Source organism: Hippoglossus hippoglossus, chromosome 19 (assembly GCF_009819705.1).
Source record: "Hippoglossus hippoglossus isolate fHipHip1 chromosome 19, fHipHip1.pri, whole genome shotgun sequence".
Taxonomy (NCBI): domain Eukaryota; kingdom Metazoa; phylum Chordata; class Actinopteri; order Pleuronectiformes; family Pleuronectidae; genus Hippoglossus; species Hippoglossus hippoglossus.
Window position 1 is genome coordinate 3619183 of NC_047169.1, and position 143843 is coordinate 3763025.

At 43.8% G+C, this 143843-nt stretch overlaps 5 protein-coding genes and 3 long non-coding RNA genes across 14 annotated transcripts; 3 read left to right on the forward strand and 5 right to left on the reverse strand.

Annotated features, from left to right (window-relative positions):
- Positions 1 to 14610: 14610 nt before the first annotated feature.
- On the reverse strand, positions 14611 to 18957 carry si:dkey-21e13.3 (uncharacterized protein LOC100150043 homolog). Its single transcript, XM_034571479.1, has 5 exons — positions 18858 to 18957; positions 16826 to 16933; positions 16041 to 16163; positions 15823 to 15948; positions 14611 to 15426 (listed from the first exon to the last, which is right to left on the reverse strand). The coding sequence occupies exons 1-5, from the start codon at positions 18955 to 18957 to the stop codon at positions 14954 to 14956; spliced, it is 930 nt and encodes a 309-aa protein (XP_034427370.1). The 3' UTR covers positions 14611 to 14953.
- Positions 18958 to 21114: 2157 nt separating this feature from the next.
- si:ch73-127m5.2 (uncharacterized protein LOC561202 homolog) lies at positions 21115 to 24038 on the reverse strand. 2 transcript variants are annotated; one of them, XM_034570944.1, is made up of 5 exons: positions 23762 to 24038; positions 22343 to 22993; positions 22062 to 22262; positions 21851 to 21980; positions 21115 to 21762 (listed from the first exon to the last, which is right to left on the reverse strand). In XM_034570944.1, exons 2-5 carry the CDS (start codon positions 22734 to 22736, stop codon positions 21291 to 21293), a joined length of 1197 nt encoding a protein of 398 aa, XP_034426835.1. In that variant the 5' UTR covers positions 22737 to 22993; positions 23762 to 24038; the 3' UTR covers positions 21115 to 21290. The 2 variants fall into 2 exon arrangements, with proteins under 2 accessions (XP_034426835.1, XP_034426836.1); XM_034570945.1 differs by having other exon boundaries at positions 23794 to 23919.
- Positions 24039 to 24686: 648 nt separating this feature from the next.
- On the reverse strand, positions 24687 to 52059 carry kif19 (kinesin family member 19). Of its 2 annotated transcripts, XM_034570895.1 has the most exons (20): positions 51673 to 52058; positions 49564 to 49644; positions 34580 to 34690; positions 34399 to 34486; positions 33845 to 33981; positions 31512 to 31637; positions 31206 to 31400; positions 29835 to 29981; positions 29615 to 29737; positions 29338 to 29494; positions 29079 to 29250; positions 28537 to 28735; positions 28176 to 28446; positions 27902 to 28026; positions 27404 to 27567; positions 27182 to 27287; positions 26617 to 26740; positions 26086 to 26474; positions 25830 to 25998; positions 24687 to 25741 (listed from the first exon to the last, which is right to left on the reverse strand). In XM_034570895.1, exons 1-20 carry the CDS (start codon positions 51709 to 51711, stop codon positions 25632 to 25634), a joined length of 3033 nt encoding a protein of 1010 aa, XP_034426786.1. In that variant the 5' UTR covers positions 51712 to 52058; the 3' UTR covers positions 24687 to 25631. The 2 variants fall into 2 exon arrangements, with proteins under 2 accessions (XP_034426786.1, XP_034426785.1); XM_034570894.1 differs by having other exon boundaries at positions 28176 to 28735; positions 51673 to 52059.
- Positions 52060 to 54147: 2088 nt separating this feature from the next.
- On the forward strand, positions 54148 to 56082 carry LOC117753104. Of its 2 annotated transcripts, XR_004612206.1 has the most exons (3): positions 54148 to 54344; positions 54399 to 54489; positions 55481 to 56082. It is a non-coding gene; the product is annotated as an uncharacterized LOC117753104 (long non-coding RNA). The 2 variants fall into 2 exon arrangements; XR_004612205.1 differs by having other exon boundaries at positions 54148 to 54489.
- Positions 56083 to 56480: 398 nt separating this feature from the next.
- ttyh2 (tweety family member 2) lies at positions 56481 to 104075 on the reverse strand. Of its 3 annotated transcripts, XM_034570927.1 has the most exons (15): positions 103638 to 103760; positions 92159 to 92331; positions 83526 to 83637; positions 76077 to 76297; positions 73723 to 73818; positions 66613 to 66685; positions 63602 to 63671; positions 63466 to 63521; positions 62001 to 62093; positions 61773 to 61865; positions 61233 to 61375; positions 60303 to 60488; positions 60144 to 60222; positions 59118 to 59144; positions 56481 to 57966 (listed from the first exon to the last, which is right to left on the reverse strand). In XM_034570927.1, exons 1-15 carry the CDS (start codon positions 103758 to 103760, stop codon positions 57886 to 57888), a joined length of 1626 nt encoding a protein of 541 aa, XP_034426818.1. In that variant the 3' UTR covers positions 56481 to 57885. The 3 variants fall into 3 exon arrangements, with proteins under 3 accessions (XP_034426818.1, XP_034426820.1, XP_034426819.1); XM_034570928.1 differs by lacking the exon at positions 59118 to 59144 and having other exon boundaries at positions 56482 to 57966; positions 103638 to 104075; XM_034570929.1 differs by lacking the exons at positions 59118 to 59144; positions 60144 to 60222 and having other exon boundaries at positions 103638 to 104073.
- A 1670-nt stretch (positions 104076 to 105745) lies between these two features.
- On the reverse strand, positions 105746 to 108627 carry rpl38 (ribosomal protein L38). 2 transcript variants are annotated; one of them, XM_034570986.1, is made up of 5 exons: positions 108553 to 108627; positions 108329 to 108346; positions 107678 to 107738; positions 106962 to 107084; positions 105746 to 105815 (listed from the first exon to the last, which is right to left on the reverse strand). In XM_034570986.1, exons 2-5 carry the CDS (start codon positions 108329 to 108331, stop codon positions 105790 to 105792), a joined length of 213 nt encoding a protein of 70 aa, XP_034426877.1. In that variant the 5' UTR covers positions 108332 to 108346; positions 108553 to 108627; the 3' UTR covers positions 105746 to 105789. The 2 variants fall into 2 exon arrangements, with proteins under 2 accessions (XP_034426877.1, XP_034426878.1); XM_034570987.1 differs by having other exon boundaries at positions 108557 to 108593.
- LOC117753108 lies at positions 105753 to 118834 on the forward strand. Its single transcript, XR_004612210.1, has 3 exons — positions 105753 to 105874; positions 114238 to 114241; positions 118824 to 118834. It is a non-coding gene; the product is annotated as an uncharacterized LOC117753108 (long non-coding RNA).
- Positions 118835 to 129800: 10966 nt separating this feature from the next.
- On the forward strand, positions 129801 to 132759 carry LOC117753103. The gene is made up of 2 exons (XR_004612204.1): positions 129801 to 130013; positions 132143 to 132759. It is a non-coding gene; the product is annotated as an uncharacterized LOC117753103 (long non-coding RNA).
- Positions 132760 to 143843: the final 11084 nt, after the last annotated feature.

A 143843-nucleotide genomic window follows, 5' to 3' on the forward strand; every position in this document is an offset into this window, starting at 1 on the left:
CAATACTTTAATGTGGCTTTGATTTCTATTTAAACTAAACTAAATCAAGATCCCAAACTCTGGAGTGAAGGGATAAATGTTTGAGCCTGTGTTGATATAATGAGCAGGCAGCGGGTATGAATCATTTCCGTCATCGCAGGTATTACAGATCTGCGCCCGGGGCCGAGCGCCGTGATTGATAACTCGGCTGATTACGCTTTGCCATCGGGAGCAGGAGGAAGAGCGGGACGCGTGAGGAAGAGAGGAAGAGGATGTAATGACTCTGATGATAATTACTGAAAAACTGATAACGGAATCTTTAATGAATTCGCTGATATCTTCGTCCCAGACATAACAAGACGTAGTTTAATCCCCCGTAAGAAATATTTGGCGTATAAATTAAATCTAGAGGTAACAGCTTCTCTGATAGTTGTTAAAACACCAAACGTATATTTAAAGGTAATTATTCCAATCAGAAGGAGCCATTTCCTTGGACTCAAAGGGTCTGATCAGAGGTTCTTAGTAAGTAATTAGGAACAAACATTTTAAAAGGTTAAGAAAGTTAAAGTTAATGCATTTAAAAATGCATCTGCAAGCGAGGAGGTGATTTAAACACTTGCTTCCTGTCGTGAGGCAAATCCCAGCGCGGAGTTCAACTGAATTTGCTTTCGTACCCTAAAACTGAGCAATGGGGTGTAAAGAAAGAACAAACCAATTATAAATCTGCAGAATCTGGATCATAACATTGACGGGATGAAGACTAGAAGCATTCAAAACGTTGTGAAAAGAGTCACATGTAAATAAAAACATACTCTATAATTGTCCGCCCCGCCCGTCCGCCCCTTTAGCAGCTTGATAGGCCTCGCGCTCCCAGATCAGACCTGACAGCGCTCGGTGGCCAACTCGCGACGTCACAGCGGCTCAGTGAAGTAAACGAAGTCTGTGAAAATGCCCCCATGGTGTTACCGGCTGAACCGGCCTCCGAGAAGCAGCGTGTTTCGTCTGTCATGTGCACGTCGGCCCCTGCGGCTGCTGTCAGCTGTCATCAGTGAACCAAGCTCGTGGAGAAACAGCTACTGTCGGTAAAGCTAAACGTGCACAGGGCAGGTTAGAGTCTGTGTGTGTGTGTGTACATATCCTTACAAATGTGTGTGTATCCCTGTATTTTTTGTGTTCTTTATGTGTATTTGTGTATCCATTTTAACAATGGGAGTATTAACGGGCGTGCACCTGCGTGTGTTTGTTGTTACTGTGTGTTTGTGTGCGTGTGTGTCGCCGTGTGAATGACTCTTTGCTTCCTGATGAGAAAGTCTGTCAGTCACCCTCCAACAGTGACAGGCTGATAATCACCTCCCAATTAGCCAGACACACACACACACACACACACACACACACACACACACACACACACACACACACACACACACACACTGAGAACACACTCACTTTTTTTAGAAGGATTATTCCCCACTCTGATGTCACCCACCTGTTTGACCTTTGACCCCCCCGTCTCTTCTTAATTAGTTCTCCAGGGGTCAAAGCAGCGTGCACCCTGCAGAGGTGGAGGAGACGGAGGAGACAGCGTAAGCCTGCAGGTATAATATAACACTAATGGGTTTGCAAAACACCCAATGCAGTCCACCTCTCCAGCGCCATGAATCAATGGAGATACCGTGCGAGGGAGTGGGGGGGGGATAAACGCAGTAAGCGATGGATCAGAGAGCGGATTCAAAGCACAAATAAAATACACCTCGGAGTGAGAAATAGATTTCAGTGAATATATTTGATTGGAAACAGAAAGGGGAGGTTCGACGATGGAGACGGATTATTCACAGCTCTCAGAGGAGGGAGGAGACGAGACTCCGGGGTGGAGCTGAGGAGCAGAGGGGGGAGGATAAGGAGAAGTGGAGCAAAGGAGAGTGATGTGAAGTAGTACAAGTACCTCTTTACTGTACTTAAGTAGGTTTTATTTTGCTTTTACTCCAGAGATTTTAACACAAATACATTTTCATAACAGGCTTTTTTTACTTTTGTTTTAATGCCTTTGAGGGGAATTCTCTTTTTGTTCCTTCCTTCCTAACATCAACAGGACATGAGTCTCAGTTTGCTTTGCACACTTTCACTACTTGCGTAAACAAGCTTGAATGGGTACTTTTACTTTTTAAACACAAGTACTTCTGCTTGAGTAGAGAATGTGCTTCTGCCACCTCTGCTGGACGAACAGAGAGACGGATAACTGAGGGAATAAAAGACTTCGTGGAGGGAGGTGGAGAGTTGAGGTGAGCTGTGTTTGTGGCAGACTGTGCCAGCGTCGCTCCGACCAGTCTCCCTGTTCTGGCCGGCAGATGGGTCCTGTCGTGGTGCCGCCTGAAGGATGGTGTGCCATGCCGACACACACACACACACACACAATGGTCTCTTGCAATTCCACTTCCTCCCTTGCCAGCATGGCCGCAGCACTGACAGATTGAGAGCAAACAGGCAGGCAGGCAATAAGCTGGGACACCTGAGAGCACCCGAAGGACCCCCGCTCTCACTGGCAGGCAGAGGAGACTGCTGGCCACGCTGCGAAACATCAATTAGGGGCTCAGGGAAAAAAAAGGCTCTATTAAAAGACCAATTAAAGAACCATTACAGGATAATGAGGACGTGTTACCTGTTAGCTCTGAAGCAACAAACAGTGAATCAGCAATGTCATCTTATCAGAGAGGTCACATGGCCAGATGAAGGTCGTGCTGACGGTGCACAGGACGTGACACGACAGAGGGTCGTAGCTCGTTGTGAAGTTCGTTAACAGACTGGAAATAAAGATGGACGATGCCAGAGTCGGTGGAGGTCCCGCCCATACGCTCGTCAACCAATTACGAGTGAGTATCAGCTGTCAATCATGATGTTTCACCCTGTTTTACATCGTCAAATAAGTAATTAAAACTAAACTTAGCAGATACACGAGCACTTCAACATACATTAAGCTAATGAGAACTAATACTTCATACCTACGGCCACATTACGTTGCTCAACTACACACTGGTGGTAGTTACAGAGGCTATAAAAAGCCCACACACAGAAAAACGTATTTGAAGTGTACTTGACTTTTTTAGTTTGCTCCATGTCCTATCTGCTAACATGAAGGAGGCACGGTCCATGACCTATACTGCGGCCAGCCACCAGGGGGCGATCACGACGCTTTGGCTTCACTTTTGGAAGCTGAAATGTCGTCCATCTTTATGTTCAATCATTTTTTTTGCCAGGTTATAACGACAAACCCATGAGGCACAATTAAAGATGATTGTTTAAATGAAGCGTTTCCAAACGAGTCGTTCGGACATAAAACAAACGACATCACGGGGATGAAGAGGAGCAGGTTCCCGCGGAGCGGTGATGAAGTGAGCTGTCGCCGAGGTCGTTAAACATGGTGGACTTTACAAGGGCAACGCTCGTAGACTCAAGACTGAGATCGTCGCCTAATCACTTAACTATGTGGTTATTTTTTATGTGACCTCTCCAGACACACTTCTGAATCTGTGTGTGTGTGTGTGTGTGTGTGTGTGTGTGTGTGTGTGTGTGTGTGTGTGTGTGTGTGTGTGTGTGTGTGTGTGTGTGTGTGTGTGTGTGTGTTCAAATGACAGACAAAGACAAGTGTTGTCCTTCTGCGTGATATCTCAGCCTCCATCAGGGACAATCAATACAATCCCTCAGAATTACTGTCACAACATAATGAAACACCCTGCCATACACAGAACACACACACACACACACACACACACACACACACAAACTTTCTATGCACCTCACTCCTCCCTGACATTTATTCTGTTTATTAAAAACATTTTGTCGAGCTGTGTGTTGTGTGTTGATTGATACAACACAGCGACTCCACGATGATGAATTAGACTAAACAGACGAAGAGTCTGGTTTCATACAAACTGATTCTAATGTTTGTAGCAGTGACGCCGCAAACACGGTAACACAACGACTTTAATGAATACAACTAACTTTTAAATAAATACAATTATTTAGAACAGTGTCAGCAGCAATAACCAAGATTCTAAATCCCAACGTTTCTTTACTAATGTGACTGCAAAGAAAATAACAAACCTGTGATATGTGAGAGCGTGAACCTACATTGAATCCTAATGACACTGGATGTTATTATTTATTTGGCTGTGAATACGAACATCACACAGAGTTTGAATCAGGGTCCACATGTTAATCATCTTAAGTGAAGTATGACGTCCTGAAGGTGAGTGTAATTTATCGAGGCTGGTTGACCTTATCAGAAAAAATTGTACCGGAACATTTTTCTACGACTCTTCCATTAAATGTAATCATTCCTTTTGTAAAAATGATTTCATCCAATTTGTGATTCCATGACGTAATGTCGCTGTGTTTACCAGATCTCACAAATTCCTCTGGTGTGTTCAGAATCATAACTGTTTAAATATTATTTTCAGAACTTTGAAATGAGACTCAAGTTGTCTTATTGAGCTGGATTAATACTTTTGCATCGGTGTTTATTTCAACTGTGCATCAGCCAGTGTAGAAGATGGATGATCAATTACAACTGCTGCTGCTACGACATGCTCCCCTGTCCTTTAATGATTGGTCATATAATATAATATGATTGAACAGATGATTGTGCAGAAACTATTGATGTTTTCTTCCATTGAGTATCTTTCTCTTTCTCTCCTCCTCCTCCTCCTTTTTCTCTCTCTCCACTTGAGCGAGGATCCGTTCTCGTTACATGGCGGCAGATTGACTTTGGCTGGTAAATAGATGTCACGCACTGCATCCTTAGGGTCACATTTGTCTTCATAGATACCACGTTGAGACCCGGAGATAGAGATAGAGAGAGGGGGGGGGGGGGGGGGGGGGGGGTAAACAGAGTAACACGGATATGGTCAATATGAATAGATAAAGGGGACGACAGGATGGAGAGAGAGAGTGAAGGACACAGGAACAAACAGACGCAGACGTAGGACACAGACGGACGAGAGAAAATTGAGGTTTGGCTGCGTGTGCGTTGTGGGCATCTGGGATGGGAGGACGAAGCGGAGGATAGGTGCGAGTCGATTGAAGTATCGTGTCGGCCCTGTGAGGACAGACAGCCATCTTTTCTGGTCTCGTCAACCCGGGAGAAACGCCGTCCCACCCTCCCTCCTGTGGTCATAATCACACGAGACCGCGGTGAGACAGCTGGTCTCAATGTCAGCGGGACGGCTGGTCTGGGATCTGTGGAGGGACACAGCAAAGGAGACAGATGCTGATAACTAATGGCTGTTATTATAGATGCACCCGCCACACAGGTCATATGTATCCTGTACATCCTGTTTCCTTTTGGTCAAAACCTTAATAACCAAATACAACCCTGAGGCAGTTATAGCACCCCCTACTGGTATTTAATTTGTCCATCACTATGCATGGAAATCGACTGTACTACTACCCACACCCATTCATCATCCTTCCCTCATCCCTCTTGCCGATACCGACATCCCTTCATCCTGTCTTCCCTCCTTCCCTCATCCCGACCCACATCGCTTCATCCTCTCCTCCCTCTTCCTGTCATCCCTCCCCTCATTCATTCATTCGTCCTCCTTCCCTTTTACCCAGATCCCTTCATCCTCTCCTCCCTCGTTCCCTCCTCCATGGATTCTTTCATCCTTCACCCAACGTCCGTTCATTTTCTCATCACACTCTGTTGTGGCCTGGTCCTTGTGTAGTGCTCAGCTTCATTTGAGCTTCATCGTCTAACCTGGAAATAAACAGACGTCATAAGCTCTCAGTAGCGTACACACACAAACACAGTCTATAACAAACACACACAGTCTATGACACACACACACACACACACACACAAACAGTGTCATCTGTGGATACACAGACAGAGCAAGGTCACCGGGCGTCTCTGTGCGAGCGGCGTCGCTGAATGTTTGGTCTGGAACCTGCAGCCGGCGCCAGTTCAAACAACGCATCAAACCAAACAGCTGTCGTCGGGATTCAGTGGGTTTGTAGTTATTTTTGTTCACACGCTCACTTGTTGTCAGACGAGATGCTTTTATTGGCTGCGTACAAACTGGTGCACTGACCAGTTTTTTTTTTTTTTGTTGTTGCTGTTGTTTCCTCGGAAGATGCTTGAAAACTGTGTCGGATGAAAGACGGAGAGAAGGAGAGTGGGAGGAGCAGCTGTGGGACGAGCGAGGATAAAAGAAACAGCGTGAAGGGTCGAGTCAGCAGAAATAAATTCAGATTCACAGACACATGTCCTGATTATGTTTTTTCATTTTCATTTTGAGTGTATTTATATTCTGTCCTTTTATATATATACACTAGACATGTACATATATCAACCTACAGGAGGACTGGGAAAGAGAAATGTGGAAAAGGCCAAAACAGAAAAGGAGGATAAACATAGACATATGGTGTGTACATACAAACACACATTTAAACATGAACACACACACACACACACACACACACACACACACACACACACACACACATGAACAAGCCAATCCCATCCCTGTAGCTGACCATCAATCATCACTGACACATTATTAACCATGATAGCTCTGGTGGGTGTATCTATATCGAGAATGTGCCTCTGTTTGTTCACACACACACACACACACACACACACACACACACACACACACACACACACACACACACACACACACACACACACACACACACACACACACACACACACACAAACACGCTTACACACACATGCTAATATGAGCATGCGTGCACACCTCCCCTCCCACTGTCGTGTTTTTCAAAGTGTCATGCGGCGATCCATCACGCTTTGAGGGGAAATACATTTATAACCCCACGTCTCCATGAGACTGCCTCGGTCCAAATGGAAGTCGCCTCCGAGCGACGCACTGCTGGCACGACTGAGGACGTTGTTTGGCGAGCGCCACCGAGCCGATGATCCCACCGCACAAATGTGAGTCTCGTGACCCACAGACAGAGGAAGCTGATGCACAGGTTGTCTACAGATTAATCAGAAATAGAGATTAAAAGTTGTATCTGCCCTTATTGGATCTGTTGCTGGTTAAATAAACCTCGTTTTAGCTCATTTTTTTATTTCACCGTCCCTGGGTTTCGTCTCTTTGGATCATTATTTCCCACTTCAACACAAACTTGCGTATTCCAAACTGTTATCACAGATCTCGACCTTTTCTGCCACGTCTGCACCAAACTTTCATCTCTGATCCTAAACCCTCAATGTCAGAAAAAGCCAGTCAGCGCTACAGACAAATTTCAGTCAGTTCTCATCTCGTCGTGTCTCGTTTGTCGTGACTTTTTTAAGACTCATTCATTTGCTTTTTGTATTTATTAACTTGTATTGTATTAATTGTTTTGTGTTTTGTCTTGTAGATCGGGAAAAACGAAAGCTGCTCTGACAATCACCTGCTCTCTAACCCTTTCTACCTGAAAACCATGATGTTGTTGCCAGCGGCTCTAAACATCCGTCTTCCCTGAAGTAATTTATGTTTTTAGAAATGTTTACATCAAATGTCTTTGCTTTGGCTGTGAATCTGGCCACTGTAGTTAAAGCACCAGAGCATGTTACACCTTATTAAAGCAGAAATACACGAGGAAACTTCAAGGTCGGACCTCATCCTATTAAAATTCACCCCTGATAGCAATGCTAATGACCACATAAGAAGGGAGGCTCCTTAATCAGGAGGAATATTCTCCTCATGCTCCCCCGGTTCCAGGAGACGAGGGGCCTCTCTTCATTTGCGGCGTGACAGCTGTGTTGCAGGGGGTGTCCCTGCCGGCTGGAGATGACGGCTGCAGAGAGGCAGTGGAGTGACTGACGACTTGGAGATAGTCCGTCTGTCAGACAGAGTGATGGCTGCGAGACGCTCGCTGACAGATCAGGCGAGACGAGGGGAAATAAAAAAAGAAGAGGAGGAGGAGGAGGACGAGGAGGGAATCCTGGCAGCTCTGTCTCGCAGTCTGGGGGGAGGCTGGGACGATGCTGGAGTGGCGGCTCTGATCAGGAGGCACCTGTACTTGTTGATGGTGTTTTAAAGACGGAGGTGTGCTCCATTAAGCTCCATTAGGCTTGCATCAATGTGGTGTTGTTCGGTGATATCAAAGATCGTCTGCAGCCGCTGGTAAAAGCTTTTTTCACCGTAATGTATGAATGAATTAAGACTCGAGAAGGTTTCTGAAGAGTCGCACTCAATCACTCACACTCTCCCTGGGTGATATACAAGATATATTGATATATGATCATTGGCTTGAACACAGACAATGTTTTGTGTCATTTGTTGCCATGACTTTTATAAGGAAATTAGTCATTAGCTGCATTAGTGGTTGACATTTGTGGTTTACAACTATTTAATAACTGCTGTAAATTGTTCCCCCACAGGAAGAGCTGTAATAACTCTGGTAATCCAGACTTCAATGCTGTTTAGAAAGTGTTAGCATGTCTATAAACTAAACTTTAAGCCAATATTGAAAAATAAAACTTAAACAAATAATCATAGATCCCAAACCACGCCTCCTCCATGTTAGTGAACGGGGCATAGACCAAACTGCACGTTAGATGCACGATGTTCTACGTCACTTTAGTTAGTTCTTATAACTCTGATGTATGTTTCTCTGAGTTTGGTTTTAATTACTTATTTAATCACTAGGAAACGGAGTGAAACGTCATGATTGACTGCACCTTTATCCAGGAGCTTAGTTTTTGTACGATGGGAGGAAGTAGAAATTTGTTTTCCATCTTTATTAACAGTCTGTTGACTAAATACAATGTATGTTTGCACGCCTCATCGGTCAGACCTGTGTATAACTGCATAATAACTGAGTTTTTACATGTATTTACATTCATTTCCTCCACGTATGATCTGTTCTGTTCACCCGAAGCTAATTGTCCAGTTTGCTTCCAGACTAAATTTGAACCTTGAACCTGCAGAAAAGTTAAATATCAGAATATTCTTCACGGTTGGAAAACAGCAGCGTCCGCCTGTGAGCTTCTCCAGGGGTCACACGTGGTTCTCCCTCTCAGTTTCTGACTCCTCGGGGCCAAACAGATCCAGAACGAGGAGCAGCAATGAAACACACATTAGCATAAGCCTTTCCCTCTCACTGCCTCTGCTCTCACTCGCTCTGTCTGCCCTTCACACATCCAGTGACACGTCCTATTTCCACCACACTGAGACTAATTGGCCCTCCTCAGAACCAGCGCCTCTCTCTCTCCTGCTCGGGCTCCAGGCGGCTCAGGCGTGAGTTTGCGCAGCATTTTGTATTTGACACTGTTTAACGCCGGCGATCGTTCAGTTTGAATAGAAGCCAGAGTTTGTTTTGTGCGTGTATCGTAGCTTGAGCTCTAAACTCGTGGTGCCGGGGAAGCCTTGACATTTGTAAAACAGACAAACAGTGCTGCAGCTCGTGTGTGTGTGCGTCTCACTTCTAATATTTGTATTTTTCTGTTTGAGCTGTTTGTGCACGCACACGTCTGTGGAAAGTATATTTTAATGGCTCCTTTGTTTCTGCACCAGTGTCGCAAACAGGAGGAAGTTATCCGTCAGAGGAGCTGAAGCGATGGCCACACTTACTCGCACTGTCATCATTATTCAGCAGGATGACAGCCGCTCATACTGTACTGCACCCCCCACAGGCTGAGGGGAAACGGGGAGCTGAGACTTTTACTGGAACAGGCACAGAAAGCAGGAGGAGAAGAAAAAAAAAAACGAAACGAGACACAAAGTTGTAAACGGAGAGAAAAGAGGAGACGAGGCTTAAAGGAAAGTTCAAGCATCATTTTGATGTTTTTTTGTCAAAGTCAGCTCTATTTTCACTCCTGTCTGTCGCTCTGCTGCTGCTGCTGCTGTTTCTTTTTTTCTGTTTGTTCAGTGTGTGACTCATCTGTCTTTCAGTCTGGATCTGTGACTGTCTCTTTGCTTGTTGTAATCTCACTATCTTTACCACACACACAGACACACACACTCTCCTGTCAACTTATCATTGATTAAGAGGACGTCCCAGTTATAATCACCCTCTTAAAACCGTTGAATAACTGTCTAACCACTGGTTTGAACTGGGATGTTACTCGGTAGAGCTCTTTAGAACTTTTATCATCAAGATTAATTAATTTTTCTCTGAGAAATCAAGGAAAATGTTGAAAAACGTCCGATCTCACGATGTTGAAGAACACGAAGAGCAAATCTCTGGATCGTGGAAATCAATCCTGTAGTTTTTGTGTTAAAAACAAACAAGCCAAAAAAGGGACAGGGGTGAAAACATAACCTCCTGGACAGAGATAATGCACACACATAAACATGCACATTTGCAATCGCTGCCTCCTCCATATTAGCGGATGGGACATGGACCAAACTAAAAAGTGGGGCATTTATTTTGGCCAATAATCATTATTCAGGATAGAAAATTCAAAAACTCTCCAGTATGTGATCAAACATGAAGGATTCTGATTGGTCCTCTGACCGTCTGTGCCCCACTGTCCCCTCCCCTAATTGGCTTCCCGGTGTTTCCTCCCACAGCGATAATCTCCAATCAACCATCTGCCGTCGTCCTCCGTCCCTCCGCCGTGTTATCACTTTCCCCTGCTGGTGATGTCAGGCTGCAATATTCCCTCAAAAGACTGCAAACAAAACGCTGTGCATGAAAATAATGTCCACTATTAGTCATGCACTCTCGTTTTAGAAACCGTCTATGAGCCACAACCTCTATGAAGTTGTGCCTGCGTCTGTGTGTGTGTGTGTGTGGATAGGACCTCCTGTGATGGACGTAATAGGCCGGGACAGATGGCCTCCCATCCCACTAACCCACACACACACACACACACACACACACACACACACACACACACACACACACACACACACACACACACACACACACACACACACACAGGAACGTGCCTGAAGCTCGGCCTCTGTGTTTGGTCGTAGTTGTTGTCTCCTGTTCCAGTTCCAGCCTTATTCTGTCGCTCAGAGCAGCGGGAGCGAGCTACATCTGTGCCTGTGATGTCGCGACAGAAATAGAAGTGAAGGCGCCGGCGTTTGAACCAAGCGTTCAGCTCTCTGACATCTGCGGGTAAAAATAAGCTGCCTGACACGTGGTGAACTTTCTGGTGTTGAGTTTAACATCTGCAGCGCGATACAGGTCGGTGCCGTGACCACGAGCGTGTTGGCGTTCGGATGAAATCTCAATTCACTGTTCTAACTGTTACACAAACATCGCAGTTTGTTTTCTTGCTCAAAATGACATCTTCTGATTTAAATGTTGGCATCTGAGTGACTCCATGTGTTGGAATGAAAGGACAAATCGACAGTAAAACACTTAAAAATAGAAAATGTCTCTGGTGATTATGCTCCATCGATGTGCAGCGACCTTATTGAGACATAGGCTCATATACGAGGGAGATGAGACAGGAACCCCCCCGGGTGTCTAGACACTGGTGCGGGTGGAGTAAAGGCAGCAGGTGGTTGATTGTGGAGGGTAATGGTGGTGATGCATTTGTAGGTCAGGAATAGAACATGACTGATGTGGAGTTTTTGGGGCTGGATGTTAAAATACAAAACAGGCAATGATTCCTAACATGTCATCAAACCCTTGTGAGACAAATATAATTCCCATTTCCAAACAGGCAGGATTAGAACGGCCACTGCACTGGTGATTAAAGACTATAAACGACACAAACCACAAATATATAGAACTTGCATTTTCATGTATAGTTTACACAGTAAAAACTGTATTTGCTTCTTTAATCCATTCACCAGATTTACTCCTTGATAAAATAAAGCACTCGTCGTTTGAGGCTAATTGAATGAAATGAGCTGCGTTTATATATCGTTCCCCGGCACTCGCAGACGACATGTAAAACCTATTCCTCTTGACGTTTCTTGCTCAATGGACCCGTGAGACCGAGCTGCTGGAGACGCATTTCCAGGCGTCAGGTCTCTTCTCCGAGGTCCAACGGCACTCGGCACAATGGAGAGGAGCTGTCTGAAGGAACTCACTTGCACTTGACAGAAGCATTGATTGGTTAAAACTAATCCAGGGCCTCTGCTGATCAGGGTTGTCATCGGCCTGTCACGAGGTTTGTGGAGGGAGAGGATCAGGGTGTGTGTGTGTGTGTGTGTGTGTGTGTGTGTGTGTGTGTGTGTGTGTGTGTGTGTGTGTGTTATCTGCTCGACAATCAAACTGCCTTTATTCCAAAGACAAGAACCAAACCCAGAGGATTCAAAGTGATTGCATCCACTGTCCGGAGGGAAAACACACACTCCTGCGTGTTGTGTGTCTGTGTGTGTGTGTGTGCAGATGTTGACGTGTGACTTTTCAGGAATATCTGTGTCACTTTGTGGTTTGTTTGTGTGTCCTTATCAAACCAGAAAGCTTGTGTGTGTGTGTGTGTGTGAGAGTCAACACGGTGGGTGACTGTTGTCTACCACTGAAAAATGCTACAGGCTCAGAATAACTGAGGCCACAGTGAAGAAATGACGAAAGCAGCAATTAGAATCTGAGCACCGTGAAATCGTAATGCAATTACACGCACTTGTTTCTGCAGGAAACAACAAGAGGATTAAAGTCTAAATGACTCATTTGCAAAGACAAGCAATAAAACAGTCCTCAGCCGTGTTATCTGAGTTTCAGGGCATATAATGCAAAGTTCGTCATGCATTATTAATGAGTCGGATATTAAAAGTAATATAAGTCCTCTCCCTGCATCGGGGAAGGGTGCGATTGATTTAACTCTTCACGCGTCTGCAGCATCACGTGTTCCCGCAAAGACTAAGACAACGAAAAATAACAGTTTATTTACTTGATTGTGGTGTAAGATAATGTTTATATCCTCTTACATTTGCAGCTCCAACATGTTCAATATGAAATATATTTAAAAAAAAAAAACATTATGAAATACATGATTCTGTGAAATGAATGTAGAAGAAAATTATTATATAAGTAGAGGTTTTCATCTGTATTTGTTTGTTTGTTTGGATGTTTTTCCACATTCACATTGATTTCTCAGAGAATGATTCATGGATCTTCATGAAAACAATTATTTATGTTTAGAGGACTGAAATTTATGAGTGTGTGAAATATGGTGCAGATCAAAATAAAAACCAGGGCCTAGTGAACCAGATTTCCCCCAGAGGACAGTCGAGTCAGTCAGAATACGGTTTCTTCTCTACCTGTAAATAATTCTAACGTCTCATCTCTGTCACATCAAATATTTAAGTGTCTCCCTGAGTAATAAAGTTTGGATTGATTAGAGGACGTGCCCCCACGTTTGGACGCCCCGGAGCCGGATGGAACCAATAAGAGAGATAATTAAAGGAAGAGGGATGCACTGGTGTCTTTGTGTTGGCATTTTCTATTTAACAGATTTACAATCAAAGGGCAGGCGTTCAATTTAACTCAGACACGACCACAAACAGCTTTCATATCAGCGGGGGGAAAGCAAACCAATTAAATCCATGTAAATATCAGAGATTTTCCACCGCTCGTCGTTATTAGACTCAGTCCATGTGTTCGGGCACGTGCAAAGTCACAAACTTCCGTTTCTTTCATTTGGACACCGTGCAATGGTTTCCACAAAGCACATACACGCCATCTAGTGGTCGCCTGTCAAGCTGCTTCCAAACTCTGAATCTGAAAGTCAGTGAGTGAGAGAAGAGTCAGTTCAGGATGAATGTGCATGTTTGTTAGTGGACGACTTGAAAGGACACATCAAAGACTCCCTCAAACTCTAAAACCACACTGTTACATTTAGGTGGAGCGAGTTTAAGCCCCGGAGCCATTAGCCTGTGTCCTCGCTGGGTTTTTCCGTCTGTCTGCGTTCTCACAACTTCCATAGTAACGTATTCCCCTGGAGTCCAAAACCCATTTGAATCAAATTACAGAGCGAAGTGCGGCACACGAGCAGCCGAGCGTTTAGCAGGAGCAGGGGTTTCTGGGAGGGATCGTTTGTGGGGCTCGCAGCTCGCCGCCATTTGAGGCTCCTGTCAACGCAGCGCCTGTGGGAGGTTGGAGCGCTGGTTGAGGTTAAGAGTGGGTGACCCGACGCACTTTCACAAAGTTTCACACAAATAGTACTCGAACAAATTAGGTTACAGAGCACAGACACGGTGCCGTGATGTGATGTGTGATAGAGGAAGAGCTGCAGATAGACAAGTAACACCACATATACTCGTGTGCACAAAATACGAAAAAATAGATTTAGAAAAATGTTGAAAAAGATTATGTGAATGAAAGAGAAACATAAACAACGGTACCTGATAAATGATATGTAAATGACAACAGTTCTATATACTCTGGTAGGTCGTGATTCAAGTACTATACGAAGTACGATATTATCCAGTACATGTTACTTGTGTGCAAACAATATTTAAAGAGTTGCCCCTGATACCGGACAATATAACATTTATCTACAAGTTGATCTGCTGTTCAGACACACACACATTAAATGTTAAACATTTTTTATTTAAAGTTCGAGTCAAATAATCAAAAATGTTCAAATCGAATGATCTATAATAAAAAAAAATCATAAAGTGGAAATAGCTGCCGAGGATATAAATTCATAATTTTTCAAACACCATTATTATGGTTTTCTTGTTTTTTTGTTTTGCTTTTTTTCCTTATGTCTGATTTAACTATTTGCACAGAAACCAAACAGAACATCATCGTCCCCTAAGAGCTCGACCAGTTAAAATGAACTGCCACCAACTGGGTTGTACTGGAAGCAGGTGCATGTTGGAAAAGTGAACTATTGTACTTACAAACTGAGCCAAGGAATAACAACAGTAAGGAGGAAATACATATAAACTATGTTGTTATAAAACCAAAACAACAGGAGCACAGACAAAGAAATCCTAGTGTGCATGTGCAGGTTTATTGGCTGTAAACATTCATGGTGTGTTGGTGAATATCAAGGATCAGTGGTGAGATCAGAGAGGTTTTGTCAGTTCAGTCATCATTTCCTCCGTCAGAGAAAAGTGTGGAACATGCGAGTTTTCAGACCTTTTGTCCAAGGAACACTCCTCCCTGGGAACTTGATCATCTTGTACAGATTTGAACAACTCTCCCAACTGGAGAGGGGGAACCAGCGAGCAGTCCGCTGGTTCCCGTGAAGGTTCCAGAAAGAGGAGGAGCAGCGCTGGAAGACCTCGATGTTGACCGCGTGTTGACCCGGCGCCCATCGAGACACTCGCACCAGAATCACAGAAGAAGCAAAGCCACACGTGTGAGGAGAGACGCCGTGGAACACCGACTCGTCCGGCCTCACGGACGCTCCCCTCTCCCAGACCATCCCGGCCTCCTCCGCCACCCCCATGCCGCTGACGCTGCACAGGGCCTGAAGGCAAACCTCCTCCAGAGGCTCCTTGTCGGGGAAACGAAGCAGGATGGCGACGAGCCGAGGCACCGCACCTCGACGCAGTAACAGCTCCTGCTGCTTCGCTGAAGGAGAAAATAATCGTTCAGAGTGTGTTAAATTAACTTGTAAATGTTTTATAAACGTTGCTATACGTGAAGTCAGTCTCAGCTGTCAATCAAAAGGTATCACGCCATTTTTATAGCGTCAAATAACCACTATCTTTGAGAAAGAAAAAACTTAACACGTACTTGTCCTATCTGCTAACATGGAGGAAGCAGGGTTTATGACCTATACTGCAGCCGACCACCAGGGGGGCAATCGCTTTGGCTTCACCTTTGGGAGCTGTCATGTCGTCCATCTTTATGTACAGTCTGTGGTTTGTTTCCAAGCCCCCTGTTGGTAGGGGCTGTAACTGCAACGTGCCTACTGCTAGCGTCGTTGTGATACGATGATATTTGTAACTGGTTTCCTTCACTTACAGCTGTCGTACGACATGCGTGAGATGGCCCTCGCGGCGTGAAGGAGCAGCTCCTGGTCTGTGCTGATCAACACCGACAGCAGAGCCGTAACCAGGCCTGCGTCGCCAAAACCTTTACGAACCACAGCTGGAGGGAAACAAAATTAAACTTACTGATTAAAACAGTTTATTTAAAAGTAAGAAACTCGGTTTATGCGTGTATCTGGAGAAGTGACTTACATTCCTTGGCGAGTTCAGCCACTAGTTTTGCCGTCAGCAGCGTGAGGGGCCCTCTGGTCCTCAGAGACAGAGCCAGGATCGGCAGGATCCCGCTGACCACCACCTGCTCAGCAGCGCCTTTCTCTGGACACAAGTGGGATTACACGCAACGCGTAAGTGTACGAGAACCACGACCTGCTACGACCAACTTCATGTGACTGAAGAAGAAACTACATAAACCAAATGTTAGCAACTGTAGTTCCTGAATGTTTTGTTGCTTTAATGTTTGGAATGAACGTTTCTGGATTTAAACTTTAAGTGTTTTCCATCTTTCCTCTCGTTGATGGCTGTGACCTGTGTTTACCTCTTCTGCCTCTCTCTCCCTGTTGCTCTCTCGCTGGGAGACACAAATACAGCTTAACGTCTGCCGCGGACTTACAACTGTCACACACCTGATCCCTTCACAGAAGCCGTGGGTTTTCTACACGTTTCATCATTCAGAAGGAGCAGCTACGATAGTGCTGCTACCACCAGGAGTGGGAGGTGCGATGTCTTAAGGTACACCGGTGTGGCATGTGGCGGCGGAGCTGTGTACGTTTTTTTTGCAATTCATATCTCATCAAATGAGCTGACGTGTTGTGACACAGAAAATAACCCTGAGAACTGCTGGTTGCAGCAGCGAGCCTGTGACAGGTTGTGATACATCTAACGTTGTCTCGCGGGTGTGCGTCCCCGCTGAGGCCTGAAGGATCCTACAGCTGATAATACATTTGTGTTAGAGTGAAAATCAGTGTAGATGAACTCACTTCCCTCCTTAATGTCGGCCAGCACCGTGTTCAGATGTGGTTTCAGTTCGTGCTCGATCAGCTCCAGACCAAGGACTCTGATGGCCCCTAATGCGTTGTTCAGGTTGTCTGAGCCGAGATGAGAGATAAAATAAACTGAGACATATTAAAGGGATCAAACCATTTACCACATACGACATGAAAACACTGATGTATGATCTATAGACTGAATATAAAGACAGATGATGTGACAGCTCCCCAAGAGAAGCCTAACAGCGTATCAACTGCCCCCTGGTGGCTGGCTACAGTATTGCTCATAACCCCCGCCTCCTGCATGTTAGTGGATGGGACATCGACCAAACTAAAAAGTCAAAGTACATGTTGATGTTTCTGATAAATTTGGTTTTACGTAGTTATTTGATGCTGTAGAAATATGGGTAAAACATCGTGATTGACAGCTGAGACTGACTCGCAAGTGGTCATGAGCATAATCTGGTATTATGCTCTTGCTCAGATATTTTGGCTTCATTTCTGGATACTGGGAGGAAGTGGAAATATGTCATCCATCTTTATTTACAGTTTATGGTATTAATGTGCACACACAAGTTGATGCTTCCACTCTGGGACAAAATTAAAAGACATTTCTTATCTCCCAGGTTTTTGTGGCTTCTGTCCAGCATCTAGTTCTTATCAAGTTTGGATGCTTTCATACACTTTCTCCATTAAAATGAAGACCTACACTACATTTTCAGTAGGACTAAATAATAACTGAGAACAGAGAATAATTAAAAGAACGTGAACTAAGATGCACTGTGTTGCTTCTTGTAGAAACATCCAGATGTGGGCTCCCTCTCTGGATTAGACCTGAGCTGTTCCTGACGGGTTGTTGGTCTTTGTGGTGCAAAAGAAAACAAGATTAAAGTGCAGCCGACACGCCAGCAGCTGTGTGAGTGTGTACTTACAGCAGCGCTGCTTTGCCAACATGCTTAAGCGCTGTCAGTGACAACATGTTGATGTGCAGCAGTGCTGTGCTTACATTTCCTAATCAGGCTGATGGGAATCGTACCAGTTCTGCAGGTATTGTTTTTTTTATTAAAGTAGAAACTGTGATTGTTATGGCTCTAGATGAAAAGTTATTCATATCCAGTAGTAGAGATACAACCACAAATGTCAACCTCACGGTGCTGCAGGAAAAGTCAGGTCACCACAAACGTCTGCATGAACTTATATGATAATCATCCGTCCCCGGATGGAGCCACTGATGATTCACTATTTACCAGATGCCTGATCCGAGGTTAATTCTGAAATCCATTCAATTAAATTCTGTTTAAACACCAGTGGAAATAAATCAAACATGTTCAAATTCCTGGTCACATTTTCCCTGATGCTCTGTCAACATAAAATCCTCCCATTGCCAAACCAATTCTCTCATGAGTGGACATTGAATGAACTAACACAGAGTGACACAGAGTGAGGAGTCGTGTGGTCGGTGTTTCCCCAGATGCATGAAGCATGTGGAGAAATATCAATAAGCTTTAAGTTGGAGTCCGGACGATTTATCAGTTTGTCTTTTACAGACATTTCAGTGTCTGCATTTAAATTTCCTGATATGAAACCTTTCACTTTATAGAATAAACTATATAGAAAACAATTTACATTTATGTTTAGATTAAAAAATCATGTTAATTTTCTGAATTCAAGTTATGATACAGTTTGTGGTTAAACCAGGATTTAAGTGATAATTCAAGGTCCAGTGAGGTGAACCAGAAAATGTTCAAGATGATTTTTTGTATATCACAGAAATGAATTCAAAACAGCAGCTGTGTGGATGGTGGTTAAAACTATTTAAATATTAAAGAAACTAATACTTTAACACAGCAGACATTGGATAATTCCCTGCTAATTAAGGAGTCATGGAAATCAGTGTGTGATGAACAAGTGACTGAGTCAAAGTCTAATTATGTGAACATGAAACAAAGTGTGTCCTGAATGAAGATGTTACGTGTCACATGATCTGATGACCATGTCACAGTCATGGCGGTGCTGAACTCACCGTTGCAGCTGACCGTGTACGGCTTCAGTCCACTGGACCTGCACGTGTCCATCTGTGGACGAGAGCAGCTGTAGGTGGGAGGCACGTTGGAGTGTCCCATCCTGATCCACGCTGTCGTCTCTGAAAACCTTCTCAGGTCCACATCTTCACGCAAAACACATCTTCGTGCATCCTCGTTTATTCTTTCTGCTGATTTGTTCTTTGGAGATTTCTTTTCTTTTGGGGGGCATCAGCTTGAGAAAACCCACCTTCTCTGCATCTCACCTCACCCACACTGCTTTAAGTAATATAATAATAAATAAAAGTATCTGTTTTCATTCAGCACGCCTTCCTTCCTTATTCTCCAGCTGGTTCTCAGGGTTAATACGGAGAAAATCCTCAGTAAAGCTGCTGAAGGATTTATAGCACACTCCCCCCCACCCTGTGTGTGTGTGTGTGTGTGTATGAAGTAAAGGTATTAGCACTTGGCTGACTCTGCTGAGTTCATACATAAAAAAAATCTCCCACAATGCCTTTCAGCCAAAACAACACACACCGGTGGGCATCAGGTTTCTGCCCACGTGTAAACATGATTGAAGGTTTTTGGTCTGATTGTGATTTTCTTCATGCATCTTCATCCTGATCATGAAGATGCATGAAGTTGGACTTTGTTCTCTTAAAATAACCCAGGAACAGGGTTCGTTCGTTTTCTTGCTTGTGTTCTCACCAGAGAAAAACAAACACTCTGATGATCTGATGCAAACTGTTTATCTATTTATCAACAGCTGCAATTTTTCTGTTTCATTGAGAAACTCTGCCTGACGTCAGATGGGATTGTTACCAGCTCTCGACACATTCATTTGATGTGATGTTCCCTGAAGTGCCCACGAGAGGGAGGTGTTACAACACAAATAGAAAACCTGTAGAGTCTTGATTAGAGAAAGAGAAAGATTGAGACCGAGCGTTAATGATCTGTAACCTGGAAGGTTTCTCATATCAGTTTTTATTCTTAAATTGTGAAATTATACGTTTGAAATGATTCTCTCCTATTTTGTCTCAGGGATCAACAGATTCAAACCGAGCTCGATCTGTGAAATCTTTCTCTCACAATAACAGATTCACAAAGTTATGAAAATTAAATCTTCATATTTTACTCCAGTAAAAACAGACAGACATTATTTCCATCACTCTAGTACAGAACGACAGCACTGGAAATCTAAACAATAAATAAAAGAGGGTAACAGGAGACCGGCAAAACAATAATAATAATCAAGACCTGTGATATTAACTGTGAACTGTACTTGTGCAAGAACAATGTGTTTACATTCCTTGGTTTGTCTGTTCGCTAAAAAAAAACCTAAGGCAGGAAAATATAATGTGACAGGATTCAGTTTATACATCGAAATACATACAAAACCTACTAAAGAAAGAGTCACTTAATGAAAGGGTTCAACATTTCAGGAAATGTGCTTAATCGCAATTTTGCCAACTGTCAGATGAGAAGATGGAGATCCACATCTGTCACATGTCACAGCAGCTGGTTAGCTTAGCTTAGCTTAGCAAAAGACGGGAAGCAGGGGCAAACAAATAGCCTGGCTCTTAGGAAACAAATCGGACTAACTAAACACTTTATATATCAAACATTGAAGAGTCAGCTTGTTACATAAAACCTGCCTGTAAAACACTAATTGCTTTTTTTATGCTTTGGTTTTTGAGATTGATTAGCAGGGTTTCCATTCAAGACACGTTGACCTAATAACGAAACTGAAAATAATGCCAATTATTAATTAGTTTGGAAATCATCTGTGCAGTGCTGAGGGGCTGCTTCCAATCGAGAGTAAAACTCTGTGTCACGGCCAAGGCAACTTCTGAAGTGACGCCAGTTGTTTGAAATTTAAAGCGAACGTTATCTGCTTCCCTGTTTCCAGTCTTTCTGCTAAGTAAAGCTAACTCCCTGCTGCTGCCTCCAGCTGCCTCCAGCGGACTCCAACATGTGACATTATCTGTGTCCCGGTCCAGGGACGGCATCCTTCACAGGACAGAGACAGTCTAGTCTACGGAGAATTTCAAGTCACCAGCTTGTCTCGCTCTTCCCACTGCATCGTTAGCTATTTCGAGCTCAACCACCGGCACACGATGAATCCTGGAGGAAGTTGGCCCGAGAAGGATCCACCTGTCGGATCCTTCGTTTTTTAGGAATGAAAGGACGCATTTAAAGGACGATTGGACATCTCAGTGACACTGCTGTGACGCAGCCAGTCTTCAGATGCAGCCTCTGTAGGATGCAGGCCCCTGAATTGGGACACAGTTTTTACACTGCGATGCTGAGCTCACTACAACTGTGCTCGTCTTCATGGGAGCTCAATGAACCTCAACTTGTGCCGACTGTCCCGCTGCTGTGTCTCTTTGAATGGGACTGTAATTGGTCCCTTTGACCTATTGTGTGACCAGTGGTCAAACAGTTCCAGCTGCGTTGAGCCCAGTGGAAACCGTCTCATATCCCACAGAAACCAGTGTGAGGACGTTACCCTCCACATCGTCTGGCTTGTACTGCTCTGCTGGTGTTTCCACTGCACCGACCGCCACGGTTTCCTGTCTTGTTTTCTTCCTGGCTTTGCCTCGCCCCTTTCCTTTGGAAATGACCTTCCCTTGGTCTTTGACCCCCCCAGTCACCTTGTGAGGCGTCTCCATGTTATTTAAGTGGGTTTTACGGTGGCGCCTGCGGATACGGCGCATCGGCGGACCGGTGTCGACTGGGTCTGATGCCGCTGCACCAGACAAGATGCGGATCTGCTGTTCGATCACCATAATGATCATGTCCAGTGCGACATCCAACATCCCCAGGCCGAGGCCGTGAGTGACATTGTCAAACGCACCACTGTTGACCGGGTCCCTGAAACATTTCCTCATATCCTCGAGGTGGTTCCTAAGAGGAAAAAAGAGCGTGTTATTAATATTTTTTATCAAGAACAGGATTGAAAGCTCAAGTTCCACTGAGAACATACAGTACGTACTTGGTTTCAATCATTTTGGACCAGTGTTGAACTGTATTGGTCTCTGGGATGAGCTGCTTCGCCATGTTACTGTAATCAATGTAGTCCTGGGAGAAATCTTTCATATCTTCACACAAAGCCCTGGTGTCGCCTGAGAAAATACACACATCAAAACACTTGTAGAGTCTTGTACTGTTACTCCATGTTCTCAGATTTTAATCACACACGTTACCTTCTGTGAGTTTGGAGAACGAGGAGGATACGGAGGTAGTTGTGCTCGGAGTGAGGCCGAGAACATTAAGTGACTCAAGAAGTGTTTTCTTGCTGGCTGGGCCTCTGCTGACACGAGTGTACGCTGCCAACGAGCGCAGGGACATCTTCTCCGGGTCCTGCAGGCGCCGTTTGATTTCATTATACGAGATGAGATACTTCCCTGAAAGTAGAGAAACACGGGGAAGACGTTAGTTTGTTAAACATTCAGGAGGTAAAGTCTTCAAACAAATGGCCACTTACGAGCTTTAGATCCCTTCATGTTGGGATCCAGTAGGGAGGACACCTCTGCGAAGGGCATCTGGGTCCCAGACACTGAATTTGTGCTGGGGTTCGGTGGCGTCTCCTGATTCTGCGACACATCTTCGGTATGGACGGGGGCCGAAACCTGCATCTGAGGCTGCATGTGAGGCTGCATGTGGTGCATCTCCACATGGTTCTGATCGAGCAGAGCCTGGCCCTGCATTTGAGGGAGGACCAGCGTGTTCTCAGATAAACCCTGGAGGTCCATGCCACCTTGTACTACGCTGCCGGCTTGTTCTGAAGGAACTTGGAAGATGCCCATTACTGGCTTCACCACCGTGAAAAGCATGTTCCCCTGGGCATCCACACCCACAACCCTGGTGGTTTGGTCCATGGCTTTCCTGACGTTTTAACCTTCGAGCTGAGAGAGGAGGCTCCAGAGGCTGTAATTATCAGATCAGGTGGCCTCAGAGGCCCATGTAGTGTTACAGCACACCTTCCTCTTTTTAAAGGGTTATGGTTAAAGCTGACCTGACGATAGAGGGAGGTAAGCTGACTGCTAACTTTCCCACATTGAAACTGTTGGGGCTTTTCACTTTCTCTGTAAAAAGATTAAATCACTCATGGCAACACCGCAGCAGAGGTTTCCGTCTGAAAGAGAAAAGTCGAGAAAAATTCATGGTTAGAGACAAAAGCTTTCAGCGATCAATAATACAAAAATTCCAAATAAAGTGCGACGATTTCATCTTTTAGTGCCAGTGTTGGGAGTTATAATAATCAGTATAGTAAAAATATTGATCATCGCCCCGTTTACGCTTAATGTGATGATGTACATGAATACGGACTGTGCGTCAGTTTTTTACGCATTTCTTCTTCCCAGCGGAAACTCGTTTATCTAGCTATGTATTTTATGAACGTACTATATATTTTAAAACAACTTATTCATTCATTGTTTGTTTATTGTTATTGCTTTTTAATCGGATGTCTTTTGTGCGATAACTTTGCCCAAAATATGTTCAGCATTTTGTACGATACTGAATTATTTCCCATGATGCCTGTGGAGAAGAAACGTCTGTGATTGGTCAAGACGACAAACTCTAAATTTAATAATAATAATTTAACCACCATATTAACTTTATGGCTTAAGTGACGTAAATATACAAACTAATAACTTTATTTAAATGACAATAAATGCTGCCTCGTCTCCACGTGTTGTTCAACGTGTTTCATCCTCACTGAGGTTAATTAAAATCAATTAAACACTTTTCAGTTTTACAACATTTGATAATAGATGGAATCCATCATGGCCGCCGGCGGTTGAGGCTGTTGTGTCTGTGTTTCTGCAGCGGGCCTGAGACGCTGCTCGCCCCGGACACACGGCGGTTCTGGCCCGGACGGGTCTGCCTGAGAGCCGCTCACCTTGGGTGCAACTGGTGCCGGGTCCCACTCACCGGAGCCGCCGCCTGGAGCCTCCTAACAGGACACTGATCCTAGAACGGTCCGCGACGACGCCAGCGACATTTTCCCTCCGTCTCCGCTTTGGTTCCGGCGGGTTGCAAATCAGCTCTGCGTGCACTTCCGCTCCGGAGCCGTAATCCCGCCGCTCATTGGTCGATCCACGCATCAGTCACACAGCCCGCGATCGGTCATTGGACGAGAGGGGTGTCAGTCGAGTGCAGGAGGCGGTACTTCCGGCTCAGGCTTTCCCACAGACAAAAGAATAACATTTCTTCTCATTTCTGTGTTTTGAGACATTTTCACATTCAGACTTGATTAAAAATATAATAAAAAAATTTATGAAAGTGTAACAGTTCAAGAAAGTGGATATTTTAAGAACTTTTATTAGGTTGAGAAAGATTTAAAATTCTTTATAAATTCTTTCCTAATAATCCTAATAAGTGGCTCCTCAACTCTGCATCAAACGCAAAGCAATATTTACAACTTAATTTGATTGTATTTTAATGTATTTTTAAGCACCGGACATCCTGCTCTTATTGCACTAGTTTTTACTGTTTAGTATTTTCTGTATTTATTCTATATTTTACATCCATGCTATGTTTTTATTTGAAGGGGTTATGTTTTTTTTCTTCTTTTCTTGTTATGTGTTATGCTGTGATTCCAAACAACTGAGTTGTGTGGCAATAAAGTTTTACATCTTGAATCTTAATTACATAACTATTTATAATTGAATAATTTTCAAAATTAATTTTCAAAAGCTGACATTTTACTGGGTTATCTGACTTGAACCTCTCCAACAGGTTGTCATTCACATTTTATTCTTAATAATATATCCCTGCATCCTCTGGGACCCGCTCTGAGACACAAAAAGTAAACACCATTTCACATATTTCATTTTAATTTATTTGGGTAAAAATAAAAAAAAAAGTACAAAATAAAGCATAGAAAGTCGTCAATATGAAAACAACGTCCATGACAACAACATGAAAGAAAAGGCAATAGTTAAATAAATCATTAAAAATACAGCCAGCTAATCTGGAAAAGCATCTCGTGGTAGCGCACTTAATATCTACACAAAACAAGCAGGACACTTATCAGTCGAGTGTGGGTCATAAAGGCGAAGACCTGGGTCATGTGAGAACACAAAGGTTGAGTTTGAATGCACGAGAAGCAAGATGAAGTGTTTTTTTTAACTCAAATATGAGTGTGTCATCAAATTTAAACAGCTTCACTACAAGAAACATTGATACTGAAACATTTCGACAGGAGGCCTCTGCTCATTAAACAGTTTTTACATTTCCATCAGTGAAATATCCCCTTTGCCTTTTTTATCTTTTGTCTAATAAACCTCGTTATTCCCTCAACACTCATTTTCATCATTACTGTGAGGTTTATCCCCATTAACATCCCTCATTAGCCAGATTTTTTTCAGTTTCTGGCCTTCGTAACGAGCACAGCACGTTACCACACAGTGTACGATCATAACGCACAGACATTAGCACAGGGTTGCGTTCGTAATGAGCCCGACAACATCCGGAAAAACGCCAATACAGCACGACAGCCAGCTACAGTGGAAACACTGGACAGAACGGAACAAGCATGTGAAGCGATCTTTGGCCCCTGTCGGTTTCAGAGCCAGTCGGCGCCATCGTTCCGAGGAGACCTGCGTGGTTAGTCTCCATCGTGCAGCCTCTTGTGCTTCACTTGGGTGCTGAGTGTTCATTTAAATGGGTCTGGAGGTTGAGTGTGGGCGCTCTGCAGTGGGAGCCCTTGCAGGAAACAGCTGGTTTGGGTGTCAGTGCTGGTGTTAAGGGGGGCCGTGGGTGGAGGTTCAGTGTCTGCGGGTGCGCTGGCCCCCGGCGCCCGTGGTGGTGATGTAGAGGAGGGGCTGCCGCAGCTGGGACCCTCGCTTCAGGTTACTCATGTGGGCGGTGGACGACTCTGAAGAAACAAGAAACCGCAAAGACAAAGCTCAATAAAAAGACCAATAAACGAAATACTGTCTCCGCTGACAGTGATGTCAGTTTACCTGTCTGCTGGCCGTTGTGGGGTGCCCTGACTTTGGCGAGAGGAGGGACCCCTCGGTACTGGGGGCGCAGGCTGGGGGCCTGGGGCTGACCGTGGATGTGGAGGTGGGGGTCTGATGTGCTGTCCAGAGGACGAAACCTCTGAGCTGTGGTCGTCTTGGTTTGAGGAAGCTGCAGGTGCAAGGAAACAAATCATTGATGTCATTCATCGACAATGTGAGAAGAGTAATTCTCCACATACGAATGAAATTTACTCACCGCTTGACCTGTGACCTCGAAAGAGCGGGAGCGCCTCTTCTTGCGTCGAGCCTCGAAATCCACATCTCTCGGCGTCTGGTTCTTGGCGGCGACCTGGCGGTTACGCGGGCGCGTCCAGGTCACCTGCAGGCCGGGTCCCTCCCCGGTGCTGCTGGACAGGTTGTCGTCCGAGGTGGCGTGCCTGAGCTCGGGGCTGGGCTGCCTGCCGCGCCGCATTGGCAAACCCCTAGGTGGCGCCTCGCTCAGGGAGAGGCTGCTCTTCTGCTTCTTGGGGTCCAGGGGAGAGGGGGGAGGGGGGAGTCGCAGGGCTTCCACCTCCAGGGCTTTGGAGCGTCGACGGGCAGCTTTCACCACGATGTTCTGGACGCCCTTCAGGATCTGCTGCCGCTCTGTGGGGACACGATGGAAATTCAGGTTTACAGCTCATCAACGACTTCAGCAACAAAGATAATCTACATAACAACCATTAACTAATGCTGAAATTATGATATTATATAGTTGAATTGCTTCAGTCGTTTGTAGACATCTTACCATTTCGCGACAGGGGGATATCGGCGCCGGCCTCGCTGCTCTCGGGCGACGAGTCGAGGTGGCTGCTGACGCTGTGGCTGAGATGACTGAAGCTCAGCGAGCTCTCAGGAGCCAGAGGCTGCAGCTGCACAGGAGACGCAGGACATCACGTTAGGATCAGATATCGACTGAAAAGAATTCGTTCTAGATTCTGAAGACCAGGTCCCCAGCTGGGACCAGAAATATAGGGTTTCAAGAGCGAACCTTGATGACATTTGATATGGGCAATTAATATTGTACTGGGTGTTAATGATGAGGAAAGCATTGCACTTTTTCAGCTGGAAAAATGCTATATAAATAAAAATGTATTATTCTCTCTGGTTACAGGTTCAGCTCAAAACTGGTGTGAACACATGTTGGTTCTCTGGGCGGCAGCAAGTTTCCAAGAATCCTGAACAGACCCGGTTCAAGAAGCGGATTTAATTTGGTGTAAAATGGGGTTTTATGAGTCACACTCCAAAAATGGTTGCATCAGGGACTCAAATGGAACAAACCTGGGCGAACGGCCCATTAGGGACGTGCTCACCTCTCTGTTGCCCTTTCGTTTGATGTGGATGGGAGGCGGCGTCATCACAGCCGAGTTCTTCATCTGCCTGGCATGAGGGCTGCTCTTAAAAACTCTGTTATTGTCCCTGACAAGGAGGAGAAAGCAGAGAGAAGACAGCTGAGAACCTGAAGTGGACTCGTTCATCAGAAAATCTATTATGATGCTTCCTTTATACGACGTTGTATGAATTCTCTCTCTTACAGCTCAGGCTCACGCAGAATGGGGGGCAGAGTGTGCCTCCGGATTTTGGCTTGGCCTCGTCTGTTATCGGGGAACATGTTGCGAACACTCTCCTGGTCTGAGTCCACGTCCTGCGTGTTGTCGCGACTGTGACCGGGCAGCGTGATCTTAGGTAGAGAGCCCTCCTGGAAACGAGAGCAGAGCATTTAGAAGAAATATTCACATCACAAGGTATAAACATTTACACTATTATTTTATATCATTACCAGCATAGGCGAGCAAGCAGTGCATTGCTTTTTACCCTCTCTGTGTGTGTATGTACAAAATAACTCAACAATGCACAGATGGATTTCAACCAAACTTGGTGGGAATGTTACTTGGGTGAGTATCTCAACATTATCAACTTTTGGGGCTGATCTGTAAAAGGTCAAAGGTGCTAATCATTAATATTGTTATTGTGCGGCCATTACGTTACCTAACTTGATTTGTTATACTGGGGTTACTTTGATGGTGTGTTACCTTGATGGTGTGTCTGGTGGTCACCTTGTCCAGGGCCATGGCTCTGTCCAGCTTCCTCTCCTCCAGCTCCCTCATGTAAATATCATACAGCTCCTGGAGGTGGGGGGGCACCAGCAGACTGTGGTCTGGAACACACGGGCACACGTATGATTCATTAAATCACAAATTCATTAAAACTCAAACGAAAACTAGGCCAGAGCTGAAAATGTTTTATTTATCAAGCAATCAATCAAACGACAGATATTTAATAAAGGTTTGTCGTGGTCAGACTCACCGTCAATGAACTGTCTCTGCTGCTGAATGATATCGTCACACAGGTGTCTGTGCTGCTCGAAGCGCTGCACCACGAAGTTCTTCTGCCGGATGACGTTGTCCTTGAGCAGCGCGTGCGACTGCATCTCGGCGTTCTCGATCTCCAGCTCGTGGACCTTGCAGAGGAGGCCCAGCACCTCCCGCTGCTCCTCTGAGCTCACACGCCGCGGCAGCAGCTCCTCCAGGCGACGGGCTCGGTCCCGAAGCTCCAGGAACCTGCGCTCCATCAACGTCTGAGGGGGGAAAAATAACAAGGAGCTAATTAGATTTCTGTATTTTGGATTTGGGAGATGATTTCTCAGAATGTTTCCGGCCAATTCTACCTTTTGCTTGTGAATCCTTTTCTGCTCGGCCATGAGTGTGACCAGATTTTCACGGGCAATCGCCACCTCCTGGGTCTCGGTGCTGTCGGGGGGAGACTCCGGGGAGTCAGAGTCCTTCTCGCTTTCATCCTTATTCACACTTTCCTTTCTCCTTTCTGCACGCCACTTCCTCCTGCGCCTGCTCCTCTCCTGCTCCCAGCTGGAAGAATAATAATGAATCTACATTTTAACAGGCAGAAATAATCACAAGTCACCTGCTTTATGATTTACAGCTCGGCCGCAATGATTTCAGTTTTTCTGCAGCTACATTTGAATGAACACAGCCTCGATAAATCCGTTTTTAAAGATTGTCTGTGGTCAGTGAATCCATTGACTTCAACGGGAAGCAGGACTGCAGTTGCTATGGTTACCAGGTGCTTAACACCCCACCCACACTCATTTAAATCTGATCAGGGGTTAAACTGTTGACCAGAGCTTGAATAAAAGATTCATGTAAAACATCAACCTTTCAATATTTAAAGAAAAACACTCAAAGCACTGACTCTGCAATGGTGAGCAGGTGTTTGGACGTGTCGATCTGGATCGACATGCTGCTGTTCTCCAGCTCCATCAGGCTCTTCCTGATCTCCATCTGCTGACGGAAGGCGTCCAGGAGCTGCTCCCTCAACTGGTCCATCTCCGCCCGACTCTGGCTGGAGTGGGCCTGGACTTCAGCTGGAAACACGACGAGAGGAGAAACCGTCATAAACAGCTTCATTTGACAGATACTCTTCATGTCCTGCAGGGGGGAGGAGTCTTTACCCTGGACGTTGCGGATGTCGGCCCGGTCTGAGTTGACCTGGCGACTCGCCTGGTCTGCGATCTTCTTCTTGAGCCGCTGGATCTCGGAGCGCAGGTCTGAGATGATGTTGGTGTATTGAGCAATGTGGTACGACACATTTATCAGGTTCTTCTTAACCTGAGACACACAGAGACGAAAAAGACAAAGAAAAACGCTTTAATATTTACATGGGTCTCAAATTTCACACTGAAAATTTAAATTTCTAACAGCAATACTGTTAGAAATACTTGATCTCACCCGTGTTCGAATATTTTTGGCACGGTCAGCGTACGTCAACGTGTTTCGAGACTCCTCGAACGCCACAGAGGCGGGGCTAATGTGGGCGATCATGACCGTTCGGCTGTTCCCGCCCAACGAGTCCTGTCAATCAAAGACGTCAGAAGCAGAACATTAGATGTGAACGGTTAAACACGGGATTTGGAATCTGGTCTCTTACCAACTCTCAAAAGTGTTGTACCTTTAGAAGGCGAGTCAACTTGCTGTCTCGATAGTTGACGTACTTGGTGCCATTTTTGTCGCTCAGGGCGTTGATGCAGTTGCCCAAAGCCAAGAGGGAGCGGTTGATGTGAGCCCCCTCTTTCAACCGCTGACCCCTGTTCTGAGTCTGAAGAGCACACAGACAGAGAGAGAGAGAGAGAGAGAGAGAGAGAGAGAGAGAGAGAGAGAGAGAGAGAGACAGAGAGAGAGAGAGAGAGAGAGAGAGAGAGATTATTTTAAAAACTGCTAATTTAGTCATGAATGTGTGATGCTTCAGTGAAATACTTATATATTAGATATATATTACAGATTCTATATGCTGCTGCCACTAGATGTCGCACAAGCACTAGGATCTTGGATCTTTGACTCACAAATATCAGTGAAAGCGACACAACCAGATGCACAACTAATAGATTTCTTCTGAGAACAGGAAGCAAACCAAATAAACAACCAGCTACCTGTCATGCAAACTGTTGGAGCTTTAAACACCTCAAACTGTTACTAGAGTAGCTGTCGTGTTGCTGCTCTCGCCCAGCAGGTGGCACTACCCCCCCTCCTTTGGCCCATCAATGCTCGGCTGAACTAAATCAACATAAACTTTATGACCCTGCCTGAGCTCCAGTCCTGATGAGGCAGAGAAGATGTCCCCCCGTGCCCTCGAGTGACAAACAGCTCGGTGCTGTGCTCAGTTCCTAATGGAGCTCATAATACGTGTCATCCATCAATAGTCTCCATGGTGAAGAAGTGGCTCTCACTGGTTTGCATGTTAATCTAACGGCGGCGGTGTTCACATGGACGACGAGTTATTCCTCTGACTGACAAAAGCAGAAAAGAAACACCAACAGTCAACTGAACAAATTCTTTTTCAAACTCAAGTGACCATTTAAAAAGCGGTAAAAGTCATAAATTAGACATGAGAGAATGAGCTGATAGAGAGTTGCACCTTTCTGCCCTGCAGAGATTATCCACAAGCTTCTCAACAGACTGAGCAAATTATTTATTTGGCAATAATGAAACTGCTCATCAGCTTCAATACTCCCCTTTTTCTGAATGTTAGTTTTTATTGTTTAACCCTGAATAAGTGTCTGAAGTCTTATTATTATGTTTTCTTCTCTTGGTTGAAAATGAATTAAATGTTTTATTACAACAATCAAATTGTTTTGCAAAAGGCTCTGAACAGAAACTTGAGTTTGGCAGGAGAGTGTTTGACAAAAGTGAAGACACCCACACACCAAACAACTCCCCACGACCAATTAATCTCAATGTCAGCCATTTAAGAACTTCCTGACACACACAAACACAAACACACACACACACACACACACACACACACACACACACACACACACACCTGTGCTGCTCGCTCGGAGCCGGCGAGGTCGATCATGAAGAGGCGTGCGAAGCGAACCTCCTGCAGGACGTCTCGGGAGCGGCTCTGCTGCTTGACGGCCACCTGCAGCACGGCGTGGGAGCGGGACGACGTCTGATTGGCGGCTGTGGGCTCCTGGGTGCGCTGCTTGTTACCCTTCATCAGCAGTTCCATGATCTGACAACGACACAGGAGAGAGCTCAGTGGTGCGGCCGGTAGCCAGGGATGGAATCTGAATGTTTCTGGATTAAAGTAAATGTCGTGCGGGAGTGAGTCGGCCTGTCTCACCTCTTGGGCGTTGATGGTCGACACCTCAGTGATGCCGGCGACCTGGATCTCTCCCTTGGAGTCTTCTCTCAGGTCCAAGAAGCCTGAAGACGGGTTCAGCAGGTCCCGGATCATCTCGTTGTAGATCTGAAAAGACACAAATACAATCGTCAAAATAAATATCGGGACATACGTTTGCTCCGTTCCTTAAATTACAGACTTGAATCAACTGGAAAGATGTTGATGTGAATAGAAAAGGCTCCATTCAGAGCTCCAGGCCTCCAACACGCATCCAAACCATGTGCAACAACATCAAGTGCTATATTTTCATCCGCCTGTCATTTAGAAACCGCAGCTTTTTGGGTGGCAGGCTGTCCCCAGGCCTCCGTCAGTGCCTCACACTGTTATTGAAGGTGCAGTGTAAAAGCTCCCGGAGCCACATGAAAGCTCGCGGCAGGAAGTGACGTCCTGGAAAGTGGCCGACGGACGACAGCAGAGGATCCAGCCACAACCTCTGAAGAGACTTTAACGGACTCCGAGAGTTGAGGTTTTTGTTTCTGTTATTTTTTCCTTTGCCGGTTGAGTTTGAACAAGACTCTCAGTCTATGGTCATGCTACCTGCTCGGTGTGTGTAACCATAGTTGTGCTTGTCCCCTGCCCGTTGGTTTATTTATTTTTCCGCAAATGCTACTGAATGGATTTCCACGAACTTGGTGGAAGGATGAAACATGCGGCAAGAAAGAAAAACAACGAGATTTTGGCACAATTCTAAAAAGTATCTGTACTTTCTTTAAGACATTTTTAAAGTTTAGAAAGTCTGATATATACGAGTTTGTGCAATCTGGTGCAGCTTGATTGAATTTGAGGGGACGTTGGGTCTTGGTGGAGGAAGGAGATCTAATGAAAGAGACGATCTAGATTTGCCACGAGACAAAAACTCAGTGGAGACAACAAAGGGATCAAAATTTATCGTAAGAGAAATATTAATGTCTGCATTAAATTTAATGGCAATCCATCCAACAGTTGTCAAGATATTTAACTAAGAACTAAAATTGCAAATCTAATGTTGGTGTTTGAGGAAATGACCAAATCACAAGCGTCTCATCCGGTTTCGTGCTAATACGTCTAATATTTGTCAAATATAAACATTATCCATAAACTGGACCAAAGATCAAGATTATTCTTTCATTACAGCTCCTAAATAAGCTGCTATATAAATAAAGAACATGATTATAACAGTTTTCTCTCTATGTGAGTCTTTGCATGTGTTTCAGAGAGCATGACCAGGGACCAGAGGAGCAGTGGATGTGTGCACATCGCTCAGCCGGGGCCGTAAAATGGACGCTTAACCTCTTTGTGGTGACAGTGGCAACGGGTTGCTCCGTGGAAACGGCAAACACGGACGTCACACCGCGGCCTCGTGTCGGGACTCATCCTGAACAGTTTAACACGGGTCAGAGAACATCCAGACGCAATGACTGGCGTCTTAATGGCAGAATTTCCACCCACCCAGAGCGCCGCTAAAGAGCTGAGCGTCAATAACACTGTCAGTCACTTCACGTAATGATAGTGTTTGGCGCTGGAAATACAAAATGTAATTTCCGAATGTCTGATGCAATAACCCCCCCCCCCCCCAACAAGTGCTCATATTGTGGCGTGTTCGGGTGGAAGCTCTTTTCATATTTGCTCTCTGGTGATTATACAAGGTTATAATCACCACTGCTCCATCTTTATCCCTTTATTTCCTTTTCTCATTACCTTCCCTGACAGCACGAACATTTCTGAATAAATGTGACTCATTTCCTCTTTTAATATTCACGCCACCGCGCATCTTTTCCCAAAGCGGAGGTTGACAGCGTGACGGACAAATTGTTCACTTAGAATCCTACAAAAAAGTCCCTGAACGATGCAGTTAAACAAAAACAATGACGGAAACGTTTCCTGTGCTTTATGCTCCACGAGGTGAAAAGTGCAAATAGATCATGTGAGAGGAGAATTTTATATCGAATTAAATAAACTGTGAACTCATTGTACCCAGATACTAGTTTTCAACTTCAGTTCCAGTCAAGGAGAGACACAAATAACCTCATTATACAGGGACACTAAGTTAGTTACTGCTATCAGACTCAAATGATCCAATGGCTTTAGTGTCATTAAACACACAGTCTGAGCTGCTCGGTAACGAAGCGCGGAGCCGCGGCCGGCAGGCGCCATCATCAGCCCGCTGTCTTATCTATGGTTCACCATCGGGATTAAGTCTGAAGATGTGTTATCACTGTTGCATTAACTGGATCATTCCGTGTGTTTGTGAGAGAGAAGACAAGTCTGCAGACGAACTGTGGGACTGTTCTGACCTCCAGGTAGGACATGGAGACGCTGTACAGCATGTCGTCGCTCGTCTCCTCGATGGCACGGAACAGGTCGTTCAACGTTCGGACGTAGATGCCCGGCTCCTTGTCCGTCCCCAGCATGGTGTACGTCTTCCCACAACCTGGGAAAGAATATGGACCATAAAAACATGTCTTCACCTTAAAATCGAATGATTTACATTCTAAAACCCATCAGAAGAGCTGAGACAGATGGACGGACAGGAGGAAGACGTCATAGAGACACATGGAAATGGAGAAACGGTGCTAAAATATTCTCTGAGGATCTAGGGCTGGAAACACTGGCGGCAAAGCATGACTCATTTTCTAATTAGACCTGCGCGAAGATCAAAAACCACAACAGACGTGACTGAGACGTGTCCCAGTTTCCCCGTGAGCTGACGAGATGACTCAGAGAAGTATCACGACTGACTGGATGACACAACCTCCATTCAAGAGGAGTCATAGGTAATCGACCAAGGTTACACACCCACACACACACACACCCCCCCCCCCCCCCACACACACACACGCATACAAACCTGTGGGTCCGTATGCGAACACAGTGGCGTTGTAGCCTGATATGAGGCCCTCGATCAGCCCTTTGGTTGTAGCTCTGTACACCTCCTCCTGCACAGGGAAAAGAAAATACACTGAAACTCTACATCCAGATGAATTTCACTGAGTTTTTCCATTGTTTCGAATTTTTCCCTTTCAGCCGACCTGATTGGCCGAGTAGTCGAACCCCACGTCAAACATGTAAGTCTTCTCCCGGGAGCGGTTGGCACGCAGGATGTCGTCCGGGTCCTCCATGGGGTCCAGCAGAACCACCATCTGATGACGAGGGGGGAGGGGGGGGGGGAGGATGAAAGATGAGGAAAAGTGTTGATATTTATATGTGAGCGTCCAGAAAATACATCGTGATTCTCAGCTCAACGTCTCCTTTCTCAAGGACGTCATTAACGTCACTACACTGCAACAGCTGGAGAAACCTTGAGGCTGCACCAACCGAGACCTGTTGTTCAATTTCAGTCTGGTGCGCACGGAGCATTGAAATCAGACAGGAAGGAAAAGACATGGGGGGGGGCAGGTTGTGTCTCACGTTGTATGTGATTGTTGCTGTTGGACGAAGCTAAAGCCTGAAACACCGTCATCAGTAAATCACAGATCTCTGAGAGAACACAGACACAGCACGACAGTAAGTGGCAGAAACGTCAATGATGATAATAATAATAATAATAATAATAGCCCATGTATTTCAGATGTGCCAGGCTCCGTCCACTAGTGGAACAGGAGAGTCCTCGGAGGCCTCTCACCCCTGAAGCCCCGGCCCGGTTGATTACCACCTCAACCGGCGAGCCGCTCACTTTGAAGCCTCTCGATTGAAATTCAAAGAGGAGAGATTTCACTTTTAATAAAGTGACCGCAGCGGGTGAAGGTGGGCGGCTTTGGGAGGCTCGCGCGGGGAGCAATCAGCGAAACGAGGGGCGCGGGAGAGGGGGGTGAGGAGCTGAAGAGGGCGAAAGAGGGAAAAAGGAGAGGGGGAGGAAAGCTACACCGCTATTTAAAGCAACACTATGCAGGTTTCACTGAGCAACAGCGCCCCCTGCAGCCACACGCGGTGTTTAATTCTGTTGGGCTCTGCTCTCGAGCGATGAAGTGGGTTTCATGTAGAATAAAAACAAAGCCGGAGCTCGGACTGTGTCGTCTCACTCACTGAAACTAAAACACAACTGAACGGTCGATATTACCCATGATCCTCTGCTTCCTGAACCCGAAGAGCTGCTGCTGTAACAAATCCACCAAACTCTCTTTAGAATTCTTCATATTTTAAAAGTTTCCTGCTGAATATTGGAGATAAACTCTGTTTTTTTAATAACTTCTGAGTCTTTTTAACTGATCCACAGAGCTGTGACACTCAGTCGGTTCTTCTCACAGGAGATCGAACCCACTCACCAGAGTTACATAGACAAGGAGAACATGTGAGAATGAGAGTAGCATGTGCAGCAGCTGATTTCTTCCTCCCTCCTCTTCTTTCTCCTCATCCTCTTAACTTCCTGCTTCTCTTCTAACTTTTTCTTTCCAGCTGCAGTGACGTACAACTTCTGATCTTGTTTCACAGGAAGGATACTGTGAACAAGGGAGCACGTCTCTTAGTATCCAAGGTCAGGACCTTAGGTCACTTGGTACGATGACCGTCAGACTCAATTAGAAGAAATACAGACGGAGAGGTGTGCAGATAAGACGTTTGTTTGGTTGCAGGATGTTTGGACAAGCAGCACTTTCAGAGTGTTGACTAGAGTCCGACCGATTTATCAGTTGGCCGATAGAACTCGACCGATATGACACTTTCACAGATATATGTAAATCAATATACATCATGAAAAAACATTACATTTGAATTTATAATGTCTCTAATCTGGACTGGTGAAGTTTTCATCATTTGAATCATCAGTGAATCACGTTTACTTCAAAATCTTTAAAGTATCTGAGGATCACTTTTCCGTCTGGTCACATGAACATGGAAACAACGCTCGCCCAGTGGAGACGGAGCATCACCTCCATAAAGAACATCTCATCACAGAAAGTCTCTGTCCTCCAACACATTACAACATGACACTTGTTCTTTAAACCTGACCTCGTGTCATGTGGGTGTAACAAACGAATCGAAAACAATGCCTTTTCAAATCCAGCCACGTCGCAGTGCACCAGCGTGCATGGCGTGTGTGTTCCTTGAGAAAGCTAATGAGCGTGCAACAATGCTCTCACATAATTGCACGTATAGTGGGTATCAGATAGTGCGCGCCGTGCACCCATGCACAGTTTTGTGCCTGTGCGGTGCTCTGGGGAAAATCATTAAAGACCAGGGGTGTTGATGACACTTCTGGTCCCATCTGTCATCTGTGTTTCTTGAGTAACAGTACCTGCCACGGCTCCACCCACGGACGTGCACACACAGCAGCTGCTGCTCAGGCACATTCTATACCGCTCATTTTCTTAAGTCTTCTGATAAGACTGTGAAGATGCTGGCTCTGGTGACAGCGCGCCCTGCAGCAGTATGAGACTAAAGATGTCTGGGCGTGTGCGTCGGGGTTTGGGCACCAGTAACAGACTGCAGGTTGGCACGAGGACGTCTTTCACAGCGCACTGTCCTCTGTGGTCAATTAAGAGGCTTCTGGGAAACAAAGAGGACGGGGTGAAGTACAGGTTAGTGACGTCCGGCGCTCAGAACAGGTTGAGGAGCATTTGGAAACACGGCAGTCTCATGGATACCAGCCAATCTCCCACATACCCTCCCTCTCCCTCTCTCACTCAGTCTCACACAGTCGCATGGAAACAATGGACTCACACACACATGAACACACACATGAACACGCACGTAGCAACTCAGACAGCAGCGTCTCGTGTCCACTGCAACAAGCAGGTCTGTGCAAGCAGGGCGGCAAAACTGACCACAAGGACGGAGGCTGGCTCCCACACACCGAGCCTGTGTGCGAGATGAGAGACGGGGGCGTTGGATGCAGTCGATTTTCATTTAATAAAAATAACAAGCACTGGTTCCTCTCTTGAGCTGAGTTCAAGCACCAGCTCAAGGTCAAATGACAGAGACAACATTATAAAAGTAAAATGATTTAAAAAGATGGAGAAAATCTGAAAATGACGTATTTCAAACAATAATTTACACTGGTTCCAGCTTTTTTCTGGTCTCCTGTGCTTATTATGACACAAGACACAAGACATCTGTAAATGTCAATAGGAGCCACAGACTAAATGTATAATTGGATATTTAAGCATCAGACGTCTCGCCGCTTGCCGGCACCATTACCTCTTTTGAAAAAATTGTTTGTCACTGCAGCCTCTGAAGGATACAGCTCCTGAATTGGGACATAGCTACTTCTGGTTTGGATTGGCGCTGGACAAATTACCAAACTCTGAGTGGCGTCTCAGTGCGTCATCACCTTAATCCCAATTTGCTGACATTTTCGAGACCAAACGATTGATCGAGAAAATAATCAGCAAATAAATGCGTCATGAAAATAACCGTTAGGTGCAGATGTCCTTCTGGGTATCTATTAAGATTCTGTGTTATGTCACAGTGTGACTCATCACACGCTGCCAGTGATTTCTACTGGGTGAGGCTGGATGATTTATTTCCACGTGGACAGAACAAGCAGAAGCATCGATTCCTCCTTCCAGTATCTGCTGCGAATTATAAATCCACAGCTGCACGGCAACCGCTCTGCAAACACACCTGGCACAGTTCAGAAAACACACGGGGGCTGATAAGATTAATAGAAACGGCTCCGGTGCTGCTGTTAATGAACAAAGTGGAGGACGGGCTGTGACTTTGACACTGAGAATCCATTACGGGACAAAGGCTGTGACTCTGATGTGAAGGCAAAAGGTTCAAGCATTCATCAGAGATCTATTTGTCTGCTTTGACGACGGATCTGCTCTCGTGGTCTGACCCTCTGTTGTTAGAGGCCCGAAGACACACAATCATTCCAGTCTGCAAACATTTGACAGCGGAGGAGAAAGGAGAATAGATTCCACTGTGAACATCAAAGGTGCTGGTTGAATTGATCTCATCTTTCATCTCTTTTATAAGCTTTTTTTATTCCATTTCATTGAAGAATATAAATTCACAACAACAGAAGACATGTACTCTTGATGTAGATTCAAATCTAAAGGACTGCGAAAACAAGAAGAACAGAAGATAGAAATGAAATCAAAACAGAAATAAGATTAAAAAAAAGAAAGATTGCTATAATCCTCACGTTATTCCTCTTTAGAGAGATTATTACTGTTGATATTCAGGGTAATTGTGGTTATCCTGCAATTGTGAATATGAAATGTCCCAAACAAGATGAACAATAGTCATTATTGACCGAATCGAATACAGATTACTCCAAAAGGAATTTGAATCCACGCAGATTCAACATCTATGTTACAATAATTACACTCGTTCTCTATAGTTGTTTTCAGACATGTGCTGAACTCTAGATATTCTCCTGAAGATTCCAGAGGGGGTGTGCGTGAAAACGCAAATGTCAGTAGCTCCAAATCTGGAGGATGAAGACGTCAACTTGGGAAGACGAGAAGATTCGAGAGCTTTTTATTGGCTTACGTCTACAAATTTCGAGAAAAACAAGTTGGTTAAATATCTATTGTGTAAACTTTCAGGCCAGTTCAATAACATATGATGAGGTGGGTGATGTCGAGGTCAGATTATCCCCCCCGGGGGTCGAAATTGTCTCCTTTGAACCAATCACCTCTTTTCGTTGGCTGCTGACTGATCCATGGCCGAAGAAGACAAGTGGGCCAGAAGCCCGAGGGACCCGAGAACCACATGAAGTCAAAAGACGAGCAATTTCCTGCTCGACAGCCTTTGTAAACGTGGTGTGGCTGACAAAACAAACAGCCAGAGCGTGAATTTACACACGGTGGCTATGAAGGAAAAAAAGAGGCTCCTGAAATATTAATTTCCTTACAAGGATCAGCCAAAGTCAAAACAGCAGCTTGCTTATGCGGTGACATGAAACCAATTAGCGGGATGGAGTTATCTAAACGCCATAGAGAGCGGACGGGTAGGAGCGGCGCGCTGCTGCCCAGTGCCCCCCCCCCACCCGCCAGATGATGGGTTTCTCTAATCAAGAGGCCCTGCTGCCGCTCTGGTCGCTAACGCCGTTACTTGCTTGGCTGTCCTGCTGATCATCGCGCTGCCAAGTCCCACCGCAGATCCATAATTCAAAGCCTGGATGTGGTGCGGTTTCACAAGTCCTGCCTGCCCTGGTTGGTTGTCCATGACTCGCTACGCTATCACGTGCCAAGTGGCAGACGCTGCCAAGACGGCCAACGAAAGTCAGTGACATCAAACCCTTTTTATGTCAAAATAATCGCTAAAGAATCACTGGTAAAATGACAAAAGAGCGATCTTATAAATGACCTTCAGCGCACTGAGCGCCTCTCGTACTACAATGACACAGATAATCTCAGTGATGATCAGGCTTCTACTTGGAAACTGGACGATATCGAGTGTGTGTTGAGAAACATTGAAGATCTCTTGTCTGCAGATAAATGCAGCAGCTACTAATAAGTACAAAAAACGTTTAAAACCTGCAGTGAGGAGAGAGGAGAATCTAAGAGAAGAGACAACAGGAGGAGGAAATGTACGGTGCCACTGAGAGGTCAACACACTGCAACAAACACACAAATACACACATGCAATTTGACGAAACGTGAGCGGCAAACACTCCCAACACGACACAATTAATTAGTCACAACACAACTAAATACTCACAACACAACCAATTACTCACGACACAACGTTGTGAGTCTTTTCTTTTATATTTTTTCTTTTCTTTATTTGCATGTTTTCTTGAATTGTAGTGTGTTGAGCTCTCGGGGCCACGGACAATAGACACGTCCATTTTAAACAAAAACACACAGACTGGGTTTGAACCCCCATGTCCGACCACCTGTCCACACTGATGTCACGTTTTATTGCCTGCACTTGTGTCCTGTCTTTATTGCTCTGCTTTCAAAGGTTGTGAGATTACATCCTCTCTTCTCCAGCCCGTCAGGTTGACCACGCACGTACAGGGGAGACTAAAGGAAGAGCTTTTGTTTCAGTGTCATCCTCATTGTGACCCTCATTGAATCATATCGAACCTGACTCACACACAATCCTGTAGATTGTTGTATTCACACACAAAAAACATAATTTTGGTGTCGAGCAGCCGTGCTGTGGATGTTTACTGCTCTCTCTCTCTCCCTGTGTGTACGTTTCACCAGATCCCCTTCCCTTATCTTCAGGCTGCACAATGACATCAGAATCCATCAACCATGACATCTGTGTGCTGCATCAAGAAAACCCTGCAGCGGACAAAGGATCAAGATCACCGAAAGAAAGCAATCAGGTCCAGGCAGTGACCTTTGCGGGGCCACCTTTCAAGCTGCTCTTTCAGAGACGCAACCAAAGCTTTGGAAAGTCCAGCGGGCACAATTGCGGCTGGTTATCTGATAGAAAACCTCGGAGCTGCCCTCGCCGCACAATGCTACTGTATATCCCGTTTCAGGGGCTCTTGACGATCGGAGGCGTGCGCTGGCTCGCAGTGTACCTGATACAGGGAGCTTGATGGCAAAGTTTGAGGTCACGTAAGACAAACGAACGCCGGATCAGTGCAGTCAGACGAAGGTCCGACCCAGACACTTACATGTACACACACACACACACTTTGGGATTGGATTCCTGCCACCTTACGCAACAAGACGTCTTGAAACATCACGAGCTGGATGAGAGGAATTGCTTTTCTTTCTTTCCGCCACCTGTCCGTGTTTTTCCCTCGTCAATTCTGTGTCGAGGCCGCGCGGCGCAGATGTATTGTTGGATGTCACGGGCACAGATGGTTACAAAGGATATGGAGGAACAACACAGCAATTTGTCATCCATGAGAGCGATTCACTGAACCTCCGCGTATCAACAAAGTGTGAAGTGTGGGGAGGGTGCACGGTGACCTGGGTCACCCGCAACATAAAGTAATCAAATATATTCAGCGTCCTGATTTTATGTGCAAAACTCGTAAAATACCTTCGTTTTTTTTCTTTCTTTGTATCGATAGTTCTTAGTTTTTTCAGATATACTGCAAACTAACTGAAGAGGATGGAAACACAACCTCTTTACCAGTAAAGCTACTTATCCACTCAACACAACATCAAACAACAGACACCCGAGGGTCCAATTACTGGCGTGCAGCATTCAAGTTAAAGTAGAGCCAGCCAACGCGACAGAACCCGACCCGAACCCAATTTCTGTCCGAGCTCGGCCTGACTTGTCGGGTCCCGTGGAGTCGGGCAGCCACACTCTAGTGCATGGCTGCTTATAGAAGTGACGGGGGTCTGCCTTTCTCAGGGGCCCTCTTCCAGCTTGGGGCCCCAGGCAATTACCTGCCTTGCTGGCATTTTAATTAAGAATTCTTACATTTGATATCATTCACATTATTACACAACTCTCCTCAGGCTGATTAAGCAGATTAAAAAAGACATTTTGTGGATTGCACCCAGTGGAAAAGTCTTTTCAGCAGGAGAGAGCATGAAGCTGTGCAAGGATCCACTCCACACCGTGTCGGGTTAGCTCTACGCCCATGTTCACATGTAATGACATCAGTAATAGCAGACTGGTGCTCGACAGCTCGCTATTTCAGTCCCTTTTGCAATCCGTTGACATGACAGAGCGAGAGATGACGTCTGTGCGAAACACAAGAGCAGCCATTAGTCTTTTCAAGTAGCTTCTTTCCAAGTCGCCAGCAGCCGCTGCACACCATGAACTTTTGGAAATAAAGTGCGCTGTTCGCTTTTCCTGAAGATTAAAGACAGATCTGTTGTCCTCGAGAAAAAAGACGGAAAAAAACACCTAAAGAACGGCTGGAGCGAGTTCCCGCAGCCTTTCAGACGCTACAGCTCATTACGCAGAAAGCTGAATTGTTATGTGGATGAAGAACTGTCCTGCTAAAAGGGTTGTGAGAGGTGTGCGTATTAAAGGTGTTGAAACAGGAAGAGTTCTGACAACAAAACAAACACGTCTAAGGGATTCTTGTATTGAGGGGAGGTGATAATTATGGCGGGAGTGGTTGAGTGAGGGGTGGAGCCACCTACACCTGTGACCTGCACCCATTGGACAGTAGTGGTTGTCAATCATCACATGGAATCCACGCCCCAATGCATACGGCGCTTTATCGTCTATTTAACTCTCTTATAAATCAAGTGAGAAACAAGTGAGTCCTTTTCTTATAGCCTTTATAGAAACTATAACTAGTGGAGTCGCCCTCTGCTGGTCATCCGAGAGAACACAGGTTTCAGGGACTCCCGTATTGGCTTCACTTTCCGGAGTCATGTCAGCGGCACTCAGGATTCCTTTTCCTTCAAATAATATATTCTCAGTTTTAACATTTCCAGTTGAAGCGCTCAAAATCAAAATCCACATCAAATGAAGTCCTGACACAGTTCAGTTTTTCACAGGCTCCTCAGCTCCGCTCTGGTGGATGAGGCAGTTTCCCGCTCAGGTAACATCATTGTTCCCAAAGACAGCGTCAGGCCTGAGCCTCACCACACAAACAACACCATGTTATGACAGTGGAGCGTTTCACTGAAACCCCCCATCAGAGACTTGCTCCCTGTAGCTCCTTAAATCCCGAGACATGCGGGACATGATTTCTCTGTAAACACCCGATGGCCGGCTGCAGATGTGTCTGTCCTCAGTGACACCTCTTCTCTTCATCCTCATATTCTCCTCTTTCTGTCCTGTTGCTGTTTCCACGCCTCTGACCCTTTCAACAACTCCTTGATTCGTTCTTTTCCACTTTTCCGTTCAGTTTAATTCGTTTGTGTCTTCATGAGATTTCAAGGGGACACTTAATCGTTTGTGTTACAATCGACGAATCCCTGCTCGTCTCTCTGGCTCAATAAAGGCGGCGTATTGATGCCCCTGCGGCTGACCTGCACTTCCTGCTTGTGTAAGAGGTATTAGGTGGCGGCGGAGGAAGCAGGGGAACATCGTGCTGCTGATTCTGTTACACAAAACTGAGCAGCACCAAAATGAATCCGCTGAAATGGAAAACGAGGTTGTGCTTTCATAATCTAGAAGATAATGAGCCAATGAGGTTGCAGCAAAAGCCCGTTGGGTAGTTCCGTGCTTGTCATCGTCCCCTCGTGGCCCAGAGAATGACTCAGCAGCTCACACCTGCCACACGGTTCTTCATTATATAACAACCGCATTGTATAATAATCATAATAACAACAATAAGGAGCTCATTTTGATTCCTCGGGAGTGAACGTGTTTACTCGAGCACTTCAGCAGGACCAGCCGCGGGGCCCCTCCAGCGCCTCCTTCAGCGGCTGCTCGTGGTGAAGCGCCACGCCCTGCGCCTCTCATCGTAATCAGGAGTGGAGGAGCAGGGGAGGGCGCCGAGAGGGATCAAACACACACTACACACACACACACAGACACGCACCCATGAGAGGGAGTGCAGGGGATCAGTGGAGTCAGAGAGCGGCCGAGAAGGAGAAGTGGAGTAAGAGTAAAGCGAAGGAAAGCGAAGATTATCCACTTTCCGAGGTCAGAGGGTTTGTTTGAGCTGACATATTAACCCAGACAGGAGATAAAGTCGGACTAACGTCTGTGCACGACCCGAAATAAACTCTCCCGTGCTTCCAATTCATTTCTCCTCCTCTCCACCACTGATGCTGCTTTAGGTCCACGTCTCCCTCCCGGCTCCGCCTCTGTGTGAAGAGGTTAAATCGTCGCTGCTAAAAAGGACACGGCTATTTGTAGTTGCTCTCCTGTCCAAACATGAAGCTATTCAAACACGCTGTGTCGTAAAAACAAGACAAAATGTGCCCTTTTTCACGTTTCCACAGATTTTTAACGAGGCTAATATGGAGATGGACTGTTCTGAAGAGAACGGTCCACAAGCAGAGGGTGAGGGAACATGAAGGCAGCATGGGAGCTGACTATTTTTATATTGAGATGCTCAAATTTGAGGGTTTCTGATGCATGTTACTACTGCATGATTTCAGAAGTAGAAACTCAGGACGCCGTCAGAACACCTTGGATTTGGGCCGATACCAGATATCAATGTGATACCAGTGCTTAATTAATAACCTGTGTGGCGCACTGAGACTGGAATGACTTTCGAGGGGTTCGCAGACACTAGATTTATCGCAAACTATGACCATAGATTTCTAGCAGGCAAATAGACCAACCACAGCCAATCACAGCGGACCAGACATAGTAGTCGGAGGAGAAAGATTGTGCAGTGTGTGTTGTGTAACCTGAACTTGGCATAGCGAGCGTGAAATATCTCCAAACGCCTACATCTTTGTTTCAAGCCCCCGTCCGTGCTACATCTATGTGAGCTCTCCTTCTAGTGGCATACACGTTACTACCGACCCACTGCTGATGCACGACACATAAACATAGACATGGACATAGACAATCCTATTGTTGAAACCTAATCCTGCTGTCTGGCTCAGTATCAAACTGATATCAGTGCTGCATCAGTCCTCCAGTTTGGTTGAGCACTTGAACTTTGCACAAAATCTCCTCTGCCTCGTTCACACTCTCCAACATCCTTACGTCTCCTCTCACTTGTGTGTTCGCCAACGTTCGATAACATCACAGTTTAGATGCCGTTCAGAGTGAAAAGCCTTTCTCATTCACAGCGGTTTGTTTTGCAGGGGCGGGGGGGGGGGGGGGGAAGCTGACTTTGCAGAATCAGGCCGAATGTCCTTTCACTCACAGACCCATGTGGAGGTCGGAGGAAACTCTACACTGCACTTCAGGTGAGGAGCTTTGTCCGCTGCAGAGCCAGAAAAATGTGCCGATTCACGGACACAGTGTAATCAAGTCGACTTGTGCTTGGAACGGGCTGAATGCTGCTGCTTGTGTTTGAAGGACTTGATCTTTACAAAGGAACCAGGAGGAGAAGTTGTTTGCCTGCTGGCTGACATTCTCTCCCTCTGTGATCAGAATGAAACCACCTGCACCTCAGGTTTTTCTTTCTATCAGGTAAACATATGAATGAAGGCCCTGGCTGGAAAAACCTCTCATCTGTGAAAAAGTGCTTTTACGGCCTGTGTTCTCTGAAAAGATCAATACTTAGTGCACTATGTATTTACTGCTTCTGCACTCACAGTCCAATCCAGATTGCGTTGACGAGCGAGATGAGTGAAATGTCCCTGAATGCATCTATTCACCACGGCTGTGAAAAGATAAACACGATGTGGTTGTGGGCTTCTTCCACTCCTGGTTTTTTTCTTAATTCTCCTGCGCGGAGGAGCGGAGCGCGGGGGAACAGGGATACATGCGAAAAAAACAAAAAAACACAAACAAAACAATGGCCCTGATCTTGTGGAGGTGTATCCATGGAGACGAGGCCTCACTGTAAAGCATTCCCCACTGTGTGCTGCTGACAGACCAGCGCTGCCGAAGACCAGCTTAACAAGTTGGAGGGGCTGAGGCTGAACGCTGTAAACACTCACTTCCACAAACAAGATACGGACAAGTGTATGAACACGGTGACTAATATGACCACGCTGTATAAGACAGCTGCAGGACATCCTGTCTAATGTATGTTCTAATCTCCAGCCACATGTATGTTGAAGCTTTTAAAGCCACAACTAAATAAAGTGAAATGAGAAGAGAGAGGAAATCGTCCCGTCCACGAGGCGGAGCGACCATCTTTATCCCCCTCTCCGGGTCTTTTACTCCAGCGTTGATCACATGAGAACAACTTGTTCGTCATCAACAACACGTCAACAACATTTGTTCTTTATTCTAACAGAGGGACAAGATGAGCTTTGCTATATTTTCATTTTGCATGATTTTTTTTTTAGTTGGTTCCAGTCTGTTCCTAATGGTTTGTGCATCATTACACAAACACTGAGTCAATTAGTCTCTAATACATCATTTAAATGTCTTGTCCAAGGACATGCTGGCCCAAAACATAATAGGGGAGTAATTATTATTTTTTTCTTTATTGATTTTCACGTTGGCCGCTTTTTCAAACAAGCACTGAAGTCTGGACATTTTCCAAAAAGATTTCCAGAGGGACTTTATGATTTTGTGACCACAAATACAAATGCTCCTGAAATGTACTGTAGAAAAGCCTGAGTATCGTGAACACAGTTTTGGGATAAACTACGTTAGAAATTAGCTTTAATATCACGGATGTTAAACCCTGAGCCATTTAATCATTTAATATCCCATTCATACAGTATCCACCGCAGTTCACCTCTGACCTGTGTACTACTCACTCTGGTGATAAGGAAAGCTCATTGGCTACAAACAGGCAACAGGTGGTCCATGAAAGGCGGTGGCTGGGGCCCCGAGGGGGGGGGCAGCATGGCAAGCAGGTGGCAAAAGGCTTAACCTGAGCTAAAACCTGCCCAATGAGCTCATCTCCACTGGCTTATCCATTCAGCTCCCAGTCGTCTGCTTTCTGCCTGGGCAGCCAGATCTGAGTGCTCCCACCCTGTCGGCCAAGCGCTCTGCTAATCTGTCTGAGCACGTTACCTGGTGTCCATATGCTCGTAAAGGAAACAAAGCAATCAGGACATAATGTGTGTGTTTGTGTGTGTTGGCAAAGGGACGGGTGCGTTTAAATGTTTTTTAAATTAATTTATCAGCATGTATTTGTGTGAGGCGTGTCGGGGGGGGGGGTATTAGGTCTAACAGCCTCATCAATGCCGAGCAGGATAATCCCCTCCCCTCTGTTGTTATTGTTGTTGACCTGTCCCCTCCATCCATGCCAGGGCAGTCCAGGTAAACCCAACAGGTAAACAACAGATTCCCAGAAAGCCCAGCGTCTCAATAACATGTGTGTGTGTGTGTGTGTGTGTGTGTGTGTGTGTGTGTGTGTGTGTGTGTAAACACCGCTAATCCCCTCGCTGCCAACGTATCTCGATGAACTTAACGTGACCCGGCAGCAGCCATGCAACATATCTGACCACTTCCAACTCCCTCCACACACACACACACACACACACACACACACACACACACACACACACACACACACACACACACACACACACACACACACACACACACACACACACACACACACACACACACACACACACACACAACGCACCATAACGTGTGATATTCAGAGGGTGGGACCAACAAAGACAATAACAACGCCCTGTGTGGTTGTGCTGGTGTCAGCACATGTATCTGCCTCCCTCGCCTGCCGCGATGCCCTAATCCCCCCCGAGTCCAAGCCCATTTTAATGATGTCATGGCAGACAGAAGTGCTGATGTTGTCCTCGAGACTCTGTGTAATTGAATTACTTCTGAGAAGACAGACAAACAAGTCGGAACGCGGCGCCGCGGATTATCGGTTTCTAGTAAAAGCCTCTGGCAGCACGAGCTGAAAATAATGTTTCTGTTATTGTGACATATTTTCTCTTACATATTTTTCATTTATCCTTTTCTTTTGTCGTTACTTTCAATGACGTATCTTTCTAACTGCTGTTCTTCAGTTTAGATATTCCATTACCTGTATATCATAATTATCTGTCTTTGATTTTAAATGTCATCGGCTTCTTGTCTTTGATGTTTCGTTGTCTTGTTTTTATTTGTCCTCTTTGTAACGGCTGTTGTGAAAGATGCTGTATGATTAAAGTTATTGTGAATATGACAGAATTATTCTGCGGAGAACTATTACATAACAAGTAATTTAGCTCTGATGTGATTGAGGGTTAGAGAGTTGGAACAATTCGGCTTCTTCTAGTTGTGAGTCAGTGCTTGTTCATTATTATTCTATTCAAATATGATTCATTATGTGTTGTTTTTGTTGTCTCCTGTTGTATAGTGTCAAATTTGTTCTGTTTTTTAATGTGTGTTTCTGAGGTGGGCCCCAGGAGGACCAGCCGTCCTAATAAATAAATAAATAACCTGGTTTCAGCAGCTTCCCAGTCGTGACGCTCATTATCATTTCCACCACCTTCATCATCTTAACACGCTCACTGGTGGCATCGCTAAATGGTCCCCGATGTCCCTCGAGGGACCGGGTCCAAGGGCTGCTGGTAAATATGGTCCTCGTGGAGAGACTGTGGAAACCGTACATCCTCATACCGGAGGTCATGTGGTAACGACCTCAGTAAACACTGAGTTAACGTTAACGGGTGTGATCTTATTATTCGATCGCCAATGTCGTCTAAACGCCGTTAATGTTTGTCTGTCGCAAAGAATGAAGACGTGCAACACAATTCAGAGCAACACAGCGTTGACGTGTTCCATCAACCAACTTATACAATAAAATCTGTACAAGGAAACAGACGAATGTTCACCTGCAGAGTAAAAGTTTCAGGTTGTGAATTGCAATCCAGATTCTGAAATGTTCCCGTCGTGGGTTATTCTAATGTGAAATACAATTATCACAATGGATCCTTTCAAAGCAATTTGCTTGTAAAAGAAAATCAGAAAGTGAAGAGAAAGAGAAAAGATGCTTTCTACCAAATATATAACACACACACACACACACACACACACACACACACACACACACACACACACACACACACACACACACACACACACACACACACACAAAATGTATGTTTTCTTTCACTACCTACGAATGACCTTGAAAGTCCAGTAATCCTTGGGCTCCAGTTCATATCAGATGTAATTACTGCTGTCTGCAGTAAGTCAGCTCAGACACTGAGAGACTGAATAACCATCTGACGTTTTCTATCAGAACTGCAGCTCTGCAGTCCCATTGAACCCCAGGATCTGAAGAAGCTTTCAGACCACGTCTGCTTACTAAAATATTTGTATCTTTCTCTGAGAAAGGTCAGTGTCTTTGCTTCAGGAGTGAGTCACTCAGCGTTCATCTACAAACCAAATGTGACATTTGAGCTTTACTAACAAGTTGTTCTTTGAAAGAGAAAAAGCTCCCGGCTGCACTGAGGTCGCTGCAGAGACTTTACCTGATCGGCCTCATGACTCTGAGGGGCAGAGACAACAGGCCACACACACACACACTGCCCCCCCCCCCCCGTGCACAGAGGTGAACAGGACAGTGACACACACACACACACACACACACACACACACACACACACACACACACACACACACACACACACACACACACACACACACACACACACACACACACACAGAGCGACGACCGTCTCACCTGGTCGTCCACTCTGTGGGCCACGATCGTAGCCGCCTCCTCCTGCTCTGCATCGTTGAGGGGTCGGATCCTCAGGGCAACCTGCGGCACACAGAGAGAGAACTCAGTCGTCTTTGAGTTTAATGGACTCACAGATATTCAGTTGAGGGAAATGATAACAATGATGGCGACAAATGAGACTGACAGCGCTCTGCCTCAAACACTGAATGACTTCTTCTTCACCTCATGTGTCTGCAGGCGATGCAGTTGGATGTGGGAGTTTAAATTGAATAGATATGTAAATGTAGTGAAATCCTGGTGAGCTCTTCGGGGGGTCATTTTCTAAGACTTGGCAAAGCTCCTCTGGGGCCACGGAAGTAATATTCTTCTGGTTTCACACCTGATTTTAAAGATGTGTGGCGCTCAGCAGAGGAAAGTGGTTGATTTGTGAGCTGAACGCCTTCAACAAGTGTTAGAAAATGATCCCTGAAGAGCTCATCAGGACTCACTTGAGATGTGAGGCTACAAAATGTCCTGTGCTAAAAAAAAAAGAGGGGATGTTGAATTTAAAGATTTGAAAATGTAAAAAGACAGACAGGGACACTGTAAATAAAATACACTACATGGAGGTGTAGGATTCAGGAATAACAAAGCTTTACCTATAGAAGACACTCAGAGTCTGGATATGTTGACCTCTACATCATTGATTTTAGCATTTTTTTAAAGGGAATCTCTCAATAGCCAACAACCTGATGAAATGCTAATATCTGAGAGAAGTAAGAAGCTAATCATTATCACATTATCACTTAATTAGAGCCTCTGTGCAATATTTCTTACATAAGCTTTTAATGGGAGTAAAATGGGATAAATAACAATCACAGCAGGATCCAGAAGCCGGCCGGGATATTTAAACTCAACTCTATTGTGGAATTTCACTGCAGTTATATATTAAATATGTCGAATGTCTGGTTCTCTCTGGGTCGTTTGTAGTGATAATACAAATCCAGCTCAGTTCCAGCGCAGCAGCAGCGCTGGAATAACGAGGTCTTGTGTGAGTCAGCGTGAGCAGAAAGCTTATTACATGCTGGACGAGAGAGAGAGAGAGAGAGAGAGAGAGGGAGAGAGAGAGGGAGAGGGAGAGAGAGAGAGGGAGAGAGAGAGAGAGAGAGAGAGAGAGAGGGAGAGAGAGAGGGAGGGAGAGAGGGAGAGAGAGAGAGAGAGGGAGAGAGAGAGAGAGAGAGAGGGAGAGAGAGAGAGAGAGAGGGAGAGGGAGAGGGGGGGGGGGGGCAGGCAACTGAAACAGCAACTTCAATAATTCAGATGAGCACAGTGCAGCGAGTGAAGGGCTGAGCTGCAAGAAACTATTATTTCTACTGTCAGTTAATCTGTACAGGATTATCTGGATTAATACACGCATGGTTATTCTATTGTCTATAAATGTTTGGTGGATAAAACATCGGTGATAAATGATCATGTCCTAAAGCATCAGGTGACGTCTGTAAATGTACAAAACGTGAAAGAATAGTCAGTTGAATACAGTAAATACGGATTTCCAATAACTGTCCAAAACATATGACTGTCCCAAATTTTAAAACTGCATTTAATGCAATCTAATATAAATCTACTTCTATGATGTCTGTAAAAGAGTGATGTTGTTAAACTGGTCTAAATAAGTACAAATACTCCTCATGTATGAAAACAGATTGGACAGAAATAGAAACACTTGTTTTCCAGTGCAACACTTTTAACTATGGACGAAGTCTGGGTGATATTTTATTTGTTTGCTTTATTATTATTATTGATCAATGTCATCTTATTATTTCTGTTAAGTTTAAAGACTCTTATTAATGTGCAGATAACGAGAAAGAAAACATTATATAAATCTAAGGTGGATCATTTATGATGTCGATGACAATTACTGATATTGTTTTGTCGCCCCCTGGGCATAAACATGTAATTTCATAATCATTTAAAACTGAAAATCAAAGGTAGAATAACAGTGACCTGTCCCTAATAAACCGAGTTGTATCTATTATCGATCACTGATAACAGCTCGTTTGATGAAACTCTTATAATCACAGATAATAAAAAGTTACAGCTCAGGATCTGGTTCAAAGTAACGGGACTCACAGTGAGTTGCTGCTCCTTGGTCTCCCCCGTGTCCTTCATGGTCCTTCAGTGCAGGACAGTGGGCGTCAGACGGGACCCTGAAGCATCCTGCTCCTCTTCCTCCTCTTCCTCCTGCAGCTCCCTGCGGCTGCACTGGCCGCCTCTCAGCGTCTGTGTGCGGGGGAACAACCAGGAGCTGCCGCCCGGAGCGAAGCAGCTTCACGATGTCCGCTTCACCGTGCGCGCACACGCACCAACACGCACCGACACGCACCGACGCTTCAGACTAACAGACAGACTAACAGACAGAGTAACAGACAGACAGGTACCACAGGTCACAGCAGCAGCAGCAGCTCACCTGCTACACTCACTGCCCCGTCTGTCGCTGCTCTGCGCGCACGCACGTGCATGTTTGTGCGTGCGTGCGCGAGCGTGCGTGTGTGTTGTCCCTGGAGACCCGGCAGCTACACACCAGCTACTGTAAACAACACCACTTCCGCTTATAGCGTTTGTTTCCTTTTTCTTTTTTAGTTGCTCCTAGAAAGATTTACAAAGAGGTTCATGCAACAAATACTGTTTCTATCAATCTATCTATCTATCCATCCGTCTGTCTGTCTGTCTAATATTATTACTAAATATATTATATTCACCTTATTTAAAAACAATTCACTTTTATTTATTATTGATTATTTTACCTCCTGATTTGTTCGTCACTAAACTAAAATAAAGTCCCTCCAGGTTTAATGCAGCTTCTTCTGTAGCACTATACTGACCTCTGCTGGTAAGAGTGAGTAACTACCTCACTGGAGAGCAAACAGTCTATGGTTTTGTGCCAGCTACAAATTGATTATATGTACCCACATCATTGACGTCGATGAGAGTAAAACATGACGTTGCGTTAACACCCAACAACAAAATGAACGCACACCAGGAAGTACTCAAACAAACAGGTTTATTGAACTCAGTTGGGCCCCTGAGTCTGGGGCCACTTGTGCTTTACAACAAGTGCTTTGGTTTTGTATATAGTTATACATCCTCAATGTAATTCAACAAAGCATTAGCGTTATATCAACATATTGAACTTTTGTTATATTGCTATTTATGAATATTACACTGCAGTAATTATTGATATTATTTTATTTCCCAGTTCTCTTATCGGCCCTTTTTTAAATCATCAAATAGCGAAGATGCTGGACAGTTTTATTTCTCCTGTACTTTGCGAAGAAGATGCACATTATTCTGATATCAGTGTACATTACATATCAGTATCTTCTTCTTGTTACATAAGCCTCCCTCAGACGGAGGGTGAGGAGAAACATGTGTAGCGTCGCTGAGGTGATGATTGACAGCTGTGTCCGTGTTTGTCAGGTGTTTGAGCAGACGTGCTGCTTTCATTAGATGAGCAACAGGTGCTGAAAAAAACCAGAAATACCTGCTTAGTGCAAACAAATTAACTAACCACACAGTTTCTTCCCCTGGAGACTATTCATTTTCTCAGCAGCCGAGCTACTAACTAACATAAAGAAGATAAAGTTTGTGCTGAGTGTGCACACGTGGAGGAGACAAACGTCTACAGGGAATTCTGTGGTTGTTTTATTGATTTGATCAAATCTGAATGAGTTTAGTTAAGTTTCTTTTGGGGGGTGTTGTGCATCTTTTTAATGATGAATTCATGATAATTTGGCAAAAGATAATTCTCATTGCTTGTATGATGCTTTCATGCAACCTCTCTTGCAACTGAGTTTCTTCGTTTTGAACATTTCCTGCATTTTTCTTTCATGGTGTTAATGCTTCTTTGTTGAATTGTAATACTTTCTCCATTTTTGAGAAAATTGTACGACAATCATTGACTTTATTACCACTTTTTAAAGATATTTAAAGTGTCTATGGGGTGTTCACGTCAAACATGCTTCATCTGCTTGTGATGCACGTTTCTTAAATGTCTAATGTCCGAATCCTCCATTGATTCCAACTAGTGAAGACGGGGAAGCGTCATTGGGTTTGAATGTCAGGAGGAGACTCATCAGAGGTTAACTCAGAGTTCGAATCAGGCCATTCTGTAGTTGTAGAAGCTGCAACGTGTCCACAGTGTAACCAGAATGCTTTGTGGATCTGCCGGGTTTCCTCCCTCCCTCCCTGTCTCTAACATCATGGGACGGCCATGCCTCTTTTGGAAAGGTGGATTATTGCACAGGTTGACGTACAATGTTTTTTAAAATCTCTGTTCTGTGTGCTTTTGGATTATTGTTGACTTTTGAGGGATTGACAGAAATGATGAATTATATATCGGCACATTTTATTCATTAGAAAGATGAAAGTTGGTAGAAGAAGGGTTCAAATGGAAAAACATACAATATATGAATGACTTGGGAAATGTTCACAATTCATATTGACCTCTGGTTGGTAGATTTTATTTGGATGCAATGGTTGTGTGACATGATGAATCTGCAGCTGGTTGCAGATGCTTGACAAACGTGAACTTGTTTGACATGGTTTCTTAAGACGGCCCCTCTCTCTGATGAAGGAGGGACTCTGCCCCTTGAACATGTACAAGTGATCTGCTGCGCTCGGGACCTCCCCAAAACTCTGTGGCATATAAAAGCCAAGCTAAGTCATTTGTTTAAGCAGTAGGGAGTTTCTGCTAGGGTCTGGATTGGAGTTACGCAAAGACCGGACCCTACCGTACATGAGTGGTGTCTGAGGAAAAAAAGGATTCCCCCCTTGTCTCAAAGAAACTACATGCCTAGTATTTAGACATGTTCAGCTTTGTGGATATTTGGTTAGCTCTGTTGCTGAGCGCAGCAGTGCTTTTGGCGAGAGGTGAAGGCGAGGATGATAGTAAGTATCACTTTCACACTTTGATTTGACTTGTTTTGGGACTTGTGGCCCCCTCGAGATGTGGATAAACGTGACAGTGGAGACTTTTTCTGGCTTTAAAAGGCTTTAAAAGTTTTTGTAAAAAAAAAAGCTTTGGGAGGTTACCATACACAATCAAACAACATTTTTCCTGTTTGCATTAAACTGGACTTTGTTTGCTGGAAAGCAGCAGTGGAAAAATCGCTAAAGTCTGACGTTGACAGTGAAAAAAGGTCTAGACACCAATTAATCACCAAGCAGGAGAAGAAGGGTGCGGAAGACACAGTTCTGTGGGCCAACAGCGCAGCTCTGTGGCAACTACTGGAACTGTGGATCCACCGGCGCTCGCTCCTCTAAGGCCTCAAACTCCCCAACCACCAGATTGAAATGTGATTGTGCCCAGAGTTATTTTCCACAGGAGCAAATCCTTCACTGCAGTCGAGCAGATGTTGGATAATGACTTGTGGTTCCTTTTGCTCCATGAAGTTCTGTATTCTGACATGACGCAGGCCCAGGTTACTTAAAAAACTATCCCTGATGTTAAACTTCCATAGAAGCTCGGTTTCTGCTCACAAATCCTTCAATAAACGTGTTCCAGATGAAATCTTAGTGTGGCCTGGATGACAGTGATCAAGGGACAGAAAGGTCAAAGGTTTCTGTTAGTAAAAATAGACATTGGCCAAAGGGTGCGAGCTTCATGCCAGAGGTCAGGACTTTACATCAGCGTTCATTGCAAGTACAATATTGAACAAAGTGACACTGATAAATCAACACTTTGCTGAATTTTAGGTTTTGTGTGTCACACTGGATCCAAGCAGCTCTAGTTTTATGAGTTTTAAGTTGTCTTGTCTGGTGCAGGAACACATCTGGCTCCCATGGAACTTCAAACCCAGTTGATCACTCTGTTTTTTGGGGGGGGGATATTTACTCTGACTGTTACCAAACTCACCGCGGTTCTCTCCTTTCCTTTCAGTCTCACACGGCAGCTGCACATTTGATGGACAGTTGTACAATGACAAGAGTGAATGGAAACCAGAGCTCTGCAAGACCTGCTTCTGCGAAAGTGGATTAGTCGCGTGCTACCAGGTGATCTGTGTGGTCACACCCGACTGCGCCTACCCAAACGGAGAGTGCTGCCCTGCCTGCCCTGCTGATGGTACACCGCCTTGATCCCACCTTGTCTCTGACAATCTGAGGCTCCTGGGCCATGAATGGATTGAGGCCCTAAGCCTGCCTGCTTGCCAATAACAAAGCTTTACCTATAGAAGACACTTAGAGTCTGGATATGATGACCTCTGCATCATTGATTTTAGCATTTTTTAAAGGGAATCTCTCAATAGCCAACATTTGTGGAGATGCACGAGCCCTCGATTCACAACCTGATAAATGCTAATATCTGAGAAAAAGTAAGAAGCTAATCATTATCACTTAATTAGAGCCTATCTGCAATATTTCTTATATAAGCTTTTAATGGGTGCAAAATGGGATAAATAACAATCACAGCAGGATCCAGAAGCTCAACTCTATTGTGGAATTTCACTGCAGTTATATATTAAATATGTCAAATGTCTGGTTCTCTCTGGGTCGTTTGTAGTAATAATACAAATCCAGCTCAGTTCCAGCGCAGCAGCAGCGCTGGAATAACGAGGTCTTGTTTCACTGCAAGTGTCTTCTTAATTTGTTGGGTCTCATCGAGTTTTCAGACCTAAAATACACACTGGTCACTAAACTAAAATAAGGTCCCTGCAGTTTCAATGCAGCTTCTACTGTAGCACTATACTGACATCTGCTGGTAAGAATCAGAAACTACCTCACTGGAGAACAAACAGTCTATGGTTTTGTCCCAACTACAAATTTATTAGATACAAAATTATGACACCATTTTTTTTATATGTACCCACATCATTGACGTCGATGAGTAAAACATGACGTTGCGTTAACACCCAACAACAAAATGAACGCACACCAGGAAGTACTCAAAAAAACAGGTTTATTGAAGTCGCAGTCGGGCCCCTGAGTCTGGGGGCCCCACACAGACTGCAGCACCACTCAGTGCCTGTACAGTGAAACATGCTGAATGACACAAATCAAGACTAATGCTTTAAATCCCTACTGTTAGTCGTCCCAACCACGTACTGAGGAAAAAGAAATTACCTGAATATTCTCATTAATGACAGTTAGTGCAGCACGGCTTCCCAGATTACAGCAGAAATGACAACTTCATCGAGTTAGTCCGAAAAGACGAGATGGATTAATGGCCCTTTAGAAAAAAAAAAAAAACATCTATGTGACGCTGCCACACAAAACTAGAAAAAAAATTGAAAAAAATTGGCACGTTTGTTTAAAAACAAAATCAAATCAGAGTAAAAGACAACAGTCTGTTATTGGACAATTGCTTTTATTTACAGAGGTCGTGGTCTCGTGTCCAGAGAAACATAAAGCTTCGTGTGTGTGTGTGAACGTAAATAAATTACGACGGTTCCTCCTCCGTTGTGTTGTCGGTGCTTCACGTTGTCAAGCATGAAGCGCAACATGTAGAAAATACAGCGGCGTGTGTTAATATTTTCCTTCTTCACAGACCTGAACGTTGTCAGAAGTGAAACAAACCTTCTTTTCAAAGGTGTGAAGGGACTTATTCCGTAAAGAGCAGATAAATCAAACTGGGACATTTTTCCACAATCAATTTCACTATTGATTCCCGAGTGTTTCTATGTGTTTTAATCTGTGTTTAAGTTTGAATATTTGTAAAGGTTATCGTTTGTCTGCGTTTGTTTGTGCGACTCTGAACGATATTACACAAAAAGTACTGAATGGATTTCAAACAAACTTGGTGGAAGGATGCAGAATGTGTGAGGGAGGAACTCCTTAAATTTTTATTGAAACATTTTTCCAAAGAACGGTTTTCGCAGGGAATCATTTGTGGATGTGGGTGAAAAAAAAAAAAACAGGCACATTAAGGGAACTGATATCTACGAGTGTGTGGAATAAAGGTGCAGCTGGACTCGACTGTCGGGCCTTGGCGGAGGTTTAATCAGCTATTGAACCCCCCCCCCCCCCCCGTGCCTGACAACAAGGCTGATCTATACAGTTCATATTTCAGAACGTGTCAGGAGCACAAACAGATCAAGAGCAGGTAAAGTTCGACTTGGGGCAGAAAAACGAGTCAAATGAGTCATTTTTTACGAGCGTACGACACACGGAAGAACAGCACAGATATGTTTCTGATGTTGTCCTGAGACGGACGACACGTTACGCTGTTCTTTGTGATGCTTGGATGCACGACACACTCCTGTCCTGTCGAGTGTGTGTGTATATGTGTGTCTGTGTGTGTGTGTGTGTGAGAGATGGCGTCTTCCTCCAGGGGGCAGTTTAAGAAGTCTATGCTTGGAAGTCGTTTCCAAAGTGTCTAATCTGCTCCTCGGTCATGGACAGGTAGGTGGCCCTCATACTCGGGGAGTACTGTGGAAGACACACACAGAGACACAGCACAGGGGAGACGTTAGAGGTCGACGCTGTGATTTCACTGCTGATCATCAGCTAAAAATACAGACAATGTCATGAGGGGCTTAAAGGAAAAGTGCAGTGAGAATCTGCCTCTTGACAACATGTAACTCTCTGAAGGACTGAGAAGGTTTATGTAGTTGGTTTGGATTCACAGGAGTTAAACTGGATTATAATTGAGATCCAGGATAAAGAAAAATCTACTGATACTAACTTCTCCTGCAGAATAAAAGACTTCAACAAAACTTTAACATACAGATCAATGGCAGTATAATGTATAATTTTACTTTGGCAAAAATCTTGTACATCTGCTTGAGTTTAAGTATTTAACTTACTTTACTTTCATTAATAAAAGATCCAGGATATTTTTTGCTAGATGGCGTTTCTCAGGGAATATTTCATGGATCATAATAGAAACAATTTGACATATTTATGAGTTAGACTGATATTTATGAGTATGTGCAATTCGGTGCAAATACAAATCTTAATCTAGCAGATTTAAAAACACTTTTCAGCCACTGTACAAAAGAAATAGGGCAACAATCCTACAACTATCACTAATGAGTCGCTGGGATCATGTGGATTCAGGAGGATAAAACAGCTTTCATGCATATTTGTTATTTATTTGAGTGCAGCTCTAGTTGTAACTGCTGCTGATCCAAGCTAATTACAGTTGTAAAGACTGTAAACTAAATTAAAGACCAAGTTTAGTGGAGTTTTCCTTTAATTGAAACCTGTTGAACTAACTCATCGATAACAAATACATCTATATCACTACTGGATGCATGGTGCTAACGCCTCGTGGCAGCACAAGCTACAGGACTGAATGGTTGGAGCAGGACTGCATGCACAGTAGGGGGCGACTGTGAGGAAATCACAGGGATACAACTACAGTACCACCCTGTGAAGACCAGGGGCAGACGTCCCACACTAACTCAGAGAGACACCGTCTGGGATGAGGACAACAGGTTGTGAGTTTGAAGCCATGCCAAACAGGAAGAACCGCACAGGAACCAAACAAAGTGATGAGAGGTGGAGGAGAGGTGATCGATGCAACAGAGGAGAAGAGGAGGGGGAGTCAATCCTGAGGAAGAGTTGAAAAGACTTACTCTGTTTCTATACGGCTGAGAGTATATCTCCAAAAGTTGATTAAATAAAAAAGAGGAAATACAGAAATGAAAGATACACACGAACATAAACAAACAAATAAACACAGACACACACACACACACACACACAAAAATATATAAAAGAAGCTGTTAGCCGAAGACGACTGCATGGTGCTGCACAGTCACAGTCATGAGGGAGAATTGAATTGTACATCACAATCAAGAAAGAGACGTCATAAGGCAAAGAACATCACATTTTCAAATGCAGTCCAGTTACAAATAAAGGCTGATGGCGACTGAGAATGACGACTGACAGAAAAGCAAGAATCGATCATGTGATATAATGTTTCTTTCTTCTTCATCTACAAAAAAATAAGATTCTGAGGCAAAACAAAACACGAAAAGTGGAAAATAGATTAAATAGAATAAAATAAAATTGAATATTGTGCTTCTATAAAGTATTTGGTGCTTTTTTTTCCTTTTAGAAAAACTGAAGAACGATCGGTTAAATGTGTCTCTGCTCTAAAACACAGCTCATGATTGAATACCTGCAGAATCCATTCCACTGCAGCTCTATACTGTAAATGAGGCTGTTTAAAAGTTAATAAATGTGTGTTTGTTTTGATCTCTGACATCTGACAGGACACAAGGGGCCCAGCAGGGGGGCCCATTTATTCCAGGATGAAGAAAACCTTCATGGGTTTTAAGGCTCGTGTCGCCTCCTCCTGGGGATTTGGCCTGACAGCAGCTAAACGACGGTCGCCTCATGATTAAATATTAACTGCATTACTTCTCCTCTCGTTGCTCTGAAGTCAGACTTCTGGGAGGTCCGGCAGAAAAAGGCACAGTTGCACGGTGGAGTCATTAAATCGTTAGTAAACATGGCTGTGGCATTAACGTGGAGTTTAGAGGAGCATGTTCCCTGAGTCGATACTTAAAATGATGAATGAAATTATAGGCAGTTGGTTTTGAAAACAACTTCCTGTGACATCATAGCGAGGACTTGGCCTCTGGGACCCAACGCACCGAAGGGGGCGGAGATCCGCGTCCTATCAGCGGCGCGTTCTCGTAGCGAGGATTTCCCCCGAACAGAGCCGCCTGGTTCCTGGGGGAAAGCGAAACAAGTGACTCAGAAGCTGAAGGAGCTTCGTCGTTAGGCTCCACACGTTACGTCCGTTCACTCACATGTACTCGGACATGGGGGCGGTGGACACGGCGGGGGCGGGCGGGTGCAGGCTGCTCTGGCTGCCCATGCTGCTGGTGTAGCTGCAGAAGCTGTGCATGTTGGGGAGGTTGGGGTTCTGGGCGACGATCCTCCTCGCCCGGGGGTTGAACGGGTCCTCCTCGTCAATGTCGTCGTAGTCTTGTTCCCTACGGAGAAACATCGGGAGACAGTTGGTTTGAGGTGGCTGGCTTCTGTAAAGGTCATAAACCCTGCCTCCTCCATGTTAGTGGACCGTACACAACAGTGATGCATGTCCACGTTAATTTTTTATTTCTTTGATGCCATAAATCCGAATCAAACGTGTTGATTGACAGCTGAGACTGACTCGTGATTGGTCGATCACATGTATATAATTAGTAAATCTCCATAATTCTGCTTAGAAATTGTAGAAGATCCTGAATTTCCCTTTGAATTATCACGTTTTTTAAAGTTTCCTTTCCTATTATAGTAATCAAATGAAACTTGTATTACATTTCAAAAGCGAAGTCTCTGCAAGTCATTTTTCATTGTATAAAAATAGGTCAAAACAAAGCGGACAGAATGAGAGGAAATGAATCTAACAGTATATCTGCTTTTGATATATAAATATTAAGTTGTATTGGACGGTTTACAACATTCAACATAAGCGTACTTTGCTTTAAATGGACGAGCACTGATGTTTCAAGGATACAGTTCAGATTAACGTTATTTATAGTTTGAGAAGAGTTTTTTTTTTTCATCCATGACCTTGCAAAGGAGAATTTGCATTTTGGGCCAAACATCTGGTCTCTTGTACAATTGTAAAAAAAAACTATTCACGCACATGCATGAGTTGGCTCACGCAGCACAGCGGAGGCAGGACGAGGAAATGAGGGCGCTCAGGCAGGAAGGCGAGCGGAGAACGAACTGACCTGCTGGCTATTTGTCTCCACGCCCTGGGAATGGCACACAGCATGACAGTGAAGGCGCAGGCTGCAAGGATGGAGAAGAGGCAGAGGTAGAGCACGCCCTCCACGCCGTCGTAGCACACCCCCATCATCGCATCCAGGTAGTCCTGAGGAGGGCGAAACAGAACGTGAACGCCGCGCGAATGGCAACAGCACACTTTGCTCTAACGGCCCTTGTTTGAATTCGCCGCAGACAAAATGAGTCAGAGATGAAAAAGCACTTAGAGCGTCGTTGTGCGCCGTCTCCAGGAAGCCGCGTACTTTCATTCATATCATGCACATTACTCATGTGAACTCAACTGCATACACAAGTAACAGTGTACGAGTCAGACGGAGCAGGAAACTCACAAACAGTAAGAGGAAAACAAAGATTCTCTCTGTTGTGTTGTGTCGTGCTCGGCTCTGATCCTTGTCCCACTTTCACTTTCATGCAGAAACCCTGCCTGGCTACTTGCTCTCCTGTTGACCTAGTTGTGCGGCCGTGGCTGGAGACAGTGTACGAACCTTGTTGAGCCCCCTGCAGTCCAGCAGGGCGGTCAGCTGGTGCAGGCTGGCCTCAGAGGAGTTCAGCAAATTCTGGATGCCCAGCAGGTCTCCCTGCGGGGACGACCGACGATATCAAAACACGTTTAAGAACATCATTCTCATCCTGCTTTTAAAATAAATAGACTCCCGTATACTGAGCAGGAGCTGTAAATTAATATATATGTGGGGGGGGGGGGGGGGGGGTACCTCAGCTGTAGGGAACAGAGGAACAGCAAACTGCAGCAGACTCTGGATCTGGATCTGCATGGTGGTCAGGGACCTCTGGAAGATGGTCAGGGGCTGAAAAACAAGAAGGTGAAGATCAGGCGAATTAACAGAAAGAAATTATTCCTACAATTAAGTGTTTTCGGGCCGTGAGCAGATATAAACTCAACATTTATGTAGTTTGAGTCAGTAGGTTTACGTTCTCACCACCAGGGGGCCAAGTAAGCCTCCACATTCACCACAATAATACAGAATCATCACATCCCAACCTGAAATCAGCACCTTCTGCCTTGTGCCTTTTTTTTTTAATTAACATTCAAGCAGGACCATAAAGGGATGAAGAGACTTCACAGTTGCACAACCTAACGAGGAGCTGGATCTGTGGCGCGGAGTTAAACTGAAACAGGATACGGTCAATTACCTCAACTATCCACAAATGTAATTGGTTTCCTCTGATTTGAATATTTCTTCCAGATCTGTAGGTCTGAACATCGTCAAACTGATGTCTGCTGCAACATCTAATAGCCGGAGCAGATGTGAGCCAAACAGAATAAAAAAAACACTGGATGGAGAAGGACAGTAAGAAGAGGGAGATGACGACAATAAGAGCAGAAAAAGAGCTGAAGCGGGACTCACGTCTGGAGCCGTTCGGTATCATTTTGGCAGGTTTTGGCCGCAGAAACGAAGGAACACAGGCGCAGAGGAAGAGAGGACGAGTATTTTTAACTTCTACGAGGGTTTCTGAGGTGAGTTTAGGATATAAACAGACAGACCGCACCGACCGGAGAGTACGAGCTTGACAAAGATGAGACGTGAGCAGCACCGACATGAACTCACCCTCCAGCTCCGGTTCAGGGAATTCCAGGTCAAAAGATGTCGAGATATTTAAGTTCAAACGGCTTGAAACTGAGCAGCATTAAATCTTTAACGTTAACTTTACTCTCAACTGCCTCGAAAGAACTTTATAATAATACATCGTTAGCAGCTGCTTTAAATTTAATTAGACTTTTAAACAAATACCATTTTAAACACCTCTGCAGCTGCTGGGAATAAAACTCATTACATTCTGAATAACGACCAAAATGTGTGCGTGGCATCAAATTTTATGTTTGTGTTGAGGTTTATTCTCAATTTAATAATAACCTTCACCGATGAGATTATGTTTTTGTCTGCGTTTGTTTGGGGATTGGGAACAAAAACGTTAAAAAGCTTAAGATGAAACTTGGGTTTTTAGTTTACTCTGTAAAAGAAACTTTGTTTTTTTTCATCCCTGCAAACAAATGCAGACGAAAACACAAGATACAAATCTTCACCACAAACAACACTTCACCCTCATTTTAATCATAACATAAAAATGCCTTTTGACCTGTAAATCTAAATTATGAATGCTTATAAGGTTGTGTAGGTGAAAAGTTGATCGTAAAGTTTGACTCGTGTCATTTCTCACCTGCTGGAAAGGGTTGGAGAGCGTCTGGTTGCAGTAAAGGTAGTAATGAACAATATCTGTGGAGAAAAATACAAATTCAATTCTTCGCATTTACAACATTCACTGATGCAACATAACTCGTATGATTCACACTCACCAGCAGTGATGATGCTCTTCGTCTGGCTCATGACGTACTTGTCGGGGGACACACAGAAATCACTCGTGCCCTGAAAAAGTAAAAACCAGGAGCCGCGTGAGAGCAGAGAATAAACGGTTCTCTCGAAATGAAAAATGTAAAAACTCAGAGACTCAGTGAATAAGAGTGTCGAACAGTGAGTGGTGCGCCCGACATTAATATTTCATTAACACCTCCGACGAAGCTGAATAACAATGGCGACAATCAAGTCCATCGCTTTCTGACACAAAAAGGAGAAATAAAGAGGACAGGCTGCTCTTATCGTCCAGTTCTGTCCCTCACCACCACTTTTACTCCACTGCACAGCGCGAACAAGAAAGTGTGCAGCCTGAATGCTGAATGTCCCCGGGGCCCAGGACAAACACACTGCATGTAGCTGAGCCTTCTCCGGGGGGGTAACGCTAATGAGCCCCACACTGAGATGAGAAAAGATGAAAAAATAACGCCAGCCCGAGTTTCTCAGTTTGTTAGAAACGAAGAAAAACCCAAGGAGCTTAAATAGAAGAGATTTGTCCAAGTTATTGCAGAGAAAAGATTCTCTGAGATCGGACAGTTCGGAGTTCCCGACTGTCGGTAATTACGAGTTCTGTGAGGAAGGGGGCGCTATCGTGCATTTATTTACTGATGCACATATTTAGGTTGAGGATTCTCATCTACGGATCAGCATCATGTTAAAATATCTTTCAACAAACGAACTTAGCACATTATAACGTGTGTAATGTTTCATGCGATAACCCGAGGTCAGCTGGCACTTCCTGAAATGTGGGCCTGGCTTCGTAAGGGGGCGTGGCCAGATGTGGGTCATTGTGATGTCATGTGGTATTACAACTACTGACGAGGTGTTTCGGGGGCTTCAGTGTTTTCTGTGGGGAGAACTTTTACACTTTTACATTCACAAAAAAACGCAATATAACAGAGAGAAACGCTGAAAAAGCATAATTGCTCCTTTAAAGCCAGGTGGTGACTACGGACTAAAGCGTCTGACAAAACCATGACTACATTAAAGTTTTGTGGATGACTGGTGTTCATGAGACGTCATCAGGAGCTCAAACATCATGTGAGAGACACGTTAAATGCATTTATTAAGTGAACGTGTTATATATGGATCCGTCAGCCGAACACTCAACCTGTTATGTTTGGTCACTTGTGACATTTGTTTTTGACGTTCATGTTCCCCAGAGACTGAATTCCCTTTTGACTTTCCACCCACTTCCCCCACCTGCGCACACCATCTGTGACGGAGCAGCAGCCCGACTGTGAATCATCCGTCATTTACTGAGAAGTCCATCATTTCCTGTGTGTCCTGGATTTGTGTATCGGGATTTCAACAGCCGCAGACACCGGAGAGTGTAAAGACGACAGTAACGAGACGAGGACACTGACTAATGTGGAACTGATCGCGCCTCCTGCTGCTCATTATCCCCAACCTTAATTCACACGTGTTAACAATCCTCTGCAACCCCCCCGAGTCAAAACACGACTTCCTGCGAAACACAGCACAGACGCCTGAAGCAAGTGAGTCAAAACACCAGCGCTTATCCTTCTCCTTGAAATGTTTCTTCTTATTTTCGCACATCACATCGATTATTTCCCTTCAGGTCATTCGAACGTTTTAGTGGCTTCTTTGTTTTTTTGGGACCACAACAGTGAAAGTATTCACCTATTCAGTATGATAAGCTTTAAAAAGCCTCTCATCATAATCCCTGACTTTGATTCGAGTTATCCAGGCCTGAGTAGCGGTGCTGACGAGGTGCGGGCTCGGGAGCGCCTGTTCTTTTGTTCGGTTTATTTTTGGAGGTGTGCCGTTTGATGGCAGAGATCAGAAGTGCAAGAGGGTGACGTGCGAAAGACAAACTGAGATGAGGAGAAGTTGAGGTGAGACAGTGAGCAGGTTGTTTTTTTAAGATGACACTGCGAAAGGAAAGTAAAGCTCAGTTAAAAAACACCATGAATCCTAAAGAGGTTAGTGAGACGCCCGATTTGCAGCTGTGCAACAGTTTTAAAATGAAGAGGCTTAAAAAGGGCTGTGGGGAAAAACTGGAGCCAATCCCAGCTGAGGTTGGGCAAGAGGAGGGGTACGCCCTCTACAGGTCGTCCTGGCCCATCACAGGCTACATCCACACTATTGTTTGAATTTTAAAACTGATCTCTAGACTGTTCACACGAGTGTTTTAGCTCCGTCCAGACTAATACAACTGGTTTCTGGTTCACTGGTTTCTTGTTTGAGCAGGATTTGATCGCAGGTTCCCGTTTGCAGCAAAGGAGGCTTAAATGTAAATGAATCGGCTTTTTTATGTATCTGCATTCATAGCTTTTAATAGAGACGAGCCAAAATGTTGTGTGGAAACATTTTACGGCAAATTGTCAGAAGCCTGAATTGTCTGTCGTCCCCTGAGGCTAATTCATCACCAAAGGAGACGAACAACCATAAACACCTACAGTTAATCTGGAGTGTCCCATTAGCACCAATCTGCATGTGTACGGCCTGTGGGAGGAAGCCGCAGTACTTAGAAAAATCCCACGCAGACACAGTAGAGCATGAAAACTCCACAAAGACAGGAACTGACTGAACCTGGATTCGAACCAGAAAAGCGTCAAACCGCTGCTCCACCGTCTTATGTAAATGTTTTCATTTTTAGAAAAAAAAGGTGCATTTGTTCCTGAGATGATACAGAATGAGGAGAAACCTATAACTAACGTCATGTTCAGACAGTTTCTCCTCGTGCTCTGACACCCGGCAGATATGTTTTTACACGACACTGCATGCAGTGTATAATCATCACTTCTCACACAACCCCTCACACAGAGAAAGACATTTTTCAAGTGCAGCGTGCGTGTAGTAAAAGCAATTTATCATCACTGTCAGGGCGTGATAGGAATGGAGTGCCCGGCCGGTTTGTGCCGGTTTATATTGGGTCACGCCGGCAGCGGGGGGGGGGGGGGGGGGGGGGCGCAGAGGTGAAGCAGCTCACCACAGCAGTGGCCAGGTCAGCTCCCAGAGACGCCCAGCTCAGGACCAGCGTCAGCACGCCGAACACCATCATCCTGCAGGAGCACAGACACACAGCAGCGTTTAGGATAATCACCACATCCACAGAAACTCGCTCGTTTAATCTTTTATCCAAACGAAGAAAAGCTTGGAATCAATCCAAGTGAAACACAGCGATTAATGATTTACATCGCTTGTCCCAATTTGCAGCAGCAAGGTCCTTCCAATAATTTGTATTGACTACAGCAGGGACACTGAGACAAGCTGTAAACACCGACTCATCATCACCTAAACTGTTAGTAAACTGTACTTATACGGAGCAACATTAGTATTAATTTGACGCTGTGTTTGTTTCCATGAGTTATAAAGTATATTAATCTCATATTCCTTGTATTTCGCATTTTGAGAATGAAGTTGACATGTGAGCTGCCGGTGTCCCGTCTCTCCAAGCTTGGTTTGGTTTCTCCTCTTGAACAGAAAGTTTTCTGCTCTCTTCCAAGTCTGTAAACTGATTAACACGCTATAAATCCATCCGTAGGTGTGAATGTGAGGCAAAGGCAAGTGTATTTTGTAAAGCACAATGTGTGAGTGGTTGTTTGTCTTTGTACGTCCGCCCTGTGATAGGCTGACGAGCTTTCCTGGACGTGCTCGGCCTCTCGCCCAATGTCTCTCAGAAGAAAATGGCACAAATGGATCTGCACAAGGTATTTTGTCATAAGCACTGATGTTAGCAGATGGAAATAGTCTCAAAAGTTTTTAAATTCAAAGTTTATTCTTGATATTTAAACTTTATTATCAACGTTTCCTCTTTATTCTCGAAACGCCCAAAAGGAAAAACTCTTCCGTCTTCCCTTCTGTACTTTGTACTGATGAAAGTAAGAGTGACCCATCCCCCCCCAAAATGTTGGAACAGGAGGAAAAACTGCAAGTTGAAGCCAATTTAACTTAGTCCTGAGGAAAAAGTACCACATTGCAGGATGAAAACTCTACAACGTACACAGAAGTGCACGGACAAACAGTTAATGTACTTCTCAGCCCCCTACAGAGGGAATACAGTGACGCAGATGGAATCATTTTCACGATGGCCTCTGCTGCAGAAAGGAAACAGCCCCGAGCCTCAAGGGGCAGGAGCGGTGATCTCACTGGCCTGTCATCAGCGAGTCGGAGGTTATGTTTATTTCTGTGGGAGTCGACTCTGCAGCCTCAACACGCAGCAGCTGCAGCAGCGTCACGAGCCGAGGAACAAGCAGCCGAGCGGATCCTCTCCGCTGGCCTACATTCGATTACATCCCCCTGGGCGGACGGCGGTTCCTGCCCCCGCGAGGTTACAGAGATGTTCTATTCCCCACCCTGATGATCTCACGGCGTCAGAAAGCGACGTCAGACACGTGCGACTCCAAGCGGAGAGACGGGGAGGATTTGTATTTTTTGCGCCCGTGCCCGTCTGTGAGGATTCAGTAAGACAGACGATCACGACCCATTAAAAGATGAACCCTGGTTCTATCGCAGATCAACTCTCATTGGGTCGAATAATCTCCAGAAAATCCAATAAGCTCCTGTTGATTTCACCACCACAGCACTTTAGGTTTCCCCCCTTTGCAGCGGGCCACCAGTGTTTTAATAGAATTTGTGTTTGCATGTCCAGGTTTAGTCGCGGCCCGTTCGTCTTGACAAACGTCCTCCAGCTCAGCGGCTAATCCAATTCACAGAAGATACAGAGCGAGCTGCGGACGCTTCGGTCCTTCTTCCTTTATCTTTATTCCATTTCTCACTTTCTATATTCCCATTAAACCTCGCTCCCACATATTTTCTCTGCCTCCCTCTTTATCAGCAGTCGCTCGTCTCCCTCCTGCTCCCTGATACAAAGCCCTGACTGAGCCACTGAGCAGGGAGATATCTGCATAACGTTACGAGGTTATGTGCTTTTGGATCTTTCGGTATCTTTCTCAGGTTCTGTGTCATATTTTAACACGTGTTATGAACCATTATATTTGTATGTCAGTACATATATCAGTGGTAGAAGTTCCCAAACTTAACTGTGGTTCAGGGTTGTGAAAGGTCTGAATGCAAATGCATGACGTGAAGATAAAAGCCGTTTGAAGAGAAGTCTGTTATCGGACTTTAGAAATTTAGTTTTTTCTTGGGGAATATTGAACACTTTCATCTAATCCTGCTTCTGAAATGACAGTACTTCATAAAAAACTATCACAACCCCAGACTGTGTCTAAAGATGGTCGACGCGTTTCCACTTCCAATAGCCAACAAAAAGCCAAAGTATCCTGGAACACGAACGATGCTAACTACACCAAACACACTCGTAAAAATCAGTCTGATCATTTTCATCCAGATCCATGATTATATCCTGAGAAATCTACAAAAAACGCCCGATCTCATTTTGGTCCATGTCCAATCCACTATCATGGAGGAGGCAAGGATTATGAGCTATACAGTAGCCAGCCACCAGGAGGCGACACTTTTGGGGAGCTGTCATGTCGTCCATGTTTATTTACAGTCTATAGTCACAACACCAAGGTCATTATGTGCGATACAAGAGGAAACTGTTTTTTTAAAGGGTAAATAAATAAAATAAAGGTGGTTGGGGCTATTCTGACCTGTGTGTGTCTGTGTGTTGTTGCACGTTGTGTAACACTGGACTGTCTGAGCTCCTTTAAACACACTATGACACAACGTGGCCGGGGCAAACGAGGGCGATGCCCTCTGAGCGGCCCCTCGGTGCCAGCAGGTCACGCTCAAACCAAAGCAGGACTTTACTCCGTTTTGTGCTCCGCTGAGCAGGAGAGGATCCACAGAGCTTCAGCAGCAAGTCGAGTGTAAACCTGACGCAGGGCACATATAAATACAGAGAAGGAGTCACAGGGGCCAGTGAGCAGGGGAGCAGGGGAGCAGGGGAGCAGGGGAGCAGGGCCTCGCCGAGCTCAAGTCAGACTGAATCTCATCAAAGTGGGACGTAGATCTTCTCCTCAACTGAAAATATAAAACCTGCAAACTTCTATTCCCATCTTCCTCTCACATTCTAATTTTGGCTCCTGGTCGTCACTTCAGAGGAACTTGGACTGAACATCATTATATTGTGTTGATGCGTCTCCAGCAGTTCAGAACAACTTTCTCACAGATTATGAATTTTATGGAACAGAATTATCAAGACGGCACTTTGCTGATTTAATTAGTTTTTCAGGTCCCCGGCTCGCTGCCGTCTCGCTGCCGTCTCATTGGTTTGTAAATTGCCCATATATCTACTCTACGTGTCCCAGATGTATCTGCGCTAATACGACCTCCGATTTCACTCCACAGTCTTTATGTGATATCATCAGACCTTGGTAGGAAGCTGCAGTTTGAATAAATCATCAAATCTGCTTCTCATCTTGAGTCGTTTCTAATCAATAACCGTCTGAGACCTGCAGCAGCTGAACTGTGGCTTCATCAATAAATTCATTCAATCAATTATCACTCCTGCAAACAATTAAATATTAAGAACTGCTGAGTGTCGTCCCCGCTGCGTTTCTGGATACTTTTACTGTGTTTTGGGACTTTTTCTTCTTTAGCATTTTGAGTGGAAATGTTAAGAATAAAGTGAAAAAGAGAATAAGAATAAAGTAAATCAGAGGAAGAGCACTGGTGCAAAGATATATCAAACGTTTCAATTTTAAGATTAAAGTCACTGAATATATCAAACTACTAGCCTTTGATATATTCTTCAAAGTTTGACACAAAACTTAAAAACATTAATAAGAATAAAATAGATAAAATATTAATAAAAAAGGTTTTCTGGTAAAAGTTACTTTTTGAGTTTTCAAGTTTAGTATAGATAAAGGATTAAAAAAGATGTTCTTAAAAGTTCTTACTTGAAATTTAAAACGTTTTTTAACAAAGACAACAAAAAGATGAATATAAAAAAAGGTTAATCGTGTTGGAAGAAATTAAATTAGCAGATGTTAATTAAAATCGTTTCCTCGTTACATTGATAAAAACGTTTCACTGCCGCATGTGAAGTTGCACACGAGCGTAATTTCAAAGCGACACCGTTTCCTCTGTTGGATTCTGTCTAGACCAGCAGTCGTCCTGACTTTTATCTGAATCCCCGTATTCATCAGGTTTCAAGCTGAAGGAGTTTTCCTGCACAACCATCACATTTCTTTCATTTAGAGAGAGAGAGGAGATATGTGATGAGCAAGCGGGAGTCTAGCTGCTGAACTCAGCTCCGGCTTAAAGACACTTGGTTCAAGGTGACCTGAACAGTTTCATTGGTTTTACACAAAGCTTCTCGTTCCACTTTCCTCCAGGCGGCAAAGATTTATCTTCTTCCTCGTTTATGCAACAATCTGGTGAAGCTGTTTTCAGACACGAACTTTGTCTTTCACGAACTCCGGCAAATGTCCAGAACATTTCGGCGAGGGAGGGGCGGAGCCTGGGTAGAGCAGCAGGAAGCAGGATATGACGAATAATGTCTGCCTCAGAATTCTAGTGTTTTTGTTTATCACCAAAAACTCTTGAAAATCGTCTTTCCAATTCTACGTCTTTGTTTGCATCTTCTTCGTGTGTAGCTCCTCTTTTTCAATCAATTCTCCGGACACTTTCCTGCTGTTTTCTCACGCGGCCTCACTCCGATCTCGGAGCTTGCAGGAAAAACTGATTCTGACATTTGCGTCCTCACATACCGCCCCTCCGGAGAATGTCCGGAGAATGTCCGGAGTTGTGTTTCCCGTCTGAGAGCAGCACGATCTGCCTTGTTCTTCTCGCTGTAGGTCAGAACAGCTCTAATGATTTGTCATCCGGGGAAATGATTTTCCACTCTACTTTACTCCCGTCGGCTCGCAGCCCTGCCGACTGTAAACCGAAGCCCAGAAAGGTCTGAAATACGTCATGTTTACATCTTGACATTTTACGCTTCAGTTCACTCCATAGTTTATGTACTTTCAGATCTTGTTTTCTGACATTTCTCCTTCTATTGCAACAACGTAGAGGGAAATGTGTTCAAAGGATGAAAAAAAATGCAACTTTTTCCTTCTAGAAACAGAAAAGTAACCGCGGCTGACAGAAAGGTCGGCGGGTATCTGTCTCTCTCCCACGTGGACGTACCTCGATGTCTGAGCTGTTACTGAGCGTGTCACGCTAACACCGGAGCCTGCCGGCAACAAGCACCAGAAAGAAGAGCCGGTATCGGCCCGGAGAGTGTAATCTGCTCCCTCGTGCCTCCAACCACCTCCACTCTACTGGAAGAGAGCATCTCTGGGGAGTTACACTCTTTGACACTGACTCATATCTTGTGTGTGCAGAAGGGGATGATGTGGGGGGGGGGGGGGGGGGGGGGGGGGGGGGGGGGTTGGTTTGTGGCTAGTAGGGCGAGTTTAGCACGGCTCACACCCTGAAGTGACTGATTGAGAGAGACAGAGTGACGCTCGGCTGCATGAATGGAGGCCTGGGTGGATTTCATGCCCCATGGACCCGGCATTACAGCAGAAAGGAGAGAAATCACATTCCACCAGAGACGCTGGTGAACTATGGACAATCTAAAGACATTAGATGAAAGAGGAGGTGTAGTGCATTTGAATATATATTATATTGTACGTACAGTTGACTGCACATACACACATACAGTCACAATGTAAAGATTCTGTTTATGTTGTAAATAGCATTTCTTTCCTTCTTATTTCTACCATCTCCTTTGCTGCTGTGACACAGAAAATGTCTGTCTTATCTTATCTTATATTATGTGATCGTATCTCATCTTATTTCTTCTCGTATGTTACGCTATATTATGTAATATAATCTTATCTCGTCATAATTCCTTCATTTTCCCAAAATTTTGTTTCGATTTAGATTCTTTTCCTCCGTTTGGCTGTTTTAAATCTCACCGCATCTGCTTTTATTCATGATTTATTTAGCTTGTTTTCTTGGCACATATAAGAGGTAAAATCGATGAAATATGAATTGGAAGAAAAAAGGCCTAAAAATACAAAGCTGAATAATTAAACACTAGTCCACCATTCGTCCACCGTACCTACACAGGGACTGGGTTTGAAACTGGCAGGAACCTGTGCTGCGGATATACAGTCTCCATATCGAATGTAGTTCCTGTGTGAAGCCATTTAAAAGCAGGTCAAGTGTTACGCTGGAATAAGGATTTTCAGGGAGTTATAGTGATAACATCAAATGGCTCCGCTCTCCCACATCTCCTCCGCTCTCCCGTCCGATATGTAGAGCAGAGCCAGAGAGACGGTGACTCTGAGCGAACTCAACCCAACCACTGGCAACGCTCAGAGGCGAGTGGTGAAATGTAACAGGGCCAGTGGGGCAGTGGGATCCGGTACTGAGCGGCTCACAGGCGGTTTCCAGTGGGAGGGGGGGAGGAACTGCTGCCTCATGCTCGCTCCATCACACTGAGTCATCTCATAAAAAACTGATATAACAAACTGGAGGAGAGAATAAAGTGGAAAAACCATCATGGTCTCCTTTAAATAAAAATAATCCTCATCAGGACAACAGGGTGAGAGGCTGTTAAACTGACAGTGGTGGTACAGACTCTGGTTTTAGCCATGAGAACATACAATGATTGTGCATGGTCAATTTGTTGGTGAACATCTGGAGAAATAATGGAAATCTGACCACTAATGTATAAACAAATACAAAGTGCTATTTCCTGATTTTTGTAGTTTTGCAGCTGCAGCTTGTTTTCCAGGTATTTCACACTATTTGACAACGCGTTTTTGTCATAATCGATGAAATCAGTAACGTGGATGCGTCGCCCCAGCCCGAACCTTCTCTGCTTGGCTCCTGAATTCTGCAGTATTTTGTACGAGCGGCTACAGAGACAATCGAAAGGTCGGACATAGAGATTTCTCAATTATTAAAAGAACGATTGCTCCCAGTTAGCTCTGATTTACTAATCTGAAAAATCCACCGCTTTTCTCCTCGGCCCTGCCTCCTCTCTCCAATCCTTCCCTGTTGTGCAGGAGGATAACACTAAAAAAAATACAGTCAAATGGAGCAGATTGCTTCCTGTCATTACAAAGTTAAAAAAAAGCAGCTTGTGTCTTTGTAAATAGCTCCGTGTTACCGGGCACATTAGACTCACGTGGTGAGCAGCCAGCGAGACTGCTTGGCCAGGCCCAGACAGGCCAGCAGGCAGATGACCAGGTCCAGGATGAGCAGCAGCAGGTAGGTGAGCCATCTGCAGAGAGACGGAGAACATTTAGAGACGGCTGATCACCGTGTGTCCTGCAGCGAAGCCTGGGCAGTTTGGGTTAAAGGGACATTCTGGTTAATGCAATCTGGAACAACCTTAACTGAGGAATGTTTGTTCACGTGAGATTCACAGTGTCACAAACTCACAACCGTGAAGCTCGTTTTAACTCTCACACAAAACAAGAAGGACTCGGACACCAAAAGGCGAGTGTCCCACTTACTTTCACCTCAGGCACATGGAATAGCTGTCATTTGAAGTGTGTGTGTGTGTGTGTGTGTGTGTGTGTGTGTGTGTGTGTGTGTGTGTGTGTGTGTGTGTGTCCTCCGTGGATGCATCTGTTGTGTGTGCCGTCAGTTTGTGACTGGACACACTGAACCCGTCCAGGTGATTATTAATGAATGAACTTAAATCCATACGCCCTGAATGTTTTATACCGTGAAGACAAAAATCACGTTTTTTACCCCGAGCGAAAAAACCTACAATATATATATATATATATCGAGTTAAAGTCACTTCATTTTCCTCTTTTCCTCTCATCCAACGATCATCTATTCATTTCACTCTGTGTTCATCACCCTCTCTTCTCTCCCGTCACTTTATGGTCTTGTTATTGTTTTAATTATAATTGATATTTCCCATCAGTCTGTCCCAATCACTGTACAGAATCCATCTCCTCCATCTCTCGTGCTCTCCTCTATCGCTCCCTTCTTCCTCCTCCTCATCCACTCTCTTTAATCTCATCCCTCTCTCCCTCCCTCTCTTTCTCCCTCGCCACCACCTCCATGCCACTTCTTCCTCATTTCATCTTCCTGGCAGTCGGGTACAGTACAACATGCACACGGAGGCTCCTCTGGGTGACACAGTCGCCGTGTTATCTTAATCTAATTAAAGTGAGTACAGCAGAGGGAGGCCCGGGGGGAACGGGTTGGTTACATGAATGTATAATAGAAAAACACTTTTCTCACAGAAATCATGTCGGACAGCTGAGGGCCACTCAGCCGGCTCCGGCTGTAAAAGGTTGATTATGACAGCCTGACAAAAAAAACACTGCCTCACTCAGATGTCCCTGTCATCTTCACATCAGCTTCATGTAAAAGAGTAAGAGGAGGAAGATGTTTGCCAACCACATGCTGAAGAAGAAGAAGAAGAAGAAGAAGCTCATAGGATTGTGTTCAGTCTTCCCCTAATGACTCCGTAAAGCAACACAACGATCCCTGTGTGCGAGTTTGAAAAGTAAACAAAGTGTTTCTGGATGAGGACACGGAGACAGACGGACAGCAGCGACACAACAACAACATTTAGTCGCTGATAAGCTCAATCAAACACACACGGGCATGAGGCAGTGATAATTAGTCCATTAACAGTTTACGCTGTCTGGCTGTCTGCTCTCGCTCTGCTGCTCTATCAGTGCGACGCTGTGTGTGGAGCTGAGGTATCGGACCGTCACGTTACAGATCAATTCAAACACACCAGCCTGTCTGTTCCTGCAGATTCAACAGAAACGGCCGGTGAGGCGACGCCAGGACTTCGTCTGTTTCTGCTCCAAGATGAAGATTAACGATAATGTGACAAGGTCCTGGACGGAAGACAACTGCACTTCATCAGCAGGGTCTACGGACGGGAAGTGTTTAGAACACAGACTGCGAATAAAGATGGACGACGGGACGGTGCCTCAAAAGTGAAGCCAAAGCGTCTTGATCGCCCCCTGGTGGCTGACTGAAATGATCAGCCCAGACTAGAAAATCTATATAGATCTGAATATAGATTTTGATTATGAGCCATAATATTTTAACCATCCGAGGGTAGACTTACCACAAGCATTAAAAAGATTGTGAGAAGATGTTATTTGCTACTGTAGAAGCCACAAATAAATTATTTACAGTGTCAAGGAGAAGAACTACACTACCCATAATCCCCAGGTGTAATAGCCACGTCTCTGATTGGTGGAGCTCGCTGTGACTATAGGAATGTTTACTATAACCGGGAAAATCATGTCGACCAGCAGTTACTTCACTCTTAAAATAATTATGTACACATTCTTGTATCTTGGCCTTTTCTTCAATTTCTTGCAGCTGGTCGACCTGGTTCGAGGGTTAAAGCTGTTTTTATATTATATTTTGTTCTCTTTCTTTTAAAATGTAGATCCCAGAACATCTGGTGCATCGTGGCGTTGTGAGTACAAACACAGCCCGTGGCCGCCCTGTGCCGTGCAAGCCGGCAACACGCACTTCCCCGCTCCTCACCTGTAGTACTCCACGTTGGCCGTTTGATCAGCGATGGATGCCAGGTCCACTTTAGCCTCCTCCCAGTCAGGCAGGCCCAGCAGCTGTTTGATCACGTTGTCAGCCATCTGCTGCATGAACTGCAGGGTCTGCACAAAGTCACCGCGTGTGGCGAAGATCTCGTCCAGCCGGGCGAGGTGCTGGTGTAGGCCGCTCCTCATGCTGCCCATGGTGCCGGTAACCTGCAGGGGACCAGAGGAGGTGGGGGGTGAGATGAAAGATGCAACGATGCTGCAGGTGGGAGAGGAAAACCGAGCTAGAAACTGAAAGTGACACTGCAAGTCAAGATTAAAATATCTATGTTGCCTGATGAAACACACACTATCAGGAACATCTCACAGTTCATGTCGGAAAACAGCTTTAAATTAAAAGTCATTGATTCAAAATGATAATGTGAGCACTGATGAACCCTCCACCTCTCTGCTAAAACTAGATCTTTTCCTCATGCTTGTCTTCGTGCTGAGCTCAGAGCAGAATCCCTTCGGGAGCCTTTGGTCAATTCATATTTTTTTCCCAAAACAAAGTGACCAAAGGTGAGGATTAGCCTAAAAATGAGGTTGTTCTGCTCCGAGTTACTGACGGTGTAGGCGAGCGGGACGAGTGAGCGTGGGCGTCGGTGAAAAGGTCCGTTGAGAGAAAAACAACTCAGCTTGGAAAACAACCAAAACTGCAGAAGCCCGAGGTGAAGTTTTCTGGCTCAGGGAGGAGTTGTGTATTCCACCTCCTGTTATTTGTCAGACTGATTTTCCAAAGTGATGCCTCGTTAATGAGAGCGATTGTTTGTCGACCTGTTTGAACCGTGAAATCATATTGCTAATCGATTCCACAAGGGGACACGTGATACTCTGAGCACAAATAAACTCATTCAGACTGACTCATTTATTTTGATGGATCTGATTTTTACCTCGTCGGCCAAACACTACACGACCACTTTATACAGTAGGGGGGGGGGGGGACATCTCTCCTGTACAGGCACTAACCGTTTTCTCTGGTTTAATTACTTTGCTTAAAGGCCGAAAGTGTTTACAGGAACAGACATCCTGCTATTTGATAATTAAAAAGGGTAATAAATGCTCTCATTCAGCTCTGGGTACTTGGCATTCACCAGAGAGACAACTCATATTGTTGCCGTGTTTATCAGGGACCGGCTTTGCTGGAGCCGAGACGTGGAGAGGTTGTGTGGAAGCAATTAGTTGGGTTTGCATTCAAAGTGCAGCACAAGGCCTGTATGGAAAAAACTGAGGAGAAAACAGCTTTAAATAAGAGAGGAATGAAAAGAGGAAAGAAAAGAGGAAAGACCTCCGTGACTCACTGAGATTTGTGCGCTACACGGAAAACAAAGTTTCCTCAGATCATTCAGTGTTGAACTGAATCTGAGAAGACAGATTCTCTTTCAACGAGCGAAAGACATCAGATATTTTATTATTGTGGGACAAGAAATGTCGGTAAAGACGACAACTCCCATGATCCCACGCTGTTTCACGATGTCATCAAACTAGGTGAGAGACCCCTAGTGGCCGAGGTTACATATTGTACATTTAAGATAAACGAAAAAATATAAACATATTCTCTGTGTAATTAATTGTGTTTTTTCATATTCCATATATTATTATTATCATCTTTAGAGCCACTATGGCTAGAATTAGAATTGTTTTGCTCCGGCTCCCCCTGTGGCCGTGTCACAGAATGCACTGGAATGATTACAGATGGCTCCGAAACAGATTTTTGTCAAATTTTTCCATCTGAAAAAACACAAAGCATCTTCTAATCAAATAAAAGTGTGACACATAATGACTTTAATTCTTTAAATGGGAAGACAGAACCACGCTGAGTCAGCCACAGAGAGACACAGGACACATGCCTGTGGTTCCCTGTGGTTTGTTATCTCGCCGCTCATCGACACTGCGTCTTCCTCCGGAGACTGAGGAGATGAAATCGCAGATGAGAAATGAAGCCTCGTATCTGATCCTCGACTCGTGTGTGAGAATCTTATCTGAAACGCTCGGGGGGGGGGGGACAGCCGATCCAGATAATCTGTCTTTCCTCTCTATCTGATCCTTAAGTGATCCGCACCGATCAAGAAGATACGATTCCCGGTCCCGGTCGTCTCTGTCTTTATCTCCATCTGGTGTTTTGAGGACATTTGAGAAGCCTCACATCTTTTTATGAAGAAACAATGTGCGGAGGAGACTTAGTTTTAATTTCTGCACGCTGGAGGGTAAAAAACTAACATAAAGAAGATACATAAGAAGCAATATGTCCCCAAATATCAAATGTAGGTTGTAACTGAAAGAAAATTACATAAAGGTTCTTGTTTACATGAGTAACTATATGACAAATATGACTTAATCCTAATCCATAGTCAAAGAGTCCATATCTCAGGATCGAGAAAGGAAGTAGAAGACTGAGTTGAAGTGCCAACATGTGGGTCATGTCCCCAACTCGACAATACATCCTCTCACACTCGACTCAATAGAAATCCCACTTCCCTTCTCCAGAAGTGGATCTCTATCTTTAAGCCTGCTGGGCTCGAGACGTGGCCTCGGAGGGAAGCGATGCCTCGGCGATGATTCAGTTGAGCGTCAAACACAGAGCGGCTGTAAAGGGACATTTTTAATTAAATCTAAGACACAAACCTCGCAGAAACTGTCAGGCTCTTAATTGAACCGGTAAATAGCTTGTTTTCATCTTGTTTTGTTTTGAAAGTTGTGAATCACACCCGACAGGCCGGTGTCTGATGAGGAGGGATTTCATGAATTTTTGCTCTGGCTGAGGAGGTTATGTTTTCGCTCCGGCCCATTTCATTTCGATAAGCTTCAGATCCCCAACTTGAAATCTGTTAATTCCACGTCACTCTCACAACAAGGCTCTGCCATTGACTTCTTCTTCGTCCATGGACTAATTTGTTCTCACTTCAGCTGCTGTGCAAACGGCCTCGAGTCACTTCCTCTATATTCTGCACTTGACCCATTATCACTTCAATAAAAGGCCGATGAGCGTATTTGTAGAAGTCAAACAAAGGTTGAGATTCCTCTTTTCTCGCTGCGACTCATTGTCTCTGCGTGGAAGTGGAGAGACTGCCTTCAATTAAAATTGAATGTGGGAGCTAGAGCGTGAAATGGAACATGGGTCTGAAGTGCCTCTGCAGCTCGGTCACCTCAAAGATCAGAGCATCTTCAGTGCTGGGTGGAACATCGCTTTAATAATACATCCTTTCCTATCTACGTTTTCCCCTCTCAGATATTTGATGACCCTGGCGCTCTAGGACGTTTCCCTGCAGAAGGACTGACAAACATTTATGGGTTTAGCCATTAAATCAGGGCTTCTGGAAAAAGCGATGGCCAACACAATAAAAAATTGTTGTCGGAATGAAGGAAGTGGGATTACACGGCTATTAGCTACAAATACAGTGAGACACAACCAGATGAGAGCAGTTCCACAAATCTGTCACTGCTTGTGGTTTTGTTTTTCAGAGAGCAATAGATCACAGGTGTGTGTGGGGGGGGGGTTAGGCAGTTGCTAGTTTGGCTGCAGAGACGTCCTTTGGCCCAGCGTCAAGCACTTTCACTTCCCCTAACTTTACATGGCAGCTCATCCAGCTTCTCAAGAATAGGGAAGTCATATCTCAACTGGAGCGCACCCAGCAGCACATTTATTTCAAAGCACAAACTGGATGTCAAAGAGATTTTTTTACATTTGGACCCAGGGACAGCAGCTGTTTGAAGGAGGGACCAGAATTTAAGATTATGTTTTTCCAGCAAATTATGAAAATGATAGGATCGTGGTCCCACAACAGATATTTCATCATCTATCTAATAATTCCAGAGATCTCTGTCTGTCCGTCTGATTTTGCAATGAAGCCCTTTTCCCACAGGCATCTTTCTGAAGGCTCTTACGTTATTGTGTCTCCCAAAGGAGCTGCAGCCCCATTTCAGCCTTTTTTGTACATGCAACCTCATTCTTTTGTCATCTACCCAAATAGCCCTGGAACTGGAACCTCAACCCACTTGAGTAAGAGCTTCATCTTGAGACCGAGCTCCTCTTTTTAAAAACACAATACTTGCATTAAGCTTCAAAAACAGCATTGACCCAGTCGGTCATCGTGAGCTTCTTGTGTTTTCTGTTGCCGCTGGAGAAAGTTTAGCACGAAAAACAACCTGAAACTAGATGGAAAATATCAGGAGTCTTTTCATTTTCAGTAAAACACAACTAACAAAAGTGATTTCAACTGCAAATCTGAGTCCTTCACCCAGACCATTCCGCAATCGCTCCTATCACAAAGTAAATGAGTGATTGTCGTACTCTATTTTATACTCTTGTGAACAATACCGCCAGGCCCCAAAAATACTTGAACTCCTCTGAGGACTTCAGTTTCCCAGAAATATTATTTCTGGAGCTAAAACAGGGTCAGACTGTGAAAGAGAACATGGCCCAGTCCTTCGAAATCTCAACTCTCGCCAAGGCCATCTGAATTCCACCGTCTGCGTGGAGTTTGAATATTCTCTCTGTGTGATTCCCCTCCCCCCTCTTCATGAAGAGAGCTAATAAGAGCTTATTATACTGTGTCATTACAACAAGCTCATTATGAGAATGGTGTGGAAATACGCATGTCGGTAATTATGCAGTCGGCCGACGTCCAATCCGCATTTGAGCTCTGGCCAAAGGCTCATTGACTGACCCCGGCATCGACCCGGTGACTGCCGACTGCCAAGTCCTCTCACAACATCCATCCCCAAACAATAAAGTTATTATTAGTGTGGCTAAACACTTCGAATTTCCCATCAGTCCCATTGCAGCATAGATAAAGCTTTCAGTCTGGCTGGAGTCCACATTTTACTGGTTAGTGTTTACTTGGTGTTTGAATGTATGCTCAGTTTTGCAAACCCGTCCCTGTAAAGCTCGACATCGGACCTGATGCCTGCAATTATCTCCAAATCCGGACCTTCCCAGACTTGTTACCATATGTCCCACGACCCAACACATCACTCATGATGCAACACACGTGCTACACAAACAGCTTGTGGCTATCGAACGCTAATACTGGTAGCTAATACCTGTAGCTAATACTTTTGATGTACTAGCTAGTCAGATGTGGGCAGAAGTGAATAGGTCACAGGTGGAAAACAAATCCTTTTGCCTGAATTAATATAATCTAATTTGGATGTTCAAAATAATGCACATCAATAAAATTTTAGATTTCTCCAGAAAAAGACCCGACTTCACGAATGTATGTGTTCGTAAACACGTCATAAGCATGTATTACAGACTGTAACCAATCGGTCTGAACAGCAGCCGAGAAACAAAACGCTTCTTCTGATAATGAATCTAACTTCCGTCCTTTTCCTGTCTCTCACACACACCGAGTCTTTAGAAGCTAACCGGTTTCTAAACTCTCATGGAGCCCGGCTAAAAGGCATCTGTGTGGGCCAGAGGGCAGCGAAGCCGTCATTGTCAATGATTTCAATGCCAATTCCAATCCCGACTCTGCCAATCAGACGGACGAGCATTGCTGCGTGTTCCTCCCCATCAGAGGGCTTTGTCTCCTGGTCTCATGGTTGATTAGGTGGGGGGAGACTGGGAACCGTGTGTGGCACACTGGGCTCTTTGTCCTACTCCGAGAACTCGACTCCTCAGCAGTCTATAGCCGCTTGCGATGAACTCACTCATGCGCACACACGCACTCACATGCATTAAGATGCTAAAATAAAGGCCACCATGTCCAATTAAGTCCTTGTGTGGGTTCACACGTCCCAGAGGAACGCACCAACAAGCCTTCACACGAGATACATGCTAATGATTTCTCTCCGCTCTCTACTATGACATTGAGGAATTAATGAGGCTAAGAGCTGAGCGAGATTAATAAGAGACGATCACTGAACATCAATTCAAACATTCTAGAAATGAGAGTCTATACCCCCCCCCCCCCCCCGCTGTATTAAGTCGGTACAAGTTTAACATGTGGTTGTATTGATGATATGGGGAACATGATAAAAGCGTGTTCATGGTCCATGTCAATGCACATCACGTGAGAACTAATCCCCGCTGACGCTCGACTGATCTCGCAACATCAGTGGTCGTGGGGTTCTTACATGTTTCCACTTTAAATCATTTATAAAGTGAAACATTCAAAGCTTCAGAGATTCGTTTTTTCCTCCATCATCACTGCAACACATCCTAAAATACCACATCATTTACCTGTAGTGTGTGTGGACACGTTTATCAGCGAGGCCACACAGAGTGGCTCACATGCCACGACATTAATGTGCATTAACACAGATGGAGACTTAATCCCTGCTCTTTAACAGCGAGTCACCGAGGATCTGATTCCACTGCTGGTCTCACACCACGGACACGACAACACACAGCTAATCTTCAGCAACCTTATATCCATCAACCATATAGTATATACTGTATTTTTATAGTGTTGGTCATGAATAATAACTTTATTCATTTGGTCGGGTGCAGCTTAGAGAAACACCAGGTGACGACCGGAGATATTTTCAAGTCTCCAGTCAGACTCCATGAGTGTCAGGTCAACTCAAATCCATCTATGCGAGTGTCAAGTCAATACACATCTCTAAAAGGCTCTAATTAAGTCTATGCAAGTTTCAAGTTAAGTCTCAGGACAATAAAGTCTCGAGTCCCTCAACACAAGCCTCATGTCACTCAACACTCAAGTCAAAAAGGTTTCAAGTCGCTCTACACAAGTCTCAAGTGAATCCATACAAGTCTCAAGTCACTCCATAAATCAATTCACACAAGTATCAAGGCAAGACTAGAGTAGAGAGTTTGGCTCTCGAACTAGAAAAAGAAAGACGCCTTGTCGTTTAGTGTGAAATCTGCGACGGTGGTGAGATTGGGCGTCTGTGTGATGAGCGTCTCTTAGATGGGAAGTGAGGCCCGATAAAAATAGAAAAACGAATCATGCACACGAGCTGAGCCAAAGCGAGCACAAGAAGAAAGACACAGGACGACTCTCTGTTTCTGCCAAGTCCAGGGTGGCTGAGGGAGAGAGAGGGAGAGAGAGAGAGATAGAGAGGGAGAGAGGGAGAGAGAGATAGAGAGATAGAGAGAGAGGGAGAGAGAGAGATAGAGAGATAGAGAGCTGTCTGTCTGGAACCAGAGAGTTTTTGTGTAGAGAGGCTGTCAATTTGTGTGTAGCGGTAAAAAGCTATAAAAAGACCATACAATTTTTTTTAAGGGAAACTAAACTGTGTCCTCTGGGCTTGTCTCCTCTTTTGTGTGAGCGAGCGTCTCTATAATATTTCTGAAGCCTTCTCTTCACAGCAGTTTGTTTACAGCTGAATGGATCCGTCATCTGCAGTCTCGGTGTAACGCACTGAGCTGAATTGAACGTGTCTTACTTCGTACAGGAACACGTGAGGAGTGTGTGTGTGTGTCTTTGCTTACGAGACTGTCCACGCCGCCCAGCGTGTGATTGGCGTTGTACAAGGAGTAGGTCAACTGGTACACTCCGTCGTTGGTCTCACTGTTGCCGTAGAAACCCACACCCACTGCGACGCTGTGGAGAGAGAAAGACGGGACAGGTGAGGCTTTGAGGCAGTGACGGGAAATAACGACAACACTGCTGGACTTGAAAATCATGCGAGTCAAAAGGTGAGGTCCTGAAGTTGAGGATAAATTCGTCAGCTTCGAAAACTGAATATCCCAGAAAGGCTGACTTATAAGATATAATGTTCAAGAGGCCAAAAACCTGAGTGGTCTTCACCTTTGACCTTGGATCAATTAATTCTACTTAGTTCATCCAAAGCATAGAAATGAATCAACACCAAACTACAGATTTTCCGTCAATCCTAAAACATCGTGAAAGATGGAAACAACCGATTAGAAATGTGGCAAAACAGAAAACAGCATATACACAACATCTGGACATTAACATCGTGACTTGGGGAAGCCTCTCTGAGTCCAACTCAAAGACTGCGGCCCCCTCTTACTTTCTCTCCAATGCGATAAAAGAAGTTCATAAAGATAAGTAACTGTGTTCTGCAGTAAACTCCTGTTTGATGGACGTGTTTATGCAAACCTCAAAACAGACGGGTTTACTACAGCAGGGAAAACAAACACTGTATCTACGCAGCGCCGCAGCTGCTCGAAAAAAACCTCTTTGAATTTCTGTGTTTGCTTATGTAAACAACACTCTTTCAACCAGAATTTCATACAATACAGGGATTTTGGAATATGCATAATTTCGGAATTGTTTTTATAGATTCAGTCATCCAAGGATTTGGTTTGTTCAGCACAAACAAAATAACCTCCAACACAAACACAAAATCTTAAGTAGTCTCTCTGAGCTGCGGGTTTTTCCCCCCACAGTGCCGTCAGACTGAGCCGCCATACGAACGGATTTTAAAGCATCTTCCTCTGATGTGGAGACATAATGTCTCACAGCCTCTGCGAACACGTGGCACATTAGCAAGTGGAGCTGGTGTAAAGAACTGAAGGTCACAGTTCACACTGGTAATCCAGTGCAGTGAAATGCCAGGGTATCACAGAAGCAGCCCGTCTCACATAAGATAAAAAAAACCATCTGCTAATTTCTGCAGGACACTTTAACCCTTTTATTAAATAAAACATCAATCTGCAGGGAAATTAATTGCTGAATGACACAGCTTTTGTTCGCAAAAAAAAAAATCACAGTGTAACTAAATTTATCATAAGATGAGACACATTCTTTAAATCGTCAGACTCAGGAGATGAACAAAGCTCGAAACCTCCGCTGACGTCTCTGCTGGAGGAAACGCTTTAAACCCTTGAATTACATCAGCAGCCCTGCAGAGAAATCCTGAGTTTACTGAGTGTTTGATGTTCGGAGGTGTTGATTCAGTGTTACACGGGGTGACACGTTTAACACGGCACCAGTGTAAAGTGTTGAGCCAGCGTGTCTCTGCTCTGCGGGTCTCAGTGATCCTGAAGCCTCTGAACTCAGTTGGAGGGTCGAACCTTCTTCCCAAAAAACATTCTGTCCAACACGTCGCGGCAAAAATCTCCGTTTGATGTTCAACTGACTCAGCAGAAAAAACGTTATTTTCTTTTATTGCATCATTATCCCACTGATTTATTAAATACAAAAGGTTTTTCCCTTTAATATATCACCTATAGGGTTATTGGTATTGAATTATGCATGAGTTTGAAAGGTGTTTCTAATATTTCTCTTTTCAATAAAACATGCGGTTGAACAGCATGAATCAATACGTCGGACTCACAATGATTAAATACAAGCTTTATTATTGCAGAGCTGTCGTATAGAATTACGTTGGTTGTAGCTAGCGCCGACATTAGCATCCCCCAGTTTTACCTCAGTCCATTATCTGATAATCAATGGAGCTTAACTGGGACTCATTTCACTCCCCGGTGTCGAGCAGACACGATGTATGGCTTCTTGGCTTTATTCGTTTTATTATGAGTCAATATTTTATGACCACATTAATTCTACAGGGTTTTATCACCGCTGTTTCCTTGAGACCTGGAGTGACTTCTAACGGTGATGGTAATTATGTCGGGGGGGTAAAGGCAGAAGCCGGGTGACGGGTTGAAAGTTGGTGTGGATCTCAACCACATGATGACGTTCAGGAAGAAACTTCCCAAACCTAAGCAAGTAGGTAGTACGCTATGATGGGTGGTATCCGAGTTATCAATATTAACTATTTATCTATCAATCTACCTCGACATTCACAGCTTCTTATTTGCTAGTTTTCACAGACCAACATGGTTTTCAGGTGACTCAATATGATAATATGATTTGATAAGCCACTCTATGATTTTAATGTTTCCCACAGAAACGACCAAAGTACCTCCTGGAGTAAGGAGGTCAGGTTTGGGAATCACTAAATTAACCAACTGCCAAAGTGTTCTCCAGATAAAGGCCACGCTGGGGGAGGTCAGGCCAGTACCAAAGGGAAGGTAATCAGGAGTCAGCCTAATTGAGACGGTCTCTTTAACCTTGTGGCTCCCCCACCCCCCCGAATCCTCCCTGATGCTCCGGATAAGCATTAAGCAGAAAATAGAGACTATAAAAACCGTGGTCAATGATGCTTCCTGCAGCGTTCGCCTGGGATCTGGCAGAGCGAGCTGTGCAGCAGTGTGGCAAGTCGATGCTGGGTGCACTGGGGCGGAACAGCAGGGGCTTTTTTCTCATGATTAGTACAAAAAGGTTTGAGTCATTAACTGAAGCCCTGCAGGTAAACCTCCCACTCGGCGGGGGCTACAGCATTACCCTAGAAAAAGCAGAAGGAGACACGTGAAAGACGGAGAATGCATAAATAAAATCATCCGTCTGGAGAGAGACGGGGAGTGACGGCTGTAGACGGAGCCAAAGAGACGGACTGACAGTGAAATAAGCAAAAGCAGCGTTTGTTGTATTTGGGAGGACAGCAAGACGGACAGTTTACAACAAATAATATGACACAAGCGCCGAGAGCAGGACGACGGGCGAATCACAGCGAGACGGAAGAAAACAGAGAACAAATACGAGAAGGTTAGCTCTGCTTCATGTGGCCACGTTGAGCAACAATCCAGTGATGATGACGCACATGCTGCTACTCCCTTCTTCCTCTTTCCTCTGATACAAAGAATCACCTACAAAAGCAAACATACCACAGGAGTTGCTCCTCTCTTTTTATCTCGGATCACACATCCGTCAACGCCACAGAAGCATTGTACGAAAAGAAAAGACGCCGGGAGAAACATCGCCTTCTTTGAACCTAGCAAATATTTTTGAAAAGTTCGGATTTAATTAATGCGAGGACGGAGAGGCACGAGCGAATCCCTCGTTTTCCTACCCCCGCCTCTCCTCCATCAGTCGTCCCAGTTAGCGCTGCTCCTTGAAATATCTCATTCAGAGAGGATATCGTAGATTTCAGCAGCCAAGCATGGAGCCAAATTCCTAACTGTCATGTTGATAAATGACAAAAGAGGATGAAAGACAGTGAAGGGACTTTAGAAAAAGGAGCCTTCAGCCTGCAGCAGGAAAAAGGCCTTTGGCTACTTTAAATAGACTCAGACATGTTCGACTGTTTGAGCTTTGGCTCCAGAATGGCAGCAAATACTCGGCTGATGGGACAAACACTGACAGACGAATTTAGATTTTACCCTGCCCTCCTCGAGTTACAGCAAGGGTCACCCCCAAGAAATCCTCTTAATATGCAGCGGCTCATCTGAATGTGTCACGCATGAATCTCTGACTTTGAGAGGGAGAAGTTTTTCTAAAATATCTATTTTAATGCCCAAGGAGCAGTAAAAAAACATTTTTTGACCGATTGCGAGTCAGCCTCAGCCGTCAATCGTGACATTTAGCATCAAATAACTAATTAAAATCAAAGTGTCAGAGTTGAAAATGAACAGTGTGATACGAACTACCTAAAACGACTAACCGTCTTTGAGAAAAAACATTTTGACATGTACTTTGACTTTTTTTGTTTGGTCCATGTCCCATCTGCTAACATGGAGGAGACAGGTTTTGGGGTCTATACTGAAGCCAGCCACCAGGGGGCGATCAAGATGCTTTGGCTTCACTTTTGAGCAGCTGTCATGTCGTCCATCTTCGAATACACTCTATGGTCCCAACTATATAAACCCTGCCTCCTCCATGTTAGCATACAGGACATGGACCAAATTAAAGGGTCAAATTGCACTTTAAATTCATTTCCATACATACATTTAGGTGAAACTGATCAGCACCATACAGTCACAGTACAAGATACACTCGTAAACTTAGTTGCTTTGTCCCTGTGCAGATGTCTTCCACACGAGTAGCCTGATCTGCTGTGGTAACAGTGTAATTACACAGTCGCAGTGCTACACCATGGGCAGGGCTGCGACCACGGCTGAGTGACATCTGCTCCGGCTCCACCAGCGTTAATTAGGATGGACATAACGGCGAATCGGCTCCCGCCACTGTCACACATAATTACAGTGGAGCGCGGCGGGACTTTAAACAGAAAACACAGGGACGAGGGGAGGACGGACAGAACGAGAGGGGACCCAGGGAGTAGAAGTGAGGGGGGCGAAGAGACGGTGACGAGAGGGGAAGAATCTGGACTGATGAGATTAAAATGAAGTCAGTTTTTCTCTTCCTCTGGTGTATCCAGTGGATTGGCACAATCAAAGTTGGGAATCGGACGAAGGAGAGTTGATTTCCCGCAGGAAATCCTGTCTCGTTCAAACCTTAAGTCTTCAAATCTATCGAGATGTGCGGCTCTTTAAAAATCGGCTTCGGCACAGAACGAGTCACTTTACTGGGATGGATACGGAGACAAAAGTTCATGTGACATATTTAAAAGTCCCGAAAGTACTTTTACTATTATCTAACATGATGTGACAGAGGTTTCCACTTAAATCCTGAGCTGGACAGATCATATCTATCAGTCTGGGGACGATCAGGCAGATGGATATGATTTTTCTTTGAGAAGCGTCGGGGCCTGTCTGAAAATCGCCTCTATCACTAAATCTCCCACAGGCTGTGACAAAGGCTTTATTCCTTTCTTACGTGGACACAGTACTTACAAGGATATGAAGACCTTCCCTGTCATTTATCCACAGCTACAGTTATTCTTTCTAAGGTACAGTGCTACAAAAGAAAGTGCACTTTCCTGGGACATTGGTGGGAAAGGAGCTTAACTTCATATGTGCAGTTCTTAGTTTTTTATTCCAATATGTTTAAAATGAAAATGTCGATAACAACAATCAGAAAAGGAGTTAACACTTTACCCCCTTAACAAGATCTGTGAGTGAATATGTTTCTAATGAAGATTGAAAAGAAATTATAAAAGAATATTTGGCAAAAAAGAAAATCCAAATAATTGTGTGTTTCCATCCACTGCTCTTGTGCAAGTAGGAATTATGTGCATTGTAATTAACGGCTGGGGGCAACATGTTAAACATTGTAATTAACATTATAGAAACATGTGTGTGATAATTATATGAGGGGTAAAGTAATCCCCATATTTGCAAAGGATCTTAAGTGTGAGACTGTGGTTGGTTTTATGAATAATGATGCGGTTTTAAATACAAACAAACACCAAAAACCACACAATCAATTTATAAAAGCCTTCATGCAGCAGCCAGCATCTCAGGCTGTGGTCTGAAAACACAACCTGACCTGGTGAATCCGCTGCATCACAGAACAGACCTCACATCTCCCCGTGGGGCCTGACCTCCCTGGGTTTTCTGTTCTAATTTTAATTCCGCCCCATTCATGTTTAATGTGAGGAGCGCTGCCACTGCACAGTTTTAAGAAAACTGAACATGAATGATTAAATATGACGTAATGAAGACTGGCTGAGTTCGGTGGGAAACAGAGGCCAGTTGGCTTCCTTTGGCAAAAAGGGGAAACACTGGATGTGAGAGAACCAGGCTAAGTGTTCTGTGATTGGTGCTTTAGCGCAAACAGTGATTTAAAGATAATTTGACGTACAGAATCTTGTTTTAAATCATCATTTTAAATGTTTAACGCTTTTAAACGTCCATATTTTGAGGCATTTTGTGAAAAATACTTTGTCATTATCATCTACTATACATTATTAGTATAATTAAAACCTCCAGAGGTAAAGAACACGTGCTTTACACTTTGTCTATACTACTACAGATATTTTACCCTCCGTTAAAATAGGAAAAGTTTGAATGGGTCCTACAAGCCTGCAGCGCTGAGCGTCCCGGAATCGAACACTACACGACAATAAGAAGATGCCCAACAATGCTTTAAGACTAATTCAATATCCCTCACTGGTTGATAAACACGACTGTCACATGGCCGAGAGACGTAACCACTCCCCCCCCCCCGCCTCCAAATTCAATTATCTCCTTCATGAATAGAGCAGATTTCTGAGACTGATTCAATGGGTTGTGTCTGGTGATGTAAGCGCTGACTGTGTTGTATCAGATGTGTTTTAGTAACTTCATTAGACTGTAAGTGAACCTTTAATGGAGTTAACTTTCTTCTTATTCCAGAGCGTCGTCTTTCATTTTGAGAGAAACGGTGGGACGTTGCCTGAATGTGATCATCACCGCCTCAATGCAGGCATCCATCCATCCATCCATCTGTTTATCCATCCATCCATCCATCCATCCATCCATCCATTAATTCATCCTGGTTCAGTGGCTCGTTTACCAGCATTCTTCAAAATTAATTGCGATTACTGGAGATCAACAAACATTTGGCTGCTCATAATGTCTCTGGGGACGCTGTAAGAAGTAAGAGGGCTGTGACGATTTCATTGGTCAACGTCCCACCTGGTATTCTATTGGCTGGGTTGAATCTTGACTGGGGGTCATTTCACAAATATCCAAGAGCGAGATCAGAAATCTGAGAGTTTTCCACAAACGCACACAAGCTTCCTGAGGAGAAGGACTCAAACTGACGACCAGGGACGTTTGTGCAGGAGCGTATCGAAATCTGAGCGTGAAATAAGGAAGTAATGCTCTCGAAATTAAAAGAGTAAAGATACAAAGGATGCTCCCGAATCTTCGCCCCGGTAGATGTGAGGTTTGTCAGCAGCAGCGGAGTATTTGGAAAATGAAAAGTTGGCTCTGAGTGAAAAAGAAACTGGATTGTCTGTGTAGCAGCTAAAGGCTACAGCAGCTATATCATTCATCTTTATTGGAGCTAAACATAACGTCACTTCACATAAGGAAAGTTTTCAGTTCAGCGTGGACTTAATGAGATCCAGCAGCCTCCAGCCAAAATAAATCACTTTGACGCTGAGTAGAATCTGAGGGGAAACACTGGGTCCAGACCTTTTTTTTTTTTTATGTAAAAGGAAACGATTCTCTTCCTCTAAAATAGTCTAATTTTTAATAATTTAAGTGATATAATTAAAAAAAAATTAATTTCTTTGTGCACAAGACATGGCAGCGAAGCTTGAAATTCATTATGGATTCTGTTTTCGGTCTTGTAAGACAAGGTCTGCGCTAATGGGAGCAATACAAGTTTTAATTTTACTCTCCATTAGTAACCTGTAACCGGTTTTCATTTATTACGATGAGAGGCATCATCCATCCAGAAATATAAACAGGAGGTTATATCGACACAGAAATAAATAGGCTACGCTTGATAAACTTTATATCCAAGGCTCAGGGAGTTTTTATTTACACACATGCAGAATCCCATTATTATTCCTGAGCTGTACTTAGTGTCGAGACGAGTTTTATATTCCTACCAACACTTAAGCATGTGTATAATTACTTTACTCTCATCACATGTTTCTTTATAATTCCCATAATATCTTTAACAAGCCCCACAGTTTATGTCGTATTTGTTTTCTTTGCATTTGTTTAAATTTCGGATTCATATATTAGATTTTGGTGATAAAAGGTCAAAGGTCAAGATAACGGTGACCTCAGAAACCCTTTTATTTTTTTTACTTGTGAACGCTTTATCTTAAAAAACGCCTCAAGAGAATTCTTTCAAATTTGGCACAAATGTTTAATTAAGACTCAAAGATGAACTGATTCGATTTTAGAGGTCAAAGGTCACGTGACCTCATGTGAAAAACAGATGTCCATGTACTTAACCTGCACAGGTTGGTGGAGACGGACTAAAAAGCACACATCCAACAGAAATGTGGAAGAGCAGCGGGTGATCACAGAGATTTTATCCACCACATCCGAGTCTAAAGGAGGTGAAAAGCAGAGACACATCAATGACGGATCAAAAGGAAGGAAATGAAAAGGAAAGTATATTGGCTGTGCTATTATGAACCCAAGTAAATGCAGGAACTGGAAATAGAAGCTTTGGGGCATTTCAAAAGAGAAGTGGACCGACAGGCGTGTCGACCAGGGAGAGTGACCCCACACACCTCGAGAATACAAATGGGAAAACAAAGACAGGCAGACGCACACTACGGAGAAGAGTCTGCACAGTGAGTTATGGATTCGTGTGGGAAATCCGGATGTGCAGCGTCAGACAGATTCTGTGCAGCTCTGACCAGCAGACATCTTGAGAGAGAGCGAGTGTGTGTGTGTGTGTGTGTGTGTGTGTGTGTGTGTGTCAATCAACAGTTGGTCATGACAGCTCGTCCGTGCCTTACCATGTGATGAGGCCGGCTGCCACAGCCGACCAGGTGACGCAGCAGGAGTTGGTCTTCTTGCTCTCCTCCTCCTCATCTTTGCGGCAGCAGCACAAACAGCTCAAGTAGATGGCGAGGCAGAGGAGGTTGACGCCGAGTCCTGCGGCCACCACGCACGCCAGAAATATGAGGGACTGGAAGGGGAGACATGACACAGCTGAGTCAGAAACAAAAAGGCCTCGTACCTGGAACTACCTCTGAGTGACGCTTACCAGCTTTTAAAAGCAACAGAAAACTAAATGTAAAAAAAGATCAATACAACTCCTGTATTCAAAAGTAACTTCAGACGTATTATTCTGACAACAGACATTAAACTCGTCATAGTATGAGAAGCAGAGACGTTGCTAATGACAACTGCGATGGTTATTCGATGGCTATTCAAGTAAATTGAAGTAATTAACATGTGAACACAGTCAAACATTTAGCATCTGAAGAGCCACTTATTTTTTCTGAGGAGGTGGTGGCAACCAAAAGTGGAGCTAAAAGGAGAGTGAACATTCAGGAGGCCAAATTAAAGCTAATGCTGCTGGATCATTGTTTGTTAACATGTTGTGTTGTATTGAATTTGTAATTTGACCATTTGTTCCGTTTCAAAAATGATTCCTTTCTTTTCATGGACAAAAAAAATGTCTTTCTTCTTTTAGCATCACGATGTGAGGATGCTGTTCTGTGACGATAAAAATAAAAACAAGTGAATATAGCTTCACCGGCCCCCAAGAAAGAAACAAGCTGCATTCTGGGAGCCTGTTATGTTTCTGCCTCCAGCTGGAGAGCCGACACCTCCTCACACGTCCCTGCGCCTACATCTCCCCCTCTCGTTCCTCCTTTAGCCCCCATCCCACCTTCTGCGAGAGATGGAGTGTGGCGACGAAAATAGCAACAAGAGTGTCCTAACAGCCTGAAATGAATTCTGCAGCCATCTGTGAGCAGATGGGTTTATTCAAGCTCGGCTCCTTTTTGCCCCTCCTCCTACTCCCCCCCCCTTGCTCTTCCTTTTTAGTTTGTCTGAAATCTTTCTGGTGCTGAGCCATCTGTTCCCATGCTGTGATGTCATGTGTCCTGCAAGTCAGGCAGCGGGATTAAATACAGAAATGGAAGAATTTGCAGGATTATGTCGACGAGCGCTATAAAAGAGGCAGGTAAATTGCAAAAGATTGAAAAATCCCCGGAGCAGCTGTTGGCAACATCTGAAACGGTCCTCATCCTGTCAACTCTGCTAATAAAAGATAAAAATTACAACTGCATGAAATGATAAAGCCGTGTTCACTCATTTCGCATCATGAATCTTCGGGGTTTTTTTTCATTTGCTCCCTTCCAGTTAAATCAATATTTCTCTCGCTCCTCTCCCTATGGCTCCATCTGTCGGGGTGCAGGGCCTCGTATTGTCCCATTCCACAGCCACATGCCGCACATCTGCTCACCACAGAAGAAGATGCAGAAGTACTCAGGATTTCCCATGTACCCTTAAGGGTCCCATAGAGTAAGTGTGGAAATTAATGGAAATTTGGCGCCGCAGTTGAAGAGACTGGACTGTAAATGTGTTAATGGGTGAGTTCGGACCAATGAAAGTCAGCGTGCACCGATGGTGAGATGGAAAGACAGAGATCGGTTGAGAGAAGCCTGTAAATGACAAGGAGATGTGGGGGTGCAGGTGGATCATGTGATCGTCGGGGTTTTGGTCGGTGTCTGGGCCAAGCCGCTCCTTTCGTCATGGTAACGTGCAGGTTAGTATCGTTGCCCTTGCGACAGGCGGGGAGGACGAGTGAAAGGGCGACTTATCACAGTCTATTGGAATTAAACAGCATGTGACAGGCCTGCTTGAATTGCCATGCCTCTGTCTTGTGATTCCTCTGCAGCCTGGCGATGCAGGAAAAAGGAGGGAGTGTGGCAGAAAGAGGAGAAACAGGGAGGAAATGATATAAAAGCATTTGAAGAACTCGGCTGGAGCTCCTCGTGGATGGTGTTTGTGACTCAAACCGATGTATGATTATCTGCAAGTGTTGGTTTGTTTGTTTGTTAGCAGGATTAAGCTCAAACTAAAACCCTCATCTCACAGTGTTAAAGAAATTGAAATGAATTCCTGGATCCACCCCCTTTATCAAATCCACTCCGAAAGTTCACGCGTTCTTTCTCGACTCATCTTCTATCCTTCCACCGAGTTTCAATAAGTTTGCCTCCGTGGTTTTTGCATAATCCTGCAGACAAACAGCAACGAAAAACAGCCTCCTTGCCAGAGGTAAAAACCCACGTAGAAGGTAAGCAACTCAAAAACACAAACTTTTTGGAGACACATTAATTCCGTGGTTTGGTTTCCACTTCCCTTTCCGTCTTTTCACTCTCAGACTCTCTACTGTCCTTTGCCTGTACGAGGCTGGAGGCGATGACACAGGAAAGAAAGGAAGGAGGATCCAGCTGAGCGGAAAGGCACAGAGACGGTGATGGAGGGAATGTTGTTGGCAAGAAAGAGTTAAGAAACAGGTAAACAGTTTAAGAAGAGCGGCGGTGGCGGTGATGCCAAATGACTGGAAGACAAAGACAGTTTGCCCGAGTCTTTGTCCGTAATGGGAAGACAAAGACGGAGCTTCCTCACCCACGTGGCCACCTCGGATATTACTCAGTGCACGGCCCAGTTTCCCACTGTCGACGCCTTCGCCCTGAGGCGGCAGCGTTGCATAATGTTACGCTTTTTCCCAAAATAGCGAGCAAACCTAGGAATCTCAATCTTTAATGGGAAAAGCCGAAGACAAGCGTGTGACAGGACGAATCAGCCACGAGCTCGGCGAATTTAAATTTAAAGGATGACACACAAATGAACTCAGCAGAGTCGAAGGGAGGGGGGGGGGGATTTTTCACGGATAATATGATGAGGCCCCTGTAGGAACTAAACTTAATGCAAAGCTGCCAACGTACAATCAATCTGATTCAATTAAAGCTGCAAGTAATGACTTTTATCACTATTGACTAGTCGATATATTTTTTCCTATTAACAAGTGATTAAATTCAGTTGCAAAATCCAGCAGTTGTCTACCTGGTAATCTGAAATGGTTTTTAGCCTGGAATCAAAACAGTGTCAACCAACAGAGTTTAACATTTCCATAACCGCACAGTGTAATACGACCATCTTTTAAAAAAGACCTAATTCAAAAACTGTTCAATTCCAGACAACAAAATGTCTCAAAAGTCTCAAGTGGTTGCATGAAAATATCATTTAGAGCCGGGCCACTGTGCTGAAGTACACTGTGTGCCTGTGTGCACCTAATAACGATAATCTGGTAAATAACTGTGAGGTTTTAAAAAAAAGAAAGAAAAATGCTTTGGAAATAAACAAAAGAAGATGCAATACACACAAACACACACAACACGCGCGCACACACAACACACACACTCACAGCCAGACACCTATTAGACAAAGGGAGAAGCATAATGAGGTAGTAATAGCCTGGAGCAGATATGACCCTGAGGGGACTGTGTTAGTCATTTACACCCCCCCCCTCCCCAAGTCCCATCAGAGGTATGATGAAAGCCGATGGGAGGATGACGGCACAGATGTGGACAGTCTGATAAATGGCCATTGAGGCTGTAATGGCCTATTACGAAGCCTCGTGGAAAACAGGACAAAAACACAGGAGCGATTTCAAGATAACTGGCCACAGCAGAGCAGCTGCATCACTTCTTAATATTAGATGATGTGAAAAAGCACCAGAAAAAATAAACCTCTGAATGCTCTCAAGACTACAAGGATGGGAAAAGAAATCAATAAGCAAGGAGGAGGATCTGTGCCTCCCCAGAGCGAGTTCGGTGCTTCTCCGCAGAGCAAGACAAACTGTGGGAGGAGCAGTTCAGGCAGAGGTGTAGTAGTGATATTTGTTTTAAAATCAGAGTGAACCTAAGACACATTTAGTTATGGTTCATTTCATTTTGAATGTTATGCAACCGCTGTTCCTACGGTGGAAAGTAAAAATTCACATGTAACTCAAACATTAGAGTGACATTATGAATGGTTTCATCATGTTGAGAATCTTGCAAGGAAGCACCTGAACAGCATTAGACATCGCCATGGAAACAGGTGAATAAATGCAGGCAATTTGTATTTTCAACGAATTCTTTTACTGCATTTGCTTAATAAAGCCAGAATAAATAAAGCCACTGAGGAGCGTCTGAGGAAAAAGCTGCAGGTCTAAGGACTTTTGAAACTGTGTGTGTACTTCGAGTTTTTAGTTTGGTCCATCCCTCATCGACTAACATGGAGGAGGCTGGAGTTATGGCCTATACTCCAGCAAGCCACCAGGGGGCGATCCAGATAACTTTACTTTTGAGTAGCTGTCATATCGTCCATCTAGTCGATGGGCTACTAGGCTATGGAAACGTACCTACGCCAACTTTCATTTGCAACACAAGCTTAGTTTATAGACAATTGCAATTCCATCACAAATAATCGAAACCATAAAAGAGTGATGAATGAAATTAGGTTTTTCCACTTACTTTGTCTGGACTAGTTGACGTTAGCGAGGTCAAAGTTAATATGACAACTTTGACTATTCCATTTGTTTTTAACGTGTCTCTTACATGACATTCAGCGAAGATCTGATGTTCATGTGCTTATCAATACATGTATATGACTTCAGATTATATTACTGGAGCTTAAAATATTCTATTCCCCTCACATTGGGATATTAGCCGTGTCCCTGCAGTGCACTCTGGCAGCACTGCATCTATGGGGGTAGGATGTAAAGGTCCGTGTTCAAACCTTCACAGTCCAGCAGCTTCAACTTCGTTTCATCAGGACTCGGAAACACTGATTTCCTGCAGAAATATTTTATTTCCCCTGAAACTGTGACCTGCATATCTCCCACTTGATGAGCACTCCACTGTTAAAACAGGGGCACTTTACTGGAGCAGCAAGGAAAGAGGTGGAAAACAGGAGGAGATGGAAGATGTGATGTACGTCAAGACAGATGCAAATTCACAGCAGCCTAAGTGGTGCATGGTTCGTACCTTGAGCTGAGTGCCCATTAAAAATCCATTTTTAATACACAAGTTGTCACCATAATTAATATATAGAGACGGAAAGCACCTCCATCTGTTACAGTGCATCTGCTAAGTAGGACTAAATCACACAACAGTTGAGGTGCACATGTTAGCGAGTGGTGCTAAATACACGCTAAGAGATAGGAAGTGGCTTCCGTGAGCGCGGCCGCTCCACAGCAGGTGGCAGACAGCTGTGCGTAGGTGGAGAAGGTCTCCAGGCTCATGTGCATCCATCTACAATGTGTGTGTGTGTGTGTGTGTGTGTGTGTGTGTGTGTATACGCAGACGGAATGGACAGTGACATTCCTTTGACATAAGGGATAAACGGGTGTCAGATCAGTTAGAGGAAGAAGAAGGAAATTCCACCTTAAAGGTCAAAGCCTAGCGAGCAGCAGGGGCCTCTTCTTGCTGCTGGAAATCATCAGTATTCGTCTTTCACTGATTATTAATAAATGTCATTCTACAGAACCACACAGTCGGGGGGGGGGAACTCCCAGGACAAAGGTTTTTTTTTAAAGTCTCGTCAAAATCAACGAAGTAAAGGCCGAGATGTCCTGTTAAGTTTGTCAAGCACCAACAGTACAAGATCCTACAGAAAAAAACAATGACACAATCGAGCAACACCAATTGTTGACAGGGAAAGTGACAAAGTACCAAAGCATATTCAAAACACCTGATCCCAAAGGTTCCTGTCCTTTAGCCGTAAAGTAGCAGCCTAACGTAATTTAGACCCTGGTTCCTGCAAAGGATCCTGGTAACTGGGAAATGGATTAAACAACAGAAGACATAATAAAAACCACTCAGTGACAACACAGGTTCCCTCTGGAAATCCTATTGTCATGATTCTCAAATACATCAGTTTAAATAATGAATACGTTGGGCCTATGAGGGTTGAATGAGAGCTGCCGAGCTCCATGAGCAATGTGGGCGATGAAGGCATGAGCATAAGGAAATCCACCCCCTCATCGAGGATCAATGGAGCAGTGCGAGTCCCACTGCTGCTGCCTGGTCCCCTCTGACACTCAGGTGAAAGCCCCGGGGACCAGAGGTCGTCCAGCCGAGTGCTCACAGCTGGGACACCATTACCTCCCAGTAAAGCGACCCCAAGGGATTTGAAGAGACAGGATGTAAAGGATTCCTTATTAAATCTGTTATGCTGCTCTGCCTCGTTGCCCCTCAAACTTCTCCATGAACAAACCGAAGGTCTCTGGGCTTTGTGAAGGTAAAGCCCCGCTGCTCATTTCCTGTGGTTTACGCTTTTTTTCCCAAAGAGAAATGTTTGGCTTATTCCTGTAGTTCTGCACAGCCCTCGTAAATCTCTCGCCAGCATCTGCTTCTCCGTGCAGGCCGTGCTTACGGGACATCTTTGGAGTGCAGCGAAGCTTGTTATCTCCCCGTTTCCATGACACCCGCCCTGAACCCCCGAAGCCCGAACCCCTTCCCTCGGGGGAGTCAGGGGTCATGATTTTGATGGTACACCCTCACAACAAAGGAAACCCAACACCAACCCCCAGCTTCCACGGAGGAGCAGACTTTCATTGTGGTTTTTTCCGCTGGAGGGGAATGTGTCTGCATGAATCCACTTGTCCCAGTTCATGCCGATCCGGCACACTTGGTTGACGGCATTTGATCTCCCCGGGTAAAGCTTCTTATTGCGCCGGTGATCACCAAACGAATGTGATGCAACCAAGAAACAGTAGAGGAACACCAAACAATCACAGCTCCCCCTGGCACGAGGGAGAGTCGTCACTGCTGTCACTTCCCGTTTGAATATTGTTAGATCAGCGAGGTATGGACGTGCTGCCTTATTAGCACCAGCCTCGCTGATACCATCCAGCCAATCAGGTGCTGCTAATTACTGGCTTCCAGCACTATGGAGACAGATTGGGGTTAACGACCTTCTTTGGAGCCCGAGGGGGCCACTGCGATCGCATCTTTCGTGCAAATGCAAAACACAAACGAGGAAGAAAAAAAGAAAAAACACGTCATCAATGCGACAGAGATGAAGTGAATCGCTGTTTTCACAGTAAGATCAAACAATCATTCACAAAAACAGGGAGGTTGATGTGGGACGAGGAGCACAGGGATGAAAAGAGGTTTTTCCTGAAGAGCACAAATAAGACTTGGTAAATGACAGTGGCTGAGAGAGCTGAGCAGAAACTGTGTTTTTCCGTCGTAGGCTTTTATAATTTCATGCAAAAACAGTTGATGCATTTAGTTGTAAAATCAGCTGTAATTTGCTCGATGCAGCGTTAACTTCAAATGGGCTGAAGCAAAAATGCAATCAAACCCAAGAGTACCATGTAATCAGAAATATTCACAAATGTAAAAGTATAATGAGGAAATAACAACAACAGTTTTGCACAATGGATGAATATTTTATCCCCCCATGACTTCACATGGATTCTCTCAAATCTTCCACACGAGTGGCTGTGACTCGAATATAGATCCATTTAAAATCGGTAAAGGGACGTTTGACGTGAACAAACGAAGAACAAACGAAGAGCGGAAGGTGAAGGAAAAGGCTGATGAACATAACAGAGAAAATAAAACGAAGACAACTTAAAAAGAAACAGAGCGGTCTGGAGGGGGAGACTGTCTGGATGCGCTCGGCTGGAACACTGTTCCCTGAGAATCTCTGTGAGAAAAGCCAGTGAAGCAGAAAGGTTCAGTGTACAAAGTGTGTGTGTGTGTGTGTGTGTGTGTGTGTGTGTGTGTGTGTGTGTGTGTGTGTGTGTGTGTGTGTGTGTGTCCCTGTAATTGAACAGTAGAACCATGGCTTGTTCGTTTATGTCGTATCGTTTTAGGCCACGGTACGAGCAAGATAAAAGCTTTTAGAAGAAACTTGTGAGCTGAGCTAGACATAAAAGAGACCAGTGGTGAGATGGGAAAAGAGGAAGTCGTGCAGTCACGGCCCAACGTTGCTGCTTTCCTACAAAAACTACATTCTAGCCTTTAATCGATCCATGATTTAATGATAGTGCTTGTGTCTATGTTGCAGCTCTGTGTGTTTGGATAGTATCAGGGTGTCAGGGAACGAGGAGCAGCGGCCCACGTGGTGACGGACGCATCAGACGGCAGCTGCTACACACTTGTTTGGGTGACAAAGCAGGAAATGGAAAAAGGGAAGTCAGATGGACCAGGACCTGCTGACCTACACATGATGTCTGGCTCAACACAAACACACCCACACACAAAGTCACACACACACACACACACACAACAAATATAAAAACAAGGCCCTTGTCTGACGTATTTTTCCAGAGAACTGAGGAGATCAGCAGATAATCTGTGTGTGTGTGTGTGTGTGTGTGTGTGTGTGTGTGTGTGTGTGTGTGTGTGTGTGTGTGTGTGCATCCTCTAAGAAACCATCAACATGTTGGTCTTTTTATCGGAGTAACAACAACTTCCAGAACTTTTCCAAACAGACAATTCAACAACTTTGCCCATGAAAACTTGAGAATTTCCCCAAAGTCCGACAGGAAGAGCAGCTTGTTTATTGATAGAGAACAGAAACTAGAGACAGAAAAAACTCTGGTCAGGTGATTCAGCTAACAGGCTCCACTGACAACAGCAGTGTCCGACAGAGGGTGAGAAAAACACACACACGAGGACACACACAAAGCACAGTGAAAGATCCTGACCCTACATTCCATCACATTCAATGGCCCACAGCCAGCAGAGGAATTCACCAGGATTGCCCACACTGCAGCCGGCCAATTACAATTCCACTGTCGAGGCATGTGGCCTGGACTGTAGGTTTTTGATTGTGCTGCTCAATTCGCTCCACAGCAGCACAAACACTCAACATTCACTGAAAACATTATTTGGAATCCAGTTAATCGTCCCTGAGAAGAAATAAAGAGCTGCAGAATACCCTTAAGAGTAATTTGCTTGCATGATTAAAATATTCTAAAACTGCATTTGGAGTCTGGTGAGGGTGCACGTGAGAACGCAAATGTCACCGTCAGTTGCTCTGGACATTTTTTTGGACCTTTTCTTCAGGGACTGGCAGGAAAAGATCCAGAAATTGTCCGGAGCAACTGACTCAGTCATTTGAGTTCTCACATACAGCCCCTACAGACGTTTTCCTGTCCTGAGAACACAACAGGAAAGATTCACATCCAGCGAGTGGCCGTGTCGATGACGGATGTGAACATGGAACGGATGTGAAACTGGAATAATACAAATATCTCAGGATAAAAAAAAGAGGAGCCGACAAAGACGCCGACTTGGACTGAAGACGAGATTCTAGAGCTTTTGGCGATAAGGGCGGACGCAGGTGTTGATGTGATGTTAACAATAACAGGTCACGTCCTGCCTCCGTCATGCTCTACCCAGGTGACACCCCCTCGCTGGAATGTTTCCTACATTTTTCTGTTGTTGTGAACGAGTCTACGAATGTGGAAGACAAACTCCTGAAATGTCTGATCCCAACATTCTGCACAGTTTGCCCCAGTTTGTGACTGAAATCCACTTTGTCGTACATGACCACTGACCACATTAAACTGGTTACATTACCCTGAATGATTCACGATTTAACAACGATGCAAGTACATACATCCAGGGGGAAATACTCCCCACTTCTATGTCCCTAGATTGCAGATGCATTACATTATAATTGCCACTAATGCAGTCGAAACAAGAGGTGGTGATCAGAATTAAGCTCGACAGCTCACGACGGACGGATGTGTAACGGCCCAAATAGCCTCGCCTCTGCCTGAGATTGTGTCATTAGCTTTTGTGCTTCACAGAAAATTGTTCCGCAAAGTGGGAGCATTACGAGCTCCGGTGTATCTGGTGGGAAGAAATAGAGCTGGAGCGAAGTTTCGACGAGGACGAGGCAGAGGAGAAAACAAGGAACAAAAAGCCAGGGAGAACAAGAGGAGTTGATGGTGGAGCTGACGGGGGGGTTTCCCCACCTCTGACAGTCCTCTCAGGAGGAGCCGCTGCTCTCCTGCTGAGACTCCCAACCCTCTCCTCCCTCACCCCACGGCCCCCGAGTCCGTCTTCACAAAGACACTGACAATGGATGGAAACTGGCTGCAGGAGAGGAAGGAAAAAACTCGCTACGTGAAGGCAGTTCAGTCGTGCTGCCATCTGATTTCTGGCAGAGCAGAGATTTATCACGGAGACCGCTGCCGGTGGGGAGATGGCAGCTGAAAGTGACGGTTGGTATCGCAGCTAATTGTTGAGTTGTAGTTTAGCTTTATGCTGCCTTTCACTTCCTGCCTTTCACTTCCTGACTTATCGTCTTAACAAAGTAGTTGCAGTTGTTTTTTCAACCCCAGCTTCTCCCTGTTTGCCATATTTTTGTCCAGTCGAGAGAAAGCGTGGTCACAAAGTCATATCAGAGAACATATCCCACCATGGCCGTATCCTTCATCTCCTCAAAGCGTTATTAGTCTAAACTGAACTGGTTTCTCAGGAAATTTCTCCTTTTGCTTTCACCTTCAAAGAGAAAACACATGTTCTTGAAACGGTGACACAGCAACTCTGTTATTTCACAAATTAAACCCTTCTACATCGTTACGAAGTCCGTCCCTGACTCACTTGGACTCGTGATGGGTTCCCTGACCTCACACTGGAGACTCTGCTGAGGATGATTAACGGTAATGCCGCCCGCTCTCACCATGACGTAGCTACACTCCACTGCACTGACAGGAGCTAATCTGTAACCTTGAAAAATTAAACAGTGTCACAATAAAACATTCATGGTGTTTGACAAGAAGGTCATTAGTCATCCAGCAGCTGATCCCTGTCCACTTTTAGAAGCTGGGTGAAACAGTGTGATGGGTCGGATGGACTCCCATGGGTGAAGCAAGTCCGCGTCCTGATCTGCCTCTGCAGACACAACTCATTAGTCCCACCTCAGAAACAAATGGGTAATGTTACAAGAGACCAGTTTGAAGGTAGCATTTACAAGATGTTCTGACTCCACGAGTAAAGAGAACAGAAAAACTAAAACTAAGTGTCTTTCATATTTTCTTCAAAGAAAAACCACACGACTCAATGATGCCACTTCCCACCAATAACAAACATTTTGGGCTTTCCCTGTCTCGCCCATCTTTTTGAAATGAAGCATTCTGGGTCCATTCAATACACAAATGTACACGTATGATAAAAGTTGTATACATTTGGACTTTGTCGGCTGATCTATGGAAGTGGATGCTCCTCGTGAAACCTGGAGGACACTGACACACACTACTTGTTGTAGAATAAAGGAAAGTATAAGTTGAATTAGAAGACACAACAAAGTGTAAAACACCCTACATTGATATTAGTGACTCCTTGATTCACACATAAAGCCATTAACTTCACTTTAAACTAGAGCAGCCCTGTTTGGATACTGTGCCCACCCCCCCTCCCTGTGTTTGGTGTCTGGGCTCCCGTCTCATCCTCCTGCACTGACCTGCTGGTAGTTCTCCTCCTCGGGCTGGAAGCTGTTGTCAATGGGCTGAAACCTCAGGTTGATGTGGGGGAAATTGTGCAGCCAGTAGGTCCACCAGGGCGCAGTGTAATCCACCCGAGACATCCCGGCCCCGAGGAACCACAAAACTTTGAATTAGCCTCCGTCCGGTGGAGCTGAGGATCCTAATCCAGCCTCATCTCATACAAAGGCTGCGGTGGAAGCGTGCGTGCTGGTTTCAGTGGGGAAACACGCACACTCCAGAAAACGCATGAGCCCCAAACAACGCACGAGAAGTCCCCCGCAGAGACAGACAAGGTGCAGAGAGGAGAAGATCCCGCAAAGAAAAGAGGAAAATCAGGGGGAATAATCACAGTGCGTCCATGTGTCCGTGTGCGTCCGCAGCTTCTGATCCGAGCGCACAACACAGCCAGCAGCGGGGGCGCGCACTGGTTACAAAAAAATAAAAAGGGGGGACATGAGGGGGTGGGGGGGGGGGGGGGCACGGGAGCACGCAGACAGGGCACGCTGAATTAGTTTTAATTCTGTCTGAGAATAAGAGTGATAATTAAATACCCACAATGCTTCTGCTCTTCCATCATTATCACGTTGTTTCATTATTAAAGTGTCATTTTTATTCTTCCCTCAGTGGAAGTTAGCCACCGTGCTGCCATCTGGTGGTCAGCCTTTGTTAGTTCGATTGCTTTTCCATTGTTTTTATTATTATAACCTTTTCTTATTAACCAGGTATTTGTTTGTTCCATTTCTGTAGTTTAAACATTGTCTTGCATTAAACTGTTTAAAGTTGTTATTGAACTTCATGTATGTTCTGTTTTATTGTCTGTGAAGTGCTGCATAAGCAAAAAAAAGTTTATCATAATTACAAATAACTTTAATCAACCCCATCAACAGAATGAAGACACTTAACGCTGGTTGCCCATTGATGTTTAAGCTTTCGGGTCAAGAGTTGACATCAGTAATACTTGTATGTGTAAATGTTCAGTGGAATTGATTGCAAATAAACCATTGAATTGCAAATTATGTCAAACATATTTTGATTTTAGAAAACTGTTCCTTCCTCGAGCAGTGTGTACTTCAAAAAAGGTTAGAAAATAAAGGTTTCTTTGAGACTGGCAGGACAAGGGCATTTCAGGGGCCTGTCAGATTTCAGCTGGGCTCAGTGCACAGCTCGTCTGTACGAAGGTGCATTTAGGCATAAAATCAATAATTCATTCATGTTGTAATTGCCAGTTAAAAATGGTTTAACACGGTGTATTAAACCCCTTTAATAATTCAACAGATTCAATAAACAGATGTTCTGGTTTGGACAATAAGCAAATGTAAATCTAAGGTTTTAACTTGATTAAACGTTGACATGGATTTTCTGTTCTACAGAACATTCACAGATCATTGTAATTAACTGGTCGCTGCATTAAAGCCACTAACGGGTGAAGTGAATAACATCGACTGACTCATTAAAACAGCGTCCATCAAAGAAGTGGGCTGAAGTCAGGCAGCAGTGAACTGTCTCTTATTGATGTTAATGTGTTGGAAGAAGGAAAAATGTATAAGTGGAGGAGCTGAGCCACTTTGACGGGTCAAACAAGGATGGTCGAGGTGTCACATGATGCTCCTAGTAGAAGGCAGCAGGATGCATTGTGGGAGAAATGCTATCAGAAAGTAGCTGTTCTGCTGGGAAACCTCAAGTCCTGTCAGTAAGATACACCCCCCCGACTAAAGCTGAAATTTGTTCAGGAACAGTTTGGGGAACACAAGGAGTTCAAGGTGTTCTCTAAATCACCAGATCTCATTCATGCCTCGAAGGGTCAGAGCCATTTAAGTGGCAGAAGGGTGAGACACAGTAACAAGTGGTTTTAATGTTGAGGCTGATCAGTGTGTACATGTACTGTGATATTTATACCAGTGTAGGTTAAAAAAATGTGAGTCTATCTACAAAGTAAGAGTTATCAAGTTTTCATGGCAATACTGACATCTTGTGGTAAGATGTCAAAACACCACGTCTGACCTTTTTAAACCAACCTGCGATCACACAATTCAGTTTTAACCCATCTTGTTTTTATTGTGAAAATACAGAAGACAAAACAATTGACTTAGTTTTTTCTGTTTTTATTACAATTATTTGTACATCACGGATTTACTTCAGCTCCTTGACAGCCAGACCTGGAATGACAAAGACAACTGGTTAGACATTGACTTGTGACCATTGGACAGAAACACACGTGAGAAGCCAATAAACTGAACATCCGACAAACTCTGTATTTCAATAACCTGTGAACATCACTGCCACTAACCCCATTTTTTAACATGAGTTTTGTACATGAAGCTTAATGTTTTGGTAAATTGATGGCAACATATTGTTTCGCAAACCAACGACAAGTGCATAACTTAATTGAACACACAACCCCCAGCCCATAATACAACATAATCACTGCAGTCAATGAAGACTAATTACAAATGCATCGGATTGGAGGATTTCCAAGGAAGACAGATGCCTCTGAATGTTTTATCAATGGGTTTTTCACAGACCAGAACCACTTCATTGTCAGTTATACAACAATAGGTTTGATGTAGTTTAAGTGCTTGAACCATTTATATTTAAACTTAGATGTTAACAGCTCCACGACGGCCAACAGTTAAAAACCAGCCACGGGCTTGATGGACCCATTCTCAACTACTCCTTTATCATTTTAAACTACTATAAAACTTAATTATTTGAGATGCACTCTGCATTTCTAAAGGCACAACGCACATGTTGAATTATTTCCTTCATTGTAAAACATCAGCTGAGCCTTTACTGATAACTTTAAACACAATAATTAATGACAGTTTGTTTTTCTACCTCAACAGTCAGACACATTTCTGTGCTTGTGGCGTGCATTAAAATTAGAGATGCCATGATTTGGACATTTTCCCATCAGGACACAAACAACACTCTGCGCATTGCAGATTACATTGGACGTTTTACAAGAAAAAGATGCGTCGGCTCAGTGTCTGTGAAGCGATTACTTTGAGCTACAGGCAGCAAAATCTCAATAATCTCACTGGCAGGAGTTGGTTTTATTTGATGAATGTGGCGGCCGCCAAATGGCTTTTATGTCTATTAATAAATGGAATAGATGGACGCCGGTGGGCAGGTTATGTAATCGGTGAGAGTCTGAACACAGTGCAACAAAGAGCCAAAGCAAATCTAATGTGCATCCTCTAACACATTCTGGGGCAAAAGGATACAGACAACCTAAGTTACATCCTACAACACTTTCTCCTCACTGCTGTGATGTGTTTAACAAAGTGTTTTTCCACACTGACCTGGGGGCAGGGACTGTTTGAGCTTCTCGGCCTTCTCCTTGTCTGTGATGACCAGCGTGTACAGGTACCTGCTGCAGCGCACCTTGAACTTAACATTGTCCTTGTTCTTCTTGATCTTTACGGCTGCAGACAGAGAAAGGGAGTCAGAGTTTAATCACTTAGCAGCTAACATGCTGTGCTTAGACCCTCAATTACAGTTTCCTGATACATAAAACCTGGCGATAGGAAAAGGTTATTTTCCTAAAAGATAAGACTACATATAAACCCAAGGAAATGAGAAATCTTCAATTATTTGTTCAACTTTACTCCTGTGTTCAAATTTTACATTTCAGTCTGTTCAGCTTAGCAAATCCTCACTGAAATAAATGTGGAGCTGTACAAATTAATACAGACTACTTTCACATTCATCAGTGGATCTACAGACAGTTGTATCTGCCAATATCGTGGTGATTGATTACTTTACACCATCTCAACTTTAATTACACTATATATTACAGGATCTGTGACTTCAAATATCAGAAAAACGAGTTGAAACCCTTTTCCCAGGACAAATAAGGATCTGAATCAGTCAATGTATTGCTTGAGTTCATTTATACTTCATCGTATCTCCTAATCTTTAAGGACGGTCACACATGCCACTCTAACTGTCACGCAGTGGTACCAGTCAGATGCAGGTTATCATCTGCATGTGCACTCGGCTTCTGGGGTGAACTTACACTTGGCATCCTTCCTCCTGGCCGTCAGAAGGAAATCCTTGATTTCTTCTATCTTGCGAGGCTGCAAATCAAGAACACAAAGCAGACTGAGACAAGGAGTCGCTGGTTGAATCCCAAACAAACACACACACACACACTGAGCAGAACAGGGTTTGTCAGTGGACCGGTGGAACTGGGGTTTCTGTGTTAAAGAGCCGAAACCCAGCACTAGGTCCATCCTTGATGTTGCAAGCTTGTGAAATGCATCACCGGCACCGTCAGCCCGGGATGTTTGGACGTCTTGCTAACGGGCTAAAAAACACGTTAAACCCCGGACACCAGAAGCGACTGAACACCGGGTAACGATGCGGAGAAGCGACACGTAACATTATTTACTGTTAACTCAGCAGCAGGTACTTCCGGCGCCTCATTTAAAAGAATAAAAGAACACTACGGGGTCAGGAGCACAGCGAGGCCGGGTGCAGTTCACCATTAGCATCGAGCTAATGCTAACACACCGAGGCTAGTCGCTTTTTTTAAGCATGTTTACCGATTCCTACATCACAACAAACGGACATTAAACATTACGACGTTCGCTTATTTACAATATAACACATTAAATAACAGGTTTACGTTAAAACTGAGGGATTTTAAGAGAGAGTGGATCCTTACCATGCTGCCGGTGGAGGGCTGCGGAGGAAGAGGAAGACGGAGTCAGATTATCGGTTAAAACATCGGGTTGCAAAATGACGGAAGGTTAATATTTATATCGTTGTGCAGCTCGTGACGAGGATTATTACACGTTAGCGGGAAGATGGAGGTGAATGTATGTGTGAAACAAGATGGAGGAAGATGTGAAGTGTTTGGTTTGTTTGTGTGAGGAACGTGGAACTCACTCACTCTGCCGGAGACGGGATGAAGAGGGGTTGGACTTCCGGTTCGAAGAGTACTTATACCCGGCTACGGCAGCGACTGAGGGTCAAAGCTGGCGAGGGAGGAAAGCGAAGCACCCGGTGGAGGGACTTGGGGATCAACTGGGAGATAGTAATGCATTTGTATGATAATTATATGAAGTGAAAAAATTGCAAATCTGTTTTTTGTTTCAAAACCAAAATCAAATGTAGTGAGAATCAATAAAACATTCCGTTTTTAATCCGTGTATCATTAGTTAATTTGATTAAAAAATGGAAAGATGACTTGTAACTTGTGTTTGTTTACGAATGTGATACAAAACATAACCTCAAGTAAATAAAAAGTTTAGTAAACTCAGTTGTGTAAAAGTTTAACTCAAAGCAGTAGTTTCATCTACAGCATTATTATTATTATTATTATTATTAGAAGTAGTAGTAGTAATAATAATAATAGCTCAGATTAATGTTTCATTAGTTGTGTATCTTCAGGGATTTTAAATGAACTTTGTAAATAGTTGTACAATAAATATAGAGGACATGATCATAAGCGATCATAATTGTATATATGGCCCAGAGACATCAGTAGAATTACAATTGAAGACAACAGGAAGAAAACAATTACATTACAGTTTACACCGAATGTAAAGTTTGCAATAAAGGGAGTAACTTATATATTAGGAGAAAGAGGATGGATACACATGGAGTAACATTTAGTGGACAGGTTTTTCAATTAAAGTTCACACTGTGTGGACAATGAAACTTCTAGAGCGACAACCTCCAAAACCTTGATCTCAGCCAGAAAAATAAGGGTTGAATTGAAACTAAATGTTTTCTAAAATGTTCTATTAAAATGCTTTTCAATGGATTATGTTCACACAGCAGGTTGTGTCAATGCTGCAGGTTTATCTAACGGCCCAAGGTCAAGACTGCCTCAGGGGGCGGCGGTGTTCCTGTCGATAGAGGAAGAAAGATAAGCTGCCAAATCTATTCAATGCAATTTTAAGAATCGTCTGATTGTTGAAATACTTTAATTCAAGCCATAATTGTGTTCGTTCTATCGGTGAATTCCTTCTAATCCATTTTACTTTACTTTTATTCTTTTCCCCTTTCTTTCTCCTGGTGAATACAGAGAGGCTGAAAACCCCAGAGGTGATTTTTTTCGAGTGAGCAGACATCAGGCGTCTTATCCGATTCAGGGCCGAGCATCGAGCTGAGGGAGACCTGAACAAAACAAAGAAAAAGATTAGCATTTTGATTTGATTGTTGCTTTGGAAAATTTAAGAAATTGCATTCAAGCCACAATTTGTTTTCCTGCAAAACTTGCTGTGTTTGTGCTTTTGTGGAATTTACTCTGGCAGGTGTTTTCTTCACTTCCAGACTAACTGCAAATTATGGCTGTTCATTCCCCCCCCAAAAAAAATAAAAAAGGAAGAAAGATTTGCCGGAGACCTTCTGTGACTGCACACATTACCACCACACCTGCTGACTTATGAGTTCAATTATCTTTCACCGTCAGGACAGATAAATCCAAACGGTGCCAAAATAATAAGCCTTTAAGTATATAAATGGTTCACGCCGGAGAAAGTGTCATCTATTATCCAAACAACCTGACAAAAATAATTCCATATATTTTCCACAGTGGCACAGAAACAACTGGTGGGTCTTTTGTGCTGCCAAAGTTTCCTTTTGCTTAATGCAGTCTCTTTCCATGGAGATCCACTTTGGCATGACATTAATTCATAAATAGAGGAAACATCATATCAGTAATTTCTAATTAACCTCCTATCTACCCGTCTGCCCGTGGCCACAGGCCATCTCCCCCTAGATACTCAATCAGCGCTGCTACGACCGAGCACGTCCCTCTCTGCGTTTTAAAATTTCAGCAGCCTCCTGTCAGTCACGGCGAAAGACAGATTGTGGTGTGTTCAAATAAAGGTTTCAGGATTTCAGATGACCGATAGAATCCCCTGCAACACAAGCACAGGACGTATATGTTTTTATATCATCGTTCCTGTTGTTTTTTGTGTGTGTTTGTTTGCAGCCACAAATCATTTTCCTCTCCAGAACAACAGCTAGAATGATCAGTTTATCTCAGTGTGGCTTTTGTGGTTTTTTCGCTGACCACAAGATCTGTTTCTCCAGCTGGCGTTCAGTCACACTGCCCGTTCAGCCGCCGCTCGCACAGCTCGCCGCTGCTGAGTTATGTCCTTCGCCCGTGCGTGTGGGAGGAAACGTACAGGGAACTCATAGCCTCTGTGAAAGGTCGCCGCTGGGTCCTCACTCCATTTTAACAGGTTATAAACGGCGTCCTTGATCAATGTTCACAGGATGTGAGAGAACGAAGCTGCTGAGTTTCACAGGGTCGGAATGAAATCTGGTTTAGACACAGATGTGAGTAGCTTATCTTATACTTTATACAATCTAAAATCAATATAGTGGATATTTTGTTACTTAAATGTGTTTTGTTAACATTGGTTTTATTTCTAACAGAATAAAACTGAGCAACGATCAACCAAAATCAACATTTAGTTTCTTCTTTCAAATAAATACTTCTTTTTTCATTAAACTCCATTTTATATATATATATATATAAGAAACAATATTAAAATATCAATATCAAAAAACATCACTGTTATTATAATTTATAATAAAAATAGAAATACAGCCTTTCCTCTGCCAACCGCTGCAGTTTCCCTCCTTCCAGGTGTTCCTGACAGATTGCAGTCATGATGATATGAGATCACTGTGACCTTTGACCCCCAAAATCAGATCAGTTAAACTTTGAGTCCAAGTGAAAGCTTTCAACATTTTAGGAAATTCCTTTAAGGTTGAGAAATCATGTTCCAGAGGCCGGAGACATGTTTTGTTAGGTCACTGTGACCTTTGACCTTCGACCAATCAAATCTTAACATTTCAGAGTACAACTGAACTTTAGCAAATTCTTCTCTCCGGCGTGGAGGCACGATAAGAAACATTGCTTTCAATTTCCTCTGTGCTAAAGGAAGAACAAATATACTCACGAATCACTTTATTAGGAACACCTGTAGACCTGCTTGCTCATGCAATCAGCTCAACATGTTGCAGCGGTGCACAGCCTCATGCAGCTGCGGCTCAGGAGCCTCAGAGCATCAGGACGGTTAAAAGACGGACTGATGTGTGTGTTTCTGAAGCTGCTGCTCTCCTGGGATTCTCCCACACAGACGTCTGCAGCGGGGAAAAACAACAATTCAGAGAGCTGCAGCTCTGCAGGTGGAAAAACCGCTGGTTGATGAGGGAGGTCAGAGGAGAAGGGTCAGACCTGGTTCGAGCTCAGAGAGAGAGGCACAGTTACTCAGCAGGAAATAAGCACAAGACTTTTCCAGCCAACAACAAAAAAAACTGAGGCTGCAGTGGGAACAGGCTCATCATCACCAACCAGCCTGGGGTGATAAATCCTCATTCTGCTCAGGCTGCAGACAGTTGGGTCAGAAAGTGGCAGCAACAGCGTGAATCCCTGAACCCAACCTGCCTCCTGTCAGTGGTCCGAGCTGCTGCTGCTGCTGCTGGTGGTGGGAGGGTTATGTGTGTGGCTACATTTTTAGGGGCCGACAATGCAAATCAATCATTGTTTATATGACACAGCTTGTCTGAGTATTGCTGTTGACCACGTGCATCTCTTTATAGCCACAGTCGATCATCTTTTAATGTCTAATTCTACCGTGATAATGGACAATGTCACACAGGTCGTCTCAAACAGCTGTGAACATCCGTGTTGAGAGCAGAGGAACTACACCGACAGTACAAGTGTTCTGGATATAAAGAGCTGAGTACAGTTACAGGTAAATACATGGACAGCATGTTATTCTGTAGTTGTATTATAACATATCAGGATATATATGATTAGTGATGGTAAATTAGCTGTAAAAGGTCAGTTTCTGTATTTTAACAATTAAAAATCGTGTGTATTAAGAAATTATGATAAACCATTAAATCAGGATTAATCTGCTAAAACAACATTAAGGGATTTTGAGCTGCACAGGATCCAAAACAGAACATCAAGTGTTAAGGGAATTTATTTCTCTACATAGGTTTCACTTTGAATTCTTAATTCTATCAATTCATGTGTGAGAGTGTATTTATTATATGTATCATCTATTTTAATTTGTTGCCCACACTACGAGCCTGTGTGTGTGTGTGTGTGTGTGTGTGTGCAGAGGGAGGATCAGCTCAGCCTCGTAGATTATAACAAATGACCATGCTTGGTTTAACTAAAGCTCTTTTCCACCAGGATGATCTTTATTCCATTTGCTTGCACAGCAACAAACAGGATCCTCGGTGCCAAGCTGCTTGTAATAACCCCGTCTGATTCCAAATGTACATCTATATATGTTTTACAGTTGCACTTCTGGATTCTGTGCGGTAGAGGGCAGTGAGTAATTGTTGCTGTGGCTGTGAGGAGCGTCTCATCCTCAGCGACGACGATGGGAGACGCTGTGGATCCAGGAATAGACTCCACCGTTCTCCACACAGCGGTTTTCTCTGTTTACTCCTTTAGTGACATGTGAAAAGACAAATATTTGATTGTATAAGATGTCGTGCAAGTGGAATTAACCATTAGACCTTTAAAAAGTCTGTTTTTGCTATAAACACATCTCAACTTATCAGTATGAATAAGATTTGTTCCTCCAAGATGTAAAGAACGTCTCTAAACATCCCATCACTCTTTCAAGATTTGGACTGAGACTTTTCCTTTTCACTCTTTTTAAAAACTAGTATCTACTCTCTAAAAAGAGATGGATTCAATAAACCTCGGGCAACTATTAATTTATTTACACAGCAGCGTTTGTTTGTTTGTGAATTCCTTCTGCACTGAAAACTATTGGCCACACCTACAATCAGAAATTCTTCCCCTAGAACTTAAATCCCCCTTTTTTTTGTGTGAGGTTGGTAAATGGAATAAAAATGTGAACCCTCAGGCGAAGGGCTGATTGCAGTTTATAACTATGCTGGATCATTAAAAAGGCGAAGTGGGGGTGAGGGGACGAAAGAGGAACCATCTTAAAGCTCAGATGCTTTTTAACACAGACATTGTAGGTGATACTCTTCATTTCCACCCGGGCAGCTTCTGTCGTTCATCACAATTTGATCTGTGGCCGAGACCCAACAAAATATCACCTGAACTAGTTTACTGAAGCGTCCTCATTGGATTTATTCCGCTCGTGAAGGTTTTTAATGCACGTCGAGCATGATCGCACTGTAAAGTAGAGCAGCGGCGGTCGGCCAGGTTGTGTTATTTTACTTTATTTCTTCATGTTCAGGATTAACTGTGTTCAGAAAGTTATTACTCACCCAGGGAAACAACCTGCGGGGATAATGTGGGGTGAAATACGGAGGCTTAGAAGTTAATGTGAAATTAAATCTGTGCCATTGAAGTTGTGTTGGAGTGCGTCCGTCATTAGAAATGCAAGAGGAGAGTCTACTTCAGAATCCTTTCTCCTGGACTGCTGCGCTAATCTCCACGATTATCGATCCGATCGATTTGTCAAGTATTGATCCCTCGAGCGGCCGCCTTATCAGAGGCAAACCCAAAGTACATCTGCAGATGAGGGGAGATTATTAGAGAGTCTGAAGCTTTACCCAGACAGAATCTCAATGCCGGCGGGACTTGTCAGAGCGGCCGACACTGTTGAGAAAAGTTTCTGTGAAGTTCTCAGTCGTCTTGTCCGCAGATCTGACGCCTCACTGCAAATTGCTCCTGTGAGTAATCAATACGGCTTTTTGTCACAGTGCACCGTCGTTTTAATGCCGTTTCCAGACATGAACATTTGACATTTTATTGTGGCGCTGGCCGGAGAAAGTCCAGAGGCTCTCACTCAGACGTTTGTTTTCTCACGGCCTTTCCAGAGAATGTCAGGAGGTTCTCAGGAGTTGAGAGCAGGTCTAAAAGCAGCTTTAGAGCTAAACTAAAAAGAGAGAGAGGAGAACAGACGGGAGGAGGCACATCAGTGTGCTCCGCAGGTCGGAGTTGGCAGTGGTTGAGTTTTGCAGATTTAAATGCTGCGCTGAAGGCTCATGCAGAGGTCACAGAGGTCAGGGCCAGTCTTAAAGATGGCCCTGAGCAGGGTGTTAAAAATCAATTCAGTTTCACAAGAATTCATAGATGTGTCACTTATTCCATCCAGTCTGTGCAGTCATCAGTCACACCTGTTCGCCCTGAGGCCTTTCCCACTGGTCTCCGTCGTGCCGGGCCTCGGGGCCGACAAACCGGACCTCAGAGACTCTGCGGCGGTGGATGAATGTTACATCGAAGGTGGATAGAAGTGCAAAATGTGAAGGATAATAACTTTTTCTGAATCTAAGCAAGGTCAAAATGGTGGAGGAGGAGAGAAGACGAGACTGAAGTGATGTTTTATGAACCGATATCAGGGGTTTGAAAACTTCTCAGCCTTCGACCCCCAAAAATAATTGTACCAGAGACTTGGGACCACAACTCTCTTCCCGAATATTCACAACGGAAACACGACGACAATAGAAGTGAGCAACAATTAATGTTGACAAAATTGGCTGGTACAGGTGCTTGGAGCGCATCTGTACCGTAACACACCAAATAGACAAGCATTGCATTTTAAACAGCGACTGTCTCGTCTGGGTTTTCACAAACGACAGCTCACAGGAAAGCAATAAGTAAATCTTTTGTAGTTGTGTTGTAGCTTTTGCATTCATGTTTTCTGTTAATTCCCTTGTGAGAGACGTCTCAGCCGCCGTATATATGACCGTCCTTCTTTGTATCGTGAATCCCACGTGGTGACGACCCCTTGTTTGGGAACCACTGCCTGAAAACTTACATATTTCATCATCATCATCATCTCAAGCCAAAATATTCCTTTTAAATGTGACGTGCAGAGTGGGTGGTAGCCAACATATGAGAACCCATTAGCCAGGGAACTCCGTGTCCTTATAGACATAGGAACAAACAAACCGACTCTCTGTTTCTGGTGGAGGAGGTTTGGACGTAAAAATAAATAAATATACAACCAATAATAAAAAATGCAGTATTTCAGAGTATTTGGGGTAAACAAGGTGAATCACAGCTGGAGGCCGTTTTTCTACTCTGGACACAGAATTTGAGAAGAAAGTCTTTTCTGTTTTACGAAGACGAGTGAAGAGAATGAAATAGAATGAAATCGTTTTTAGAGAATTAATGGAAACAACCAGAAGAATAACAAGAGAAGTGAAGCTGACTTTTTAACTCTCCACATTCTTCTCCGTCTTCAGATTTTAAATTTTCAAGCATTTTTTTGGACATTTTTTCGTTCTGAGTTTATTTGACCGCTTTTGATGATTTCACCATCGCTTCAATTTTTTAAAACTTTCGATTGTTAAAAAACCCCCGTCGAGCTTCAGAGAAACAACCAGACATATTGGAATTATAAATGTTGCATTTAATGTCTTAACTACTTTTCTACCATGAAAACCATGAACATATTGTTCAGAAAGTGGCAGATTTACTGATCGTTTGCATTTAGATGCTTTGATGCAGCTTTTATCCAGTAAAACGAGCTGAACAGTTGAATTGTGGAAAATCTATTTGAGCTGATGAAGTGTTGCGTGTCAATACTGACAAAACTTCAAGCATTCATTTCTTTACTCACATTGCTACGCTGCCGCGCACCAGCTTTAAACCAGGCTGATTTTAAGGCAGCTTAGTTTTATCTGCTAAAACAAATCTCTTGGTTCTCTGTGGTTGTAAGAAAATTACACTCTCAGTTAAAGCAGCCGCTCAGCATGTACAACAGCTGTTTTCATTTAAAGAATCATTAAATAGAAGTGAGACGAGTGAGCTTTTACCCACTGAACCATCTTCTTCCTTTTGATTCCAATGCAGAAAGAATAGAAAGGCAGATTTTTGCAAATTAAAGTGGCAGCTTTTCACTGGGTCTGTTTCGCTCTGACTCAGATCCGACTGCGCAGCAGGGTCCAGCAAATCATGGAGGAGCAGATCTTTCCTCTGGACCACGGCTGAGACCTGCCCGTCTGCCACTCACTGTCTGAGCAACCATCAACTTCCACTTGCTTCCCTGCAGCCGACACACGCGCAAACACACACCTGCCGTCACTGCTGTGCCGGGATGTCTATTGTCCCACGTGCCCTCGGTCGGATCGCCTTCCCCTGCACCGCTCTGCTCCCGCGGTGTCAGTCCTGGCTGACAGCAGGTCGGCATTAACCAGCTAACATGTTCTGGACTCTGCTCAGCGTGGGGAGAGCTGTTGGCTGTTTGCTGTGCTGCTGCTTCACTCTGAACACAGGAGCAGCTTGAGCAGCTGGTGTGTGAACTGGTGCTTATGTCAAGAACTCCGCTTGGTTACACACATCCGGATTTAAAGCAAAAACTATACACTACTTTTTAAAATAAACTTAAAATAGCAGCAATGTTTCCTCTTTCATTCCCACTCCTCACCCTGAACTGTCTGATTTTGTTCTGTGTAACTTTGGTGAGTGGGTACGATAGAGTGTCGCAGTAAAGCTGAACTGTAGATCAGTTTAAAAAAAACATAGAAGTCATTAAAAACCAGAGTTTATCTCCATAATTCAGACGGAAACTTTTAGAATATGAAGAATTCTACACAGAGTTTGGTGGTTTGGTTCCAGCGGCAGCTCCTAAAACCAAGGTTATCAGCAACCGATTCACCTCAACTAAACTTTCTCTCTATATTTTTGTTTCCATGTATTTAAACAAGTTCTGCTGATTACTTATATTTACCTCCCATATCAGGTTTGTGAGCAACATCAGACAACATTGTAAAACCCTTTTCACAGGCTGATTATTTCTCTTTGAGACAAATGAGTGTAAAATCGATCGGTTTTGTCATTATCACTAAGATGTAAGCTATTATTATATTTAATACTACTTCAACTACATGTAATCCATTGCTGATATTAACTATTTTAATATCAAGTGTGTGCATGTCGTAAAAACCCACGTCCAAATTGGTTGCTATGGCTACACTATTCAAATGACCCTATGCATCACATACTGTTAACGTCACGAGTCAAAACTCAGCGCCGCCCTCCTCCCTCCACGTCGCTCGTCTTTCCCTCAAAGCACGAAACTGGTGCGGCCACAACACTGATTCCATTAGGTTAATCAGTGCATTCCATATCTACATAATGTCTACAGTATATCTCACTAACGCTTCTCATTACCGCTGGATCATTACTTCCTCTAATGCCATGTACCTCCCAGCTGCTCTTTGTCACTGGTAATTAGGTGATGATCTGTACCAAAAGATATTAAGATGAATTCTAAGGGCAATGGGTGGTATCACAGAACGAGACGGTCCTTCTCCCGATTCCCTGATCGAGCTATAAAACGACCACGGGGGGAACTTTTGCAGAGAGGAGGCTGCGGCATCTGTTTTGAAAAGCAGTTCACCTGCACTGGCCATTATGTGCATAGAGAATATTGCTGCTGCAGTCTATTGCTTTATTGAAGGTATATTGAAATTTCCACCTACGCCCCTTGCGTCATTGAATATTTATCCAATCTCCCTGCCACCGTAGCGTTATAGTTGGATGAGATATTTATGGTCTCCAAAACGAAAAGGATCTATTTATCCATTTTGTATCTCATGCATTCAGCGGCTGCCAGCGGAGGCAAGTAAACACATTTCTCTCCCGGAGAAAAAAACAGCTTGAAACGGCTAAAACACCAATTTTCAGCATTTCTAATAACGAGCAGCTTTAATACCCGACATTAAGAACGAGCCTTTGCAGAGATTGTATCACCTCCACGGGCCCTTTTAAGGTCTTTAAAGAGTCATAACTACCTTTTCTTTCCATTACTGATCCAATCTTGACCTTCGAGCGCCGAGCTATTTGCTCCATGCAGCGCAGGTGAGGATCGACCCGCAGACACTCCTGCACACCCACATGTGTTAATAGTGCCAAGTGGGTATGGTAGAGCATTTAAGATCACTGTAGGAAACAAGAAGAACACACACACACAGGTTTGTGCAGCTTTTCTTATTCAGACTTCCATTCATTGTGGTTGACCTATATCCAAACCCTCACCTGAAGCATAACCAAATCATGCCCGACCTTAAACTAAACACGATTCACACCCGCTAACCAGAACCTCAGAAATGAACTTTTGCCTGTTTAAGAGCTTCTTTCACTTTGAGAGCAGCACATATTGATTTTCACGTTCATAGTCTGTAAACACTGAAAACTTCTTCTGCTTCCTGCTCCACGAATATATTGTAATTTGTCCCTCAAGCACACAGCTGGTGTAATACTAAAGCAGCGGATGGAAGGAGTGCATGAACCCGGTTAAAGTAGGCACCTGTATGGAACTCTCAAAGAAGTAAAGCTAACGCACCCACAACTTGGTACGGAGCATCCCATCCCTAGTCTGAGCAATTTAATTTTGAGCTTCTGATACGATAATTTCAACATTTTCCATCTGGCAACACGTGGAGTGAGTGCGAGAGCTAAAGCTGGAGCGCAAGAAATCTGTCCAAGCAACAAAATATCAGAGCGAACACTTGAGAGCACAACCGGAGCAAATCAAAGCATAGGCAGGTTCTATTAGAGTGCAAGCGGAGGGTTTGAGTGAATACATTTCAAAATCTGAGCATGAAATCAATAATTAGCATACAGAGAGGTAAAAACCTTCATACTTTGGGACCAGGCTTTGGACCTGATGAGGTCTACTGGTCCTGACAAGGTGAGCGTTTATACTGGAAAAGATCCTAAACAGGTAACAAAGACGAGTGGCTACATACGCACACACACATAAATTGTATATATACAAATGTGTCGCAATTCATCTCATGTCTCTTGGGTTTAGACTCTTAGTGTCTTTTTGTTTTAAGAGGAAACCTGTGGTTTATGCATCAAACTCTAAATTACTCGCTCCTGATTCTTGTTGAGTTATCTGTAATATGCATTAGAGAGTTTAGATTTCATTGTGACAGTTTTCAAACAGAACATCCTGGGAAATCCAGTCTCTTCCCTTTTCTCTTCATGCCTCTTTTCATGATTCATGTCCTTTATTGTTCAGCAGCTCGACATCACAGCCGTCTCACAGCTCTTAAGTGTTGTAAGGGAACTGGGTTTTCACAAACATAAATCGTACAGTTACAGATCACGGGGAAATGTGAAGGCTTCTTAGAACACGTTTAAAATTCATTGGAACTCCCCGTAAAGTGTGAGACGGTGATGAATCACGGGGAGGAGCGGTGCTATGAGAATGGCAAATCGAGCAGGAGAGATCAAAGAGAATAATATTAAAAATAAATATTATTTATCTCTGTGGGGAAATTAGGTCACTCTACCAACATGTTTAATGGGATTCAAGAGGGAAACGGCAGCGAACAAATCCTTCCCCAATATTTAAAAAGAAAGTTTAAATACCATTAAATAAACAAGTTAGTATACTACACTCATGTTTTGGTAAACAACGCTCAGCTGGTGGCCAAGATGCCACTCGGACACCGGATGGCATCGTGGTACAGCCGCTGGCGCGCTCTCCCCTCCAGTTTTCCTGAGGAGCCGAGGCTGGTTAATGTGACGGTGGTGAATCCCGGTGATGTGACGTGTGTCAGCCCGCGTGATAAAAAGTGTCAAATCACCGCCAGTGTGTGGGCGAGCATGTCGATGCCGTGCACTCTCTGCTCCGTTCAGCGAGGCACAGTAGATGTTTTCTGACAATTGGCACAAAAACAGTGTGAGATGAGATTTATTCTTTTAAATTACCTTGTTTGTCTCAGGTTTACATACTTTAATTAGTGGTGATTACATATGTTATAGAATCCTGCTCCTTAATTTAGATATGGAGCTTTGTAATGTGCTGCACCTCCCAGGAATGTCATGTGAGTGATTATGATTTGCGGAGATGTGCATATTTGTTGTCGTCAGAGCTCCGGTGTAGCAGGTAGTTGATTCTGACATTAAATGTAGATGAAGCTGTCCCTGCATTCTTCTTTTCAATTAACTCTATAAGAGAAACCTGCCTTATAAAAGCATTTTAACATGGTTAATTAGAATAGCACTCAGTAGAGCTCGTAATTCCACCGAAGGCATGATTACTTACATCTTATGGTAGAAATGAAACATAAAAGGAAGTTGATTCACCTAAATTATGTATTTGTCATAAAATGTTATGTTAACGTTTATTTGACACTTAATGTCGTGTGGCACAAACTATTATAAAGATGGAAAAACAGACTGCACTTCTATTTAAAGCCTCCCTGGACTATTTCAACTGTATAGTGTCTTTTATCTCTACATTATTCAACCCTGGGATTTTCTTGAGATCTTTATTGCTGATATACAAGAGAGCCTCACACATTGTGCTCGGAATGATGAGCAGAATTCTCCAGCCTGCAGAGTCCTGGCCCTCTTTTCCATTAGTATACTAATAAGGCATTAGAATCTACATTTAGAGGTGGGGGACACAATCAGGCGAACACCTGCACAGTGCAACGTAATTGCTGAGCATCAAAATCCTCATTTTCCATCGAGCGCGTGTCAGAGCGACGTGGACCGAACCTTATGGCAATTTGTGAGATTCTATTTTCCGTCGGCGTCATATCAGATTGTGTTATATTGTACAGGAAGTTGTGTCATTGTGTCCAACCCTTCCACATTATAGAGTAATATGTTGCTGTGTGTGTGTGTAGCCTGGGAGGTGGAACATTTGTTGTAGCACGACCAAGACTGTTAATGCTAATGCAAAGCTCTGCATGTGTGTGTGTGTTTGTGACTGATCGTCAACAGTCATGTGATAAATATGCATGCGCACAATAAGGTCACCATCGCTCACAGCACCACTTGGACATTACTATGCAGTGAACTGAGCCGTGCATGTTTCCCGCTGGAGGACGGTGCTGGAAGATGCATCGTAACTGGGTTTGCCAATTACCCACAAAACTCGTCTTTGTGGAACTGACCGTGCAGACCCACGGTGACAAGTGCTCGGCTCCCACATGAATTATGGATCATCCCACGGGCTGGGAACACTGGGCCAGAGAGCGGTGAGGCCCCGCTGCCCCTCTGTGTGTGGCATCCTTCACCCCCCTGCACATACACTGTCAAAGAAGCGTCCTTCACGTGTCCTTGACGATAAGTTCAAACTGCACCAAAACATATTTGTGTATCTTCCTCTTTTGAAGGACGGGATCCGTCAGCTTTTGATTTAAACAGCTGCAGGGTCTCATTTGACTTAACGTGCTGTTTGGTGTGTTTTCATTATTCTCACCTGCAGCCCCTCGGAGCATCTTTAAATTGGATCGACAATCATCAATTCCTCCTCTGCTAATATTGCACCGCATCCGCGTTCATGTGAGTATTTCACAATCCCCCGCCGCCGCCTCTAACTGGAGCCTAAGCGGCCTCTTTTATCTTCTCTCAGTGTAATAAAGGATATCGTTGAAGCGGTTAAATGTTTTCAGCAACGTGGATCAAGGCTCCTGGCCTCTACCCCAACCATTACGCTATCACTCTAATGGTTTGCGAGGAATTGGCAAATGCTCAAATGCTAAATGTGACTCGCTCGGAGCGGCTCCCTCGTACGCACGGTGCCAAGTCTCTGCAAACCGGCATATTTAGACACACAAGTTTTTACTCTAACAAGAGCTGACACTTAAACTGGTGGCATTTCGCCGCTCCCTTCATTATATGCACAATGACGTGAGTGAACGAGCGTAGTATTTGTTTGTGAGAGGAGGATATGATAGATTATAGGAGGGCGGGACGAGGTGGGAGAAGCCTCTGAGCCATAGCGGTGGGATTAATGCCCTTATTAGTTACTCTCTGCGTTGATGCTACAACACGAAAGTCAGGAAAATACCATCTTTTTCATGGATTTGACTCAATTCAGATTACGTCCCCTTGCAACCAGCGGAGGGATCCCAGTTTCTCCCTGTCTTTCTCCATCCTTGCTTTAAATTCGGCCGGCTCCTCATTGCGTCGTCCGGATGACGCAGAAGACAGAGCCGTCCGAACAAGGAAGACGCAAACAACCGGAAAAACAATAACGCTGTGGACTTAGAAAGATCGTTATGAATACAAAGTGAGAAGTTTCTCTACAAGTCAAAGGAGAGTTTGTTTTTTTCTGTGGTGGATCGAGACTTCCAAGGTGATTCAAAAGCCATTAGCGGAACGACTCTCGCAGGTAATTCACCAGGTAGTCATTCAAAACCCAGTTAGAAAGAAGGGCTGAAGAAATGACTGTTATTAGATGAAGATATAGCAAATTGCCCGAGTGAGAGAGCTCCCCCACTATCTCCTGTCTATGAGCTGAATCGCTGTCATTTGAAAAAGATGGACTTTCATTTCTTCTGGCATCAAATCGCACAATCATGCATAAAAAAAAAAAAAAATCTCTGACTTGTTCGTCAAGAATCAGAATTTTAGATAAAGGAAAAATTACAACGTTAAAAAAAAAGTGTATTCCGTCTATTGATGTCCACGACCTTGGAACAGTTTCAATATCACTTCTCTAAAATCATTATAAACTTTATAAACGATGCGTTTGAAGAAACAGAAAAGCAAATATAATAAAAAACTTTCCCCCGCACAGCAGAAACTATTACCGATCTCTGGGAAGCCATTACTGTGGTGTCATTCAGGGGCGCTCATTGAGATGTGCACTGTATGCTTGTCTAATGTATATTTGTACTCTACATTGACCACAAACTCTGCCTCTGTTTCAAATTATAATCGTGATGTAAATCTATTTCCATTCATGGCTTATTGGCTTCCATCTTTCATTCCAAGCTCCATTATTTTTTGGGAGATTGCGTCTCGGTGCTGGATGATGGGAGTTCGCCTGCAGATCTGTGCACCAAGTTCAGCCGAGGGGACGGGAGGTTGGGACACACAGAAAAGAAATCACAGCACTCGTCTGTAGTGATGTTATAATGTTATATCAACCCGTCTCTAACCGGATCAGCGTTTCCCTTTGGTGTTTCCTCAGAGAATCTTCTTCCCTCTTCGTCGTATAGCCCCGTCCTCTTCGTCGTTATTCCACATCTAGATTCATTACCTCACCTGAGATGGACGGGTGTATTAATATGATAATCATCAAACCGAGATCTGGCTAATTGATGAGACAAATGGAAGAGCACACCTTGACAGCCCAAGAGCTCTAAATTATAGGCCCAATTTAAAACAACATTTCAAATCAGTCATGCTGTCAGGAAGTTTCATTTGGCTCTCCTGGCTTAATTGGTTGAATTCAAAGAGCATATTGGCTATTTTGACATTTCTGTAAAAACTCCAAGGCAGAACATTGCTAAACTTTGTCCTTCCCAGGCGAATCAGAGAGGAGAGCTGTTAAAATTTACACAACGTGCGTTTGCAAAGCACTTCCAGACATCCATCTTGGTAGATTTCAGGGGCTTGGAGGTTCAGTCAGTCTGTCTCATCCTTGTATCATAGCCAGGTTTGCTCTCCAGGCAGAGATGACATATGAACCTGAGCTCAGACGTGGGAAACGTGTTGGGTTTATATTTTTTACGACGGCCAAATCTTCACCAAAACGTTCAGCAGACAGGTGGAGTTTGACCCGGACCTGCGGATCTTGAGGTTGTCATCCTACGCTGAAGAAAAAACTAAGAAGGAAATATGTTGAACGTTTCTAACATTCAACCAGCTTTCATCTTTTTTATTTCCTTTCAGCCTTGATGTTGGAAAGATGGAAAGAAAATCATCAGTCAAGTCACTATGACACATTCATCACATGCAGGTTCTGTGTGAAATATTCAAACCAAGCTGCTCCTTTTAATTTAACTGATCAAATAAAAACCTAATTTAAACATTTCTCCAAATGTCAGGACGATATATTTGGTACCTTTGAGCAATTTGAGTCAGAATTTTATCCCACAATGTATTTATTTTTACATTTTACATAAAAAATGTATATATTTTTTAAATTAAAGTTCTATTCATGCCTGTTGGATGCCTTCCAGTCAAAAATAATTGTATTAAAGACCATTTTCACCAAAGCCTGTGACTGTGAGTCACATATTCGAGACCTGGCATATCAATTTATTTTTGATAAACTTTATGGTTAAACTGTAAAATATCAAACCACAATTACATTTCTTTGTCACACGTGTTTTATAAAGACATCTTAGAAATCTCTGACCTTAAAGCAGCCCACCCCCTCTAACACCGGTGGTTTGAAACCAGGGGTCAACCTGAGAGGCCTCGTGAAGCAGCTGCTTTAAGTGGTCTGTTCATTATACTTCAGATGTAGAAGTAGTTTAGAAAAAGCCCTCTTTAATGGTCGGGGTGAGCTGAGTGTCGGCATCCTGAGGCTCGAGCACAAGGTTATTGAAAACATGGAGGACCGTTTTCAAGTAGGAATCACTTGTGTATTTCTTGAGAGGACTCAAGACCTCTTTCATTGAATCCAGCAGAATGTCCAAGTCCTGTTCACACCAGATGTTGTTTTCTTGTCTGCACGAAGGACCAGTAAGTGAACTTTGTCTCTTTGTGCCGGGCCCACCGTTACGTCACCCCTTGGTTTGGGAGCTGCCGTTTTGAAGCATCGAATCTATTGGTTAAAAGAGACAGACTCTTATTCAGGTCCATAGTTTTACTTTGTGTTATTCCATGAAAAGGTTTACATGCTCTAAAGTTCACTTTCCTCATATTGTCCATCGCTGCAGCTCCTCCTTTCAGCCTCTGTCTGAAACGCTTGGTTTAAGCTCCTGTCTCTTTAAGGCTTGCCTCCTGGTAACGCCCCCGGCTTCTCTGATGTGATTGGTCGACTGTTTCCCGCACCTGTAGGAAATGTATCTCCATGTGGATTTTATTTAGAATTAAATTCCCTGCTAGATTTCTGTTTTCTGTTAAATTAGTTTCTGCATGTTAAAGACGTCAAAAACAAGAGAAGTGTAATTTAATATTTTCTAAGGAAGAGCAACTCAAAAGCAAGTCCGCCATGTTTTTTTTCCTATTTCCTTATGACCTATTTAAGACTTATCATCCGCGCAGTGTTTCCTCTCAGCCCAGTCCGGGTTTTCTCTTCATTATAAGTCTCTTCGGTGCTTTGGGACAAGTGTACACACGTGACATTATAATGTTAAGCAGCAGGCAGCCGACCATTACCCCCTCATTATCAAACTGTAACAGTTTAACCCCTCCCCGGCTCGAGGAGACGGCGTTCTTGTTTGAGTTAGGGGTCGTGCGGGAAGGGATTTTGTGGAAATAGAAAAGACAAAAGAGGAAGTGGCGGCTTATGTGAATATCACTGTGAGAAATGACTGGTTTTCGGCTATGAGAGATAGCACCGGAGTGATTCCCTTCAGACTTCAGGCCTTTATTAATGTCCCAGTCCAGGTTTTCTCTAAGGGACGCATGACCGAAGACAAGCTCCTACTTTCATCTCCCAGTTAATGAGAAAAGGCCAGATAACCACTGAGCCCCTCTGGGCTTGTGCAGAGATATGGAGGCCCAATTCTTGGTGTAATCTCCTAACATAAAGCGCCATGCTCCACTGCCCTGGGATCCAGGACCACTTCAATAAGTCAATATATAGACATTTAAACATCATGTACAAGACATGTGTTTGCTCTTGTGACCTAGATCAGATGTTGCTCTAAAAGGAAGACGTTTCCTGAGGACGTCCACGCTTCCCTTCACACTCCTAGTCTTTTTGCCTTTAATGGTTCCCGGGATTTCTCATGATTCTTCAAAAGCACCAAGAATTAATTGTCGTTATATGAACAATTTGGCTAATTGGACTCAGCCAATTAAAGGCACTCAAAGAAAGGTGCATGGAATTTAAGCTGCACCCATTAATGTTTAAGTTTCTGTATTTAAAAGGGACAATGCACCTGAATTAACATGTGTACTCAACGTGTGAAGCTGCCACATTTATCGAGTTGATGGTAAAAAACATACAAATAAAATATGGACACATAAAGCACAAATAATTACTAAATGCATGAATGACATGGACAAAGGCACAGACACAAGTGTATACGTGTAAATGCACCCAAGACGTGTTGTGGTCAACTCGTGGTCAGGGACACATTGTGACCACGTTAAACTCGAGCGTATAGTTCCAACTTCGTTTTTCAATCCACATATAACGACTGCGTAGGCGGAGAAAAAATACATTATAGGCCAGCGAGGTCGCCACAGCCATTGGCCACGAATCACACAAAGCAGTCTTCTCCTTGGTGTTTAACTATGGACGTTACTCGAGACACTCGGATGAACTGAAGATGAGACTTGTTGGACCCCTGCAGACAAAAGGATGATGCGACATGAGATAAACAGACACAGGAGACTCTTATTAACAGCAGGTGTGAATATAATCAGGTTACAATCATGTCTAGACACACGATGCCTTTTAACCACAGGTGTAAATGTCTCTCTGTCCCTCTCTCTCTCTCTCTCTCTCTCTCTCTCTCTCTCTCTCTCCCTCTCTCTCAGGAGGAGCATGTGGCTTTATCATTGAAATGCAGACATCAATATCAATTATCAACTTTCTGACCCATGTCTTCCCATCCTTCCACTCCCCCTCTTCCACTTTCCCCCATTTCCAATCTTCGCTCCCATTAACGCTCCTCTGTAATTGCATTAGAAGTGACAAAGGAGAAATAGATGTGCAAAATGTATGTTCCAGAAGGAAAGTCATTTCTTCACATCTGCAGGTAATTGAATTTTAATTGTTAAGCAGAAAGGGCATTTGGAATTGAGTGGGTATGTGTAAAAAATGAAAATAGAAAGAGATGGAACAGCAGTGGGCAGAGACAGCCTTATTATTACACCGGCCTTCACGTCCACCACTCTGTACGTCCTAATAACCCGTCTGAAAGCATATTTATGAGATAAGAATCCGTTTAATCCTTTTTTAATCCCACAGTGGGGAAATCTGTGGAGCTGCGGGAGCTACGAGCACAGAGGCGAGCGCATCAGGAAAATAGAAAATTAATAAAGAGAAGTAATTCATTAAATAAGTTAAAGCCAAAAAACAGAATACGTATTAAAATAAATGAGCAAACAGACTCGATGTTAAAAGTCACATTATTGCACATCGGGAATAATAAGGAAAAATCATTGTTTTGTTTTGAAAAACAGAAGTAACCATATTTGTAGGAGGGGGGTGGAGCCCACCGACACCTTCCACCTGCACCCATTGGATGAACAGTGTTTTATCATCTACTTTACTCTAAATGGGACCTTACTTTACAAAGTGAACTTCATGCCGTATTAAAGAAGATTTGAAAGTAGAGTTTGAGACAATAAACACTTTGGAAAGTGTTTACTGACGTCATAAATCAACTGAGAAGATGCAGGAGTGCCCGAAAAACGTGTATTTTCTCGAGTGACCAGCAGAGGGTGACACAACTGGTTGCAAAAAGAAGTATATCGCTATAGAAATCTATGTCTAAATAATAAGTAAATAAATATCGACCTTCCTATATTCAAGTAGGGTCTGCTGGCCATTGGAAAGAAAATGGCTTCACTTTCTGGCCTAGAGTCTACGTCCATTTTTACTTCCACTCTATGGTCTGTAATCGTCTGGACCCACCGACTGTCTCGTTCTGACCCCCCCCCCCCCCCCCCCCCCCCCCCCCCGAGTTCTTTCCTCACCTTCCTCTGCTTTGTGAAGTGTCACGTAGCACTCACAAAAACACAACAACACACACGTGCCCTTGCATACACACTTTTTTTACAACCTCTAACAACAACACATTGCCTGACTCAGCATAAACTCGCACTAGAAATGACTCTGAGCTCATTTACTCTTTTGTCCTGTAAGGGAAAAAATCCACGAAACAGATCAAACCGTGAGATTATTTCGTAGCGACAAACCCGCGCTGAAGGAGAGCTGGAAAACAAATGTATTGCCTGGTACCAGGAGTTATGGGGGTCAAAGCCTGTGGCACTGAGCGCTGATACACACACACACACACCATTAGTTTGTTGTGATTAGACTTCAGACGTTTGTGTTTTTATAGGCCAGAGGGGGATTGGTTTTGCGTTGGAACGTGGAACAACCATATGAAGAAGGAATGAATAATAGAGTGAGGGAGCTTTGTTTATCCATCATTGATCCTAACGGCTTCATTTAGAGGAGTTGGCACTTCTCGGTGAGCTTTAAGGTATAAATTGAGGGGCTCAGCTGTTGGAGCATATGGCTTTGCATTTGCTTTTATAGTCAATTACATCATCGGCCTAATTCATCAGTGTGTCTACGTATCCTCAGTGCATCTGTCACTGATGATCTCATCTGATAACTATTTTTTTTTAGGAGTTTAATTTGCTCCGTTCTCTGTTTGAGTCCATGTCGTAATGTTTCATCCACACTGCATCAGCTTCTTTACTATTCTGGAGTTAACGTGGGAAACAGGTACTGCATTTCAATTTGATCCAGATTGATTCTGGTTGTTTTCCAGCCATAGACTTTATATAAAGATTATATAAAGATAAAGTGAAGCCAAAGTTTCTAAAACACCACCTGCTGGCGGACTGCAGGATAGGTAATAAATCCTCCATATTAATGAACTGGACAAAGGCCAAAAATAAACACAAAATTCAAAGCACGCGTCAAATACATTTGTCTCATAGAGGTTTTCTGTCATTTTAGGTTATTCTTATTACTTGGATGCTTAATTTTTAATTATATGCTTTACAAATAGGGTGATTGTCATGATTGACAGCTGAGACTGACTCATGATTGGTTGAATGCTGCAGAGTTCGTATCAATGATATATATTTTAGCTTCCTTTTATGGATATTGGGATCTTTCTATACAGTCTATGGTTCCTTCTTACTCTTCTAAGATGGTCTTATCAGCCTTTTGTAATGGTTCTCTACTTTCTAACAATATGAATTCACCAAAACAAGCGGTGTTACATAAACCTGCAAGTATAATATTGACAATATCAATTCTTGCATGTGGCTGCTTTCCCCCACTGTTTAAAGTTGATTTGTTCATGAACAGATTGGTGTGTTTATATATCTATCATTTAGTATTATATCCTGCTTGGTCCCTTTATGAACCCTTTAGTTCTGTTTGGGTCAAATCAATACATTCATGATCTGCTTCCTGTCAAACCACCTTGTTGTACTTCCTGTTTTATTTTGGTCAGGTCACTGTTCTTCCTGTCACTTCACTTCCTGCTTCCTGATTACTTGATCAAACTCACCTGTCCCCTGATTGTCTGGCCCCTGTGTTTCCTGTCAGTAAACCCCTTATATACTCTGCCTTGTCCGGTCCCCAGTGTTTGATATCCTCTGTCACTTCCTTGTATAGCAGCTTGCTCTCTCGTGGTTTCCCCTCATGCATTAACCCAGTTTGTTGTTTGAAACTCATCTGCTTTTGCCTAATTCACACAGATTTTTTGTGTTTTGTGTTTTGGACAGATTCCTGGACTCCGATCTTTCGCCCACTCCTCTTGGATTTGTTTGTTTGGACGTTTGCCTGCATCACCTCCCTGTAAGTGGATCTCCTGTTTTGTTAATTAGACAATTGGTTTGTAATGTCTGAATTTGGGATTTTCCCTTGTGTTGTCAACAAATACAGAAATAAAAAAAGTACAAAAAATAATCTTACAATTAGAGTCTGCTAGGTCACATTCAACAATGGAAGGTCAATTATTTAAATTAAAGTTGTAAACTTATTTATAAAGCACATTTAGAAACAGCCACAGTGCTTTGCAATAAAAGAGACAATTCAAAATACTTTGGTGATCAGGAAAATTAAAAATTACCCAATGTTTTCACTGGTGTTTTGGAATTTCTCTGCACTTAACGTTGCATATTCATGCTTTAGTCTGCTGACGTCCAGCTTTATCTTGGGACCTTGAAAACAAAGTGCATAGAAAATCAGCATTAGCAAAACATTTTTAATTGTTTGTCCCACGACTGTTAAAGTTAAATGGTGTTTGTACTGGTATTGACCTTTTCTATTGGCATATTTCCACAATGTTTTGGTTTGTAGAACACAAGGCAGAAAACCAAGCCTGTTTTACTCGGTAAAACATTTTCTACATTGAGAGAAAACGTTCTCTCAGCACCAGAGAAAAATCAAACGTGTCATCTCTCATTAACCTTTATTACTGCGTCCACTCCAGACTGTCGTTTCAGGTAAAGATGATTGGATCGGTCCGAGCTGATGCCGAGCCTGTTCCCCAAACCAAACCCCGAAGCCTCTAATATCACCTCATCATCAGCAGTGATTAGTTACAGCACGCAAACCTGGCCACAGAATGACCACATTTACTGTGAGCCCGACGTGCTTCACACCGCTGATCTCATTAAAATAAAGCTCCTAGATTTACCCAAGAAAAGTAAGCGCGAGACCACTATTTCATCATGAGGGTGGTTTTCTTATCGGCAGGGAACTGACCCTGGAGGACCGCGGCGCGGCTTTAGCTGTGGCCACAGATATCTCAAAGCTCCAATTGGATTAGGGACATTAAACTATTGGAATTGAAATGGCTGGAATAGAGTAGCTATGAAAAAGGTTGTATTTCTCAAAAGGCATTAGCCCAGCCCACATGGGAGACGGGAGTGTGCAGCCAGTGTGTGGAAGAGATCAGAGAGGAGGGGGGATCCTCCTCTGCAGCGCCATTGTAGTCCAGGTAGCGCAGATCAAACCCGGCAATCCCCATAGAGCTCCACAGAAAGTGCTTTCCCGGAGGCAGTCTTTGCCAGCCCTAAAAGAGAGGGATGGCATATGGCCTTTTGAAGATAGCGATGTGAGATTAGAGCATATCCTGAATTGGGGCACGCTGAGAGGGGTTAACCTGCAAGTGTGCCGGCAACAGACAGGATGACAGATAAGGGGAAGGCAAAAATCTTAATGCAGCTGTATTAAAGTGCACCGCGGAGAATGAGCATAGACTTGTTTAGATATCGATCTGCAACGTTGCCATGGGGTTGAAGCAGAGATGTTTTCAAGGGCCGACTAGAATTCAATAAAGATGCAAAAAAAAAAAACCTGCGACGTCAGGCCTCTTACTTTCTGTGAAATTAGATGAATTTCTTGACACCAGTGTGACATGTTTTCCTCTCAGGGTGGGTTCTAATTTCCCATCCAGGCTAATTTCCTGCTCCATTATTGCCTGTGCTTTGCCCTGCTTGATTGAGGAGGATAAAAAAACAATCCAATATACTCTTTAATAGCGTAATTTATGATGGCGTGTCGGTGCAGGGTTGTGTGTATGTGTGTTCTTGCTCTCTCTCTCTCATCGAGCAGTGTTTCTGACAGCTGTTCCCTGCAGCAGCCCGGAGAGTTGGCCACTGCTGCGATACCATTTTATCTTCCAAACATCTGAGTAATAGCAAAACCGCTTCATTGTACGCTAAGGGGTCTGATATAAGAAAGGCACCTTACTTGACCGAGACTTATTACCACTCTATTTGTGAAGCGACGTCTCGGTGATATTTCATCTGATAAAAATGGCAATTTCAATAAGAGACTTCCCCGGCGTTTGGCCCCTGTGGGCTTTGGCTCGAGTAGGAGGGGATATATTTCACAGGGGAGAGCTTGATGAAATGAGGGGTGTGCATTTGCAAAAGTGAGATAAAACTGTCCTTTGTCCTGTCTCCCCCCCCCCACAGACATCTTGCCAGGGAGTCTCAAGAAGTTTGCTCCTCTGTGTTTGATTGGGAGAGGGAGGCACAGTCGTGTAGAAGTGGAGCAATCTGTGGTTGGTGTCCCATCCATTTTCCACTCGGATGAAGATGGTGCAGGGGAAGCTATTGGTGGTCGAGGTGGTGTGTGGTGGCAGAGGAGGGAGGGCGGGCGATTTGGAGAACGCGCCAAGCCCAAAATTAAGATGACAGCAATGACAAGGCTCAATGCCGAACAGATCTATCCCGCTGATGCAGGCTGCAAGCTTAACAACCCATGTAGGCTCCATCTCTGTGAGATGTGTGTGTGCTTGTGCGTGTTTGATGTAGCGTACAATATGTGCGCCTGTTGACAAGATCATGGCGACTCAGTGTCAAACTTGACAGCTGATTGCAGGCTGGAGTAAACACCTGGCATCACGCTTGTCTACAGCTGAGGTGAGTCATTGCACATGCACATCAGCCCAAATGTCAAGGCATAAAAAACTGTCTGCAGTAAACGGGGGCATGTGGGATTTATTCTTTTTCCTTTTTTCTCTTTGGCTGCTTGAAGCCTTTTGCTTAAGTCCAAAAGTTTATTTTCTTGAATTAAAAGCAGTTGTCCCAACCTTATTTTTTCAGATATCCCCGTCGATACAACGCCTTCATAAATACCATTTATATGTAACATTTAAATAACTGTTTTAACTGTCTTATACAAAGCATTTAGCTAACTACTATTTTATGTATTGCGATCAATTGGCTATTTAATGCATTGTATTTAGCTAACTATATGAACTGTTTTGTATGACGCATTAACTATTTTAACTGTTTTGTATGTAGCATTAACTATTTGAACTGTTTTATACATAGAGTTAACACCTGTTTCATATGTCGAGTTAACTGTTTTATACTTGGCCTTAACAACTGTTTTATACGTAGCATTAGCTAGTTGAACTGTTTTATACTTAGCGTTAACGACTGTTTTATACTTAGCGTTAACTGTTTCAACAGTTATATACGTGGAGTTAACTGTTTCATACGTAGAGTTGACTATTACAACTGTTTTATACTCGGCCTTAACAACTGTTTTATACATAGAGTTAAAAACTATTTTATATGTAGAGTTGACTATTACAACTGTTTTATACATATAGTTAACACCTGTTTCATACGTAGAGTTAACAACTGTTTTATATGTAGTTAACTGTTTATACTTGGCCTTAACACCTATTTTAGACGCAGCATTAACTAGTTGAACTGTTTTAGACGCAGCATTAGCTAGTTGAACTGTTTTATACGTAGCGTTAACGACTGTTTAGAGCTAACTGTTTCAACTGTTATATACGTAGTTAACTATTACAACTGTTTTATATCTAGTGTTAACTGTTTTATACGTAGCGTTAACGACTGTTTAGAGCTAACTGTTTCAACTGTTATATACGTAGTTAACTATTACAACTGTTTTATATCTAGTGTTAACTGTTTTATACGTATAGTTAACTATTTCAACCGTTTTATATCTAGCATTAGCTATTACAACTATTTTATATACGTAGAGGTAGACGCCGCATTAACTAGTTGAACTGTTTTATATCTAGCGTTAACAACTGTTTAGAGTTAACAGTTTCAACTGTTTTATATCTAGCGTTAACTATTACAACTGTTTTATACTTGGCATTAACAACTGTTTTATATGTAGAGTTAGACACAGCATTAACTAGTTGAACTGTTTTAGACGTAGCATTAACAACTGTTTTATACGTAGTTAGACACAGCATTAACTAGTTGAACTGTTTTAGATGTAGCCTTAACGACTGTTTTATACTTAACGTTAAAGACTGTTTTATACGTAGACTTAACTGTTTTATATGTAGAGTTGACTATTTCAACTGTCTTATAGCTAGCGTTTACTGTTAGAACTGTTTTATATGTAGTGTTAAATATAAGAACTGTTGTAGACGCAGAATTAACTAGTTGAACTGTTTTATACGTAGAGTTAAATATTTCAACTGTTTTATATCTAGCATTAACTACTGTTTTAGACGTAGCATTAACTACTGTTTTAGACGTAGCATTAACTACTGTTTTAGACGTAGCATTAACTACTGTTTTAGACGTAGCATTAGCTACTGTTTCATACCTAGAATTGACTATTTCAACTGTTTTACACTTAGCGTTAACAACTGTTATATGTAGCGTTAACTATTGGGACTGTTTTGTTGCATTTAGCTACCTATTTGAAGTGTTTTATACAGCATTTGTCTGACTACTACAACTGTTTTATGCGCAACTTTTAACCATTTTAACCATATATATTGCGTTCAGCTAACTGTTTCTTTAATTTCGTACATTACGTTTAGCTCATTATTTGAACTGTGCATAAAGTCAAACCGAAATTGGTTTGACTTAATTACTGAGGTGAATTGAAAGCTTGTTTACCCACTGATTTGTCACCTGAAGATCTTATAATCTAACATCTTTACACTGTTTTTAATTATATCTAGTCAGAGCTGATACCTGAACCATGTTCCTGGTCTCTCTCCACCTCTCCTCCCCCTCCCCTGTCTCTCTCTTCTCTCCTCCCCTCTTTTCCCCGCTCACCCCAACCGGTCGAGGCAGATGGCCGCCCACATTGAGCCTGGTTCTGCCGGAGGTTTCTTCCAGTTAACGGGAGTTTTTCCTCTCCACAGTCGCCAAAGTGCTTGCTCATTGTGGGAACTGTTGGGTTTCTCTATTAAAAGTGTAAAGTGCCTTGAGATAAGGTATATTATGATTTGGCGCTATACAAATAAAATTGAATTGAAATCTTTTCTTCTGGTTTCGGTCTTCCTCAGTTATACATGTTTTCTCTTGTCTAATAGGGATTAATTATGTGGAGTTATTAGGGTAAAGTGTCTCTTAAATTCCACTTGTATAAGAAAAGTGTATTACCTTCACTGGGAGCAAAGATTGGTCTCAAGGATAAACTTAAAACGAATGTGAATCTCTTTTAATCTCAAGCTTAGCCACCACTGTCCTCAAAATATCTTTGCTCAAATAAATGGTCAGTGCTTCTGTGGGATGTGTGAACTGAGACAGTGGACTACTAATTAAAAGCCTGTCCCCGTTTTCCACACTGTGCTCTCAGTACATAACACAATGCCAAGAAATTTCTTGTTGAAATTTCCTTCTATTGGCTGCACTCCCTCCCCCACCGCGATTTCTGCTAGTACTGCTCCCTTTGTCTGATTTGTCCGCATCCGAAAGCTTTCACATGGTCAATACAAACGCAGAGTACGATCCAACACTGAGCATCAATGAGCCTTTAAATTTCCTTTATGTGAACTAGTTGGATATTGTGAGCAGGCGAACAAATGCTTACTCAAGTCAGGCAGGCTTCATCTCAGGTTTCGGCAGGGCTGTTTAACCACTTATTCATGTAACAGACGTGTCGGAGAGTCGTGCTGCTGTAGCACAGCGAGCGAGGTCGGGCGGAGTCGCACGCTGGGGCAACCAAGGGCACTCTTTTGTGGTTCCTGTGAATATATCGGGTCAAACATCAATTCAGAGCTGTTTACTTGCAAATTCAAGAGACGCGCAGCGAAGGAAGCCGCTGTGACACTTCTGAGAGTTAATTATTCCCCGGTTGTAAAACAGCAGTGCTAATGGTGGGGGTGACGTTTTACTTGGCTTCACAGCAATTATTTGCTAAAACACCAATAGTGAAATGCTTCGTTTGTCATGTCGATTGGTTCTTCAGTGAAGGCTGTTGCGTGGAAAAATTAATAGGAAAGCTACGGATGATGTTTTTCAGAAACTGTAGGGATTTCGGAGTCTCCTGACAACCCTGTCTAATTTCCCTGCTTTTACCATTTTGCAATTGGACAACAAGTACACGGAGCCCGATTTACAAGACCTGCATAAACAAACCTTTAAGTATTCGACAAGCTGCTGCACACCAGCGTTGAGTTGCACGTGTTTCACATACACAAAAAGTAAAACAGTGATTCAGGCCTTTGGATGCAACCTATTTTCTTCCCATACTCGCAGGCAACAAGGGCATTTTCAAGATACGCCGGCGGATAATTAAAGTAAGAAATGGAAAGAAATCAACGGGAGTAAAAACTTGCGATATAAGTGAGGAGAAGGTCACGGCTCGGGGAGGGCATTGCCTCAGAGGAGACTGGGTGTTCAGAGACAATGGAAATAAACCCAATAGATCTTATCGCCTATGCATTGTCTTGTCTTTCATTGTGATAGGGAAAAAAGAAATCACGTCAGGGATAAACACAGTATGAATTTTTAAGAGGCGCCTCTCATTTCTATTCCGTCTTATTTTTTGCCTCTGCTCAAAATGACCTCCAGTAATCTTCGGAGGTGAATGTCTCCATTTCCCTGGAACTAAAATATGAAAGGGGATTGTGAGACCTACCTGGGGAGTAGAGGCACAGGTGTTGAATATTACAGTATGTGTATTACATTAGCGCTTGGCAGCTTGAATGATGTGGTTGGAAATATTGAAAGCAGCATAGGTCTCTGTGCATTGATCTGAATAGTAAAGGCCGTCTTGGCTGTGAACAGAACGCAACAAAGGAAAATGGACATAACACATTACAGCGGATTGCTAAACTTATTAATGAATATTTGATCAGTGAAGAAATTGCATCCCTGTGAAGGTGTTTCAGCTGACATCAGCAAACTCACTCCTGCGGGAAATTTCCATTTTTACCATTATGTAAACCAGACACTGGTATGTTCAGAAGTTATACAGTATCATGTCATTATTATTATTATTGGGCTCCTGTATGTCCTCCATTGGAGCCGATACGCAGCAAAACAATATACGCAGTTTGTCTGAATTGAATCCTAAAGAACTAACCCCCCCCCCAAAAAAAGTGCAGGATGAATATTTAGATTTGTCATATATTCTAATTCTCAGTAAACACAATCATTCTTTCTTTCATGTGATTATACACTAATGAAAAAAGTATTATAAAAACTCCCTTTCTGCCCATAGATCATTCACACTGGGCCTAAAAGGTTACATCACAGTACTAGGGAACATAAATCATTCCCATTGTCAATCAAAAATTATATTTGTTAACATAACCATGATGATTCTTCCTCATTGTTCGTCTTCGTCACACAAAATATAAACACAACTGTTAAAAGGTGGATCTCAGTTCAGTGTCTGTGTATAACATGCAGTATCCCCTAAATACCAGCAGGGGACAGATGGAGCGCTAAGCCTATAAACTAAAATAGTTGTTCAATACTAGACAGTGGACACTAATTAAAATGACAGTTTGACTCGGTATCGGCTCGCTGTCTTCAGGTGAAGCACTGAAGAGATGACCTCTCCTCGCCGAGTGGAAATGTAATTTCACGGCCTGTTAGACTCTGAACTCCAGGAGTAAACAGGGAGGTGGTGCTGGTGGTGGTGTTTGACCACAACAGCACTCAGGTGCCGGCCCTGCTAGTCCCTCAGAGTGAATCTTCCTACGGGGCTCGATGGCTCGGAGAGCGTAAACACTGACGGAGTGGATTGAATTTACCATAAAAGCCAGACTTACAATTAATCCTGGTTGTAGCGATGGAGTTTTGCGGGTGTGTGAGGTGTGCAAGATACAGAAATTAAAGTGTAAACTAAAAGGAGACGTGGAAAAAATTGTTTTAAATCTATGGAATCTTGCAAAGAACACCCAAAAAGTAAAATCAGTTGATTTAAGACAACAGTTAAGTACTTTTATCATGAAATTAGCTTTGCTCTACTTGACTTCACCCGCAGTACTGCAGTGTACAGCTTCATGCTACTCCCAGTCTCCAGTCCATTTATTATGTATAGATATAACAGAGATACAGACCAATGCATACTCAATGGATTTAAAGATAGTGGTACCACCTGAAGATCCGCTGGCCTTGTAAAAAATTCAGTGCGGCTTGTGAAAGTAGAATGGAGGCAAAGAGAAATTCAGAGGCTGTAATGAGTCTCTGAAGACATCAAAAGTGCGAGAAAACACCGGGATAAGAAAACAACAGATTCCAGTTTCATCCTGCATGCTTTCCATCAAAATTGGCAAATTAATCATTGAGTAGTTTGCACGGCCCTCATTTTTTTTTTTTTCAAATGATGGACGTTGTTACCTTTTCAAGTTAAAGAGATTTAATAATTCACAGAGTTGGCCTTTGTTGAACCTTTTACTTATTCTCTCAGGAAAGGCCCACTTCACGCCGACAGTTCAAGGCAACGTCTGCCTGAGCAGGAGAGACAAGCCCATCACAATCAAACGGGTCTGGCAAATAAACTCCTGAATGTAGCGCGCTATCTCCGAACTGAGATGGGGAAAACATACAGATATGGATTATTGCATTCATTCTTATTCTCTTTTTAAATAGAAAACAAGGAAGGGAGATTAAAATTGATTTAATAGAAAGAAGAAGAAACAAAAAAAAAGAGTCACTGCTTTCTCGACAGACAGATATCGACTGATAAAGCAACAAGCCGAGTGCACCGGAGAAGACAAAGACGAGGACGAGTGAGACAAAGTCAAAGGGTCCAGACAGGTAGCCTGCTTTTACAGACAAAACAACATCAACACTGCGTGAAAAAGAAAGTCTGAAATTAATTAGACATCTTTACAAATTCGACGAGAAAATTACTATATTGTATAATCATGATTTTCTCGGAGGTTAATGGATGAAAACAGAAATGAGACAGTCTGGTCTACGGAGGCTTTTCTCAGTAATCGCCACCATCAGCTCGTCCCGAACCTTGTTGCTGTTGCCTATCTTTTTAAACATGTGTACAGAAGACGTGCACAAGTACGGACAGAAGGCTCCGTCCAGTTCCGTCTCTTAAGTTACGCATTAATGACCCTTAAAGGTGACGAAGGATTCCACATTTCACTTATCGATTTGGCCGTTTTAATGACGACACGTCCCCGACTGCACGTTAACGCCTATAAGTCCCATTATCGAGGTCTGTGTCTGGCCCTGACACCGGCTAATGTGGCCCTTGTTCCAGCTCACAAATGTTTAAAAGGGTTGCTTTTATGACCTTAAGGTCAATCATGACCCTTCCCCTCCAATGGAGTGTTCCAGATGGTCCTGGCTTAGTTAATGGTTTGGTATCAATTATCTCCAAAGCAAATAGAAAAGGAGTATTTTAGCATCCTGATGTTGGACTTGTTTTCACTATGCCAAGGCAAATGTGGGTTAGGGTCTACTGTCAATTTATTTTAACTTCAGTTTGTAAAATAATAATCTAAGACGTGTTTGTTAAACCTAAGTTTCTTTCTCAGTGCTTAATATCTGCCGGACTTTTCTGTTTACGCTGCATTTGAATCGCCGCAGAAACAGTGTTTAGTTCATAATGGAGTCAACAGCTGTATAATTTCTCATACAGTGTTTACAGCAGCAGTGTGTGTGTGTGCAGCGCTGACATTGATTTTCATGACCTTTTGAAATTCATGACAAACGAGTCGTGTGAAATCGTACGGTGGCAGATTCCTCGAGTCAAACAACACTGTGGATATTTTAAATGGGGAAACAAATAGTATTTCTCACCTGTGATGTCATTAAGTTAGATTTCTTTCCATCTCGGTGTAAAGAAATAGACATTTTTATATCGCACATGCAGTAGTTACATATTTTTTGTATTTAAAAATGTGTTTCCTAGGTTGACCTTCTTACTTTTTCTGTCTGGGCGATGAGAGGATTGAGTGTAAAACTTTTAAGAATCTTAAAGAGTCGTGAAGTGTTGAGCTCTGTGATGATGACCGGAGGCCGGAGGAAACCTGGCTCTCTTAGGGGGAAACATGCCCAACAGGCATAATAAGTTATTTACACAATGTATTCTGTTCTTTTAAACTGGTCAATAAGCAGCAACTGGTTATTTTTAACTGGTAAAAATGTGAAACAAACAGCATTGAGTAAAGTCGGCAGCTTCAGGCGTATTAGTTGCTGTATTTCGTTGTTATTTTAAGGCTAAACCATAGCTCTTAGTTCTGGAGGCAGAAAAACATCAAACCCATATTTGCAGAGCCTTAAAGTGTTGTTGACTACACTTTGCATGTCGTGGCTAACACTCATGCTCCTGCACACACTTTGCAGCTGTTTGACAACACCGGAGACAGGTGGAGGAAACTGTCTGGGGTCTGGCCGGTGAATGTAAATCACTTTACAAACTGTTTTCCTTCATGCTTTTCTCCATTTATTTTAAAAAGGATGGGCCACGAACCTGTTTGGGTTTGTTGTTGATTCAGGGTTTTATCACATTTATGAATCTGCAAACCAAAACGATAGAGTAGAAGCTGCTGAAGTGTTTGCACCAGCAGCCTGTCTGTGCCTCACGAGTTCCTTTTGAACTCTAATTAAAACGACCCAACAAACAAGCGGAGGATGTAGTTATTTTTGCTTTTTTATCCACAAACTTAAAACGAACCGTCCCAGATGTGACATGTGTGTCCAACTTTTAAAAAAGATGCTGCTTGCTTAGCGACTGTGAATTCAGATGCTATTGATGTGTCACAAAGTGGAACCCAGGAAGTGATAGAAACTACACAGGCTCACTTTTCTTGCCAGCCTTCATATGTGCACCTCCGCTCGCCGTCCTCCCTCCTCTGGCTCCTTTGTCCATTACTTCTCTCTCTTTCCTGCTCATATCGCTCCTCTGAACACCCGTGACCCCGTGTGTGGCAAGAGGTAGAAGAGATCAGGGAGCACCAAAGGACTGGCTGCTATTAATTTTACCCAGGCAACCTTCGCAATTGTCCAACGAGACAGACGTTTAATTGCACTAACCCTGAGCCAGCGGCGAGCCTGCCCTTCCCAGCCTCCTGCTTTGGAGCCGTCTCACTTCGCCTTCATTAGAGCCAGAGACAGAAAGTGTTCGGGAGTTGGTTTTTTTTATTCCTCTGCTGCTTTTTTTTTGCTCCTTTTTCATTTTTCTTAGCATGGCTATCTCAATCCTCCGCAGAAAAATAAAACAACATGTCAGGCAGGGTTATGGATGGCCATTGTGATGTAGGTTTAATTTTGAAAAGAAACTCTGGAGCATTGTTCACTTTCAGCGCTGACTTACAGCTTGCTGGAGGGAGGGACTCTGGAACAAACGCCGAGAATGAGTTGTTGTGTGCACCGAGGATAGACTGTGCGAGAGCTGCAGAGGTCATGGAAAAGCACGAAGGCTGCTGGGCTGAAATATCATCCCGCTAACCTTTCTGAGAGGAGAATTAACTGCCTGTTCACCGCTACACAAAATAAATAAATAAAGAACACTGAATAACAGGAGCGAGTGACAGAGGCTGCTGTTCCTCTCCTCGGACAATACACGGCTGATGAAACTATAAAATCTGTCACACCAGCATTTGAAACAGCAAATTCATCTGAATGGAATTGAGTGGCAAATTGGAATTTTGACAATTCTTGCTACTGACCTACAGCAATAAGGCATCATGGCAGTTTTAACTGTTTAAACTATAAAGTGTAATTTAAGATGGACGAGGCGTCTACACTTCTTTCCCACTGTTCAAAAATGACGTCACCGATGCTGCCATCTTACACTGGTGACGTCATTAGGAGCCAGTGATCATTAAGTGGAGAAATTGAATCAATACAAGTGCTCGACCAATTACAGGATGAATGAGCACACGTACATCAGTGTGATTTAAAAACTACCTAAAATATCTGAAACTGTCTGAAAACATTATTTTCTAGAACTTCGACTTTGTAGTTTGGCCTATGTCCACATCAGCTAACATGGAGGAGGTGGGGTTTATGGTCTCTAGGTTAGTCAGCCACCAGGGGGCAATTAAGACCCTTTTGCCTTTACGTTTGTGGAGCCATCATGTCGTCCATCTTTAGAGTCTAGGGCATGAGCCTCTTTCCCAAAGAGTGAGTTAACTGACAGTTGTCAAACGTGCCGGCGTTTAAAAACAAAATGGTGACGGGAGTCAGCTGCAGCCGTCACTTGTATCTTCATGACAGATTCGAAAATACTGAGGAGGTTAGAGTGACGGTGTCTCTCCCGAATTTCATATAAATAATCCAAAAGGTCGTAGACTCGCATTAGATGAATCAGACCCTCTTTGAAACTGGGTAGAAAATCTCCCCGCAGGTGAAAATGTCTTGACAAGTGCTCCTTCATCCTGTCAGTCTTTACTCACTTCCTCTCTGTCTGCTCTTTTGCTGGCCCCTCTCTCAATATCTGTCCCTTCGCCGCGGGTAATTACAGTGCAGCGGCAGCGTGGTCAGTAAAAGGCGCGGCCGGCCACTTCAGGGGAAGGCGCATGATCCATTAGCTGAGCGCGGGGCTCGACAGTTCATTCCTCACTCCCATTTGTCTTTCCCCCAAAGCCCCTGTGCTGCCCCCATCCCACTCTGCGCCAGACATCTTCTCCTGGTGCAACGTTGATGCAGGGAAATAAAACGTCTCTCCAGAAATGAATTTCAGATTGAAAACTCCACAAAGTTTCTTTTTTTTTGTTTTACATACCTGAATAAAACCTTGCCCTGATAGCCAGGCAGCCTTCACACCGGTGTGCTCTCTAACGGAGTCGTTCACCGAGAGAGTTTTGACAAAACAGAGCTCAGCTGCCATGAATTCAATGAAGGCGAGTGTAACGTATTTGTCATATGCTCTTACTCCATGAGTTAATTCAAGTCGCCCACTGAGAGGTATCGCCTAATTGCTCCAGAGTTTGTTTAACTTTCACATCCTGTAAAAACAGATGGATAAGAAAAAAATCACCAAACCCCACCAGAAAAATCTCTCAATTCCTGCTGTTCTCACTGAGCAATTACACTCGCAGGCGTCTGTGCTGCCGTCACTCAACCGCCTGGTACTGCGAGTGCCTCACGAGTCTCTCGGGTGTGGGCTCCTGTTACCACAGGCTTATGTCTGAGGAGGGAAGAAAGAGAATATAAAAAAAGTTAATCCCTGTAATGACCTTGCCCACAAACCAATAGGTGAATCCATTAGCAGAGGAAAGATGGGGAGAGGAAAAACGAGCCGGCAGCTTCCTGTCACATCCCAGAGTTAACTCCTCTTGTCTTGTTTAATCAGGTGCAAAGTCTGCACTGATCGATAACCCGTCTGCAGGTGGAGGACCTGCAGGACCACAGGTTACATCCCCATCAAACTGCTGCCGCTGGTTACCGCCCCTGTCTTCAAACTCCCTGGTGCTCCAGTTGAACACTGATACTTGGGTTGTTTTAGAAACCCAGAGAAATCCCCATATTTATTCAAGGTGTTGTGATGTTTCATTTTGTGTCTTTAATTCACAGGAGAAATCTAAAGATAAAATACAAACATGAGCAGGAAAGTTTCAAGAGACTTTGGGGGCCCCAAGGTAAAAGAGACCTGGGGGGGGGGGGCGTACATCAAACCAAACAGACCCCCCCCAACCCAAAGAAACAACAAAACCACATGCGTCCAATCTTCAAATGATTCTTTTAGTACCAATTGCTTACTGTGCATATTCATAAATCGTAAAGTTCAAGTGCAAACCTCCACGACAGGCTCATCAAACATTTTTGCAGCTTTGAGCAGAAACCCAGTGGCATGGGGCCTCGTGGGGGGGGTTTCTAACCACGGTGTCGTTGCAGTTTCCTGTACATATACAAGCATATAATTTAAGGGGGTTCTCACAAAATTGCTGTTGTCTTGGCCTAGCATGATCATCTGCCCTCGTGCCCCCCCCCCAAGCCTTACCTGCTTTGCCTCCTC

Bases quoted from the DNA above. Each gene is read 5' to 3' on its own strand.
- si:dkey-21e13.3 (XM_034571479.1), bottom strand. From the start codon at position 18,957: ATGGGACACTCCAACGTGCCTCCCACCTACAGCTGCTCTCGTCCACAG. The intron at 16,934-18,857 runs GTGAGTTCAGCA...ATCTCGGCTCAG, and splicing joins GTACACGGTCAGCTGCAACG to ACAACCTGAACAACGCATTA. The intron at 15,427-15,822 runs GTAAGTGAAGGA...TTTCTCCTTCAG, and splicing joins ACGCATGTCGTACGACAGCT to CGAAGCAGCAGGAGCTGTTA.
- si:ch73-127m5.2 (XM_034570944.1), bottom strand. From the start codon at position 22,736: ATGGACCAAACCACCAGGGTTGTGGGTGTGGATGCCCAGGGGAACATG. The intron at 21,981-22,061 runs GTAACGTGTGTG...GTATTTTCTCAG, and splicing joins GTTCTCCAAACTCACAGAAG to GCGACACCAGGGCTTTGTGT. The intron at 21,763-21,850 runs GTACGTACTGTA...TTTTCCTCTTAG, and splicing joins TCCAAAATGATTGAAACCAA to GAACCACCTCGAGGATATGA.
- kif19 (XM_034570894.1), bottom strand. From the start codon at position 51,711: ATGAAGGACACGGGGGAGACCAAGGAGCAGCAACTCACT. The intron at 34,487-34,579 runs GTCGGCTGAAAG...TTCCCTGTGCAG, and splicing joins TCGACTACTCGGCCAATCAG to GAGGAGGTGTACAGAGCTAC. The intron at 29,982-31,205 runs GTGTGTGTGTGT...TGTGCTCTTCAG, and splicing joins GCTCCGAGCGAGCAGCACAG to ACTCAGAACAGGGGTCAGCG.
- ttyh2 (XM_034570927.1), bottom strand. From the start codon at position 103,760: ATGTCTCGGGTGGATTACACTGCGCCCTGGTGGACCTACTGGCTGCAC. The intron at 73,819-76,076 runs GTGAGGAGCGGG...GTCTCTCTGCAG, and splicing joins GCCAACGTGGAGTACTACAG to ATGGCTCACCTACCTGCTGC. The intron at 61,376-61,772 runs GTTCGTACACTG...CGCCCTCCTCAG, and splicing joins ACTGCAGGGGGCTCAACAAG to GACTACCTGGATGCGATGAT.
- rpl38 (XM_034570986.1), bottom strand. The intron at 107,085-107,677 runs GTAAGTTCACCC...CTCTGTCTGCAG, and splicing joins CAGGAGGAAGGATGCCAAGT to CCGTAAAGATCAAGAAGAAC. The intron at 105,816-106,961 runs GTCAGTGTGGAA...TTGTCATTCCAG, and splicing joins CAAACAGTCCCTGCCCCCAG to GTCTGGCTGTCAAGGAGCTG.